This window comes from Micropterus salmoides, unplaced genomic scaffold (genome assembly GCF_014851395.1).
Source record: "Micropterus salmoides isolate LMB-PRFRI ecotype aquatic unplaced genomic scaffold, ASM1485139v1 Ms_hic_scaffold_7, whole genome shotgun sequence".
Classification (NCBI taxonomy): Eukaryota; Metazoa; Chordata; class Actinopteri; order Centrarchiformes; family Centrarchidae; genus Micropterus; species Micropterus salmoides.
In genome coordinates, this window is record NW_024044459.1 from 7368459 (window position 1) to 7512637 (window position 144179).

At 40.5% G+C, this 144179-nt stretch overlaps 4 protein-coding genes across 4 annotated transcripts; 1 reads left to right on the top strand and 3 right to left on the bottom strand.

Moving 5' to 3' along the window:
* Positions 1 to 3399: 3399 nt before the first annotated feature.
* add2 (adducin 2 (beta)) lies at positions 3400 to 22871 on the bottom strand. Its single transcript, XM_038702446.1, is given in 17 exon segments — positions 3400 to 4823; positions 6805 to 6888; positions 8022 to 8148; positions 8252 to 8338; positions 8445 to 8561; positions 9424 to 9669; positions 11434 to 11528; positions 11531 to 11609; positions 12101 to 12199; positions 12402 to 12545; positions 12849 to 12863; positions 12865 to 12999; positions 13866 to 13946; positions 14245 to 14396; positions 15904 to 16045; positions 16278 to 16472; positions 22525 to 22871. Coding segments are annotated over 16 exon segments (2007 nt in total). The 5' UTR covers positions 16425 to 16472; positions 22525 to 22871; the 3' UTR covers positions 3400 to 4566.
* Positions 22872 to 23849: 978 nt separating this feature from the next.
* figla (folliculogenesis specific bHLH transcription factor) lies at positions 23850 to 29901 on the bottom strand. The gene is made up of 6 exons (XM_038704782.1): positions 29649 to 29901; positions 28352 to 28498; positions 28147 to 28236; positions 27409 to 27561; positions 25597 to 25652; positions 23850 to 23947 (listed from the first exon to the last, which is right to left on the bottom strand). The coding sequence occupies exons 1-5, from the start codon at positions 29832 to 29834 to the stop codon at positions 25635 to 25637; spliced, it is 594 nt and encodes a 197-aa protein (XP_038560710.1). The 5' UTR covers positions 29835 to 29901; the 3' UTR covers positions 23850 to 23947; positions 25597 to 25634.
* Positions 29902 to 36406: 6505 nt separating this feature from the next.
* On the top strand, positions 36407 to 82633 carry LOC119891493 (hexokinase-2-like). The gene is made up of 18 exons (XM_038703187.1): positions 36407 to 36469; positions 42190 to 42352; positions 44716 to 44864; positions 47706 to 47825; positions 50852 to 50947; positions 52103 to 52202; positions 59715 to 59898; positions 66040 to 66201; positions 67332 to 67565; positions 71654 to 71958; positions 72052 to 72200; positions 72510 to 72629; positions 74766 to 74861; positions 77060 to 77159; positions 77366 to 77549; positions 78511 to 78666; positions 80304 to 80540; positions 80845 to 82633. The coding sequence occupies exons 1-18, from the start codon at positions 36407 to 36409 to the stop codon at positions 80987 to 80989; spliced, it is 2763 nt and encodes a 920-aa protein (XP_038559115.1). The 3' UTR covers positions 80990 to 82633.
* Positions 82634 to 100343: 17710 nt separating this feature from the next.
* On the bottom strand, positions 100344 to 114341 carry LOC119892054 (neuropeptide FF receptor 1-like). Its single transcript, XM_038704137.1, is given in 4 exon segments — positions 100344 to 101441; positions 102372 to 102471; positions 113989 to 114009; positions 114012 to 114341. Coding segments are annotated over 4 exon segments (1449 nt in total). The 5' UTR covers positions 114331 to 114341; the 3' UTR covers positions 100344 to 100432.
* Between the last annotated feature and the right edge of the window lie 29838 nt (positions 114342 to 144179).

The following is a 144179-nucleotide window of genomic DNA, read 5'->3' on the forward strand; positions in this document are numbered from 1 at the left end:
CCCACCATAGTCTCTCCAAATCCTGTGGGAAACGCTGAGTAAAATCATTTTGACTATTTAATTAATGCAATGCAAATAAATGGAAAAAAGTGAGAAAAACTTTGTTCAGTATTCTGGAAAGTTTTTCTTTATATTCGTTTTGGCTTCGGCCAAGAATTTTCATTTCGGTGCTCATTTCATTTCCCTCCTGAATATCCTCCTCAATTTATATGAATATAGCAAGAACAGAAGCATATCATTCATCTAATACCTGAGATCTGAATGGGCTTCGCTGGCTTGTCCTTAACATCTTTGCGTCATCTTTCTGCCTTGAGGAGAGAGGAGGAGGAGCGATGACGTCGAGGAGGCGACCTGCTGAGGAAAATAATATGGCTGCAGGAGGGTTCCTCGACTACTGAATATTGTTCATGGTTTGTTTAAAGTCTGTTTAGGATGCAGATACGTGTGCTTGTTCTCAAGGGCAAAGACCCCATTAATGCACTGCAAACTATCTGAAAAGACAATGCTTTTCTATCACAAATCACTAAGCCCTATCTGATTTGGGATCAGATTTTGGTAATAGGTAGTAGCTGAAGTAGGTTAGCACTAATATTTGGTGACAATATACCCAACCCTTTCTCCTACATGTTTAAAGAGGCCATAACTAAATGGCACACCAGAAGCAAGAAAAAAATAATGGACTGGCACAAAAACAGAAACGGTGGCAAAGAGAAACTATCGGTGTTCCAAAAACTGCAAAAGGCGTTTCCTCACCTCGAGCGCCTCCTGTGAGGAGATCGTGAGCGACTCTCTGCGCGCGTCTCCCGATCTCGAGAGCGAGAGCGATCTCTCTCCCTTCGCCTTCGCTCACGCTCCCCGAAGTTGAGTGGGAACGCCTTCTCTCTACAGGAAAGGAAACAATCATGACATTAGTAGCAAACTGGATCTGGGATTAAAACTTAAAGGAATATGCCATCCACACACTGCATTTTCTCCTTCACATTGTTGGACTTTTCTGCAACATGTTTAACATTCTAATCCTAATATCATCCAACTTGTAAAAATGTTACTGGCACCAAGTGAGTCCTATTTTAGTGTTGCACCTACAGTTTTCTTTTACAAATGTGCACAAGCAAAAGGTATTGGTAGGTGGCTGGCGTCAGATTTTGACAGAGAGGTAATATGCTCCGAAAATGCCAATACTTTTTCACTTATGCATTTATTATTATATTATATATTATATAATAACATTTCTTTTACTCTCCATCCCTTGATCACTCTACTGAGTATGCAAGAACACAACAGCATAACGTTACAGTTGTTGTTGTGCATGAAAGATATGGCTCTGACCAAACACTCTTTATAGGAAAACTATCACTGCTCCATCATGAGGTCCAGGTCAACCAGAATACAACACAGAACACAGTGGCATAACGTTACTCAAAAAGACATCCAGCCAAATATCATCGATCGCTTCGGAAAAGCATCGAGCCCACATCTAGAGTAATTTAGAGTTCTCCTGTTAGCTTCCTTATCAAAGGAAGCTAACGTTACGTGAATATCTAACTTTACGTTAGAGCGTTAGAAAAAGGTGGCATTCAAGTTATACGCAGTGAGTCACGTGTTAAGGTGTAAAGTCAGCGTTAAGGAAAGAAAATAAGTTAATTAACATTTGTTCTCATTTCTTTCTCCCGGTGTAGAGAAAACAGCGTTGTGGCAGCTAACGGCCACATAGCCATAGCTGCGTAGTGTAAACGTTAACGATACCTGACTCAAGTTTCTTACCTCGTCTCGGTGGAGGAGTTCGGCTCTTGCTCCGGCCCATGTCCCTTATAGATCAAATCTTACCCTCGTAGACCAATGACACGAAATAGAAAGCAATTCGTGGTGAGAACTATGAACAAACCGCGGGTTGTTTGCAGCCTATACCTAAACGTTGATTGCTGTTACTTTAACAAAGGCTCTCTATCATAGACTGTACGGGCTTCCGCTGACCTTTCTGCAGAAGAGCGCCCTCTGCCGGTTCGGGGGACAGTTCATAACATCACATTATGGGCTGTGGTGTAGGATATGGCAGGGCCGGGTGCAGCCGGCTGCATTGGCAAAGAGTATCGAATCAGTGTAACGAGAGTCAGTGTAAGTTGTTTGATATAAGGTTCTTAAGTTCTTTAATATTAGGGTGTGCTGGTAGAAACAGAGGTTAAACAGAGGCCCAGAGGTTAGAGAAGCAAACTAGTAGTCCGAAGGTTGTGGTTGACATTGTGCCCTCAGGCTCCTCCAGCATGGCTGTGTGTTTGTATATGGGGTGTTTGAATGGGTTAAATGCAGAAGATTAATTTCCCCATGTGGATTAATAAAGTAGTATTTTTTTTTTTTTTTTTGTTTATTCTACTCTAATTTATAAAGAATAGAAGGTCTGTATGGAGGAGTGGGCCAAAATCCCTGCTGCAGTGTGTGCAAACCTGGTCAAGACTACAGGAAACGTATGATCTCTGTAATTGCAAACAAAGGTTTCTGTACCAAATATTAAGTTCTGCTTTTCTGATGTATCAAATACTTATGTCATGCAATAAAATGCAAATTAATTATTTAAAAATCATACAATGTGATTTTCTGCATTTTTAGATTCCGTCTTTCACAGTTGAAATGTACCTATGATAAAACCTCTACATGCTTTGTAAGTAGGAAAACCTGCAAAATCAGCAGCGTATCAAATACTTGTTCTCCCCACTGTGTATATGTGTGTGTGTGTGTGTGTGTGTATATGTGTGAAGGTGGATAAAGTTTCACTTTTCTCAACATATTATTTATATTTAGCCTACAGTATATATTATTTCTTTATTTCATTATCACTTTTATTCTATTAGCGAATATTGTTGTTCACATTCATGGCGGGCAGCTTTGTCAGCTGCCAACCCAATCAGAAGTTTGAAATGGTACTGTTATTTTCTGTGTAATATTTCCTGAACAGAAAAGAACTGATTTGGGCCCCCAGCCTCATATGGCACACAGAGTTGACAGATAAAACTCAGGGAGAAGAAAAGAAAGCCCCTGTTGGGTCCAAACTCCAGCATCAGCTAATAATGGATAGTACTCAAACTATTGATAGAAATAAAATATAAAAACAACTATTTGTAAATACAGAAACTAATATTACATAATACTATGTATTAGTTGATAATTGCAATAATAATGTCTGTGGATAGGAGATTAAAGCGTATGTATGTGTAAGCAACCGTATGCTACCTGGTCAGCGAAAACAAAATTGATTATACTGTCCATCTTCCAGAGTATAAATTTGCCTTTTGCAATTTTGTGGCAAGTCTTTTCACTCAGCAAGGCTACTTTTACATTTGTAGCAGCAAAAGCAAAAGAAGTGCAAGCTAATCATCAGAGAAAGACAGACAAACTAGACGTCCAGTTGGTTTAAATCAAACTTGATCTTTAATGACGGATACATGGGAACCTTGCAACACTCACTTACACATTCTAATATAAAATAAATTATAACAATGAGCAAACATCACACGTCAGCATTTTGATAACAGCTACTGGTTAAAACGGAAAACAATCACAACTGTTTAGAGGCATTTTGCACACATACATTTGAAAGAAAATGAGAAAAGTGGAATGTTTAGTACCTTCAGTATCTGCTATTACTGGGTTTCAAACTGCACTGGCAAGCAACAAATACTTTGCTTCTTTCTTTTCCTTTTTTGGGGTTATAGTGGCATTTATAGCGGCTTGTGTTTTGTTGCGAGCCGGTATATTTTCCCCGCTTTCTTTTCCCTTTCTCGTCCCTGCTGTATTTATGTCGTTAGGCTGATAGTTTTACACAAACACCAGCGATCAGAAGAGCACAATCAGTAGCTATCAGTATATTTCTACATGTACTGCACACCTGTGCTCACATAGTTTACCTGCAACATCTATCTTGATATAATTAGAACCAAATCATGATGAGAAGATGCCTATGATGATGAACAAATACTAGAATGCCAATATACATATGTCAAGTGCCTATACATGTATAAGGGGTGCATAATTTAAGGAAACTTAAATTTCCAACGCGTCTGGCAAATAGTGGATTTTTTAAAAAATGGTATGAAACAAATTCTGAGTGGCAAGTGGGCAGGACCACGCTAGTAATCCCAGGTTTGTAAAGGAACATGTTTGACTGCCTATACAGTAAAGTTAAGTAATGGTTTGATAGCACAGCAGGTGAAAATAAGACACAAGTAATACAGGGACTGTGTGTGTGCGTGCGTGTGTGTGTGTGTGTGCGTGTGGGAGACATAAAGTAGTGCGTCAAAATGTTGTGTCCGACCAGGGTCAAATAGTATGTGAAAATAATTATCAGTGTGTTTTAACCTGCTTAAGATGAATCACCACATAGATCAAATCAGTGAGTACCGGCGTTAGTGAGTAAAGTATTTGAGAGGCAATTTAGTACACCATGTCTGTGACTGACATCTTAACAGACTGCGTTTCAATACATCTGATGTGGTGAACTCATCTGCTACTCCGTCATACACTAAGAAATGTTTCACAGTAGTATTTCACCGAGGTCTGGTGTGTCTGAGCGCCTCAGGTTTCTGCTTTCTCCTTCTGCTTCTTGCTCTTTTTCAGGAACGACGGCGGTTTGAACTTCTTCTTCTTCTTGGATGGGGACTTGGAGGGCGAGCCCTCTGGGGTGCCACCTTGTGGTTTGGCGGGCGGAGCAGCAGGTGTGGAGGAGGTGTCGTTGGTTGTGAGAGCCTTCATCCCCTTCTCCAGTTCCTCCGTCGTCTGCTTCTCCTCCTCACCTCCGTTCTGTATGGCTGGAGACTCGGTCTTTGCCTCTTCTGCTCCATGATTTAAAAAAAAGAAAAGAAAAGGTACAAAGAAAGTTCAGCAACAAGACAGAGAATCTTGTGTGGGGTGGAGCCGCAAAGCCACATGCTAGGCGTGTCACTGCAGATGGACATGCTTGCTTAGTGTGAAATGGGAAATGGACTGTCATACTGTTTCTCTGTACTTACTAGTGAGTCAAGACCAAAGCACCAGAAGTGTGCCCTATGAATCAGTGAGAAGTAACACAGAAAAGGACAGACAGATACAGAGGGAGAGAGTACAACAGATACAGTAGGTACAGAGACAAATTGATTTCCCTACAATGAGCTGAAATTTGGCAACAGACGTGTACCAGACATTTTGACTTACACAAGTATAACCAATAATATAATGTCTGCATTACATTTAGCCACTTCCAGAGCTGGCTGGCAGAGCTGTACCAGAGCCATTATTTATGCTATGAGTTGAACCTGTATTTCCTGCTACGTGAAGTCAAAATGTCCTTCATGAGAAAGATCAATTACATTTGCCTAAAAAACCTGACACCCCATGTTGCGCCTTTATAGCCTGGCATCGCCAGACTAAGGCCCCATCCACACTACTACCTTTTTGTTTTAAAACTGAGACCTTTTGCTACGTTTGCACCTTTTGTCCAGACTAAACAGTGAAAATGAAGACCTAAAACAGAGAAGTTTGAAAACGCTGTGACCCCATTTCCCGTTTTAAAACTCCGAAGAGCGTTTTAGTGCAGACGGGCAAAAAAGGAGGACTTTAGAAACGATTACGCAGACACTCACGTTTGGTGCTCTGATTGAGTTTTATAAGTTATGCAAAGCAGAAACACAATGCTACTGACAGAGTTTTTGATTTAGTATTTTTATTAAAATATTTGTACCTGCAAATAACACTTAAGCTACGCTTGTACTGTGCATGTCACCATTTACTTTGCGACAACTCCCAGTCTGTTTCCCACCCCACAGTCGCTTTTAACTCCCGCGTTACAGACAGTAACAGTCCCAGCTCGTTATCAGTCCATGCAAAAAAAATCTTGTCGGATTCTTTGTCTGTAGTTACTCTGATACGCAGCTAAAACGCTGGTGTGGACGGGGATCATATTTGTTTTGAATCTCCGTTTTTAAACGTAGTGTGGATGGGGCCTAAATTCCCAAAAGTGTGGAAACTCCGTTCATTTTCCTTTTTCCATGGGGCTTTATCAACAGGAGAAGACCAAAACAGACACAACTGGAAGACCTACAACCAATCAGAGCAATGAAACGTGTGACGTAGCAAACGCAAGCTGGCAAGTTGGGGTGGTGCTGGGTTGTTTTCAAGCAAGAAAAAAAAACAAAACAGGTGGAGATCTGTCTGAATGGGAAGGGGGACCAGACGTATCTGCCAGAGCAAATGAAACATGAGCTCGGCAGATACGTCTGCTTCCCAGGCTACCACCTTTAGGTATCTAACATGTAAAGATCACTGGTACTACCAGAGGTGAATGAGTTAACTTTCTAGTCCACAGAACATGCTGTCAATGGTTTTCATAAGGACTATTTCTTCTGTAGAAAATGGTTCAAATTAAAACTCTCTGCAGTGAGGTCTGTGGATTACCCAGAGGTCCTCTTTATCCGCAGCCCGCTTCAATGTACTACCTACTGTATAATCATCTCAATAATTGCTCCCCCTAATGTCTATATTTCTGTACTGCGAATGCTTTGGTTAGTACTTGCAAAAACATATATTTCTGTATTGTGACTATTATATTTAAACAGAATGAAAGAAATAATAACGAAGCATACTTCTAAACTACAAGGCCTTCTGTGTTTTAACTAAACAGAGACCAGAGATCAGCTGCACATGTGGAGGTGTAACACGGTTGCCAGTGAGCATTTGAAGCAGGAGAGGGCAGAAGCACATGAGTCCATGAGGCTGCGGAGCAGATAGGCAGCGGGCAAGGCAAGCAGGGCAAACAGTCAGCACTCTGCCAAGCCTCACCTGAGAGGGGAGGGTGGCTTGGTGGAGGGCCCTTTGTTGGAGAGGTAGCTGGGGGAGACTCCTTGTCATTTGCCACCTCCTCCTCTATTTACACAAACACACACACACACACACAGTGAAGGACAGTGAGGGTTCAATTGTGCAGGAAGTTAGATTTGTGAGGCAAAGCGAACACAGTTTACATGAGCATCAGAAGTGAAATCAAGTTTTCTTAATGGTGCTGTGAAAGTACTTTAACTTATAATATATATACATTTTAGTGAAAGACTAAAATGTATATATATTATAAGTCTATCAGCAGCTGTACCGCATTTTACATTTTACAACATGCAACACGACTTATGCAGGAAATCTGCTGCATGATTTACACACAATGGAGAAGACAGCACAAACAGAGCAACATTTCTTACAATGATGGATGGTGGAGTACGTGAAAACTGGTAGAACTTTTAATTTGAAATTCACAGTCTATATTAGTATTTAAACACAGCACCTTTAAGTTAGAAAGAAGTGTGCAATGCATTTATTGTGAAAGTGAGGGGTAAGCTGCCTTTATAGAGCCACCAAAAGTATGCAGACACAGTAAAAGACAGTAAAAGGTTAGTAGATGAAGCAAACATACATCAATATAATGCAGTTGGTTAGATAATTAAAAAGGAGGGTAAATAGATATATTAAGCTTCTTTTATCTCCAATCACTTGATAAAATAAATGACAACTTAATGGTGGTGGTCTAAATAGCTAGCTTAGTTCAAAACAGTCATTGATAACCAGCTAGCTAACACGCTATATTGAACACATTGAGCACCAGCCTTTCCAGTTGGCTACCCAGCCAAAGCCAACTTTCCTCATGAAACTACGCCGAGAATTCATTGAGACAGGTCTCATCACCCGTCACTAAGCTCTTGTGGCTGAATGGGAGCAGATCCCTGACACAAGGCTCTAAACATCTGAGACCAGAAGAGTGGAGGCTATTGCATCTGATTATTACATTTGGTTTTTGGACTGTCATGTTCAACTATCACGTATGGGTGTAATGTTGTCCCCACATACTTATTTATATAAAGCATGGAAATAACTGGTAATCTATTTTCTAAAACTGCTTTAAGGACTAAATGTAGTTGTAAATTTAGGAATAAACGTCTACTTTTACTATAATAGTACTGCAGTTGTATGGTTAAGAATGACACAGACGAGTTGAGTTGAATTAATCTTACCATCGGTCCCTCCATCCTGTTTCCTCTGCACCTCCTTGCGGTACTCCTCCAGCTCCTGGTCTGTCAGCTGGTTGAAGGGATTGGGAGGTTCTGGCTCGGGTGGGACTTGAGGTGGGCTGACTGGAGACTAACAGACAAGCAGAGACACAGCTTTTAACTTTGCAGCTCAAGAGGAGGACGTGGAAAGGAAAAGAGACAGATGTTTGGCAAGCAGTGAGACTGCAGCTTACCGGAGGACTGTCAACTGTTATAACGCTGGCGAGGACCTGAGACTGCGGTCCTGCGGTCTTCATGTCCTGCCGATTCTGTTGTCGGATCTGATGATTGACAATAAATAAATTCTTGTATAACATTTGTGATTCATGTGACAGTTTGCAGAAAATTGTGGGTGAGCGAAAAGCCCAGAAGCGAGAAAAAAGTTACCTTGTTTCGTGTCTCAATCACCTCTTGAGGGTTGGTGAAGAGAGGCACAAACTGGTTTGGATTCTCCATCTTGATGGATGTGCTGCCGGCTTGTGTCACCTCTTCTGTCTTCAACCACTAAGGGCAAGCAAAAGTCAAAACAATATCTCATAATTCACTTTAAAAGAAAATTTAGATTCCCCCCCCTTATAAAGTTTGTTTTAAAGCAGCTTTGACAATCTGGGTGTTTGTCCACCAGAGGGCACACTCTGCACTGCAGTAGTCATCACAGAGCAGTGGGCTTTCCCCTGCAATGCAGAGAAGAGAGAGAGAGAGAGGAGGGTGGGAGGGACTGAGGAGGAGAGAAAACAGAAAGGGAGAGCCAAGCTCCTCCCACTGATGTAAGACCCCCAGTCTCATATTGTTTTTGCCTGTAAAGGCCTCATCACTGCAGCTCTGCTTCATCTTTTCTCTGAGGTACAGGGAAGTAAAAACAAACGCTCCACAGTGCACATCAATTTCCTCATGAATCAGAGAGAAAGACGTTGATTTTGGATACAGAAGTACTCTTGGTTGATCAAATATAACCAATTTATTTTCTAATCATCAGATGGTTAGTTAATTATTATGTTTCATAGTCATCGTCTTAAAATGTAGCTCCAAATATTGACAAGCTTCAAGACGTTTCTTCCTTTCCTCCTCATAGCTCACTTTAATCTCCCCCCAGTTCTGATTTCTCTGCTCTCCAGCCTCTTTATACATTTCTTTTATATGTACATATCACCACCGACAGCTACCTAACCCTCTCTCTTTGAGCGGGACACATTATATAACTTTTATGTCACAGTGCCCACAATGCTACATTGTCTACAACGTTTTTGAACTACAGTTACAACCATCACAATGTCTGGTCTGCAACTTTATTTTAGACCATGCTTGAACTCTTCTCTATACCATGATATGTTCAATAAATCAAAAGTACTGATTCCCAGAGCCTCACAGTGCTGCGATGTCCCGGGCTGGCTTGCTCCTGGCTAACTTTTTGGTAGGTGTTGGGGGTGTTGAGCCATCGAGTCCTCTCCTGCTGCTGGCGCTGGGCAAAAGGATGCTGCCTGAGAGCCGGGTGGACTCCGTCGTCATCAAACTGGTGGAAAGCTGTGGCGGTTGCAGGCACTTCCACCTCTCTCCGTGTCCGCGTTCGCTCCAGCAGCACAGGGAAGCGGTAGGCGTATCCTGTGCGGTAGCCCTGCAAAACAACAGAAGAAAGAAGCTTTAGGGTGTATACATGCTGCGTACAACATCAACTCCACTTTCCAGCGGTGTGCTACAACACACCTTTACTGCACCATGCCATGTCAAATTGTAATCATGTGCATTTCCTTTATGGTCTCTTAACAGCTGTGTCACTTGTGGGACATATGTAGTATAAATTTCTTGACTGTAACAAAATCTGCCTACCAGCACCTCTTACGCTCACTGATTTATACACATTATATTTTGTTTGTTTCATTTGTACAAAAACTGAAGTGTAAAAACTAGTTGTGGGACTATATCATGGCTGTGATTTTTTGGAGAGTCTTATTGTCACTGTGAGGTAGCAAGGCAACAAGGAAAGACCCCCGTTAAACCACAACTTGGAGTTTTCTGTTTTCGTACGGATTAAACAAATAAGATATAATAAATGAGTTTCAGAGGAGCGGGTAGGTGGGTTTTGTTACCTGCAGACAGAGTGAAGCTAGCTGTTTTCCCATATTTCCAGTATTTATGCTAGGCTAAGCTAACTGCTTGGTGGCTGTAGTTATATATTTAATGGCCAGATATGAGTGGTATCAATCTTTTATCTTTAACTCAAACCTTTAACTGGTCTGATTGTGTAGGTGATGAGAGAGAAAGTAAGTCTCATTATGTTTAGTAGAACCTGTGTAATGCATTTTCTGTGGATTTTAACTATTATTGCTGATGCAAACATTTCATGCTGCTGCTTTACATTAAAAGCTTTCCATCAGAAACCACAAAAAGGCTTTCTTGCTATTATTGTGAAGCAGCTACAGGAAATGGAGAAGCGCTTATGCTGCATTCACATGATACAGGATAGATGGTAGAGATAAGAAAAGATTCCTATGTTTTAAGACTGGCGTTCACATCATTGGACAACTCAAGACTGGTGTAGGATTGCAAAGTTGGAGGGTTAAGAATATCGAGCTACGTTTGGGTTTAAAGTACCTTAAAGGACTTCAGCTGATGTGAGGCATTAATAGTCATTTGTCTTTTCAGGCACTTAGTGGGATAGTATCAGAAAAGTTACACAGTCGTAGTTGGATGTAGACGTGAATGTTATTTACAACTTGGACAATAGTAAATATGATATGGAACTAATGTTCTATAAAAGCTGGTCTACACAGTATGTATGGACATTTTCTGTGCTTTTTGTTTGGGGGTCAGTTTTTAAAATTGCAAGGGAGGAGTGGTAAAAGGAGCGGCAGCCACAGGGAGCTGGTTAGATGAAGTGTTTGTGAATCAGCAAACCTCCCACACAAATGAAGGAGTCAAACTTTGAAACCCTCTAAATTCAAGCAAATATTAAAAAAGGGGCCATCGAGCAAATTAGTATCGCACTGCAATGATGGGAGAGTTGCAGGAGACACATTTAAAATAAATAAAAAACAAAACAGTGTTTCAAATCAGTGCAGCAGAGAGTGAGAGATCTTGACTTTTATTTCAGTTTGTAGGTTAAGCTCCAAAAACACTGAATCATACACTACCTATAATGCGCCTCACTAGCATCTTTCATTTGTCCTGCCTGGTAAATGCCTTTCAAACTCAACGCTCCATGCCCTTGACGCCCCTGATCAGGTTTATTTTCAAAGACTTTAGAAAGCTCCCTCATGATATTATACACCTGCGTTCATAGACTGATTAGCACTCTTCATGACGAGTAAAGTGAACTTCAAGTGTAAAACTGGGGAAGTCAATCCTCACTGTACACGTTTCTCGTATAACTGTTGCCTACCAAGTTATCCAGAGTTCTCATGAGGGCTTCAAACTCATGCTCGCCGACGCGGCTCTTGTGCAGGGGCCCAAAGGTGGAGCCAGCCCAGCCCACGTGCCGGCTACGTTGGGTTTATGGGTGGTCCGGTCCAGCAGAATCAGGTTCTGTTCACCACCGGCACAGCACAAAGCCGACACCTGACAAAAAAAGATTTAGGCCCCCCTTTTTTTAAATTCAGGAATGAGTTACAGAGCTCATTTTCTCTTCCAGCAACTCTGTACTTCATACACAGATTTAAATTCAAACCAGCATAGTGCCTTGTTCAGCAGCATGTACGCCATATTTACTGTGAGAGGACAAAATATAACACAGCAACCTCCATAGATTTGAAGAATAAATGACCTTACAGTCATGTATCTGCTTCCTTACAGGCCACTGCTGGTCCTGTAGGATTGCTGCAGTGTCTCGTTGGCAAACGACTGTAGCATATTATACTGCAGTGCAGAGCTGCTGGCTGAATTACAGTGAAAGGGTATCAAGAGAAGGACAACTGCCCAGGTGTAAGACTGGTGCGTATACTTTATATACACATGCCAGCTCAGTCTCCCACTCACACACACGCAGTTGCAGCACTTTGTCTCCAGTATGTCAGCTGTTAGTCAGTACAGCGTGCCTGTGTGTGTACTACCTGGATCTGGCAGGCAGCCTGGATGTGGTAGATGGTGTAGAAAGCCTCCTCCACAGACTCCCCCAGAGCCACAATGCCATGATTCCTTAGCACCAGAACCTACACATAGAGAAATCAACATTTATGCAGGAGAATAAAACCACCTTATAACAGCTGCAGGTGATTGAGAAATGTCACTGTGGAATAAGATGGATTTAAGCTGGTGCACCAGCTTCAGTAATTAATCCAGTGTCCAAAGCTGCAGCAATCCATGTGGGAGCAGTAACTGATTAAACAGGTTATGATATCCACGTCGTCTCACCTTACAGGTTGGCCCCAGGCTCTTCTGCAGCTCCACTCTGTCCTCCTCCTCCTCCATGACTCCATTGTAGTCGTAATAAGCCACATCACCCACCAGCAGAGCCTCATGGGACAGAGGCAGGAGGCCGCACTTCATAGCTGAAACCTGGAGACAGTTAGCCGTCAGTCGAGGCAGTGAAGGTCATGAAACAGACTCATATTCACAAAGGTGAAGTCACAATGTGCTCTACAAGCAAATCCACGCTGGACAGTGATGTCATGTTATCAGACTTGCACAGAACAAGGCGACGCTGAAATTGCTGAAAAAACTATAGAATAATATCCAACTTTGTTAATCACCAGTGATCTAAAATGTGTTATTATTAAATCTCTCATTCTTCCATGTGTGTCTGGACGTCACCAGCAGAGGCGTAATGGTGTCTGCAGGCACAAGCCCAGGCTGACTCACCGCAGCAGTGGCCGGGTGTGTGGAGGTGAAACAGACAGCGGACATCTGGCCGGGCCGAGTAGATGGCCGAGTGCAGGCTGAAAATCTCTGTGTCCACGCCGAGGTTGGTGCTGCCCTTCTCCACCACCTCACCCAGGATGTTCACCTTTACCTAGAAAACCACACAGCACCGCCTGCATGTGTTTCTCAGAAAACTCAGATCTGGCAGTACTGCTTCCAAATCAGATATGCACAGTTCTTCTAGAAGCAAAGTCATCATCGGGTCTGTAACATGTGTACACCAGTGATATTCGTCTGGAACTAATTATAACATAAGTGGCATTTGTCATAAAAAAGCAGTTTTTAAACTCATGCATTTTTTCTTGGACTTCATGCAACTTGCTTCAAATTCAAACGTATTGTTGACAAGCATTATGATGATGCAGTACAACTTCTCCAATCCTTGTTATTCCCCCCCCCCTCATGTGGGTTTCTTGCTAAGTTGTGAATGAAACTGCCAGCAGTCAACATTTGTAAGGTTTTCATTTTTAATGACGGTCACCAGGATTCACTCGTTTCCGTCTACTCTCTTATTGTTAGGGAGAAAATCTGTCTCAAAGAGCAAGAGTAGACCATTAAACACTGAAACCGTTAAAACCCAAGAAAATTATTTTACTAATAATTACAACTGAAACAATCAGTCGAGTAACTGTTCATTCAATTGGCAGAATATTAGTAGTTTAAGTCAATTATCAAGGAAAACTGATCTATTCCCTGGCTCAAGCTTTTTAAAAGTTAGGATTTGCTGCTTTTGTTTTTGGTATATAGCAAGATATCTTTGAGATTTTGTTTGTTTGTCAGACAAAATAACAATTTGAAGATGTAATAGTGAGACATTTTTCACTGTTTTCTGGACATATTAAAGACTAAATGATTAATCATTAAATTTAAAATAATATATACAAGAATACTGTACATCACACAGTAATCCAGAGTGTATGTGCAACCTATATCCTGACTGTGACTAGTCTTACTCACCAGACTGGACCCGGTCACCTCGCTGTAGGCCAGGCCGTCAGGAAGAACCAAGAAGTGTTCCTGTTCTTTACTAACACGCAGCTGTCAGGGAGGAAGAGTAAAGCTGCATGTAAACATATTGTGTCAAAGCCTGTCCCTTAAACTTGGCAGTTTTTAAATTTGCACTTAAACGGAAACTTAGATGGTTACTGATCACAGGTGAAAATATCTTTCTGCCCCTGTTCAGCACTTTCTTTCTCTCTACTGCTAGGCTGGTTTTGTAAGAAACAAAAGAAAAACTTGTATGTGCTGCATCAAACCAGCCTGATCAACTCAAATTTGAGCTGGACTTCCACAGAAAACTGCTGACCAAGGCTGATCTTAAGATAGTGGAACTAACAGTTAGACGAGTGCGGTTGATCTGGGCCCAGCCGAAGAGGTCAAACAGGCGGTGGACGCTGGCCAGCTTGCAGCGCATCAACCTCTCGCCCTTCACCATGCTGCCAGGCTCCCAGCCATGCAGGTCATTGATGGGTGTCACCATCATCATGTCTGTGGGAGGAAGACAGATCAGACAGAGACGGAGAGAGTGCAGTGAAGATGATAGTCTGCAGACAAAAAAAAAAAGGTAAGTAGGAGAGTGGCTGAAAAAGGTACACATTTCAGCATAGGGTAATGGCATTTATGGATAATGACTGGTCTAAGCCATTTTCTTTTGGTTTTCTGAACATCATGGACATGTTTTTTCCTTGTTCTGTTGTCTGATGAAAATGATCATTTATTTGCAATGAAGCTTAAGCAAGTGTATTTTAGTCTGATGAAGCATTCAGTTATACTATATCCTCAAAGCTCTAAAAACTTGTACTTCTCCCTCTGACTAGGCAGGGCGACTTCAACATTTACCATTATGATTAGCAAACAGGCTTTGGTGACCTCACATCGCCCCCAATTAGTTGCTTGTCATCCACACTCTTATAATACTTGTACGGTAGATTTTTCTGAATTTGCAAATTTGGAATGAGGTTTTATGTGGATGAATAAAAAAGCCTGCAATTGAAATATATTGTCAACAAATACACTATTATTTGGTTAACTTTACTTAATTTGCACAGCCTGCCCATCTTACTATCCCATGATGCTCTTTGTGAGGGATCGATCACATTTCTACCCTTTAGTGTGCCAGTGAGCAACTATGCACAACACCAGCTACAGCTGCGTAAATGGAATGCAGCCACTAATTACCGTCATAAGTCACATGTGCAAGACAAGCGTCACCCATCATCGGGCAGGAAGGTGGAATCTGATTACATCTTTACTTTTGGATATGATAAACAGCTGATGTAAAAATGAAAATAACATCTGGATTAAGTTGATTGCCTAACAGTGGACCCACGGTTAACAATGAAAGACCCAGAAACATTATAGGACAAAGAAGTCACATGCCCACTTCATCGTCATCTTTGGATGCTCTGGTTATTTTTTAATTAAAACGGACTAGTGACTTCCTGTGAGTGATTGTGAGTGTATGTGAGGCTAACAAGGTTATAATGGAAGCCGAATAATCAAGCTAACAATGAAGAAGATAGATACACCTGCAGTATACTACAGGCGAGTTCAAACTCAACGCACTGGGTGCCTTTGCAGGACAACACACCTTCACAAATATTGAAAATGTTTAAACTTAAAGTGCGTATCAAAATGACTCCAACTAATGAATGTATAGAGACAACATACACTGGTAAGTTCTGAGATCAGTCAGAGGCTGAGCTGTCCACACACAAAGACATAACCCCCCCCCCCCCCCAACACGAGCATTGGCTTCAAAGCACGGGGCTTCCTAGGGGCTAGGAGGAAATGCGACGCTATGAAGCCGACCAGTCACAGTTCTTGTGGCTAAACATAATAATAAAATATAACAGTGTAACAACAGAGAGCGTAAACAGTAGAAAATTGTTGCTAAAAATGGCAACAATGAAACAATGGGACAAGTAATAGAATATCAGGCCTAAAATGTCACTGTATATGGTAGCATGTTTATTTAAATGTCTTGTGCACATACTAGAAGGGGAGACGGGCAGGGCGGCCGGAGAGCCATGTGAGGCCATAAAATCAGCCAGCTGTCTCAGTGCCCATAGGTTGGATGAGCTGCCACCCTTCTTCATCTGTTCCTGGATCAGCACATCTAGCTCCTCCCTGAATGACTACAGACACACAGACACAGACATTAATATATCAACACATACATGTATAACCAGACCACTCACTACAAATACTTTCAGTTTCATAAAGAATTAAAGCAACTATGTATAGGACATTTCTTTATTTTTGTACTAATGTGAGGAGATAACCACATCTAGAGGAGCGGAGACACAGAAAGACAAAGGAAAAGGAAAAAGACAATAAAGCTGACACACAGACAAAAAGCCATCTCACCGGACTCTGAAGGAGGCTTGAGATCCGCTTCTTATGCTGGGCCCCAGAGCCAGGTGTGGAATGTTGAGGAGACTGGAGGCCCTCAGGGACCCCATCACTGGGGCTGCGCTGCACCGGGGTGCCTTTGGGAGTGGGGGACTTGCTCATCTTCTACTGTTTTGCAGTGGGTGTACAACCAGGGGTGGGTGGGGAGAACTGTAAGTAAAGAATGTCAATATTAAACAGGAAATGGCTATGAGTGAAAAAAATGACAAGCTGTGGTTGTTCAGGTGTCCCAGGCTATCTCTTGGTCAGGCCCAATAACTTCCTGGAGCGGGAGCCACCCTGGTTGCCAAGCTAGCAAGCTATTTTCCAGTCTTTGCACTAAGCTAAGCTAATCAGCTGCTGCCTGTATCTTCATATTTATAGTACAGATATGACAGTGGTACCAATATTCTCATCTACTTTACTCTACATCTGCATCTCTCATTAATACAGAAATTTGAGAAATCTTATGGACAAAGTGCTCTCATTTACACACACCCCCACCCCCGATGGCTACAGAGCTGCCATGGCAAGGAACTTCAGTGGGGTTCAGTGTCCAAGGACTTTTTCTTTACTTTATAGCATTGAGTAAAAACATCAACTAAACTTTACCTAAAGACATTGTTTGAGCAACAATGGCAGGTACAGGTGACCTGAACCAGCATTTAGCCAGATTTTGGATTATTAAACTTTCAAGACATCCATATACAGTGCAATTTGGTGTTTAAATAGGGCAGTAAATGTGTTGTTGTACGTTTGATAAAACAATATATTTACTGCCCTATTCAAACATACAGATGATATACCGTTTATTTACAAAACAGGAAAACACAGTGAATTCAGCTTGAGAACGCTGGAGATCAGCCAGGAGGCACATCGTGACACACTGGAAATCAGAAACACATTATAAGTTGCCCACTTATTGTATTAATGGAGTACATGGTAACTGGACCTGCCTTTCCTTATAGCAGGAGCTTCAGACAGGAGGAGTCTAAAGGGGCCTGTGGATGTCCAACAAACCTGATGATGATGCTAACACAGCACACAACAAGCCACAACACAGCAAGTGTTGAGCTTCCATCATGGATTGTGATACAGTTTGTTTTTTGACACGTTTGTATTCAGAAAATATGTTTCAAGGCATTACTTCCTGTTCGTGCTCAAGATGAAATGAACCGAAGGAGGGCGAATAAGGTCAACACACATTACAATGGGGATGGGGCAGATATCCCTAAAAAGAGATGTATTTATTTTTAGATTTTACATACAAAAATGACTGTGAAATTAAGTTTGAATTTATGAACAATTGTAATTATACTAGCCATAAGCTCCTAAAGCAGCAGCCATAATCCTGGATGAAAAGGTCATTGCCATAATGGCTTAAACTAAGAAATGTAAGTAAATGTGAAAATGGAAGAAGTGCAGTGAGCAGCATATTTCTAATCTTACTGAGCGTATAATATAATTTCATGAGTTCACAAAAGCCCCTGCCTTAAGATCCAGTGGTGCACATCAGCCCAGAGAGAGTTAAAAACCATAATGAGATCCAACAAAGATGATCAAACATTCAATAATTGTTACCTTCAATCAATACACTCACTTGTGAACAATTAAACCCTGAGCAAATCATTTTGTATCTTGCATTAACATCAAAGCTGTGTTTCCTGTTGGCAAGTACTAAAAATAAACATTATATATTAGACTGCACATTAAGACTTGATTTCTTTACATTTCCAAATGGCAGCATTAAGATGAAAAACCTACCCTCAAATGAACGATGCTGTATTCCTCAGGGTACTGGCCAGTGGAAGTGCAGAGATACAGAAAATGCAGCATTAGCAGTAAGAGCTCACATGCAGACAGCAGCGTCAGAACAGGAAGTTAGCTAGTGATAGGGCTCGGTAATTGGAGAAAGAGTGAAGAGTTACTGTAAGGATCTTCCGAAAAGAGCTGGCCACTCCCCAAATAAAACATGCTCAACTCTCTTGCGTGCACACACACACACACACACACACACACACACACACACACACACAGCTGCAGGGAGCAGATAAGGTCCTAAACACACCACACCCTCTCTCCTGTGCTACATCTCACTAACTGACTCAATTACTTACTTGATTAGTTGCATCACTGCTACATAACTGTGTGCTCATCCCTGATCACATCCATTGTAAATCCCATCCCTCACGTCCCTAACATCCAGGGCAAGCTTAAGATGCTCTTTCCAATAGCATGGAAGAAAGTTACATCAGATCCTTGTGCATTACTAAATCTCTGTGCATTACACTCGTGAAACTCTGACAGATGACTAAACCTTTAATGGAGTTTCTGGATAAAACGGTGCACTTTATCCCGACAATGTCAGGCTTCCTGCACTCAAAAGAAACATTACATCAGAGATCAAAATACATCAGCCATTCACTAAAGCATGAACTAAACTCCCTAGATATACACTGACATACAAGCATTATGATGTTTACCAGCCAAACTGCTCCCAGATCAGAACAACACAATAATCAAGGCAAAACTGCTCTGTTCAACTTTCTATCGAACCTCCTGTTCAGATACTGTAGATGGTGTTTTCCTTTTATTGTGATGGTCAGTTTTTGGTTTTGGAGGTTTTATTTTAAATGCAAAGCAGCAGTCATTGTACAAAAGCCTAAATCGGAGGTAGCAGCTCTCTCTCACAATGGTTCACAGTATATGTGACTCTCTCTCTGGGGGTAGACGGAGCACAGCTGCTGACAAGCAGACAGAAAGCCTCTCTCTCCAGGGACAGGTCCGAATGAGTAAGGGGAGACACAGAGCTCTAGCTGCTGGCCGACCATCACTGCCTCCTCCTCTTATGGCTGACCATGATGCATCATCACCTCACTTTTGTTCCATAAAATCTCAGGAAGTTGGGGAGCTGATTGGGGATTGTTTTAATAGTTTTATACCTATACAGAGATTATTTGTTGTCGTATCCTTCACCAGAACTCACCGATCAACAAATTTAATGTTGCTCTGCTCTGAGATCTGTGGCCATTGATTTTCTTTGGTGTACATTATCTTCATATACATGTGCTCATATTGGCTGCTGTAATCTGCAGTGGTTTTAGAAGGTCTGTGTCTGAGCACTGACATCCAGCAGCAGAGAAGCAGACAGGGGTATAATTACTTAAGTAGCTCTGGATTGATTTTCTTTAGCTTCACTTTCATTAGGTTTGTGTCATAATGGCTGGTCAGTGAATCCACACCAGTTATGAACTATAGTGTCTGAAAAAAACAGTACCTTTACTAACAGCTTTCCCAAATAAGATAAAGCTAAATACCTGTGATCTTGTTTAAACCTATTTGAAAATGTTTCACAAACTTTGAAATGTTCAAACTCACTGCAACTCAGTAAATGTAGCCATTTACCATTTAACCCATCATATTTATGTGTTAATTTTTTGGTAAACAACTCTTTCTAATCGAATGTAAGACTTGTTTAGGCGTCATAGCATATTAATTCAATTCACTTCAAATTAGCTTTATTGGCATGAATGTGTAACAACAATATTGCCAAAGCATCATACATACAACATAAGATCAATCAACCCCATACATTTAATTAAACAAGTAATAAAGCGTAAAGTATTCAAAGCGTATGTGTGTTTGTGTTAAAAAAAAAGAAATATTAAAAATTAAAATAAATAAATAAAACAGTAAGTGTGTATGTGTGTGTGTGTTAAAAAATAAATATTAAAAAATAAAATAAATATAAATGAAACAGTAACGGTGTGTGTGTGTATATTAATAGTCAAAACAAATGTTTAAATAATTGATTAAAAATAATTAAAAAAAAGAAACAATTACTAAAATATCAAATGATCAAAATAATAATAATTTGAAAATCTGTACAGTTATTTATCAGTCTGAGGTTCCACTGGTTGTCCTCACTTCATGGCATGAGGAGACATATTTTTGGGCATTTCTCCCAGTAAATAGGGGAGTTTCTGTGTGTCAGCCTGGCCATAGAAATATATAGTTTATTAAGTTAACATATTAGCTTGTTTGAGAATGAATGAGAAAGTCCTCACTACTACTATTATGGCATGTGTATATAACTTACAAGGACAACTTTGGTGTATTCAACCCCACATAAATGGACTCATTAACTCTAAACATCTAGCAGACTGAGTGCTTAACAGAAACGCAGCATACACAAGATGAAAAAGTATTAACGCATGAATAATGAAGAGGTAGAATACATTTTGTTGACTATGTGGAGGAGGACACATTGACCTTCCTTTCTCTATAGCCTCTAATGGGAAAGTTGGCTTCCACCTTGGCAGACGGCACTAAATGTAAATAAACAATATCAAAATACACAAAACACTTAAGAAAGGAGCAAATGGAAAAGCAGCTGAAGGCACAGGCAAGTGATGGAGTCCATTAAAGTCAAGGGAGTTTTGAAGCTGTTCCTTTTTTATTAACTATGAACTTATTTACAGAGGAGCAATAGAAAGCATCCTTACTGGAAACATCACTAACTGGCATGGGATGTTTATGGCCCGGGACCAGAGGGATCTGCAGCAGGTGATTAAAACTGCCCAGAACATCATTGTTGCTGATCTACTGAGCATCAGTGATGTCGGTGAGGTGCGGTGCCTTAAGGATACACAGACAGTACCCACCCAGCCAAAGCCTGTTCACCCTGCTGCTGTCAGGCAAGAAATACAGAAGCATCTGCTTTAGTAGCTTCTTTCCTTAGGCTGAGAGACTCTTAAATTTATCCTCAGCACTCCACCATGCAAATTAGTTTATTTATGACTTATCACTATTTACTGTATATATTTTTGTATGTTTGTTTACTTATTGTAATTAGCATAAAGGAAACAAGCATTTTGTTGTACAATGTTGTGAAATGACACTTCAATTAACATTGTAACCTTATTGGAGTATTATTATTATTATGTGACAGAAACTGCACAATGATAATGCAATAACTCCAAAAAATTGCAAATATATAGCTCACTAAGTCTTTGAGTTGCATATCCCCTAACCATTTGCGAACATTTGTTTACTTGCCCCTCAAAATGTCATGTTTGATTTTCAGTAACTACAAACTCAAACTTTAAAAAGGTGTTTGACTAAAGAAAAGAAAAGCAAAATGCTGATTAGACTTGGACAAGCCATAATGCAATGAATACAGTTTCTATAACTGCATCATTTTAAGTATGAATAATGAAAGGCTTGATATGCAAGACACTACTCATTAGAGGGTTAATGATAAAAAAACAAATTTCCACCAACACTGACTTAAACATCAACCTCTGCACTGCTGTGGCAGAGATTAATCCATCCTAGCTCCACTGTCTGCCATTGTGTTGTGGGAGATAAAAATCAACCGCACTCCCAAAGGTCCTGTGGCACAGAGGGGGAGGATGCAGGGGACAGGCTTCTTGATCAGTCATGTGAGTGCGGGGTACCGTATAGCGCCATAATACACCCTGAATGATCAGCTCGTATGTGTTTTAGCATCCTCCGCGCCATCACGCGCTAACGGCCCGCGCTCTGCATGGCTGCCTAGCAACACTAGCACGCGCTGCAGCCTCAGCACCAGTAGAGCAGAGGACGAGCTAATGGGCACCAGCAAAATGCAGCCGCAAACACTGCTCTCTTCTGCGTATGTACAGGACCGAGCCGCCATCTCGTTTCAAACCAGCAGACCAAATGACGGAGAAAGCTACAGCCCATATCCCACATTTTAATCCTGAGACCGTCAGGAACACAGGTCGGTGGAGCTACTGTAAAACAACAAAAAGCCATCAGTGGCACGCTAATGAGAGAGATTAGACGCTGCCACCACAGACGCAGTCTCACTGTTAAAACACGACACACTCTGTGCATATGGGACCGTGCACTCACTGCAGGCCTTGATCTGAACAACACAATGACAAACCGAAAGCACGGGTATTAATACGGTGACGGTGCTGTGCGCCGAAAAACTGCACTTTTTATCATTTTATACAAGCACAAACATCAGTCTGTCCTTACAGAGGGAGCGAGGTGCACCGCATCACCGACAACATGGTTAAGACCAGGCAGGAAGGCTGAGATATCATGCTGAAATTCGCACACACCGCACATGCACGCGTCAGAGATGACTTTGTACTACACCCAGTCATTTCACCATGATTGCCTTGTTCGAGTCAACTAAACACAGGCTGACATTAGCAGGTAGTGTACTCACCTTAGTGCATCCTCAGGTCTTCTGTGTCTTCTGTGTGGGTGCGGCACACCCACAGCCCTAAGCCATCCTCAGAATAGGTAGATGTGGTTAATTACAACAAAGCTGCAGGTTTCCTTTGTCAGACTTCAGGGCCTCAGCTGATCCCGAGTCAATGGACCCTGATGTTTTTCATCGCTCAGTGCGCCTGGACCAGCCCACTGCCACGCCTGTCCACAGTCTGACACCCAAGGGCTCCCTCCCACTGCAACTACAGTGGTGATCACTCTTAACAATGCGCTTAGTTAATGTTAAAGCCTTCCTACAGCCTCGGTGGATTTCTGATGCGGTCTCCTAAAAGGTTTAGTTGGCTAGGTCTAGTTCAAGTAAAAAAAAAAAAAAAAAAAAAAAGTGTTTCACATTAAACAGGCGCCACCTTCTGTCCTAATGGAGGAGAGCCAGCACGTTTTCTAAATTGAGAATCACTTTCACAAATAAACAGTGGGAGAAAATTATTAGTAACTTTCACTGAAAGCTTTGTATTTGTATAACGCCTTTCTACACCACTCAAAGCGCTTTTTACACTACATGGCATTTACCCATTCACACACAATCATACACCATATGTGCTCAAACAGAAACTTACATTCTTCTACGAGTATTTCCATTTTCTGCCACTTTATACACATTTCAGAAGGAACTCTTCTTACTCTAAAGCTAAGCTTAGTATTACTTTGCAAATAAAGGTTTTAGTATCATCATCTAAGACTCTATTGATTATTCTCATCAATAATAATATTACAATTATATAACACAGTCCAATCTGAAAGGGGCCATTCTGCATATAAAGTATTTGTAATTTTGATAAAGTTGGCACCATCACCAAACATGTTGGCACCAAACATGCTTTTGATCTTAACATTTGAAAGCAGGCCTTATACCTAAAATTGAGTTTTCTTCCACTGTGGTATTGCTACTTTAATGTAACTGGAAAATCTGATTACTTCTTCCACCACTGCAAATTTAAATACTACTCATCTGTCCTAAATGACACACTGGATTAAATGAAAACACCAATGACTCAATACAACATTTCTCATGCATTTTGATATTTCCAGTTGTTATGGTCTATGGTAGTTATGTGATGAAAATATACCTCAAATTAAAGCTTTTAATATGCGACCACTTTGCAAACACAGCACTCAATCATAAGGACAAATTAACATTACTGATATTTACCAAACAAGTCTCATGAAGTGCTGAAGCTGAATGAGACAGAAATTTTAAAAACAGAAGCTGTCTTGTACATTTTATTTAAGGGCTGCTGAGGATACAGTTGAAAATAAAAACATTCATATTTACTCAAACAAAATTTAAATTTCAAAAAATTAAATAAGACAAATAACATATTCTTCAAGAAAACTTCTCTCTTCAAAGCAACAGGCCCCTAAAAAGAAAAAAACTAATTAATTTATCTGAAATAACAGTTTCCATACAGTGACTTGTTCACCAACACCACTTGTGTCGGTGTTTTTGCAGTACACTCTGTAAGTTTTGGTTACAGGTGATCCAGCAGAGGGCACTGTTAGAATACATTTTAAAAATCAGTGGGAAAATCACAAAAAAAAAGAAGAAGGTGTTAACCATTGTGCTTCAGCGTTGTTATAAAGTAAAGCATGAGGGGTAATTACTTAGCAATGCAAGAGTTAAGTGACCTCAGCAAATTACCAGTCACACCTCATTTCAACTTGAGCAGAGGTCTAATCAGCCAGAGTAACTGAAAACAACACGTGTCAGGGCCTCTACGTGCAGCGGCAGTGAAGATACAGGGATTAAACACTATAAATACAGTTCAGTAATGAATAGGTCAATTAACATACTAACATTTATTGTGGATGGAAAAATTAAGTAGCCTACTTGTAGAACACATTATCATGCAATAGGCCTTTTTCATGCAGACACGTTGACTTGTCATTGGAGGAAAAGCTCAGGGGCCTCATTTATAAACCGTGTGTACATCTAAAACAGGGCGGGAAACGTGCGTTTCTGAGCCACAGGCTGTGTGCCAGCATGTGGATATGACATTTGGTTTACTCTCTTTTCAAACAAGAGAATCCAAATTATGTATCTGGGATATCCCATCTTCCATTTAAGTGTCCCCCTCCACCACCATCACTACTCAGGAGTGGTGCACCTTCCTGCAGATCAGTTATAACGGGGTGAAGCTCCGGTGCCACCTTTCCTCCGGTGCACAAGTGTTGCATGTATGTGCACGTTTTACCAACCAAACAACATGACTGAGCGTCACCAAAACAAATGTCAGTGTCACACCGAGTTAAATTTCGTTTTATAGCTTTTCTATCAGAATTTGCTCTCGTTTTCTTAATGCAGCCAGTATGTATTAATATTAATGACGGCATTTCACTGACCATTTATACGCAACTATGGGAGATTAAAGGGTCGGACAAGGAGCTCGCTCACATTTGCCAATTTCAAATTGATTGTGATTTATAAAGGGAAATCGTCGGAGGACGTGCGTGCACATGGTTTTATAAATCTGAATATTTTTGTGAGCATGCACTTCCTGTGTTTTGTACGTATGCAACCTTTAGGAGTCTTTTCTAGGTACAGTTGTATAAATGAGACCCAAGGAGTTGCTATAAAACTAATGATGCTCTGTTCTATTGAAGTGTCCCAGTAAGCTATGAAGGTAGTGAGCCAGCATGCAAAATACCCAGATTTTGAATCTGAAGGAGCTAATTGCAATGAAATCATAAATTAATTTTATTTTATATATTTGGGTCTGGTACTTTCACTACTACCACCACCACCACTACAATAATTAATTTTAATAAATAGAAGCAACAACAATAATTATAATATTGATATTATTATAACCCATGATATAACCTGCCTGATATTGACAGTATATGTTTTGACATTAGTTCACACCCTACAGTGTTAGTAGTTAATCTTCCTCACTTTTGGTATGATTTCAGTAATCTGGATTTTACCTGAAATTGTATTTCTGATAATTTGATATTCATGTATTTAAAAAAACAAAAAAACAAACAAACAAACAAAAAAAAACCCAACCTGATAGGTTTCCAATATTGGTCCAAGCTAAACGCCACTCAGAATGGTTGAGGCATCTGTTGAATGAAGAATAAAGTCATAACTGAGTTCTTACAGTGTTGATATTTTTCTGCACTATAATTAATTTGCAATCAAACATTTTTCGGTTCCTTGGGGACATCGCTTGTCTTTCTTCCATGTTCAAAGCTTGTTTACCCAGACCGACAGCTTTTGTGACAGCCACAGTAAGGTTCAAACCTAAACAGCGCATCATGGCAATTATGTGAACAGCATAATGACACAAGTGTGGGAACTGTGTCTTCCAAACCTCTTCACCCTGAATTATCCAATCAGACGATGAGGTACTTGTAAAGAAGGTTTGAGCATTCTGGATGTTAAGGCTACACTGAATACAATGCTTCGTGCTGATTGCCAGTTGTAATTGTAACGTATTCCTGCCAGATCATTTCAGGAATTAAACATGTTTTTGATTGCTTATTGTCTGTCTTTAGACCTGAATATGAAGGTTGTCTGTCTTGAGTTTGAAAGGTTACACAATTTTGCACTGATCGAATTATGTCATTAAGTGAGCAAAAACATAAATAATTAATTTTTATTCTAAAATGCAAACTGTCATAAAAAGCCTTGGGGGTGAACCATTTCAAGCCAACATACCACATAAAAAAACCCAATGGCGATAAAAGAATGTTAATAATATAGTTTCACAGCGCGTACTCTGACAGCTGCAAGAATTCCCTTGACATTTACTATTTGCATTTCTTTGACACTGGCAGCCTATTTGCTATGCTCAAACCTGTAAACTGTTGTATGAAAATGTTTCACGAAAGTGAAAAAGTTAAAAACTATTTTTAATACATACACACCTGTTAATGACATTAGAATTAGATCCATTTCTCCTCAGTAAAAGAAGGAGCTGCATACCATTCATGGTGGAGAAAATACATTATAGGTGTGGAGTCAAAGCATCTGCTAACTGCACCTTGATGATGGTCAATGTGTATTTATTTCCACCTTTTATTATTGTGGATTAATCTCATTTTGCCCACCCTACTATACGAGTTTATATATTTATTTACTACCCGTTTATAAGCTTTTATCCATTGCAGTATATACACTGTATATGGATACCTGTTCTCATGTATATATACATACTGCATTACTACACAACTGTTTACATTACAATTTATACACTTTACTATTATTTGCTAGGCAACTACAGTATTACATTTTACTTTGATGATTTATTTCCTCTATTTTAGCTGCCAGACTATTTTATGTCTTCTAATTCTGTTCCACTGCTTTGATGTAACTGTTAGTTCATGACAATAAAATAAATTCAACATAAAGTGGGTGGACAGAAACTCTATACAATATACAGTAAGGTCAGGCAAAACCGTGACAGCAAAACCACAGACTATGGCCTGAAAATGGCAAGAGCTAAATACCCTTTTCTGCGAAACTGTCAGCAAATACAGAGGACTGTTGTATTGGACTGTATTATAGTGTACAATTTCTTGGCTGTTGCTGTGTTTTCTCACCCTGCAAGGAGCCAAGCATCAGATAAACAGTTTGATCCCAATGTTCTGATACATGTCTATGAAGTTCCTGACTGAGGTTTATCCCTTTGACTGACACACTGAATGGGGAAATGTTTGCATAGTACTAATTCCTAACCAATGGCAACAGCCCATTTTCATAAATGCTGCACCACAACAGCTTCCTGGCCAGAGTCAGAAATGTGGCTGGAATGTAGCTGATAAACACCAAGCACAGAATTAGGTATAATAATATTTGCAAAGTTAAATGAATTACCGAAGTCTGGTCAGGTGCTACTTGAATGATGAACTGGTATGCAGGCATAACACAATGCTGCAACACCAGTCTGGTCATATCTCCATCCTCTGTTACTTGTTCTGGGGGCAAAGTGAATCCATCATCCATGCGCTCCTCTGACATGTTCAGCAGCTGTCAAAAAAGCATGTAAGCGAAAATATATAAATATATATCCTTCTATCAAATACTCACTTGCTTTCGGCTTGAAATGAATCCGTGACCGTTCCAATGAATTAACCCTTAAAGATATTCTTCAGTTCTCCCAGAACTGAAGAAACCTCTTGGATGAAAGGTGAAACGTCTTCAAGTATCTTCAACCAACGCTTGTTCTTGATTTTAAAATTCCTTGGATAACTATGACCTGCTGACAACTGAGAATCTTCACAGACACCGTAAAGCTCCCAGTCATCTCTTGAACATCAAAGCAATTGTTTTACTGTAAATCTAATGTGCAGGAGTAAAGCCAAAGTAATAGCCTACATAAAAATGGCAATGCATATTATCAGAATCATTTCATTTTCATTACATTTATGGTTTAGCAGTGGATTTGCTCAGCGTTTAATATCACAGGTACATGCAGCAAGGTATATTGACACACAATGATAAGATCACCACCTGCGCACCTTGAATGTGGGGCAGACCTCATGAGAATTGTCGTGGCTGATTTACAGTGTCAAACCACCTGTACAGTGGTGAAAAAACAAAACAAACACTCACATCATCCATTCTCCACAGGTCATTGCCCAAACCTTCAGTCTGACCATAAGTGATTGCATTCTTTAGGAAATCAGTCCCACTGCCATCGTCCTGAGAAATAGAAAATAACTCTAATCAACATTTCAAAATAAGTGCTAGTTCTGTCCTTGAAAAACAGCAGAGGGCACTCGTCATTTGATAGAATCTTGATGAATGTAGTACTTACACTGTCAGTGTCCTGCAAAACTGCAACAAGCAATCGGATGTATTCTGTCGCAGCTTTAAGTGTGTCCACTTTGCTGGGCTTACGGTCTGGTCGCATTAGTGGCACCATGCGCTTCAAGCGGGAGAACATGCTGTTCAAGTTCCTGATCTGCACAGCAAAGAGGTTGAAGTTTCAAATTAACTATGTGCCAGAAGAGATAATCATGAAATTCTCTCTGAAGTTATGTAACAATCAAACAAAGCAAACAATGATGATGAATAACACCATATAACTTTAGATTTCAAAGCGTTTGAAGCCCGGACATGTCTTGACTTCATCCTTCATTGTGAACAATATGAGCTTTTAATGTTTTGCAAAACCAGGCAAATCATGCAAAAGGTATAAAAAGGTACTGACATCCTTTTTTGTATGTATGCGTGTAATTTTCAACTCTTGCAATTTTCTATACAGCAAATAAATAGGCCTCCACACAAAAACTGGTGCAGCAATAAAAGCCAGCACGGGTCTTTAGAGGTTAATCTCAACCCGTCAACATTTGAGAGTTGCAGTTCAAACAAAGTTATCCAGCTAAATGTTCCACTTACCCTTTCAAAATTGTCAATACCCCAAAACATATGATTACTGTCACAATACTATAATAACGAAGTCTAACATCTTCCAGACACCAAGTTCAGACATGTTTGACATATGAGAATGGAGGAAAAGCCTTTTAACGTATCCATCAACTTATTTTCATAAAGCACATCTGCTTTCTTCATGCCAAGCTGCATTTACAAATCTAGAAATTTAAAAGGCTCCGGCTTACTGCCATATACAGAGCGATTAAAACAAGATTCAGGCCTGCATTTATTTTAACCTTATATTGGCCCTGAGCAAAATCTGTGCTTCTAATCATGTTGCAACCACCTTGATTAGAAGCATTAAATAAACCATGTGTAGCTAAACGTGGTTATCCTACTAAGACCTCAAGAATGTAACTCAGCTGAACAGTTTGGAGCTTGAAAAAAAAAAAAACATTTAAGGCTGAAAGGTATGAATGCTATGCTGCAGCTAGTTGGTCATATGGATGGTGGTGTGTGAAATATAACAGATTCCTGAAATAGATAAACTTTTATAACAAACGTTTAACTTACAGCTAACGTTAATAGTTGTGTTTCAGGATAAGCCGGGGAAGTGAACAGCTAACTTATTGCAAGCTAATGTTAGTTAAAGTCAGCGAGTTTGACAGGAGCTTCTCTTCTGGGGGAATTTAACACTAATGTTAGCAAACTATCACACAATGTAAATTAACACTCACTCTCAGCCTTTCCTTGGCGTTGACCAGTTCTCTTTTTTTCACAGTTGCATGAAAGTCTTCGGCGACGAAGTACAAGCCGTCCTTTCCTCGTTTAAACTTCTCTATGTTGCTGTAAACAGGGAGTGCAGACTCGCCCGTTAACCGCTTCAAAATATTGCTCATTAATTCCTCCTCTGGCACTTTCATTTCAACGGTAGCGTGTTAAACCTAACAATATGTTGCTTTTTATCGATGTTTTTCTACACGAGGCTATGAAATGTCGTCACGCAAACAGTAGAGAGGAGAAGGGCTCCGGGAGGACAGCGGGCCACACCTGTGCTGAGCGGTTAATTAGGCCTCTGCTGCAAGTTGAGTTTATCTTTAGGCCTATTAAACGTTTATATTCGTTTTACTTAGCTTATACTAAAAAAAGGTAGCTACTTCTAACCATCTGCGTTGGCAAAGTGGTTCAAAGAATAGGCTACATTTTTCTCCAGTTTGCTTTCAAATCAAGGCAAGGCTAGTTATACAGTCTATGGTTTAATGTCAAGCACATTTCAACAAGACAATTCAAAGTGCTTTACATAAACCATAAAAGCAAAATACCATATTGTGAGAATGCATTTAAATATACTTAAAAAAGAAATCAATAAAAAAAAAGGAGAGAAAAATTTCAGTGCATTGTGAGATATTAATGAAAAGCCTCAAATTTGATTTTATAAAAGGCAGTGACAAAAAGAACTGAGAGTTTCAGCAGAACTGCGGTTTGTTCCACATATAATGCATAAAACTGACCTTCCAATGTTTAGTTAGGAAAGAAAGGAAATAATGAAAGTTGAAGGACTCAAAAAGGGAAGAAAGGAAATAAAGAAAGAATGAAGACAGGAGCTAAAAGAAAGGAAGAAAAGAAAAGAAACAATTACTTTATATGAAAAGCTGAATAATTATAATATTTAAGTGCATAACCATGAGAGTGCCTTGATCTTCCAGACAAATCGTTCTCAACGTATTAAATACATTTTAGAAGTAACAGAATTTGCTATCTAGACAAAGATTTAATGGAAGGTGCTTTTAACTCTGAATATAAGCTGTTCTTTTACTTAAAATAAGCTAACCAGCTACAGCCATGATCTGACCCTTTATATGAAATTTTTCATCTTAAACTGTGATCTGATCTTCATCTAAGTCAAGGGTATTGACAAATATAATGTGTCTAAAATAACACAAAATAAATTATGAGCCCTCATGTCTTTATTGAACACACTCATTCAACATTCAAAATGTCGCCATTTTTTTCTTGCCACTGTATATAGTATAGTAGTAAAGTAGTAAGTTATGTTGTAGTACAAAAATGCCAAACTAGGTTATAGGTAATTCAGAAACAGTGTCACCATTACACAGTTTGCCCCCCATAGAACACCCCTCTAAGGGATCTGTATCAAGATTGTTTATGTTAAAAATGAAAAAATCTGCAGACATGTCGTTATCTGACTTTTTATACTCCCAAATATCCATGTCGGTGTCAGCCTCGAAAAAGAGCTCTGTTGTGGGGAAAAATAGGAATTTAAGAAACTGCACTCAATGCTCAAGGTCAAGATTGTCAAACTACTGTACTATGATTATGTTCAATAAAGCAGGAAATAGGGGTGTGGAGGTCAGTAGGATGGGTACAAAACATTTGACTTGACAACAGAGGCCGAGTCTGTGTCCCATCTTGCATAAGTCAGTATTGTTTTAGTTGCGTAAACATAACCTTCAATACCACAGGGGTGGCAGATCAGATATGCACTGACAAATAAGTCATTTTGAAATGAGGACTTAAGTAACTGAAATTCATCCATAGGCTATAAATCCTATTTTTACATTCATATTGATTGTAAAAGATTGTAAAAAAATCTCCTCATTTTAAAACTTTCACACTTTTTTAAAATGAGCCCCAAAAGCTGTGGGACCTGGATGCATACTGCTGAGGCCCTTTCAGCTAACCATTGGTCCCTTCAAAGAATGTGCAGGGTTTCACTTCTAAGTGTCCTTTCCTTGTAGCTCTCTCAATTACTTTGAAAAAACAGGGAAGAGGTCATCTTTGCAAAAACAATTGCATGATCATTACACGTCATATGGCGTAACTTTAGACACTCCTGAATGTTGTTGCTGTATTCAAACAAAACCCAGAAATCAGCCACTGCATTTTAAAACTGCCATCTGCCTCATATACTCTTGGTATGTTTTATAAATTTAAATCATTGTGGAACTGGGCGCACATGCCGAGCCTTCCACAGTTCAGCATAAATAGATGTCTGGATGTTAGGTTCAATTTCTAACCTGACATTTAATTTTCCCCTTCTCATATCACTTACAGTGTGTGTACCCCTGGTCTGATGTGTGCGTGAGCTTCTCACATTCTTACCACACATTCTTCTTATATAAATACCAGTTTATGTGTGAGGAAAACATATGGATAGTTTTAGTGTGTATGTCTCATTTACATATCTGGCCCCAGGAGTATGAAGATATTATTGGAGCAAAACAACTGAGCACCTGTGTCATTGGAATTGGGGGCTGTAGAAAATATTCAAGGTGTATCAGTAAATTTGAAGCCACAGAGAAAAATGCTTTAGGATTTGCAAACTTGTTAAATTGTTTTCTCTCTCTCACAAACATAACAGTTAGACCTTGTCAGATTCTTCACTGCAGGTGCACAAATCCTATTCTACAAACACAAATTATGAAACTCATATGCTCACATTTTTGCTACAGTTGCTGCAGTGAATATGGTACAAAACACATTCACACACCCGTTCCAACACACCTGTAGAATATTTTCTCAGACATATTTTTTTCTAGCACAAACACAAGACAATAACTCTGCTCAATTGCTTTTTTTCACTTACAAATGACAAGTTCTGCATGTTCTCACATCTCAGTGACTTTAACTGAATACATTTTCAATTTCTGCTAATTCTCTGCATCATGAGCTTGATGTTCTATCTTCATGTAGGCCTACCGGCATCTTGCAGACAGAACCCCAGTACATCAAGTTCATAATTTAGTCTGTGTACAATAAGCCTGTCCAGTCTATCCAACCACCAAGCATGGGGCAAGAGTGAGGTACCCAGTTTGAGGAACTTAAGGAATGGTCACATTACACCTCTGTCCAACAAATATTTACTTATTTGGAAACCTGCAAAGCAGACGAATTCAAGGGTGCATTTCCTGTCTTGCTTGAATATCCAGCCTGCTCTGGGCCATTTGCAGGTTATGGTTCACCCATGTTCAACTTTGACCGAGCAATAGAAACACAGAAGCAATGTAAGTAATTTTTCTAGTATGTTTCACTTTCATCACCTTATTTAGTACAATATCACTCTATGAAACTACAAAGTGTGATGTCATTCTGCTTTTTTTACTAGTCCTGCCAATGCAACAAGCAAACACCAAGGAGGGAGTGAGAGTTCTCGCCAATGTAGACTAGATTCTATGCTAATTTCTTAAGAAAATCCAAAAAGGTTAGCCCAAGAAGCTTTGTTTCCTGTACCTGCTCAACAGCAAAATTGTTTAGTACTAAATCCAACATGGGCCTTGTTTTTTAATGAACGTTTAGTTCCAAATAAGATGCTTTTGCTCTTGGCTATATTCAGTACAAGTTTATTATCTGTAATCCAGTTAAATACCATCTGCAACTCGTTGTTGAGAGCAGCAGTATTTTTTTCTAAAGCAGGTACAGGCATATAAAGTGTTACATCATCTGCATACATAGACACAGCAGCTCTTTTACAGAGCAGTAGGAGATCATTCGTAAAGATAGAGAAAAGCAATGGTCATAGTGGTGACACTTGTGGGATCCCACATGCTACAAACCTTACCTTTGAGAAGCTTCCATTGATATACACCTTCTGTGTTCTATCTGTTAAGTAGCTCTCTACCCATGCTAATGCAGATGTTGTAAAACCATAACATTAGTAGCAAACTATGGTCAATAATGTCAAAGGCGGCACTAAATTCTAATAATACTGCTCCGACAATATTTTGTTGATCAATGTATTTTAACCAATCATCTGCCATTTGTGTAATAGCTATACAGGTTGAATGTCCTTCTCTATAAGCATGCTGGTATTTGCTTAACAATTTGTTCATAGTGAAATAACCTTGTATCTGGTTAAATAATTTTTTTTCTAAAAGTTTACTTATAGCAGGTAACAAGCTGATTAGTGACTGTTAGAGCCAGAAAAGACAGCACGAGAATTTTTCGCTAACGGGATTACCTTCGCTTCTTTCCACATTTGTGGGCACATATTCCTTTTAAGACTGAGATTAACATATGGGAGTGGCAATATAGTCTGCTACCATCCTCAATAGCTTTCCATCCTGGTTGTCCGTACCAGGTGGTTTGTCATTATTAATAGACAATAATAGTTGTTTTACTTCTTCTCTTGTCACTTCACAAAATTTAAATGAACAGTTCTTATCATCCATTATTTAATCTGATATGCATGAATAAGTTGACTCACTGTGTGATGTTGGCATTTTCTGCCTTAGTTTACAAACTTTATCAATGAAGTAAATATTAAAATAGTTTGCAATGTCTACAGGTTTAGTTATAAAAGATCCTTCCACTGTCAGAAGCCTTTAAGCAAGCATACGTCTTTAAGCTGACTGTGCCCTGAGAGGATCAGATCGAAGAGGCACATGATGGAAACAGACCTATGTATCAGGAACTGGTAGAGCAATGTCTCTATAAAGGAATGGAGAAAGGTCACTGCATAGCCATAGAAGTGAGATCTAGAGGCTCTGCTGGCTTCTCCCTCTGCAGACTATTCATACTTCTGGGCCATCACAGGGTGTCAAAGAGGAGAACCATCAATACCTCATCAGAAGGTGCTGAAAGAGAATCTAAATATGAATCAGAAGGACTCAGATGTGTGATAGTGCTCCTGGGACACAAGTCTGAGGGTCTGATCCTCCCTGGCTGAATTGCCTGAGTGAGAGTGTCTGATGTTGAAAGAACCAAAACACCCAATGACCCCAGGTTAGATCACTAATGATGCAAGGTCACCACAGGGTGCACCTCAGCATCCTGTGACGATCTTGCGGTGCCTGTCCTGTTTCCCGGCACCTTTTCTTCTTGCACAAACTGTATTTCACATATTTTCAGCATGAAACTTGTTTTTAATCACTGACAGTGTTGCATGACGATAATAACAGTTACAGTAATGAATGCTAATTAAAGATGTGAGGCATCTGTTCTTGTTAAGGCTATTGCTGTTGTTGTTGGTAAATGTATGTATGTAACACAAACTACACTATAAATAGGGTATAAAAAATTAGAGTTCAATTGAGAATATATTTGTGAGCATTTGCACAAGAGGAGAACATGAAATTAACAAAATGCTTTTCAGTTCAATGCCGTGTCTGTGATACATTCCATTTGATGTATGCATTTCACTCAGGAAGCCTCATCACATACCAGCTATCTTTTCTTTTAGCGTACTGCCACCCCCCGTGAAGAAACATAACTTTGAAGCTCAGGCTATAAATAGTTATTCATCTGATATGTGGATCACTGCTTATTTCACCACAAGGGGTGTCCTGTTCCATTGTCAGGTTTAGCTTTGAAAAGTATTTTTTGTTTATAATTGAACCATTGAAAGCGACATACACAGTATGGCAGCTTTTAGGTGTAGTTTCTATATCGCCTCTTCTTCCTCTCATATCTCCTCATTCTTTGGCATCAAGTCGACCAAGTTATTAAAACAGACGGCATCCATGTGTGACATACTGGGACAGGAACACCTTAAAATATAATGTTGCAAACCGGTATTAAAATCTTTCAAGCAGCAGCAGCAATAACACAATGCAAATATACTCTATTACAAACAAATTCTGCATAAAAAAAAAAAAGTATTATCAATAAAATGTATATTAAAGTATGAAAAGTAACAAAACCTATCAAGACAGCTGCAGTCACTTTCATAGTGTTATATTAATTCAATTCAATTCAATTTTATTTATATAGCGCCAAATCACAACAACAGTTATCTCACAGCGCTTTTCATAAAAGAGCAGGTCTAGACCGTACTCTATGATGCTATTTACAGAAGCCCAACAGTTCCCACCAAGAGCAAGCACTAGGCGACAGAGGCAAGGAAAAACTTCCTTTTAAGAGGCAGAAACCTCGAGCAGAACCATGGCTCAGGGTGGGCGGCCATCTGCCTGGTATATTATTATATCATATTATGGAATTATTATTAGGTTACTGGTGAATTTACATGCAAGTAACATTTTAGGGAGCTGGTCGAGGTGGAGATCATTTTAAACAATTAATAAACTGTTTGTATGTTGTAGTTAACTGGGGTGCATAACTTCAAACTACAGCTGTAAAAGGCGCCTGAACACTTTAAGTTAAATCAACACTTTCATGACAAATTATGAACAAGAAACTGCTAATGCTGCAATGCTGTAGTGCTATTAATTTGTCCACCCCTTGTGTATCCACATTACAATGTAATAGGAAAACGGGGATCACCCCCGCGCCTTCACCGCAGCCAATCAGCGCCATTCATTCGGGACGACGTCACCGAACTACCAACTCCAGGAAGCTGGAAGTTTCTTACTATGACTCCGTTTTTACTGCAGTTTTAATACAGGAGTTTTGGAGCAGCGGGTGACATAATTCTTGGTTTCTATATTTTTTTTATTTAAAGAATCTGTCTTTGTATATACAAACTTTCTGTAAATCTAAAGCAGCCGGACGTAAAGTCTCCACACGTTACTTACTGAAGATGTTAGCCTCGAGTCTGCTGGCTAATTACTGCACCGAACTCCATGATGACCAAGCGCATAAAGTGAGTACTGGTGTTGTAAAACACTCGACTGGGTTTGTTTTGGGGACGTTTTGGTCTACAATGACGGGACATTTTAATGTGTAATGTGTTTAATGTGTGTGTGAAAAGAGGGGTCAGGAAGGTAACCCTACTCCTAGCATGTATGAACGCAGTGATGTCTCGACTGTCACTTCTCGCGCAGTCTAACGTTAGATGTCTGCATTTCCGCCCCAACAATCACTCTTTTGCCCAGACAAGAAATGCCCCAAGGAATCGAACAGCACTGTGTGAAAATATAACATTGTGTGGCTCATTTCATACAGTATGTTCGTTGTATGTGTAACGTAGGCGTAATTTCAGTGTATAATGCTCTTCTAGCTGCATGTCTATGAAAACAATAAGCCTTTGTGACAAGTGTCAATTTAGTTGCTTTTATTTTATGGTCCTGGTATTGCTCATGCTGATTCACTGGCACAGTTACTGGGACACAAACACGTATATGTGTGTGTGTATATATGTTACAATGTCAGATATTTATGGGTCATTATACGAAAACGTGCCATTTTAAGTCCCTCAGAAAAAATCTTTTTAAATCTTAATAAACCATAAAACAAATAAAATATTTTATAATTTAGTTTCCATAATATAAGAATAAATTACATTTTGTTTCTTTTGTTTTTAGTCAAGATTTTAATTACTTTTTTGTGCAAAGCATCTTGTGGAAATGTTGAAAATGGCCTGTCCCTCAGTATAATTTTTCTACTTCTACTTGCTATTGAGGCCAAAAAAGTCAAACTGTCATACAAAAACTTAAACCTATATAAAGCCTCAAGTGTTGTTTCATTACTCGTGAAGGGGTTTTATTCTTGTGTAAAATATTGCAAAAAACAACAATTTAGTCAGGTCCCCATGTTGTTGTCAACCCTGTTACTTTTAATCAAAACACCCCTTCAAAGCTGATGGACTGTTCCAAAAGTTGCATAATTTCCAGAAAGTGACATCACTTGCTTTTTTATGAAGTTAATGGTAAAAGTCAAGTAATTGTCACCTCCTTTACTGGATTTTTGTTGAGTTACGTAATGTCTCACTGAGGGGGACGAGCTCAGTGTGTCAAACCTGTTACCACATAAACATATGCTAAAAAGTTAATTGTTATAAATTTTAATTGTACATATAACATAACATTTAAACCTCTCATGAATGATCACCATGTCGTGTCATGACATTTACCACAAGGCTAGTAGTGACTGGCAATAAAGCTTTTCGTCAACCCTGTTACCATTTCAGTGGTAACAGGGTTGACGAAGGTACATGCTTTTGTGTGTGTCCTGGAATTTATAATATCAGTGAGTCTAACATATGATTTTCATCACACTGTACATGAAAATATACTTTTCTTACCCAAAAAGTATTAATCGAGGGAAACTGGACTTGGTTGAAGATGTTTCACCTCGAATCCAAGTGGCTTCTTCACTTCTAATACTGGTGGGGAGTCCCAGGTATTTTACCTCTGTGGGGCCATGATCAAAGTCATTAATACCAATTGGTGATTGGTGCTGCTGGCTATTATAACAAAGGTAGTTAGTCTTTGGAATTTTCATTCTCCTGGGAAAGAGGTGAAGGACAGCATTAGGACAGTAGGGGATAACTTTGGTAGATATCCTCCTTTCTTGAGAGATGGTTTCTCTACTTTGAAGTAGATAGCCTCCTTCACTCTTCTTTCAAACTATCAGTCCTCTCTATCCAAAATATGTATGTTGTTGTCTTCAAAAGAGTGTCCCTTATTCCCCAGATTTAGGTAAACTGCTTAAACTGAGGGGTTACCCTTCCTGCCTAGCCATACGTTTGATTAATGGTTGTTTGCTTTCCCCGATATACAAATGTGTGCATTCCTCACTGCATTGGACAGCATACACTATGTTGCTGTTCTTGTGTTTGGGGGTGGGGTCTTTCAGGTGGACCAGTTTATATCTTAGTGTGTGGCTGGGTTGGTGTTTGTTGAAAATCCTCTTGAGTTTCTCTGACACTCCTGACATGTATGGAATGACGATGAAGCATTTTCTTCCTCGTTTCTTCAACAAACACAGTATTAGAGTTCTTCCTGGATCTTGTGGTTGTTTTCACAAGGGTCCAGTTAGATTATCCACAATTAAGTTCATCCTTCAGTTTTTTGTACTCCTTCTCTTAGGGCCTGGGCACTTGTTGGTACATTATCAACTTGGTGGTGCAGAGTTTTGACAATTCCTTGCTTGTACTCTGGTGGGTGGTGATAGTTTTAAGTAAGTACTGGTCTGTGTGTGTGGGTTTCCTGTATACTCCAATGTGTATGCCACACTGCCATGTTGTTGTTCTTGATATCCTCATCTTTCACACGAGAGGTAAAGACAAGGAGGAAAATGCAACAACATTGTGATTCCATTACTGTATTTGGATGGGGAAGACAGATGGTTTAAAAGAGGAGTGAAGGAGGCTATTTACACCAGCATAGGGAAACCATCTCTCAACAGAGGAGGATGTATGACACCACTTATCCCCCATTTATAATGCTGTCTTTTTATATGTTCCTAGAAGATGGAATAATTAGCACATTTGGCCTCTTGTAGAAATTCCAAAGACTGTTGTTTACACTTGGTCTCTGTTGATAACACGGACCCTAACGACCGTTGTTACAATAGCAAGGATCACCAACCACTAACTGGTATCAATGACTTTGATCATGACCCCATAGAGGTAAAATACATGAAACTCCCCACCAGTCATTTAGAACCGAAGACGCCGCTTGGATGAGAGGTGAAAAATATTTAACCAAGTCCAGTTGCCCTTGATTCAACCCTTCTCGGCTAAGAAAAGTATATCTTTATGTACCCACAGGCCCAACTATTTAATTTTTTACATTTATTTGCAGTGTAATTTTAATATGTTTGAATTAAACAATTGATATACAGTTAAATCTGTAGCATCATCATAAAGTTGTATCATCTTTTATGCTAAAACCTCTCAACAAATCTGTGTCCAAAATACTCTACAGTAATACTAATTAGTTATTTTGAATTAAAAGTTTAAGAATGTCCCATTATAACTCCATTACACCCATGACTGTAACTTAAACAAGCAGTATAACTGTCAACCCTGTTACTGATGTGTCAGCCCTGTTACTTGTATAATATTGTAATAATACATAATAATTAAATGATAATACATAATAATTTGAAAAATGAAAATAAAATTGTGAATTCAACTAATGGTACAAGTTAAGTATAAGAGACCAGTAATACACTCAAAGAAACTGTGATACTATTACTTAGTTTTAAAACAGAATATGTTGTGACAGTATTAATTGTAAATGAATGTATTCATCCATAGATATAAGTAAACTAGTCAATATCCCCACTTTACAAACACTCTTATTGTAACAAGTGGTGACTTATCATATTTGTTCTAAATATGGATTTAAGACCTTTTCAAACAGTAACTGATATATTGGTAACAGGGTTGACGAAACACATATATGCAAGTTGATTATGTGACAAAAATAAAAAAAAACAAGTTAGCCTGAGATGGCACGGCATATTTTTCTTAGAGCTAAGGATCTACTTCATCCCAAACGGGACTTAAATACTTTGAAAACAGTACTTTGAAAATCAAACATTAAAAATGTAAAATGGCATGTTTTCGTATAATGACCTTTATACTAAAGAGGTTTCAAAAAATGAGCTAAGACCTCATATTACACACATCGCATCACCCCGATTCTGATGTCACTGCACTGGCCTCCAATTAAATTTAGGATTCAATTCAAGATCATGCTCCTCATCTATAAGGAGTTGAATAATCTTGCTCCAGAGTAAAGTCCTGCTAGTCATACTTCGTTCAAGACTGAAAACACTTGCTAACAGCGGCTAGAGGCATTCATCATGTACTGGAAAGCGGCCAACTTGGGTGTGATGTCATTCCCAGCTCTGACTGCCGAGGTAAGTGGAATGCAGCATTAAGAGAGAGGATAAACCTGGGGGCTGCATAAAGGGCCTTTAGAAGATAAATAAGGATTTTTGAACTGTGGACTGAAGTGGAAGCACAGTGGAAATAAACTGCTGGAAATGAGCATAAATGGTCCCATTTAAGAACCACTGCTTGCTGTGTGGGTGCTTACCTGCACTCAGTATGTAAGTATTACTCAGTAAGTAAACACACAGGAATAAACAAATGGTCTCTGAAAATCCCCTTGAGCTAGCCATTTAAGTACACATTTCATGCAAGGAAACCGTACAGGGTCAGTCAAGAACACATATATGGCTTCTGTGTCATGCTGCTGTGCACAGTATACCTGTGTTGTCAAGTGTGAAATAAGGTAATCTAGAGAGATAACATGCTGACCTTGATTTGCACAGAGGCCCATATTTTGTTTTGTTGTACTCGCTCTGTACCCCTAGATACTTGATGTGTCAGTCAGTAGTAGAGTGACTTTTTTGAATGTCATCAACATCGGATGGGGGAAATCTTGTTTTGTAGTCTCATCCAGAAAAAGGCCATCTCACCCTATTTTGTCAGCCTGCTTCTGCCTCAACTAACCTTACTATCTCTGGTTTCTGACTGTAGTGTACAGACTATACTTGTGAGCCAGATCCTTCTGTTCTTTAGTACACAAGGTATTTGTTAAATGTGTTGCATAGATACATGGTAAGACCTTGAGACCAAGGCAGTAGGAAAGCTGAATTTGTATCTTGTTTTAAATCAATTCTTAAAACATTTCTGTGAAAGGTTTCTTCCTTTTACATCTTTTAGAGACATAAATATTAAGAATACGGCTGGATGATATGGCCAAAAATGTAATCGCGATAAAAAGTTTCATATCTTTTGATATTGATAATTATCACAATAAATATCAAATCGTTATTTATTTCGAGTTTAAAGGCTGATTTTTGCTTCTGAATGAAAGTTGAAAAAACTTGATGATTAATTGTGGTTTGAACTCTCCTTTATGGTCAACACTTGAGGCCAAACAGTGGTCCGTCAGAAAGTCAAGCAGAACTACTCTTGAGCAAACAAAAATTTTGTTCAGTGCAGGTAAGGTCCAAAATTACCTTTTGGCTTGTCTGCCACAGACAGTTAAACAAAAAATGTACTGTGCTGTAGCTGAGCTTGCGGCTAAGAGCGGCTCTTTTGTGTGTGTGTGTGTGTGTGCGCGCGCCTCAGTGGGGGAGTGTCCATATGTAGCCGTAGCCTCTTGGCATGTTAATGTTACAGGCTACAGTTAGCCGCTGACATAATTGGAGTTACGATTAGAGAATTAGGCTGCTTTGACTTGATTCGCTGATGTCAAAATAGGTTTGATGGAAAGTGAGATTCACATGAGTCTCAGCCGGGAAAAAACATAGCAATTTAAACGTGGCGCTAGGCTGTGATTACACCCCAATTTATTCTTCCACCAAATCCAAATTTTACCCACATTTGAAGCTTGGTGGCTGTTAATTTTGGACCCTAATAGCCGGTGCGGGCCTTTTTAACATGCTTGTGTTGCTCTTCACACACAACTTAGTAGGACACTATACACTAAATTATATAAATATTATGTTTGGTCAATTCAGAGCTGTCTAATCTTAATGTAATTTATTAATCCGTTCATTTTAATGACAATACATTAACTATTTTATTTATTTAGTCATTGCTGTACTTATACCATTATTACCATATACGACTTGTTATTTCCAATATGAAAATTTCTCCTCTCCAAAATGGTTTAGGTGGACAAATACCTGAACCACCTTCAGCTGTCAGATGTGACTTTGATGGATGTGTCAATAAGATTTCGACGAGAGATGGACAAAGGCCTGTGCAGAGACACCAACCCCACAGCTGCTGTCAGGATGCTGCCCACATTTGTGCGCTCCACTCCTGATGGAACAGGTGATACCCATTATTTCAAATAAAGTTAAAGGGTCAACATCTTTTCTCCAGTGTTATCTAGCTACAGTGAGGAAAATAAGTATTTGAACACCCTGCTATTTTGCAAGTTCTCCCACTTAGAAATCATGGAGGGGTCTGAAATTGTCATCGTAGGTGCATGTCCACTGTGAGAGACATAATCTAAAAAAAATAATCCAGAAATCACAATGTATGATTTTTTAACTATTTATTTGTATGATACAGCTGCAAATAAGTATTTGAACACCTGAGAAAATCAATGTAAATATTTGGTACAGTAGCCTTTGTTTGCAATTACAGAGGTCAAATGTTTCCTGTAGTTTTTCACCAGGTTTGCACACACTGTAGGAGGGATTTTGGCCCACTCCTCCACACAGATCTTCTCTAGATCAGTCAGGTTTCTGGGCTGTCGCTGAGAAACACAGAGTTTGAGCTCCCTCCAAAGATTCTCTATTGGGTTTAGGTCTGGAGACTGGCTAGGCCACGCCAGAACCTTGATATGCTTCTTACAGAGCCACTCCTTGGTTATCCTGGCTGTGTGCTTCGGGTCATTGTCATGTTGGAAGACCCGGCCTCGACCCATCTTCAATGCTCTAACTGAGGGAAGGAGGTTGTTCCCCAAAATCTCGCAATACATGGCCCCGGTCATCCTCTCCTTAATACAGTGCAGTCACCCTGTCCCATGTGCAGAAAAACACCCCCAAAGCATGATGCTACCACCCCCATGCTTCACAGTAGGGATGGTGTTCTTGGGATGGTACTCATCATTCTTCTTCCTCCAAACACGGTTAGTGGAATTATGACCAAAAAGTTCTATTTTGGTCTCATCTGACCACATGACTTTCTCCCATGACTCCTCTGCCAAATGGTCATTGGCAAACTGAAGACGGGCCTTGACATGTGCTGGTTTAAGCAGGGGAACCTTCCGTGCCATACGTGATTTCAAACCATGACGTCTTAGTGTATTACCAACAGTAACCTTGGAAACGGTGGTCCCGGCTCTTTTCAGGTCATTGACCAGCTCCTCCCGTGTAGTTCTGGGCTGATTTCTCACCTTTCTTAGGATCATTGAGACCCCACGAGATGAGATCTTGCATGGAGCCCCAGTCCGAGGGAGATTGACAGTCATGTTTAGCTTCTTCCATTTTCTAATGATTGCTCCAACAGTGGACCTTTTTTCACCAAGCTGCTTGGCAATTTCCCCGTAGCCCTTTCCAGCCTTGTGGAGGTGTACAATTTTGTCTCTAGTGTCTTTGGACAGCTCTTTGGTCTTGGCCATGTTAGTAGTTGGATTCTTACTGATTGTATGGGGTGGACAGGTGTCTTTATGCAGCTAACGACCTCAAACAGGTGCATCTAATTTAGGATAATAAATGGAGTGGAGGGGGACATTTTGAAGGCAGACTAACAGGTCTTTGAGAGTCAGAATTCTAGCTGATAGACAGGTGTTCAAATACTTATTTTCCTCACTGTATGTAGATGGACAAACTGGGAACTGTCCAGTCAAAATACAGTACCAAAGAAAAAGGTCAATTAGGGTTTTGCCACAAGTGCAACATGCAACCTCATACAGAGCAGCGCAGCAGCAGTTCTGTGCTGCAAAATTATTCTTTCTGGTGATTCACTCTTTTTGTGACTTTCTGATCACCCAGCTTTTGGCAAAAACTTATCATGACGTCAGTGGGTGAGGTGAGGACAGAGGTGCGATATGGTTTAAGGCTTTATACAGAGCAGTGAAATTCCCATTAGAGGCAGATGGTAGGTCTTGGCTTGAAAATGTATGAAATGAATGCATTGAGAAATTGTACTCTACACAGGCCTAATTAGCATGTTCACAACTAAAAAAAACCCTGTAAAGTGCTGATTGTGGGTTCACATTAATTTCCTTTAATAGCCTCTCGGTTTCTCATAGCGTTCTCATAATGTGTTCCCGCTGTGAGTATATTATTTAATGATTCTAAAGTATCCTGTGGGCTTCACTAATGGATTTGATAAAGAAGTTCTCTTCTTGTTTGTTTCTTGTGCTCTACTTTCACACACACAAGAGTACACACGAGCACAAGCACGCTTCTGATTAAAGCTGGAATAATTACTCAATTATTTGTTTTTGTATTGTCAACTATTTTGATAATTAATTCATCATTTGAGTCCGTTTTTCCAGCGAAAATGCCATATACTTTTATGCTGACCTTTGTTTTATATCATTAGAAATTGAATATGTTTAGGTTTTGCAGTGTTGGCCAGAAAAAAAAGGAGAATTTTGAAGACTATACCATGGGCTCTTGGAAATGGTGTTGGGGAAAAAAAAAATATATATATATATTTATGTATTTGTTTGTCCAAAGAGCAAGGTGAATTCCTGGCCCTCGACCTTGGTGGATCCAACTTCCGAGTTCTCCTGGTCAGAGTCATGGCTAGTGGCAAGCGAGAGGTGGAGATGGAAGATCAGATTTATTCCATTCCTGATCACCTCATGAGAGGCAGCGGCTCTGAGGTAAGAGGCATTACACACAGCATTGTGGGCGCTTTCTTGTCAGAGAGTTAAAGCTTAGTTGGGCTGTGCATGTATGAATATACAAGCAGACAAATTCACAAGAGCAATGTAGATGAACTACAAAACCAAATGTTGAGACCACATATACCCTCAGTCTGATGTATGAGTATCTGAACATCGAGTGATACTGAGTATCAATGCAAAATGATTATTTGCTAAGCATCTATAGCTCACACAGATGGGTGACAGATGAAAGGAAAAAGCAACACGAAGTGTCTCAGTATCCATGAGCCTCCAGAACAGCTTAATTCATCAAAAACAATATAGACATATTGACAAATAGTGCAGTGAGCAGAGTGCAAAGGATGCAGGAGAATGTACATGTCGAAGATGGATGTGATATACAGGTACATATACATGCATACATGTACACAGTGCAATGAAGCACAGTGCAAAGGAATGCTGGAATAAATAAGTAGAAGTATTTTGTGCAGGAGAAATGACTTGAGGTAGGTGGATTTGGTATACATTATCTACAATATGACAATATAACTATGAACAGCACTGAAGTAGAGAATGGTGAATAAATAAGTGTTTCGATTGTTTTGATTCTAAGGTACCCTGTGGGGGGTTTTGACTGCTAATGGATTTGAAGTCCCCTTCTTGTTTGTATCTTGTGCTGTACTATCATGCGCACCAGCTTAATATAATAGTAATTAAAAAAAGTTTTTTAGAGCACTTATCAAAACAAAGTACAAAGTGCTTCACACAGAAAGAGAGGTGACATGAAAATTGAATGATAAAATGCATGAATGGCAGAATAAATTAAGTAAAAACAATAAAAGATAACATTAAATTACCCAGGATAGAAAGAAAAGAAAAAACAAAACAACACTTGCAGCTCGCATAAAAACATGATGCTTTACAAAAAAATGTGTTTTTAGAAGAGACTTAAAAGAAGACAATGACTCTGACAGCCTAATTTCCTCAGGCAGGTTGTTCCAAAGCCTTGTGGCCCTGATGGCAAAAGCTCTGTCCCCTTCAGTTTTCAAACTGGATTCAGGAAGAGACCTAAGATGGTTCATAAGGAATTAAAGGATCAAAAATATAATCTGGAGGCAGGTTACAGAGATCCTTAAAAGTAATCAATATAATCTTCAAATCAATCCTAAAACAAACAGGGAACAAATGTAAAGAGGCTAAAACAGGTATGATGTGATCATACCTCTTGGTTCTGGTTAAAGTTCTGCACAGTCTGTATTAGTATCATTATACATATGTGTGAGTCATGTCCACTTATCAAATCCATTATCAAGTCTCAATTTTCATCATTTACTGCATGAAACTAAAGTTATAAATAACAACACCTCAGATATTCAGTTTAGATCTGTGATCACCTGCTGTTGGATGACATTAATAAAGTTACCGTAAATCATTTGGAGAAAACACATTAATCAATTGTCAGAATTTTCAGTGTAGCTGTTATGAAATTAACATTAATTAGCTACCACAGGTGACGTTGGTGGACTATAAATGAGAAGCCTGGTAACGCTACCTGCATGTTTTCAACATTGGTCTCTGCTCGTAAAAAATAAAGAGGACAGATCAAAGGTTCAATAAGAGCGTCGGATGGAAAAATGGATCCGGCTACCAGAGCTCCCTTCACAGTGCACTGTCAGGAGGAAGAATGCCTTGTGTTTATGTCAGAATGCATTGACTAATTAACTTAACCAAGAAGCAGTGTTGATTAACAATACATTAATCAATTTTTCAGCCTAGTTAGCCATCGACGACCTGAAATGTCATTTCCCAGCAGTACGTAAGAGTAGATAGCAGACAGAGCTGAGTGGCACACACACACACACACACACACACACACACACACACACACACACACACACACACCCCTCTCAAGGCAATACAACTATAAACTTGTAACAGACAAATGTGAAAGGTGCTAGAATGCCCACAGCAACAGCAACCCTGAGTCTACCTGCAGCTTCACACTGACAAAATCTAAAGTGTGTTCCTCTTGATTATCACCCCCAACCAAATGCATTTCCACAGGCTCACCAAATAGTGAAAAAAATCTGCTTCTGTAGAAAAGCACAGCGGTAGGCTGAGCTTGTGCCAAGTCGTGTGAGAGAAAGGGAGAGAGCAGTATGGATCAACATTAACATTTCTGTAATTCATTTCAGAACTCCAACTCCCCCACAAACCATAGACAACATTGAAAATTAGAATGCCACCATAATTAACCAGTTGAATGTCCTTTTAATATCAAGTTAATTTATTTTTTATTTCCTGTAAAGCTGCTGAACTAAACAAACAGGGATTGGTTGGGAGGGTTTGTTGATATTGTAGTAAATGCAAAAACACCTGTATAAGCTATGATATATAGTTATTGTACAAACAGGCAACAAACTCCCGTTTTAAAGTCAGGTTTTGTTTTGCAGGCTTGGGGTAATATTATATCCTAAACAGCAGTAAATTAAGAGATTATGTTTTAGTTACTGCAAGAAACATCCATCAAACTCTTATTTTGTAACATTTATTGTATGAACCATCCTTTTCTAACTGCAGGATTCATGCACAGGTAATTGAGGAAGTTGTCATTGACTTGTTTTATTTGTGGCAAAGAAAAGAACCATAGTTCTACTACAAATGCTACTGCTACTAATAATAATCATAATAGTAGCATTAATGATAACTGCAGCATCTCTGCATAGACAGTCGCGCGCGTGCGCCCACACACACACACACACACACACACACACACACAGTCAGTCCTGAAAATTAAACCTTGATTAATAAGAAACTGACCTTTTCTCTCGCCTGCAGTTATTTGAACACATAGCTGATTGTCTGGCTAATTTCCTGGAGAAGTTGGGGATAAAGGATAAAAAGCTTCCTCTGGGCTTCACCTTCTCCTTTCCCTGTCAGCAGACCAAGTTGGATGAGGTGAGTGATTTAGATGTTATTTTATCAGCTTTCTCCAGAAATGGCCCACCAGGAATAATATCTGGCCCGCAGAATAGCAGATAGCAGAATAATAAAAAAAATTATAAACTGACAGCGGCTGGTGCTGAAAGAGATCTCAGTCATGACAGAACAGTTACTCACATAATCATTTCCTCTTAAGAGATTGTGCCTCCAAAATGAAGCACGTAAACGTTTTTTTGCAGTAATGCTTTATGTCGAGTTTATTGAGAGCTTTTACTTTGAAAAGTTCTGAAGGACATTCAGAAAAGACTCTGGCCTGCTTAGAACACCTCTGAAAAAGCCGGCAGTAAACGTATGATGATAATATGAGTATCCTCATGGAAAAGAAAATAAGCGTCCATAGGTTCATGAATGCGGATCAAATGCCGTGACGCACACACTGCAGCACATGCTTTATCATGAGCATGTCCGGAAGTGTCCTTATAATCAATTTGGGAGAAAAAAACAATTTGCCTTATGTTGGGATCAATCATCCAACCCGCCCAACGGGGGTCCCGCACACCACCGACCGAACTAAACAGGGACACGAGTATCTTAGGGTCGGAAAAATTTTTACTATGTTCTGGCCCACCATGTAACATCTTAAAAAAATTTGGCCCGATGCCAGACTTATTGCCGACCCCTGACCTAGAGACTCGTTGGTTGTGTTATTAAGCATTACACATGCGAGTTAACAGAAATCAGGTATAGAACGTAAGATCCTATAAATAATCCTCCTTACTTGTGTTTTTATAAAGGTATAAAACAAAATGGTGACGTGATTATCAATTCGCCAGTAATGGGAGTACACCTGTAGCTACATAACAGTATGTCACTTACATTATGACTGAAGGGGTGAGCTTTTCATAAAAGTGTCAATATTCGAAATCTACACAGCTGATTTCTCACCTCAAAACTTCTCAGAAGTGGATTTAGTGATGAAATAATATATGTAAATTGTAAAATATAAAACTTTCTGCTGCTGTCAGGCGTGGGCAATGATGATGCAGTGAATAGTGACAATTCTCTCTGACCAATCACGAGTCTGCTGTGTTTTCACATCAAATTTTAGTATCTCCTCAGCTCACTTGGAACCTCGACAGAGGTGATACAACAAAATTTACCTGTTAGCAGGTACAGGTACAACTTTTCCACAATGGAAAACCAGAGTTGAGTCGAGCTGGTACCGTGCAGGGGCTTAACTGGGTAATATGCTCTCCTATAAGTCCCATCAACTCTTACATCACAACTCACCGGTGTTGGGATAGTTACTCAAAAAGTGTAATGGATTACACTTTACTAGTTACTTTTTAATAAGTAATGCTTTACTTTACTAGATTACCCACTGCTGAAAGTAACTAGTTACATTAGTTTTGGATTACTGCGTAACATCACCTGTGATGCACAATAACAATATATAGTTACACCTCATATATGCTCAGATCAACACAAATCCTTATTTCAATGAGGACATACACAGGATCTCTCTTTTATGCCCTTTAATACTACAAAGTGACAACAGAGTTGTGAACATCAGCCCAACATTTGTTAAGAGAAGAACAAGGCTAGAGTACAGTACTACAGACTGTGATTCTTACTGATGAATCATTAATAGCTGCAAGCATGTAGGCCTGGGGCTGACAGTGAAAGAATCGGGCATGTATGTCTTATTATAATAATTATAATTAGGCTATTATTATTATCATATTCAGCCATTTTGCTACAATTATGCTTCACACCACAGCTGCGGCTGTGTTTACGACCTGACCTTTCTTTTCTCCGTGAGAGGGAAGAATTTAGAAAGTTGCATGGCGCTGCCGAGACCCCTCAGCTGCAGTAGTGCACAGATTATGCTTAATATTCATCCAGCCAGAGAGAACGATCACAAACCGTTCATCGTTCTTAGCAACACAACCCGTACCGGAGAGGGGCGGTGGAGATCGAGGAGCGACCGAGTGCTAAGCTCCCCCTGACTCCCCCGTAGTTCGCACCCTGGGCAGGATCCATTATCTTCAGTAACGCCCTGGCCTTGGTGTACCTGAAATGCTCCCACACTGCCGACTTCAGACGTTTCTTTGGTGGAAATAAAGCTTCACAGTTTGGTCCCTTAGGCAGTGTACAGTAGTAGCCTCCATATCTCTGATAAGCACGGCACTTTAAGCTGGTGCACCACTCGTGTAACTTGGTTTTCGTTTTGTGCAAGTTGCAACAAAAACACTCAGTGGAGCGGAGCCTTTACGATTAATTAACGTTTTAAAGCGCGATTAATAGTGACATCCGGTAAACACTGCATAACTCTGTTTGTTCCATCCCAGCTCTAGAGGCGTGCCCCTGATTTCTGGCAGTAAGAAGTTTAAGATAAGTTTCTCATTAAGACCTCGGGACTTAATCTTGCAGAATTGCTTTCAAGAACTGAAAAGCCAGGAGTTACCTCCCAAGTAAAGTCTACTTGTGGGAAACACTTAGTATTTAACAAAGTAACAACACATGCCGATATTGTAGTACAGTATGTTCTATCATGTGCCACTGAAAATGGCTTCGTATAGCCACACTCACACTTGTGTCACAGGTTGCCAACCCCTGCCTTACAGTATGAGATGTCTTGTCTGTCTCTTGTTTGCGGGGGCAGTAAGTAACCTAACTGGGTGAAGTTGTTCAGCACTATGTAGAAAAAACATAACACAATAAACTTTCCTCCACAAACTGATGGAAAAAGGAACACAAAAGGAAACTAAATGACATGCAGCAAAAGAAGCTTAATGCTTGTTAAGGTTGAGGTGCTGCTTTTGAGTTATCCAATATTTAAATAGTGTCTAAATTTGGACACTAAAAGCTGTATTTATTTTCTCTAAAATAGTGGAGTCACTCAATCAGATTGTTAAATGGCGAGGTCTGAGTTATTACTCTAAACTGATTTGAACTGAACTGAAGTGATTATTATGACAAGGTTGAAATGAACAGTAGATAATGTATTCTGTTCTCTGTCTTAATTTTCCTTTTTGCAGAGTGTTTTGTTGTCTTGGACGAAAGGTTTCAAGGCAAGCGGAGTAGAGGGAAAGGAAGTGGTCAGCCTCCTGAGGAAAGCCATCAAAAAAAGAGGGGTTAGTGGACAAAAGATTTTTGAACATGTTTGCAAACTTCAGACCTAAAAATCTCTGAGATGTCCTCCGGCTGCGCTGCCTCTGTGATTTAAGGATCCTCCTGATTGACAAATAGCTTTACTTGTTGCTAACACTGCAGTTACCGCTAGCTGCTAATGACACGTAATCCATCAGGAAATTGAGAGAGCAGCTGGGCGATATCAGCGGGAAAACCTGAAAATATTTTCTCCATAAAATCTGATCCAGAAATCCACCAAAATCACTGAATAAAGTTAGAAAGTTGTGTTGTTGAACAGTAATCAGTGAGGCCTAATTTTGCATAGCCAGACCTATCTCCGCAAATAATGTTTAGAATTGTGCCAGCTAGTTCCTGCCGACCAATAGTTCCGGCCAATCAGAAGAAAGAAAGTTCTAGTAAAAACCTAAAATAAAAGTATGAAATAAGCATAACATGGAACCTTAAAGGGAAATTGGCAAAATTATGTCAAAACAGCTCTGGCAGCTCTCACTGACAAGCAGCAGGGCATACCACAGGCCCTACTGACTCACTTCTTGTCGTAAGCATTTCATTGGGGAGCAACTGAAATCAGTCATCTTTTCAAATCCCACATGTCAAGAAGAAAAATACACTTCTCAGCACCTCTGAAAGTCCAGCCAGTCTGTTCAGTAAGCTGTAGTTGTGAACGCACTCGGGACTGCTGTGGGACTTTGCTGTCAGCAGCTTGGTCAGGTCTGCATTTGACAGCTCTGTTGTGCGCTCGGGCTACCTTTATGAGTGTCGGCTGGACCTGTCTGACTGTGTGTTCAGACAAAAAGCAAAATGAATTTTAGAGGTGGTACAATTGAATGCAAAGTCAATTTAAAGATGTTATTAGATGCAAATTTGCTTCATTGCCTGTCTGAACATACCTTGATAGTCACCAACAGCTTTCGTCGATGTAAAGGGAGGTGGAAAGCAGCTTGGTTGTCACATCCACTTCAGGGGAGAAGTGACATTCAGATCATTCAGATCCATTTTTTGCAACTTAATATTTTGCCACAGTCCAACAAATTGTATCTGTAAATCACCAGTTCTATGTTTATTACCAAACTTCCAAAACTTAACATAGTCTGTGCTGGTTTTAATATATAGTGTTAAATTAAATCTCTTTGCAGGACTTTGACCTTGACATTGTGGCTGTAGTCAATGACACAGTGGGAACCATGATGACCTGTGGCTACGATGATCATCACTGTGAAATTGGCCTGATTGTGGGTGAGTCCAGTCTGTGAATGTAAAAAAATAACAAGGATCGGTGAAGGCCAGTAAGTGTAACAGTAAAACAGTCTCCCAAAGTGTTTTAGTTGGGTTGAGATCTGGGTATAAAAACATGACGTGAGAATGTCCAGGCCGTGGCGCAAACTCTTGAGCCGAGAGAATGTGCAGACCATCCACAGACTTTTCTCTGGCGCTGTCAGTAAACTCCAAAGTAGGCCAAAACTCACCAAATGTTTTAAAATACAGTTTCTACTTCAATTTCTGTGCAACTGTCAGTGAAAAACCTTACAATGTCTGTTGATACACAATAAAAGTGTGATCATATGTTGATGTTTACGGTCAAAATAAAATTACGTGCTTTCCCCATAGAGTTGTGTTGAGGATGTATAAAACGTCTCTGTGCCCTCTGTCTTCTGCGTTTGCTGCTGATCCAAGAGTTCATATCATCTAATAAAATATTTATTGTCGCCTCTACTTCAGGCTTCAGCACCTAGATCTTGCACTTTTTCTTTTTCACGTGTTTTGCAGCAGGACTAGCCGTTGTTATTTGGACCTTTAGAATGTGACGCTGGCGTATTTCTGGTCTTTTGCATAATAATTTATGGGAGGGGCCAAGGCGGGGCATGTGGCTCGTGCATGTGCGCTCAATTTCACGTTGACTGGGATGTATAAAGGAAAGGTGAGCAGGACCTGCCGTACACCTGATTTTATACATGTGGATATTTCTGTGCATACATACTTTACAAATTACTTACAAATTCAGTGAGTACGCCATCTGTGCAGTCTTTTATACATGAGGCCCCTAGTGATTATGAAGGTCATAGCACATGATTTATATCACTTTCCTTCTCATTAAACCATTCAGCGAGCCCTTCTTCCTGTATGGAAGCATCTGCATTTGTTGTTTCTCCACTCAGTTATTCAGGTTTTCCTTTAATTTGTCACCTGTCCATATACATGTGCTGCAAACTACAATTTACTTGTCTGTGTAAACATAATAGGGTATATAATGTGGAGACAGAAATATTAAAAAAAACAAGCAGAAGGACCGTAGGAATGGGTACATCCTCAGTCTGTCTCTCGACATGGCAGAAGATCCCATTCCAGGACTGTATACATTATGATATCTTATAGTCTGCTTTTGCACGTTTTATGTTTTATTCCAATTAGTGGGAAGCCAATGCTCCCTGCACTGCAGGGCTCGTCACTGCTAACGCCCACTCTTGCTCTGGAGAAAAGTGGACAGACTTGTACTTCCTCCAATTCACATTGAGTTACCAACTGCTTCTGTTAATCTTAGATCCCATCCATGCGGCACAGATGGCTAACCCCCAAAGAGTTCACTGCTGCAGTGACAGGAACATGATCCCACAGTGCCACCCCACTGGTTAACGATGTCAAGTTAGGTTTGATGGAGCGCCACCAAAAAGCCAAATGACTTTATTTAGTAAAACAGTTAAAACTCTTATTACACATTTAATATGTCAGTTTTAGCATGTGACAATGCTATTTGTAACATTTCACATCATACAACTAGCATTGTAACACAATACTTGAGGAAAACTTGAGAAAGACATTTTTCAAATCTTTTAAATGTGATTAACAAAGTACAATATGGTGCCAAATAGTGCTGACCAATAAATCATATTTTCATTGTCAAACCTGTTACATAAATAGGCCCCGGGGCTAAAGACCATAGTATTTATTATCCTGCTGCAGCCTCTGCTCTGTTCCCTGTATCGGCTATTACATTACAAGTCGTGGACATGGTGGATTTTTGTGGAGAGTGGAGAGACAGGTAATGCAACAATGAACACGGAGTGCAGATGTTGTTTTCAGGTTGTTGGATGGGCTACGTCATTTACAATCCAGCATGTAGCAGACCTGCTGCCATGGGAACGGATCGCGGGTGGAAAACTCTCTTTTCAGCAACTTTATAAATAATAGCCTACTGCTGATAGAGAGAGAGACATAGAGAGGTGGGGCAGGTGTGTTTGCAGTGAGAGACCAGAGGTGTAGGTGTGTATGAGTGTGTCTGAGGCCCAATCCCAAGGGGGGGACCCCTAAGCCCTGAACCCTCACAGACCTTACTGACGTCACTTGGAAAGTGCTTGAGTGCAAGAGGCTGCAATGGCTTAAAATACTGTAAACGGGAATGGGACAGCCCTTTGCCACATTATCACGTTACCTTGACGATGCTGAAACACGTTGCACATTTTTTATTTTATATTTTTGCCTTATTTTTAAGTCCTGCAGGCTCTTGCCCTACAGAGTGGAGGAGAGGTAGCCTAAATGTCAATATATATTTGTAATTAATCAATACACTATTGTTGGTCAAATAGCATCATCAAGCAAAAACTAAAGTAAATAGTTGAATAAACTAAGTATGTAATAAGGTTGTATTGTTTTCCTCTGACTTCATGTGTTCTATGCAACATCTTAAGTTAAGAAAACTTTCAACAATGTTAACATCAGCGTCGGTGTAGATGCTTGTTTGTTTACGGTTTTCTTCTTCTCTTATAACACGGATTTGCCGTGATATTTCTCTCGCTTCCAGGCATCCCCTAGTGACCCCCATGTTTCAGGTCATACCGCTATGAACTGTGGGCAGTTCCCTCAGCCAAAGTCTGCAGAAATGCGGACTTAGGAAAAGGGTCTATAAAGGGCTCAAAATGCCCTCGCACAATTTGGCAGTGGGACAGTCCTAAGCCGCCCTCACAGACTTCCCGTCAACGCACCTCAAAGGGTGAACACAGGGATTGGGCCTGAATGTGGGGAGAGTAGAAGTTCGAGGCAGGTGCAAAGCAGCTACTTAATATCTATATGGTGGATCATAAACCTGCCTGATTGCTCTCTTGTGAGAAAGTGCTTGTGTTCCCACAATAAATATATCAAATTAAGAATAAACCTTCATTCTAGAGCTGGCTAATTGTCCTAAATACCCATAGTCCACCCACACAGGTGTTTTCACTTATTGTGCCTGATTAGACCTCTTCCCAAGACTGTACAAACTGCTTGATTTTCATCTGCCTCACTCTCCAGTTGAGACAAGCACATTACTGTGCACGCTGAAAATGAAGAAGCTAATGGAATTCAGTTTTTTTCTCATGTGGATGTCAAAATATCTGAAAAAGTACCTTTTCTCAGCATAGCTCCACCAACTTCAACTTCATCTGTGCATCAAAGATGATTTGACTGTTTAAAAGAAAAAGAAAAAAAACTGTGTGGGTTGAGTGAAGGCAGCTGAAGCTGACCTATTTGCTGACCCCTGGGTCAACCAACACCAGCTCAAGGACCTTCTTCACTTGTGGCTTCTAATGTTTTTGACTTTTCTGCTTGAATATTGCTTTTTGTCCCTGCTGATTGCTGGTTGCTTTAGTCTGAGGCCTGATCTGGTTTGTCTTTTTGCCCTGCTTATGAGTAGCTAGTGCGAGTCTTTAGTTTGGGACTCCAGAATTGAATAGTGTTTGTCACATGCCTCACTCATAATTTGTCTAGTCATTAATTTATCTGATGCCTTCACTGTAAAACTATTATGTATTGATTAATGATTAAGTAAAAAGATTAGCCATTTTTATCTATGTGGATTTTGAGTTTTGTATATTTTTGCTCTTGTCTGTTGCTATTGCTTTTTTCACCCTCTCTTTCCACACTTCTCAGTATGGTAGCCTGACATGTTCTTCTTCTCATTTTCAATGGAATCTGTTAAAGGTCTAAAGGTTGTTCACATTAATATCAGGAGCCTTGCCTCAAAAATTGATTTTCTTAGAGCCTGGGTTGCTCAGTACAAACCTAACATTATTACTATTTCAGAAACCTGGCTAAGTAATACAATTTCTGATAGTGATATTGAAATCAGTGATTATGTACTGTCCAGAGCTGATAGATTGTCCGGAGGAGGTGGGGTGGTCACATGTTGATGCAAATCTTATCTCTGAATGTATTACTCCTGAAGTAGATCCAGTTAACTTAAGTCTTTTTATAAATATTATCTTTCATGTAAATAAACATTTAATTATTGGCAATATTTATAGGCCTCCGTCTGCCCCATCAGATTCCACAAAGTGCATTTTGTCTACAATTAACTCATTAGGAAGGCATAAAGAATTGATTATTCTTGGAGATTTCAATTTAAACACTATTAATTGGGACAGGTTCCAGCTAATTCCTTTTGTTGACGATGCATGGACAAATGGTTAAAGGGAAGCACTTACCCTGGATCAGCTCTCATCTAATCAATCTTTTTAAGCAAAGAGATAAGGCATGGGCCAAATATTGCCTTACTAAATCTGCCCCTGACTGGGATCATTATAGATCTCTCAGGAATCAGTGCAAATAAACCCGAAACGCTAAATCCAGTTATAATAGAGACTGCTTTCTTAATGACTTTCATAACCCTAGACAGTTCTGGAATCATTTGAATCGGGTTCTCAATAGGAATAGCAAAACTCCCGTGAATCAACTAAAAATTAATAATGTTACAATTTCTGATCCTCCCCTTATTGCTCATGCTTTCAATCAGCATTTTACCGCTATTGGTAATACCAAACATGTTTATTCCTATGCTAATGACCATTTCTCAACCTTGTATTTTACCTCTGGCTCATTCAAATTTAAAAATAAATCATGCCCATTGATGTGTTTAATGCTATAGGTGATCTAAAGGACAACAGTAGTGCTGGTCCGGATGTGCTAGGTAAACTTGCTGCTCATGTATTGATATTTCCACTTGCGGACCTATTTAATCTGTCTTTGACTACTTTCACTGTTCCCGCTACATGGAAATGTGCGAAAGTTACCCCTCTCTTCAAAACTGGTGATGCTTGTAATATGAATAATTATCACCCTATTTCTATTATCTGCACCACTGCCAAAATATTTGAGAAAATTATTTTTAATCAATTATCAGAATTCATTATTCAGAATAACATTTTATCCCCATATCAATCTGGCTTTAGGCCAAATTTTTCAACCACCACAGCTTTATTGAAGTTCACCAATTCTCCGCCTTCGATAAGGGACAGCTAACTGGTGCTATTTTTATCAACCTTTCCTTTTGATATGGTGGATCATTACCTTCTCCTTGACAAGCTTTATGCAATAGGTTTGAATCAAAGTGCTCCTGTTATGGTTTAATTCTTATCTTCACAATAGACGGCAGTGTGTTGCTTTTCAAGGTTCACTGTCTGATTATTTATTGGTTGATAAGGGGATTCCTCAAGGTTCCCCTCTAGGACCCCTTTTGTTCTCGATTTTCATTAATGATTTGTCGCATATTTGCTCCATCTGTAAGGTTCATCTTTATGCTGATGATAATATAATTTACACTGCTGACTGAACAGGTCACAAGCTGACTTTATTATGACTCAAAAATGGCTTCACAATAACAAATTATTGTTGATTATGGAAAAGTCCTGTTGTATGTTGTTTGGGACAAGGCACAGACAACCTTGTGCTCTTAACTTGCAACTTTATTTTGAAGGTGGGTCCTCCATGGTGAAATTGGAAAAATTTAAATACCTTGGACTGTGGATTGACTCTGAGCTTACCTTTAAACCTCACATTGATTACATCACAAAAAGAATATATGGCTGTCTCAGTTCACTCTATAGATCTGTTAATTGTTTCACACTTGAAGTCAGGAAAAGGTTAATTTCTCAATTGATATTTCCCATTACTGACTACGCTGATATCATCTACATGAACACTAGTGACACTGTTCTTAAGCGACTTAATGTTGTCTTTAACTCTATGTAGATTTGTTCTGAGGTATCCTTTTAAAACTCATCATTGTGTAATGTATGCATCACTAAATAGGCTTCAGCTTAATTCAAGAAGAGGTTTCCATTGGTTCCTATTTATTTTCAAATGTGCCTACTTTGATTGTCCACCATATCTGAAAGAACTCTTGGTTCCTTGTAGTTCTATGTATCCACTTAGAGAGATGCAATATCTCGTCTTTACTGTACCAGGAATCTTTTCAGCTGCTGGACATAAAGCTTTTCATTATAAAGCTACTTGTGACTGGAACAATCTCCCTCTTTCCTTTAGATCCATCTCATCTTTTCGCAGATTAAGGTTATCTATATTTAAATATCTTAACAATGTGTGTGTATGTTACTGATGCTGGACTAAACAGTATTTCTTGTAATTGTATTTTGCTTGATGTAATTGTCTAATTGATTTACCTCCTGTGGATTCGACCTCTGTCTTTCTTATGTAATATCTTTTCCGTATTGAATCTCTTATGTATTATGGGTTTCATTTGTGTAATGAGGTAAATGAGATGTACTTGAGCTAGCTGTAACATGTCTGAGCTATGATGTGTCTTCGGTCTGGGGCGAGGTTGTAAGCTGCCTAGTAACTCAATTGTTTTGAGCACTTGTTTTTTGTTTGTTGGTTTTTGTTTTTCCTGTTGTATAATTTATGTGTCTTTGGACCCTCTTGAAAACGAGATGCTGCATCTCAAGGGGCTATCCATATTAAATTGAAATTGAAATGTTGCCACCACAAAAGACTCAGAACAATAAGTGATGTGGTGCATCTCCTCTGTGGCTGATTCATGTGGGACCTTTATGGCTCTTAAAGCACTTACCTGTTGACTAGCCTGTATACGAGGATATTGAAGTGTTGCCCTTTTTGATTCTCTGTATGTAGCTGTTATGAAGTGCAAAGAGTATTGTAACAGTTACTATCTGGCAATCTCTGGCTAAACTAATTGAAAATGGCGAGTTTTTTCAGGACACAATGATGCATGCAGTGAATAGTGATGATTGTCTGACCAATCAGTACTTTTTTTGTTATTCCTTCAACTCGTTTGACACCTCGACGGAGGTGATACCAAAAAACCTCCCAGGTACCAGATTTTCCCAATGTAAAACCAAAAAAGTCATATGTAGGCTAGATATCTGGTGAACTGGCACCATCCGGATGGAAAAGGGACTTTTGTCTGTTTGGCAACCTGTCTGTTTGGCAACCTGTCTGTTTGGCAACCTGGAACCAATTTGCTTTTGTAGAGCCTGGCAGGAGGTGTTGCCCCCGACCACACAGCTCCCAGGGTCACAGGGATGCACAAACCCTTCCACCACAATAAGGTGGCTATTCCCCAACTTATCAATTGCGTAAAAACATACCGCAATATCGATAGCATAAAACATATCGCAATATTGATAGCGTAAAACATACTTCATAATGTCTTATTCACCTTTAAGATCAACATGGCGTGCAGCATAGACTAAATTAACAGTAGATAGGCAATATCGCAGAACAAAAACAACAAAATTCACAGGACACATTTTATGATAATGAAACAAACCAAAACTGTTAACATTTAAACAAAAAGTAGATATTGGTGGAGATTCTGGTGAAGAATCATTGCTTTAATGGCCTTGGGAGAGGGCGACAGGTTGATTCATCTGATTCAAACATGAATGCAGTAACATTTTTTGTCATTCTGGGTCTTTTCTGGATGTGAACTGCACAGTAATTATTATGCTTTTTTCCCTCAAGGAACGGGTACCAATGCCTGCTACATGGAGCAGATGAGGAACCTTGAGTTGCTGGACGGCGATGAGGGGCGGATGTGTGTTAATACAGAGTGGGGTGCTTTTGGAGACGATGGTGCCCTGGACGACCTGCGCACTGACATTGACAAAGAAATAGACGCAGGCTCTTTGAACCCTGGCAAGCAGCTGTAAGTGGCTTTAAGCTTATCTGTCTTGCTACTACATAAAACATCTCTTTGTAGTAGCTTCACGTAACTCAATTGCAGACAGGCTTCTTGATGATTTTATTTCTAATTTAAATTTTTCATGTCACTATAATCATCTCTGTGATATCTGACCTGCTCGTTTAAATTAGCTGTTGTTGCTGTTTGCTGTTAATGCAAAGTGTATACCTTTTGTCACTCTCAATTCACCATAATGTGCATTTCCATAGTATTATTTTTATCAGGACAACATTCTCATGCCATTTCGCCTTGTTACAGACAGATGCGGTTCTCATTCTCAGGGTGTAATTCCTGTCATGGCTAAAGGCCAAAATATACTGCGTTGAATCTACACCATAGATTCCATCTCTAACTCCAACATGATCCGCTCAGTTTCAGTCGCCATTGTTTGTAGTAGTCTACACCAACAACAGCGGAAAAGAGACTCATTCCAGTGGAACATAGAAACCCCCACTGCCAACTAGCATTTTGGGTTTTTAATCGCAGACACCAGCGCACAACTATAAATGCTCATGACGGCCTAGCTACTGGTGTAGCATAAGTATAAATTGGCCGGTTAACACCAACCGTGTTTAGTCCAGTTGGACCAAACCCTGCAATATTAACCCTCTTGGCACGGTTCTTTTGGGTTGATGTGAACGCTGGACTCAAACTGTGATGCGGACTTAATAACCACACTCTGGTCCGCCTCAAAGGGGTGGTCTCAGACCACTATCAAGTGAACTCTCTAGCTGTTCATTTCTGGTGTGAACACCATTCAAACTAATCACGAGAAGCTAACATTATGTGTGTCATTTAAAAAAAGTACTTAATTATAATAACTGTACGATTTAATGTGTTATTATTTATAATATTTCATATTTATCAGAATATGTTTTATTGCCAAGTAGATTTTCACTGTTTGCCTTGTTGTTTGGTACATACATAAACACAGTAAGAGGAAATAAAAATAAAAACAAAGTACTGCAACAGTCAAGAACAGAAGGTGGGGAGTTTAACTGGGATGGTACACCTGTCAAACAATAACGGAGGTGTCCTAAAGCGAGCTCGGGGGGAGGACAGAAACCTCCCGTGGAGCAGAAGGGCAAATACTCACTTGATCTTGATTTTGAATATAGAGAAATGAATACAGAGAAAAATTACATTCAAAATATGAAAGAGATACTATAAAAAATACTTTAACAAATATGTTCAATATATAATAATTTGTAGGCTAATTATTATAATATGTAATATTTTTTAGGTATTTTGCATGTAGGTATATGCATTAATTCATTCAAGGAGAATACATATAGATTCTGTAAACATGATAAGCCTTTACTAGCTATTTGCATGGGCCAACTTGTTTTTGCATGTTTGCAGTTGTGGCTCACTTACTTTACTGGTCCACTTCGTATGACAAATGCAAACAAGTAATAGAATGATCTGTGATGAGACCATCTGATGCAGAGTTTCTTCCTCCTGCATTATTAAATACCTTCTAAACGTCTTATGAGTTGTTCATGTGCGTAACCCTCTAAAGTCTTCTGATATGTCGACCAACACCAACATGAACCTGACAGCGCTTCATGATAATATCCAGGTAGAAATTTGTCGAGTTTTGTTGTTTTTTTTTTACTGTATAACCAATAATCAAACAACATTTCCACCATATGGCTTTTGTTTACCATTTCAGGACTGTTATCAAAAGCTTTTTTTGCATCAAAATGATACTGTGATTGATGGTATATTCGGTTCTTGTAATTTGGAAGTGATGGTCAGGATATATTAGGTAGTGTATAATAGTTTCTAGTCTCAGTGATACTGACTTGCTTAAATGATCTGAATTGATTTATATTATAATTAATGGGTAATATTGGCCTGTAATTTACCTAAAAATAATTTACCCCAATGTTCATGTGTTTGGGTGTTGAACCTATGGCAGAGATAGTCGTGACATTCCTGAAAAAAACGCTGTATTAATCAAAATCTGAAAGTTACTGCTAATGCAAACCAAACCCTTCCTACTGCTGCAGCTTCACCTGAAAAGCATTTCACTAGCGACAAACGAGTTGACTTTTTATTATAAAGTAGTCAAAGGAAATGTGATTCCGCTATCGTTTATCAAAATTGTCATTTTCAGCATTTTTTGACAGCAGATCAGTTTGAAAAATTTCTGTGAGAAAGAGACCAAGAAGTAGCAGCCACAGTGAGGAAAATAAATTCAATTAAAATAAATAATTTAATAATAATAATAAGCTTTTGCACTGTACAAAACCCTTGCAGAAGCCCTGATCTGCTACTCTGCCGGATCAACCAAGAGATCCAAACTGATCACATTAAGGCCTAGGAAACAACTGGCGCTTGGTGCATTCTTTTTACTTATAATTGTGTGTCCTTGACACTGGAGTCAATAAAAGACTGGGTATGTAGTATTGCTACGATGTTGCATTAAAGTAAACGTGCTGTTTACTTACTGACATAATTGAAACTCAGCTGTTCTTTTTGTAGCGTCTTTCCTGAGGACGCTACACCAAAGACAAGGTGGCGCCGCCAATGTTAGCAGTCTTTTCCTCATCTCTATCAGTCCCAGTATTTGGCAATCTGAAAAAAGCTGTCTAGCTTTTACCTTTTTTCCTTGACATTATCCCTAAATGTCAGAAAGGAAATATCTGTGCTAAGGTTGCTAGGTAACATTAGCTTGTGATAGTTGGGAGAGTCAGTTGTGATCTCAGACCTGCTGTTTCCTAAAGTGCATTCACATTTTAACCAACCAATATGTTTCTGATAATCTTTCCAACCAAGCCTCTAGTTTAACTCTAATAAATAGTTTAAAAAACATCTTAAAAATATATATATATTTTAGATTTTCCACTGCTTTTGTGGACTACTGGTGACAAAATAACACGCTACAAGTCATTGTCAATGGAAGCCGGTGAAATAAAGCTGCAAACAACACTTGTTGCTACGTGATGGGCGTGATACACAACAACTCAAAGTTGAGCTGGCCTGAACTCATGAAGGGTCAACTAAGTTTTTGTTTCCCCATTTCCGGTCCCCTTCTCCATCCCCACAATTACTGTTCCATTCCGTCTGAAAAAATGGAATATAAACGTTTTCTTGCCATTTGCCAGTTCCCAGTGCTATTTTACGTGTGCTGCGCCACACCTCACCACATAATATAACACATATCACACTGTACATTGTCAGATACATTGTTCCTGATACTGATATATAAACTGACTACACCACACCCACAATGAGGAATGAGAGAACCCTTGTTCCTAAAGAAAGGAGAGGAAGGCCCCATGTTGTTCAGTTAAATGAAACATATGAAGCTGGCGTTTAGGAAAAAACCCACATCTTTATTCATAACAGTTTGCAATTCATAAATCATTAATGCCCACTAAGAAGTTGCAGGAGTGATGTAATAACAATGAGACCTAGAGACCATGGGCTCTTCAATTTAACTAGTCATTTCAGTGGTTCCACTCCAAAGTCTCACATATATATATATAGAAAATGACACCTAAAGAGTGGGCTCAAGTGGTCTGAGAAGCCCAAGTAGATATTGTGCTGTATCACGGACATGGCTTAACCACCTTAACCATGGCTCTTCTGGTCTGTAATGAAAGTACATATAATGTAGTCATATGCACTTGGGTGAAAATACACTGATTTTAGGTAAGATAGGTTAGATACACATTAACATAACCAAATTACATTAAATGTTATTACCATCTACATGCTGTAGATATATTTTACACGGAAGTTGCAGAGTTATACAAGTTGGATTTTTATCACTTTATTATCTGACATTTGACCTCAGCAGGGTCATCTTTCCATTCAATTTTGCCTTTTGAAATGAAACTCTCTGTTTGTATGGCGTAATATATCAGTTCTGTCTTGGGCTATACTCCAGCTCATGTCGGCACACCGTGCACCAAAAATAAAACGGTGTGCTCCCAAATGTGGACAACATATTCCAAATAAAGCCTGATACTTCATTTCTGTCCATAAAGATGTCTAATCTCACTCACATCCCCCAAGTCACCCTGCTGCCTTCACCTTCCCACTCTTCCTTTGTTCCATGAACGATCTGGTTCAAATATAAGATTGTAAATAACTGTGTGTATATTGATCTATATAAGGTGACCACCTCCAGGCCGCCCGTGTTGCCGCTGTCTCCATGTCCCTTCTGTGCTTCCATCTCCCTCTCTGTCCACTGAGTTCACAAGTGTCGGCATGAGATTATTTGGAAAACATGCTGTTCATATTTGAGCCGTATGGATCTACATGATTACATAACGGATAGCTGTGGCTGATTGTAGGCTGTTGCCTTCTGAAGCATTATGTTGATCCTTTCTTATTACCTCCATGTCTCCTCTGCTTTCATCTGTTATTGTCTGTTCTTCTTTCTTCTTTTCTTTGGTCTGATTACATTAAAGTGAACATAAGATCAGCGATGAGCATTTACTCATTTTAATTTACACCTTTAAGACCCGAAAAGGCAAGTTTTATTTGTGTAACACATTTCAGCAACAAGGCAATTCAAAGTGCTTTACATAAAACATAAAAGCATTATAGATAAATGTAAAAAAATATGTTATAAGACTTTTTTTTATTTAAATGGTCAAATAGAAAATAAAAACCAATTAAACCTATTTGCTCACCCATAATTCTAATGTGTTACAAATAATCAGGCTTTTCACCTTGCATTGTTTGCTTATTTGATTTTCCATCTCTCACACCACTCAATCCTTGTATGATATTTCCTTTTATTCATGATCATCACTGTGAATCCAGATCGTTTGTGCTACAGTCTTGGTAAAAGCAGTCAAAACTGTGAAGAAAGCTTAATTCTACTCAGCCCTGTTAAGACTTGGTCTGGCTACTTATGAAAGAGGAGAAACCAGTCGGGTTTAAAAAGCAATGAATATCTGATTCTAGAAAAATTGTACACTGAAAAACACGATAGTAAACGTTACAGTGCAGTACAGGGTGTTTGTAGCAGATTTATTTTGATGCCCACCTGTTAATTGAGATGAGGCCAGCAGAACGAGGAGGAAATGTACATAGTGGTAAACATGGGAGAGCCATATGCTATCAGCTGTTGAGATTTGGAATAATAAAAGATGAAAATGAAAACACATCTGATGATTCATTAGCTGGATCATGTGGTAACTAGCTACAATATGATTGCTTAGTCAAAATGAGGGTTTAACCTTTTAGATTAATTCAAAATAATAATATTTTGCTGAAGCCATGTTGACAACAGGTTTGCCAAATCACGGCATTACATACCTTTTTGTTTGCCTGCCTGGATTAATGCATGATAACCAAAGTTCAAATGCAGGTCAGAAAGCGGAAGCGTGAGCACAGAAGTTGACTGTAGAGGCGATCTGTTCAGCTAGCCTACCGCGCGCCGCAGTGACCGATTCACACAATGAAATAAGTAGCTGAACTTATTCTACATAATTAGTTGCTATTATCACCAGCTACCAAAGGCAGATCAAGTTGAACATGCCTGGAAAATGTCAGAAAAGAACTATTCTCTTTTAGATATAAAGAACTCTATTATAGAAAAGCAATTCAAGATCATGTTCGTTACAATAAAAAGAGAAATGGAAGGTGAAGTGCATGAGTTCATGGTGATTTTGGTTCTGAGGTGAACTGCATGATCTGTGTCCTTGTAGTACTTCAGTGTCAAGCGATGCGGATGAAATATCAGGTTAACAAGCTCGTGATGCTGAATGTCAACAAAGATTAAAGTTTCTGCCTAATAAATAACATGATCACCGAGTGCCTGGCAATTCTCTGCTGACATCCTCTAATAGTTGTAGGCCTAGCACAGTGTTAAAAATTCCCTGTGGGTTTTGATTACTGAAGAAGTAAGGGAATCTATGAAAGGGCACAGATTCTCAGATTTCGGTCTTTGCCAGGAGAGTGAAAACTTTCTGTGTTTGTGTGTCAAAAGTTCAGCGTCTGCTAGGCATTCAGTGTTCGTAGATTCAGTATTTTGGTTGGCTGGTGTAATGTATGAATGAAACTATTAACTTGAACATTCCTTTAGTAAATATGGGTGTGACAGTATTTTGTTCCTTTTCTTTTTATGTTGCCGTGCAGGTTTGAGAAGATGATCAGTGGCATGTACATGGGGGAACTGGTGCGTCTTATCCTGGTGAGGATGACCAAAGAACAGCTGCTATTCCAGGGCAAGACCACAGCAGCGCTCCTCACCACTGGAAGCTTCAACACCAGTTACATCTATGCCATTGAGAATGACAAGTTAGTGTGTGTGTGTGTGTGTGTGTGTCCGGGGGGGGGGGTTGTATTGTATTGTATTGTATTGTATTGTATTAAGGCTTAAAGTTATGCATAATTAAGGATGGGGCTGTTTTGAATGACCGGTGGGTGTGAATAGCTGCCAGAAGCAAGTCAACGCTGTTATCACAGAGGCAGGAGACAAACAGCTGTTATTACTAATTTGATTTTTATTATCCTAGTTTCATTTTTTGATTACCTGGAAAAATAGACATGACAAATGGAGGTATATCCTATTGTTTTGTGCATCAAGCCCATCGTTCATAATTTCATGGACAGATCTTACACTTCCTTTATGATTTACGGCAGACATTATGATTAGTGTGAGTGTGTATTTGAAAAACTGAGATGCAGTGATGGTACAATGGTATTGTAAGCAGCAGACAAATAGTGTCCACTTAGAACTGAAGAGCAACAAAACATCTTCAAGGTCACAAAAAGGTCCAATGGGCTGTTTAACTTTCACCTAACATTGTATCACCAGGAAGAATGAGATGACTGTATAGACTGTATCAGCATGTGTTAGTCAAGCTGGTAATCACTGACTAATCTAAATACACAAAGAACATGCTCAGGTAATGTTTTCAGTCCCTTCTGACTTATATGCAAGGGCAGAAAAGATGTTATATCATCTTATTTGTAGTATAGCAGGAGATGCAGGCAGGTCATAGTGTCAGGTTAAAATGGCACTTAGCAATTATTTTGCACTGTTAACAGACTTACTTGTTAAGCCAGCTAAATACAACCATTTTCTGATAAGGGGCACTAATATTATGTTTTTCTCCTGGAGGGTAAAGTTGTATCAGTAGTGTTTTGAAGAATAATGAGAAAATATTAGTAATAGGTATTTGAGCAATGTTTATACCCTACAAGAAAACAATGCATCATTAAATTATTTTAATCTTGCACCATGTATGTATACTCAGATATATGGACACGCAGAAAGTTTTAAGAAGCAAAAGTTTTAAGAAGCAGAACTAATGTGCCACATGTCTATCCAGCTGTTCATTTTTACCTGTGATGTGATCTTTCCCTTTTCAGGATCACACTAATCAGTCAAAGGGAATGTGATTTGTATTCTGCTTTACCTGCAGAGATGAGGAAGGTCTGATGAGCGCCGAAAAGGTTCTTCGGGGCCTCGGCCTGGACCCGGCGGTTGAGGACTGCATAGCCACTCAGAGGGTGTGTCAGATAGTGTCTACACGGGCCGCACACCTGTGTGCTGCTGCTCTAGTGGCAGTGCTGCGGCAGATCCGTGATAACAAAGCAGCCGAGAAGCTCCGTGCCACAATTGGAGTGGACGGCTCTGTTTACAAAAATCATCCAGAGTAAGTTTTCCTGAACATCACCACAACTGTTCCTATGTACCTCACAAACACACACATGAACTTGAGCTACGGAGCTTAGTGAATTTCTGCGTACAATACGTGTGTATTGCAGATGAGCTACAGGATTTATTTAGGGCTGAAATAATTCATAAATTAAATCGATTAATTGCATTACTAAAATGCATCAACGCAAATTCTTTGCACCACTTACGCTGTGTGAACACGATGTGATTATGATGCCGCTGTTTGCAAAGTGGAGGAAGAGAGAGAAAATAGCGAGGGACGAAGAAGAAAGTGACCAAAGTATGGGATTATTTCAAGCTAAAAGAAAACAACAACTCTGTAATGTCAGTCTGTCACCGAAACTTATGTTGCCTAACATTACCGCAACAGCACGACGGCACCTGATCGGCGGACCACAGACGAGGTAAAAGCAACAGCAACTTTAGCATTTAACTGAAATCATGATTGATTGTTGAGTTGAAGGCTAGCCAAAATAAGCCGCAGTCCTCAGCTGAAAATGTGCACACGTGCATTTGTGGTTCTCCTGCTTGGGCCGTGAGTTTGGGTTGTAACGTCTCTGTGTCGGCGCTGCGCCTTAATATAACTTATAGCACTCGGGTGATCTTTGTGTTGGTAAAGCAGTTGTCTGGTTGTTGGTCTGTTGATGTTGTTGGTCTGATGTTTGCTGTATGAGTCATTATGAATTTCCGAAAAGACTAATCAATCAATAATCAACATACACAGCTGATGCCATTACCGGGGGTGCCGTCGCCGCCAAGCAAAAGTCCTTCTTAAACAATGAATCGATTAAATAATCTATAGAAGCTTCGAGTACTAAAATCATCATTAGCTGCAGCCCTAGATTTATTACATGTCAGCTGTATAGGGTGGCGAAGACACAATGGATAAGACACATGCCTTTGGTGTGAGAGACCTGGGTTCAATCCACCATTGTGTCCCTGAACAAGACACTTAACCCCTCGTTGCTCCAGAGGCGTGCGACCTCTGACATGTATAGCAATTGTAAGTTGCTTTGGATAAAAGCGTCAGGTAAATGTAACACGAACAAGAGTTTTTGTCAGAATTCACATTGTTGAATGGACAAACTCACCATTCATTGTATATGGCTGCATGTCCCTGAGTTTGTTTGGACTGAGGAATGAAAGTTATTTAGTATAGCATTTTTCACAGAGCAAGATCAGTGTTTTTTCACAGTTAATTATTAGAAAACGACCATGAAACGAGCAAAGAAACAACAATAAAACATGAGCATGAACTGCTCATTTAAGGCCCCGTCCACACTTCTGCGTTTTTGTTTTTAAAATGGAGACGTTTTGCTACGATTGCACCTCCCGTCCAGACTAAAAAAAAAAGGAGAAGTTTGAAAACGCTGCCTATCCCGGGCAAAAACGGAGGACTTTAGAAATGACGACGCAGACTCTCAACTTTGGCGCTCTGATTGGGTGTTATAAGTCATGCAAAGCAGAAGCACGATGCTACTGAGTTTTTGACTTGGTATTTTTATTACATTTTTTATTTGTACCGTGCAAATAACACTAGCACACAGTACTAGCCTACAATTGTACTGTGCATGTCGCCGTTTACTTTGCGACGCCTACCAGTCTGCTTTCTGCCGCCACAGTCGCTTTTAACTCCCATGTTAAATTCAGTAACAGTCCCAGCTAGTTATTGGTCCATGCAAAAAAAAAATACCTGGAGTGGTTATTTGTCTGTATTACTTTATTCTTTTGCCAGATCTTCTGTAACTACGTAATAGACCATCTGCTTCATGTTTACACCGGCATGCGCATGCCCAGTGTACGTGAACGGCCACTAGATGTGCGTTTTTAGACGTTTTAATGTAGACGCAGATCAGTTCTGATACGCAGCTAAAACGCTGAGGTGGACAGAGATTGTATTTGTTTTAAAACTCCATTTTTAAACCAAAACTGAGTAGTGTGGATGGGGCCTAAGAGTGGAGCAGGTCAGAGATGGGTGCCTGACCAAGCAGGGCTCTATATATGAAAACAAGAACCTTAAAATTAATCCTGAACCTGACAGGAAGCCAATGTTGTCGGTTTGGCATTGTTTCTTAAATGGAAGAAACATGCATAGGTCAGTGATTTGACATGTTGGCAAGTTTGACAAGTATATAGATTTATCAAGACTGAGACTGAGAGAGATTAGAGAGACTAGACTGTAAAGCTGAAGAAAGGGACCCAGGACACTGAGCAACCTTGGAAGCTATACTATCTGGAGCAACAATAAGGACATCAGTTTTATCTGCATTGAGCTGTAAGAAATTGTTAGCTATCCAGTCCTTAATGGCAGTCAGACAATTGTGCAAAACAGTCAGTTTGCTTCATCAGGCTTAAAAGAAACATACAGCCTGATGTCATACTGCGTAACAGTGATAAGAGATGTCTTAAAATTGGCTGATAATGATCTAAGGGGAGCATATACAAAACAAATGATATAAGGCTGTAACATGACAAAATGTGGAAAAAGTTTCAGGATGCACTGTATAGGGACTAAGTGAGACAGAAAAACTCCTGAGAGCTAGGATGAGAACTAGTCCAGGGTACTCCCAGAGACACCCACCCACTGCTTAAGCCTTTCAGTTGGGATGCTGTGATCTACAGTATCAACGGCACCGCATGCTGTATGTTAGCGGCTAGCATTCTTGAGCCCAGTTTGTTCTCTCTTAAAAAGAGAACAATAAAACACACAACATGAGCCCTGCAAGCAGACTGAAGCCAGTCGTGGAGGCTAAGGAGTCTGCTAAAGCGACCAGCACCGCGGCCTACAGTGGCAATGGTACCTGAGATAAAAACAGACTTTCCACAAAGCTTCAAGAAAGATGGTTAAAATCGATTTGGTCAACTCTGATTGTTGAAGAGCCAAGTTGACCAATTTGGGTCAAAATTAAAACCCAGGAAGCCTTCACAGAGTACATCAAAACAGTGGACAGTAACATCAAGTTCACATGATAGGATGTCAGCAACAACAGCTTTACCTTCTTGGATACACACAGCGTTATGCCATACACATGAAGACAGGAGTATACAGAAACCCCCCACACAACCACCTATACTTACTCTTTGATTCTCACCACCCACTGGAGCATAAGCTAGGGGTTGCCAGAACCCTACCAACAAGTGCCCAAGCCCAAGAGAAGGAGAATAAACACCTGAAGGATGCACTTAAAGCTTGTGGATAACCTTTGTAACAGTCACAGAATCCAGGAACAACACCAACACTACGCGGGATGAGGAAAAGAAGTGTTTGGAGTATCAGAGAAAAACATCACAAGCCAGAGCAGTTTACATACATTTGAAGGATAAAGGGTACTCCTTTGAGGACATGAATTTACATAATGTGGACAAGGAGAACAGATGGCTTGAAAGAGGAGTCAAAGAAGCCATCAACACCAGAGTAGAGAAACCGTCCCTCAACAGTGGAGGAGACCTGCAACACCCCTATCCCCCACTTACAACAATGCTAATGACGGTCTTTCATACTTGGCCTCACCTCCAAAGATAATGAATGTGGTTACAACAGCCAGAAGCACTAACGACCCAAGCGCTATATATCACCCTAAAAACAACCCCACAGAGGTTAAATAGCTGGTATTCCCTGCCAGTTAGTCAGTCATCCAAGCCTCTCAGTTTCCCTAGATTTTTAACCCACCTTTGACCAAATAGGATTTTAACCTTCTTATAATTTCTTAAAGCACTGTTTTTAAAAAGCTTTCAAAAGATGAGCACACAGAAGAAATCATCCTATGTGCTCACAGGGAGAACATGTAATTAAAAGTGAAGGCAATCAGGCAAACAGCTTATAGACTCTATAACTATATGAGTACTTTGCTTTACAAACAAGAAAGCACCCAGTGCAGACCTTGGCTAAGGTCTGAAAATTTATCTTGCAGGATTATCTTCACAGTTTAAAACATTGATTTGTTAATTCATGTTTTCACACTTCATAATGTGGGCTAATAACATCCACATGCGCGTGTGCACACACACACACACACTGTAGGTAGATTAGGTCATTTATCAGATTTTACAAAATGTATCTTATAGGTTTTCCAGGAGGCTGCACAAGATGGTACGGCGACTTGTGCCGGACTGCGATGTTCGTTTTTTGCAGTCGCAGTGTGGTAGTGGGAAGGGTGCAGCCATGGTAACAGCAGTGGCCTATCGTCTTGCCATTCAACATGCTGAGCGTCAGCGCATCCTCAACACTCTGCGTTTGAGCCGTGAACAGCTGCTGGAGGTGAAGAGGCGAATGAGTGAGGAGATGGTGCGAGGACTCTCAAAGCAAACCCACGAGCAGACAAGCGTTAAGATGCTTCCCACTTATGTCAGATCTACGCCAGATGGAACAGGTAGCTTTAAGAGACAAGCAGATCTTCCAGTTGATTTAAGTTTCCTCTTTTCTGTAATGCTTTTATGTATCTTGTCTTTGTTATCCTCATCAGAGCATGGTGATTTCTTGGCTTTGGACCTTGGGGGCTCCAGCTTTCGGGTGCTGCTGGTGCGAGTGCGAAGTGGAAAGAAACCCAAAGTGGAGATGCACCACAAGATCTACAGTATCCCACAGGAGACCATGCAGGGCACAGGGGAAGAGGTAAAAGGTTGAAGCACTTCAGTATATCACATAATAAGCAATTGCAGTGACTGAAAAGATGGAACTGAGGGACCTCTGCCATGTTTGAGGTTGAGTCATCTTTGAGTCATGTTTGATTGATCCTCAAACAAAATTATAACAAAAAGATGCCATAGGTTGTGCAAATCTGAATTGTACTAATCTATGTCTCAATGAATGAGTATAAGAAAATGATATTGAAAAACGGGGGACTGGGACATGTACTATATTTATAATGTCTTAGAATACATTGAGAGATGATCTCTGCTTTTTCTGTCTCTTGTGTGTCAGCTTTTCAGCCACATTGTGTATTGCATCGCCGACTTTCTGGAATACATGGGCATGAAAGGAGCATCCTTACCTCTGGGATTTACATTCTCTTTCCCATGTCATCAAAGCAAACTGGATCAGGTAATGTTTGATTCAATATTAATTTAAAAATTAATAAAGTAGTTAATGCACTGTATTTAGGGCTGGGGTGATTCATCGTCGTAGTCGACGTAATCGATTACGTACATACGTCGACTCGCATTACTTACTTCGAAGCGTCGCTGCGTCCGGTGTTAGCAGGGATTTTCCCTGGACAAGCTGCAGTTACAAGACTGCACTTTCAACCGTCTAAAGTTTGGGAGTATTTTAGACAACAACATGCTGCTCCATGAGCTCTGTGAATTGGAAATGGCTTCACTACGGCACAGCTGCTGTCCATAAATACGTGAAGCAGCATGACCATGTGAAGCGGAAGCGTCCTGAAGCACTTTGTCTAGACGGCAACAGCAGCACCGCAAATCAAGTTTTTTCTGTCATTCTGTCTCCACACAAGCACTGCACATTATCAGCACAAGGACACCTAGTCCGCTAAAATATAAAAAGTATTTCTTTATTGCCTTCATGTTTGTGCTTATTGCCTTCAAAGTAATTTCTTCCCTGCTGCTGTCATGTTCATATTTTCTGTTTATTTATATAAACAGTACAGTCGTGAATCGTTTCTGTTGTTTTCTTTGCCCCACACTGATGCAGAAATACATTTGATTATCATACTGCATTACTCAGTATTGAAATAAATCCATGTCAAGTTTTTCTTATGTTATTCTAATGTGCTTCAGAGACATGTTAGACATGTAAATGTAAATGCTCCGTACTTGTATAGCGCCTTTCTAGTCTTTTCGACTACTCAGAGCGCTTTTACACTACATCTGCATTCACCAATCACACACATTCATACACTTTTGCAATAGCCGCAGGGGCAATTCGGGGTTCAGTATCTTGCCCAAGGACACTTCGACACGCAACCAGGGGCAGCCAGGGATTGAACCGCCGACCTTCCGATTAACGGCCAACCCGCTCTACCTCCTGAGCCACAGCCGCTCCCTGGAGTATTGTTTTTATATTTATTTTGGAAAAATTTTGTGTTGTGTGAGTAATAGGGAAATTTTTTTTCTCTTTAGAATACACAAAATTAGTCATTAGATTAATCGACAAATTGAAAAAATAATCATTAGATTAATAGATATTCGTTATGTATAGCCCCTAATAGTATTGTTTTTAACACAGTGATGGTAATATTGTGCAGGTTTAATGTAGCAAAATATGACAAATTTAATTTGAATTAATTTTTTCACTTCTTTAAAACACACTTCAGGTGAAATAATTATTGTATGTACAGGTATCTGTTTGTGTCGCTATACATGAAAAACATGGGAACAGGAATTTTAATGTGTGTGTCAAGGAGAGGGAATTTGACCTAGAAGGACCATTATCGTCCTTTATGTGTACCATAATTGGCATATTGTGTTGAAATAATTGTTTAGCCATACTTTCACACCATATGGCACTTAACCTTCTACAAGAATATTAGTGTATTAGGTAGAGTGGCCACTCTGGACTGTGCTCTGCGACAAGGGAACACTATATCCACATCTTACAAGTTCAGTCTTCACAATGGCATATTAAAAACTAAATACTGACAATCAAGTGTACTTTGCAGCGGATGTTGGAACAATCAGAGATCAACGGGGAGTATTGTTCAGCTGATGACGACAATTAGAAGCACTGCACTATGACTTTAAACTAAGCAATGAATCACCACCTCTTAAATTTCTGATGTCTAAAATAAGTAATGATTCAGTCATGGGTTAATGCAGGAACACATTCTACGACTGTTGAAGGTGCCTTGTTTTTCCAGAAAGAAAACAAAAAGCAAACCCCAGAGACCACCACATAGACCATTCATGAAGTATAGGAAGGGTTCATGTTCAGGATTCAACGATGTTTGTCATATGTGGTTTGATTTAAGGCCAATCACCTGCAAAGTAATTTTGGTCTACAGGTAATTTTGGTCTTGAGCTTTGGAGGACCACAAGGCCAAACCCTGTTACCTTTATTTACCTGTGTGTTTTATTTACTGCTGCACTGTATTGTTCAATGTGGCAATCAACACTTTTGATTTTAAATATGATTTGGATAAAACATAGACCTCCACATATCTTAAGTATAGTCAAATGATCTCTGTACACACTCACACAAATCACTGCTTTATTTGTCCAGGGCGTTCTTCTGAAGTGGACAAAGGGTTTCAAAGCCAGTGGCTGTGAGGGACAAGATGTCGTTATGTTACTTAAAGATGCTGTTCGCCGCAGACAGGTCAGTATATCACAAACAGTGTTTCCTACTGAAAGACACTGGACCCAGCGGGTAGATTGAGCATGTTTCTAGTTCTAGTTGCTTATTACTTCACCACTTTAATTCTACTTCTTTCTCTGCCTTATTTTAGTGTTTACTCACTACCTCAATCTGCTCCCTTTCCCTTCAACCCCCCACCCCACACACACCTCTGGTCTCTCTTACTGCAAACACACCATCTTCCTCTTCTCTTTCTGTTTCTCTCTTCCTGGATGTGTCTGCTGTGCTGACTTTCTCCATCAGCAGTACATTTCATGATGTCGCAGACGTCAGAACCCACGATTCTGTTTACAGCAGGAGGTGCGCCGCATGTGGGAGGAGGCTTGTTAACGACGCAGCCTATCGAAACGATTGAACCCAACGTGGTACTGAATGACATCTGCAGTGGTGTGTTCGCTGTTCACTGTACCTAGTCCATGTAAAATATCTACCGTGTCCGCGTCTTGTAACAGAATACCAGATAAGATCTCTCTCTATATTTCTCTGTAAAATTTTTGAAAGGGGCTGGCTAATATACCTGAGTGGACTGCCCAAATAAAGTCTAAATGTGGGAAACACTGACAAATACATTATCAGAAATCATATTGATTGGTCTGTGAATGTTGAACTTGAATAATGTAATAAAAAGTGTAATAACAGCAGCCAAAGTGGATTACAAACAATACTGACGTACCAAAACAGCCTGTACCAATGTGCCTTGTGTCCCTGCCTGTGTGTCTCTGTTTCCTTTGTCACATGTAAGAGCTCAGAAGAGCAGCATCTACATCCACTTGTCAGTGTCATTGAGTGACTGCAGCACAGTGCATGACTGAAGACACTGTAGTCTATTACTGCTCTTAGGCATTTCTCTCCTCTTTGTTTTAACAAGCCAAAGTAAGTTTTTTTGCATTTAATGTAGAAACAGAAAATTTTGAAATCTTGTCAGAATCAGAATCAGCTTTATTGTCCATTTAATGGTAATTTTACATTACACAGCCTTGTATTGTATTGTAATTTACATTTGTAGTCCCTTCACGCTACACACACAAACAACACAGAGCACAACACAACCTAACAACTATTCATTTTGTTGGCGGGATGAGGATGAATCTAAAATTCTCCCCGCCTGGGGAAAGAAGCAGCTCTGAAGGTGATACGGCAGCGGATACTTCTATATCTCTTGCCAGCAGCATGAACAGGCTGTTGCTGGGGTGGGTACTGTCTTTTGTACGTTGGGCTCTGCATAGTCACCTCACCTCAGTGACATCACCAATGCTCGGTAGATAAGTACCAATGATGTTCTGGGTGGTTTTAATCACCCACTGCAGAGCCCTGTGGTCCTGGGCAGTGCATATTCCATTTGTGATGTGTACGGTCAGTAAAAAATTCCTTGAATGTTCACACATAAAAGGAATTCGACCTTCACTGCTGTCAATGTACTTACACAGAAATAGACATAACTGCTAAGAACATTGGACAAAAAAACAAACAAAGGTTAAAGAATACAAGGTACTATTATGTACACAGGTATGTGGAAAAAATCCTTCACTCTAAACTCACTGTCCCACCCCCACCTGACAGACAGGAGGCTGAATATGCAGTTTTTAGTCATTTAACATTAAATGTTCTTTGGGGAGGACTCTCAGCACCGTGTGCCCTGCCCTAGGGTTCAGTGAAGAAACCTCTATTGGTTTCAAATAGGGAGATGTCAAAACATCTGTCAAACAGATGTCAAAACACAGTGCTGAACAGACAGTTGTCCAACTAAAATAATTAGAGGTGCGACGATACATTTAGCTGATGTGACAAGACGATACAGGATATTGGGTTTACCTGAATGAGACACGACGATGATTTAACACTATTTTTAAGAACTCTTCTATGACAAAATACTGGAAAAATAGTATTTTATTTGACTGACAGTCACAAAATGCAAAAGCATGCAAATGCATTTTGAAATGTTACTTTCATATTGATCGCCACCATTTATTGTTTCCACCTGGCACCCAAAATGCTTTAACAAACGATTTAAAAGTGGCAGCACGAGATCTTGTCAAACCCCTGAAAATAACTGACAACATCTTTTTGGGTGCATCGGCGCTTTAAATACCTAGGTTAATTAACACAACAATTTTAATGGGATTGACTGTTGGAAATGAGTTTGTTGTCACTGCTTCCAGGAATTCGACTTGAACTTTGTGGCGGTGGTTAATGACACGGTGGGAACCATGATGACCTGCGGCTACGAGGACCCCAAATGTGAGGTTGGACTCATCGTAGGTAAGTCTGTCTGCCCTTCACCTTGCCCTCTGGACGCTTGTCTCTTTGTTCCAGTTTTAAACATTAAAATCTGTTTTCTCTTACCAAACATTGAGTGTTATTTTCCTGAGTGGATATGTTATTTGGAATGAAGCTTTTCAAGAAATTGACAGATGTTTTCCTTTCATGAAATACTTCTCATACCTTTCTACCTGTCTTTAATTCAGGCACAGGGACCAATGTCTGCTACATGGAGGAAATGCAGAACGTCGAACTGGTGGAGGGTGATGACGGTCGTATGTGTGTTAACATGGAGTGGGGAGCATTTGGTGAAAACGGTGAACTTGATGACTTCTGCACCCAGTTTGATCACCTTGTCGATGATTGCTCTAACTACCCTGGGAAACAGAGGTACTTGATGGGTTATTTATGACACATTAAATCTACTAATGTCTATTATGAACCTAACACTCGCATCAGAGAAACATCATGGTGTCACAAATACAGTGTGAACTTCTAATGGCATTTTTCTATTGCTGGAACCGGCTGGCTCGTTAGCCCATTATCAACCTGCCATTAGTTTTTGTGAAACTGCCAATATTTAATAGACAGCCCAAGAGTGGGTTTCTCACAACATGAGTATTAGAGTTAGTAATACAACTGACCCTTTGAAGCTATGCTGCCCAGTGAACACTTTCACATTTAAATGCTCACCAAATGTTGATCATACTGACTTTTTTGACTTCCTGTGTTTTCATTTCGCTCTTCCTCCTTTACCTTTGCTCAAACCTCAACTTGCATGGTCAATGCACAGCGTCAGTTCTTGGTGAGATAGTGATTATTTTTAAATCAATCAGCAGATCTTTAGCACTAGCACTCTTCATACAAAAGGGCTTTATTGGCGCAGGAAACAAGGGTTTGGTTAAAGCAGTACAGCTGATTGTATTAAATTAAACATTTTTCCTTTTGAAAGTAGCTTGTCTGGACTGTCTGCTTATGAAATTGTCTCCATGACATGTCAGGGAGTACATAGATGAAAGGAGCCATTAGACATAATAGATTGCAGCCTCTGTCACACCTCTTGATAATTTTATTCTAATTAAACCTATCTCTGTAACAACTGGGCTACCATTACACCTTTGTTTGTTCTCTGAGCTTTCATTCCTGAAAATAATGAGTTACAGCTATTCTGTGTGGTTAATTTAAGTTAATTAGAAAATTTTTTTTCAGCTCAGCATCAATTTGATTATAGAGTTTGTGACAGTAGAATAATCTAAAGGTGTGTAGTATAATTTAAAATAGTATTATTAACTGAATATTACCAATGTGTGGCTGTGGAAAGTTTTCAGTTTGTGTGTTTTTTTTCTCTGAGGTATGAGAAGATGATCAGTGGCATGTACCTGGGGGAGATAGTGAGGAATGTGCTACTGGAGTTTACTGCTAAGGGTCTGCTGTACAGAGGCAGACAGTCCGAGCGACTCAAAACGCGGGGCATCTTCGAGACAAAGTTCCTGTCACAGATAGAAAGGTGAGTGTTACAGACTGTTCTAGTCTCAGCGTCTCTCTTCAGATCCCCCCCCTGTTCACCTTGGTAACTGTGTGGTAAGAATAGAAAAAACACAGGTGTGAGTCACAAAGCCACAAAAACCAGACTGTGCATTAATGATGTGCTACAAAATAAGATCACATCAGTCAAACTACACAGTAAGTGGCTGTTGCTTATAATATCGGGCACTTTTATATCACACATTGGATGAATACTGAGGATCAGAGAGGGAGAGAGGGTGACTAACACCAATGCCACGTGCAGTTAGGTGAAGTTACATCCATTGCATCTGCTGATAATGAAGTCTAATTAGATGTTTATTTTTCCTACATAGTCCAGTTTAGTGCACACTAATGTAGGATGACTCTTTGCTTAGTTCAGTATACTGCCTTATCCACCCTCACTCTTGGGAAGCTTGCTTGAAGGGTAAGTATTGCAGTGAACAGGCCAGCGGCGAAATGAAAAATGTGTAGGAACTCTGTTATTTCACGGATCACTTTGCAAATGATCTCCAGTGGTGCATCTGAGTGCTCGAGCTAGAGCCAGCTTATACTAAAAAAATTAGCTGTGGGCAAATAATAATAACTAAATGATAATGGGGCTGGAGAAAATGACCTGTGGTGTAGGACTGCATCAGTGCAGTAATATGTTGCTTTCACATAGAATTCAAATACCTAGTACAGTACAGGTGGCTTCAAGTGACCCAGCAATGTGTTGAGTAAGCCCTGGTCATCAAAATGAGATGTTGATGATCAAGACTCGTGACTCGTGTTAGTCTTAGACATATTTGTAAACAAGCTAAATAATTATTTAAAATAATAATTTTGGTGCCAAGGATGCACTGGTTGATGAATTGGTTTGTTTTGACTGATTTTACCTTTAGCATTTGAAATCAAGTGTTATACTGCACATCAGCTTAAAGATGAAAAATGATGATGATTTCCGCAGATCACAAGTGAAAATAGACGCTGGGGGGCTCCAATGCAAAGCAAGTTCATTTTAGTCACACTCTCTGGTTGAGTCATCTGGCGTCACCAAGCTAAAAATTAAGTAAATGCATTCATATGAAAGGTCAAGGTTTTTTTTAAATGGCAAGGCTGTTCAGGAGCACTTAATATAACATTAGATATAAATATATATGTGTCTGTGTACTTGAGTGAAGTGCTGAGTGTAGAACTTACTGGACTTATTGTCTGTGTGTGAAAACGCAGTTGGAACAGTATTTATTTCCAACCATGACCTGAGTCTATAAAAAGAGCCTCTGAGCTGCAGTGACGATAGACGAGTGCAACAAAGGCTGCATTGAACCACTGAAAGTAACAGTGCCAGCTCAACAAAAGGTCAAGTTAACTAATTAACTCATTAAATCAGTGAACTAATGGTCACACATCTTAAAGCAGCTTTTGCGTGATCAGCAACACAACCTAAAACCATTTTTTGTAGTGTTGCAGTGTTTTGTCTACACAACACCATAATGGCATTCAACCAGTGACATCAGCCACCTTGGTAGCAGTGATTATAGTTTAACTTGCTTCATAGATATAGTGCACACAAAGACAAGACAAAGCAGCACATCTCTTCCATGTGTATAACCCTAGTGATTCTCTCTGATCCCAAAGTGACCGTCTGGCCATGCGACAGGTCCGCTCAATTCTGCAGCACCTGGGCCTCACCAGCTCCACATGTGACGACAGCGTACTGGTGAAGGAGGTGTGTAGCGTGGTTGCCCGCCGTGCAGCTCAACTCTGTGGCGCTGGTTTAGCGGCTGTGGTTGACAAGATACGACAGAACCGCAACCTGAATCAGCTTTCCATCACCGTGGGAGTGGACGGCACCCTTTATAAGACGCACCCTCAGTAAGGAGCAGTCATATTCTAACACGCATTTTTAATGAATTGGGTTGGGTTGTCACGACACAGAAGTAGAGATTTGCAAGTCCCAACTCATTGTGGTAGTCAAGTGATGCAGCGCAGCTAAAGCACCCTAAACCCCCCCCCCTATGGGAAGTGACCCTTACAGGCCTAAAAATGGCTTCTTTTGCTCTGGCAGCTGGCCTTGACTCATCTTTGACTCTGGCAGTTACAGTAAGTAAGGGTAGGTTTACATGTAACCTTTTGGTCAACCTTTTTTATTTTGTCTCCCCTCTCACTCTTCCTAAAGCTTCTCCAGCATCATGCAGGAGACGTTGCAGGATTTGGCACCGCAGTGTCAGGTGACTTTCCACAAGTCTGAGGATGGAAGTGGGAAGGGAGCGGCACTGATCACAGCTGTGGCCTGTAGGGTCAAGAGCGAAGGGCAGCACTGAATCGTCGAGACAGTGGTGGTGGACAGGTAGAATCAGAGCTACTGCGACTGATTTTCTGTGCCAGCCTACCAAAATAAAAGTCACATACACCTTGACCTTTGAGTGAGTGAGATCTTCACAAATGAAATGTTTAGTCTGACCTATTGTGTATGTGGGTTCATTTGCACAAATGTGAATGTGAGTTTTTGCTTGCATGTTTGGAATAAATACATTTATGCTGTGATCTGACATTGGACAGTGGAAAATGAACTTCAGAAATTATAGTTAGGCTTGTGTGTTAGGGAAGTTGCACCTTCTGTGAAAAATTACTGTTACCAATCTTACCAGTCAAATTTTTTTTTTACACCTTCAATTTCACCCTGCCGACTATTCTTTCTACTATTTTTTGTCATTACTTCTGTGTGCTCTAAACTTTCCAAAGCAAGACATCAAACAAAGGAAGCTGGAATAAAATTGTGGATAGTTAAGACCGATATACTTAAACAAAATAACCTAGACTAGAAATGACCTGAGCAAGAAAATGAAACACATCTGTATGATGTTTTTACATTTGAATAATTCTGTATTGCTTACCTTAGTTTGGACTACCTCCCTTATTAAACCTAAACTGAATGTTTGCATTTATGGTTTCACATCATTTTAAGAAGGAAAATCAAACACAAGATTTGTATTTGAATACTTTACAGTTTAAAATAAAATAAAACAATTTGTTTCAAATTAGCATCAAATATTTTTAAATGTCATTAAAAATAAATGTTATACTATCCGTCTCTTCACTGTGAGCCGACCATCTGCCATCAGAAAGGAAGCTTGACTGACAAGGGTCTACTCTATATCGGAGTATATAATTGGAGCCAAAGCTAATTCATACAGTATGTTATTTAGTGCTAACACAGTTCTAAAACACTGAAGAGGTAAGATGTACCAACATTTGATTAATTGGGGGTAGAATAAAAAAGTTTGTGGACCTCTTAATTGCTTACCTGGAGGGACTGGTTTTAGTCTTTTAAGACTTGTTTGTTTTATTTTATTTTATTTATTTTTGTCTTTTGTAATATATGTATTTGTTTTGTTTTGTTTTTTGATTGTTCATTGTGCAAAGAAAACAAAGACAATGTCTGACATCCGATAGTTCTGCAAGTGTCAGTGTACAGGTCTGTTAGCTTCAGAGAGATTTGAGATCATTACAAAAATCAGAGGGAAGTACAGTTGTGAGAATCGGTTGCTTCTGAAATAATGTTCTGTTAAAACCATAAACACCAACATCTAGATGTATAATCACTACAATCAGCCTTTGTTTATGGAACAAATTTATGGAGCACAAATACTATAAATATCCCATTACTGTATACAATGGTGAAGTATTTTTACCCCACTAATTACATTGATGTTTGATTAGCTTGATATGAAAATTAATCTTCCTGTGCTCTGAAACTAAAACTAAGCTTCTTGCTCTTTAAATAACATATCCTTTATTTATAGAAAACCAAGCGTTCTTCAGCCAACAGCAGATTTATCAGATACAAGCTAATAACCACTGTTATTACTGTGTGTACTTTAAGTCTGATTACAGTGATGCTGTCATCCACAATGTCATCAAAGACTGCCTCAATAAAATTGGCCTTGAATTGCTTTTGGTCTCTATTCAGTGGAAGTGACTCTTTCTTCTATTCATGAATGGGCACTAAAATAGAGTCAGCCAAAGAAGTAGTCCCAGCATCTGGAACTGGCAAATTGTGGCAAAAGTCATGCATTTTCACTATGCTTTACCTGAGATACAAACATGTATGCAGACCCAGCACCACTGCAGAACACGATCAGCTAAACAAGTTTATATTAAACAATTAAATATGTCCGGCTACAGTTTCAGCAGTCAGCAGCACACCAACTGAAGCCGATAAAGCTGATTTTTGAACTTTAATCATCAAATTATAATCACAAAAATATGTATTTGTTTGAGAGGTACCAAAACACTAAAAGCTGGTTCTCATGAGTAAAATGTGAAACTTGTACGTATCATCATGAGGTGAGAATTGGATTGCATATGAGGTAACTACTGTATGTTACGTAACATTATCTGCTCCAGACAATATACACAATGGAGTAAAATACTGGACACTTTATTGGAACCAAAGTCTAAGCTCATGTTATTATGTGCTATCTAAAGGAACAATCTCAAAGATTTTCCTTTAAAGAAAGGTTTAATTTACTATCGCTGAATGAGGCAACACAATAGTGATGGAGCCTATGGGCAACCAATGAAAGTATTGCAATATTTATTTTTATATATTTTATGAAGTCACTGCTAACGCAAGCCAAACATCTTCTACTGCTGTAACTTCACATAAAAATCCTTCAAGTGAAGAAACAAAGTTGACTTTTTGTCTACAAAACGAGACCATCACTTTTGGCATTTTTTTGACAGCAGCTCAGTTTGAAAGACTGCAAGGAGTTATGGAACCATCGGGAGCAGCCACAGTGAGCTGATAGATGAAGAGCTGCAGGCAACAGGCTGCACACTTCCATCTTCTCAGCGAGGTAACCATCTCCTTTCACTGCGCCCTGCTGTTCGCAGACTCACGCCATATACAGCATGAAATCAGATCACAGTTGCTCACATAATGATGGAAAAAGGCAAATTACCTTTTTCACATTTAAAGAGTTCGAGTAAACACAGGGACCCCCTAGAGGGGGACCACAATGCTCAAAATGTGAAGCAAGGATTAGTGGCACTCCTGGGGGTGGGTGGTTAAAGAGAATTGAGGGTGAAAGGGTGATTGGTTCTAGTCTTGCCTGTGTTATTTATATTTTTCTACTTTAATAAATAAAGTTTGAATGATTTATTGTGAGAAGCGGGCATGTAATCCATTGTATCCAGAGGTCTATAAATTTACCTTTAAGGTAAACCTTTGACGAATTGTGTTGAGAACAGCTTGAACAGGATTTGTCTGGTTCAGCTTGGTTCGGTACTTCTTCTGTTTGCACCTACATTTTTCTATTTAACATGCATAATATGTGGCCTAATTAGTGTTACTGTACATGGCTTTACCTAACACCATAATTATTATGCATTTTAATGAGTCTTTGGTTCTGTAGATGACACATGCCACAAAAAGAAAATTAATGAAGCAGGCATTAGATAAATTGGTGAGCTGCTGCTCCAGTAGTTAATATAATAATTTCCCCACAGTGTGTTTTTTTTACTGCTAATCAAGGTGTATTTCCAATGATGGAACTGCATGTAAACGTACACATTGAGGGTGTGTTTCTCTCTGCTATTGTTTTCTCTCATAGAACCGTTGAAGTTAACTTTTAATGCTGGGAAATACTGTAACGGGCATTCAACGAGATGGTGGCATATAACTGCGCCTGCTGCAGTGGTGCATGATGAAATATTCAACTGAATAGGCTCTGTGTCAGTCAATCAATCAACAGTATAGACATACAGGTACAACTTGTCATTAATTATAATTAATAACATATATATATATATATATATATATATATAATATATATATATATATATATATATATATATATATATACAGTGGGTACGGAAAGTATTCAGACCCCCTTAAATTTTTCACTCTTTGTTTCATTGCAGCCATTTTCCAAAAATCAAAAAAGTTCATTTTATTTCTCATTAATGTACACTGAGCACCCCATCTTGACAGAAAAAAACAGAAATGTAGAAATTATTGCAGATTTATAAAAAAGAAAAACTGAAATATCACATGGTCATAAGTATTCAGACCCTTTACTGTGACACTCATATTTAATAATAATAATAATAATAATCCTTATTTGTAGAGCACTTTTCAAAAACAAGTTACAAAGTGCTTTAACAAGTGTAAAGAATAATACAAAAAAAACAAACAAAAAAAACAAACAAGATAAGAGCATGGAAAATTAATATAAAATTAGTAAAATACAATAAAATAAAAGGGATAAAATAAAGTCAAATAAGATCAGGAAAAGCTCTCCTATAAAAGTATGTTTTAAGAAGGGACTTAAAAGAGTTCACTGACTCAGCCGACCTGATTACCTCGGGCAGGCTGTTCCAGAGCCTCGGGGCCCTGACAGCAAACTCTCTGTCCCCTTTAGTTTTCAGTCGAGACTCTGGAACAGACAACAGACCTCTGCCCGAGGATCTCAAGGTACGTGCTTGTGCGTATGGGACTAAAAGGTCAGAAATATAACAAGGCGAGAGGCCATGAAGAGCTTTAAAAGTGATCAATAGAATTTTAAATTCAATTCTAAAACATACTGGGAGCCAGTGTAATGAAGCTAAAACAGGGGTAATGTGGTCATATTTCTTTGTTCTGGTTAAAAGCCTGGCAGCTGAGTTCTGGACAGTCTGGAGTCGATCAATAGATTTTTGGGTTAAACAGGTGAAAAGGCTGTTGCAATAATCCAGGCGTGATGAGACGAAGGCGTGTAAAATGGTCTCGGTGTCCTTAAAAGTTAACATAGATCGAATTTTTGCTATATTTCTAAGTTGATAAAAACATGATTGAACAAGCTTTGTGGTGTGCTGCTCGAAATTTAAATTACTATCAAACCAAACACCAAGGTTCTTTGCCACAGGCTTAATGTGATTTACTAGGGAACCAGCAGATGGCAGTATTTGATTTGCCATCTGCTGAGACCCGATGACCAGGATTTCTGTTTTGTCTGAGTTCAGCTGGAGGAAATTATTTGACATCCATTTTTAACTTCACAAAGGCAGTTGTTAAGTGAACTCAGCATTCCAGGGTCTGTGGATCTGATGGGCAAGTATATTTGTGTGTCATCAGCATAAATATGAAAAGAAATGCCATGTTTATGGATAATATGTCCAAGGGGAAGCAGATACAAGGAAAACAAAATGGGTCCTAAGACCGACCCCTGAGGCACACCATATTTAACTGGACAGAATGAGGAGACATAGTTGTTTACAGACACGCAAAACTTCCTATTTGACAGGTAGGATGAAAACCATTCTAGGGCAGTACCAGAGATCCCCACCCAGTGCCTCAGTCTGTCTAACATGATGTTGTGATCAATGGTGTCAAAAGCAGCGCTAAGGTCCAGGAGTACCAGGACTGAGCACATGCCTTCATCAGCAGACATTAAAAGGTCATTGGTGACTTTAAGCAGGGCAGTCTCAGTGCTGTGGTACTTCCTAAGACCAGACTGAAACTTAAACTGTTCAAATATTTTGTTATTTTCCAGTACAGTGAGCAGCTGTTTGGACACAATTCTTTCTAGAATCTTTGCAATAAAAGGCAGTTTTGAAATTGATCTAAAATTATGTGGGAGGGAGGGATCTAAACCAGGTTTCTTTAAAAGTGCGTTCACGCAAGCTGTTAATAATCAGGGACACAACCAGTAGATAGGGAGCTGTTGAAAACAGAGATCAAATGGGGCCCAACAGAATCTATTACTTTTAGTAAAAAAATTTTGTAGGTATTACATCAAGTGGGCTGGAGGACACTCTCATTTGTGATACTTTTTTTAAAAGCTCAGACAAGTCGATGGGATAAAACTGGTTAAAACTCTCTTGTTGCTGGTGAGGAACCTCTGAGTAAGAGGCCACGGGGGTAATAGAGGCTCTGATAGACACCACCTTATTGGTAAAATAAGATAAAAACAATTCACAGTCATCGTTACTTCCAGCTGGGGCACAAGGAGGGGTTGGGTTTACCAGATGATCCACAGTCATTTAACTCACATGCTGTACATTTCTTCTGATCCTCCTTGAGATGGTTCTACTCTGGTTGGAGTCCTGCTGTGTGTAATTAAACTGATTGGACTTGATTAGGAAAGGCACACACCTGTCTATATAAGACCTTACAGCTCACAGTGCATGTCAGAGCAAATGAGAATCATGAGGTTGAAGGAACTGCCTGAAGAGCTCAGAGACAGAATTATGGCAAGGCACAGATCTGGCCAAAGTTACAAAACAATTTCTGCAGCACTCAAGGTTCCTAAGAGTACAGTGGCCTCCATAATCCTCAAATGGAAGAAATTTGGGACGACCAGAACTCTTCCTAGACCTGGCTGTCCAGCCAAACTAGGCAATCGTGCTCACTGTGGCTGAGCTCCAGAGATGCAGTAGGGAGATGGTAGAAAGTTCCACAAAGTCAACTATCACTGCAGCCCTCCACCAGTCGGGGCTTTATAGCAGAGTGGCCCGACGAAAGCCTCTCCTCAGTGCAAGACATATGAAAGCCCGCATAGAGTTTGCTAAAAAAACACATGAAGGACTCCCAGACTATGAGAAATAAGATTCTCTGGTCTGATGAGACCAAGATTGAACTTTTTGGCGTTAATTCTAAGCGGTATGTGTGGAGAAAACCAGGCACTGCTCATCACCTGCCCAATACAGTCCCAACAGTGAAGCATGGTGGTGGCAGCATCATGCTGTGGGGGTGTTTTTCAGCTGCAGGGACAGGACGACTGGTTGCAATTGAATGAAAGATGGATGCGGCCAAGTACAGAGATATCCTGGAAGAAAACCTCATCCAGAGTGCTCAGGACCTCAGACTGGGCCGAAGGTTCACCTTCCAACAAGACAATGACCCTAAGCACACAGCTAAAATAACGAAGGAGTGGCTTCGGAACAAGTCTGTGACCATTCACCAACAACATTCACCATCCAACCTGACGGAACTGGAGAGGATATGCAAGGAACAATGGCAGAGGATCCCCAAATCCAGGTGTGAAAAACATGTTGCATCATTCCCAAGAAATGAAACAAAGAGTGAAAAATTTAAAGGGGTCTGAATATTTTCCGTACCCACTGTATGTATGTATGTATGTATGTATGTAATCATACAGAGCAAAGCATAAATGTTAAAAATTAATTCCGGTCATTCTCAAGCTGTACAACCTGTACTGACGGACAGGTGTATATATGAATTTGAAGAAATGAGCCAGTAGCCCACCCGGGCCTGTGATCTGCCAAGATGGTTTCCCATTCTGCCATGAAGACAAGGTTAAGTATTATCACTGAGTAGATAAGCCTCACATTAGCTATGGATACAAGCCATTCACCACCAGTAACATCAATAATACTGTGTCACTACACATTTCCATACTTATAAAGCTAAGTAACCATAAAGCCATGTTCCCAAAGGTAATTTTGGTTGGTGCCACAAAAATCAGCAGAAGAAAATGCAAATGAATGCTTTCCATCCGACTACGGTAATGCGATTGTAAGTTCAGTTCAACTTTATTGTCAGACTCGGGGTCCGTTAGAAAAACATACATCACCACAGACACACAACACCTCCCAAATAATACTCAATTACCAATTATAATAGACAGTTATACCAATGCTTCCACAGAGGTGACTGGTATCGCACCACACTTTTACTAGGATTTGTCAGCAGCTTAATAATGCCATTCTGAGAGCCATCCAGTCGACCAATAAATCTGTACATCAGATTTCTCAGTAGAGCCTGGAAAGTGCTTGACTCTTGCCTTACAAAACAAGTCACTTGCACTACACCACCTAGGTTCTTTAAGCAATATCTGCATACAGTCATTATAGGCAACCTGAAGCTTATGTATGGTTGTCTTTTTAAACTTGGTCGTATGGGGCAGTATAGAGAGGAGTGCAGTAGGCTTGAAAGAGCCTTATCTTAACATGGTCTGAACACAAATGTCTTTTTAAAATTTTCTTGCTAACATGTTAGCTTGAGCATAAAGCATACGACACTGCCTATACATGTCATCATTATCAGACAATTGATCTGTGAGGAAGTGCCCCAGGTATTTTGTTTTATTACAAATACTTAGCACTTGCCCTGACAGATAAAAAACTGGAAAGTTGAGTTTATCCCCTTTTGTTCTGCATATCATGACAACACTCTTCTTAGCACATTACTGCATGAAAACCAGCACTGCTAGGAGAAACAATAGCCAGATCATCTGCATACATAAGATGATTTACAAGATCGTTACCAATCATACAACCAGTTTTGCTGCCTCTTAGTAGTTCTGATAAGTCATTCATATACAGGTTGAAGCAGTTGGAACATTGAGATAAGCAGAAGGTGGCACCAACTCTCCAGCTGGGTACCATTATGTCACTGCAGAATAAGAGGGCGAGCAAGATGATGTAACCGAGTGAGCTCATTCTTGCTATTACAAAGACAAACATACCTGCATGTTGATTTTCTGTCTTCTCTGGTCCCGCTCTGTCTTCTCCACGGACTTCTAAACTCCTAGTTCAGTTGAGTTCAATTCAGTGTGCTTTGTTGGCGTGAATGTTTCATTTAAACAATGTTGCCAAGTAGTTTGCAACAAAATCAAAAAAGTTTGCATTTAAATAAAACATGACAAGATAAATCTAATCAAAACCATTCAATTTAGCAGTTATAAATTACAAAAAAAGAAATACTTACAATGTTTACAGCGTAAATTGCAAATAAAGATTTAACCTGCCATGCAGCGAATGTTACGTGCAACAGTTGACTGAGTCGCTCCCTGTCCCTCAGGTTGTGACACAGGAACACATACGGCAAGGTTTGCTGTATGTCCTCCTCGGATTATTCTTAATTTATTTTTAATAAATCTCACGTTCATAACAGAGAATGTTATCAAGACATTTTTTTGATTGAGACTGGCCAATAGAGGCGTGTCTTACATCTTTGGCCCACAAGATTCAGCTCAACAGCGAGCAAAACCTTTTTTCTGTTTGATAAAGACACAAAAGTAACCCCATACCCTCAGATTGCTCCTCTCCACTCCAAAAGTGACATCTGAATCTAAAAAGCACTCTCTCTGAAAAAGAGTGGCAGGATGAACAAATCTGAACATAATTTGTCTTATCTCATCAGATTGCCAAAATGTATGTTTTTTTTTTTTTATTAAAAAATTTTTAATGCCTGTGTTTTATTTTTAAGTGGAACTTATTTTGACAGTGCCAGTACAAATGTTTCAATGCCAGTGTTTCCTTTTTCTGGGTTTCTTTTATTTTCAATACCAAATATTATTTACACAATTATTTGTGAAATACAGGATAAATTTAAGGAAGCCCACTTTCCCATCTACACAGCATGCAGGCTCAACTTGAACAGCAGTAGGCCACAAGGGGCCCCAGCCCTGCACTGCCTCAGTCTACCTGCTGCCATAGCAACCCTAAACAGGGTGGCTCACTAGGTGAACGGCGAGTCTTGTTCTCACGTTGGTTTTTGCCTGTCGTTGTTGTGTATTTTACTTCATGAAATTCTGTTTGCAACTGGTGTGTGATGATGTGTCTTCCCTGTAATGTCTAACTAGGTAACTAACTGACCTGCACAGTCCAGTTTCATAAATAGGGTTTAAGGTGTTTGTTGTGTGTCTCTTTGAAGTCGTCTTGCATCCTCCTTGTATGAATTTTGGATCTCCACGTGGTAATTTTGTCTGTGGTAGTTCTGCTTCTCTTTGAAGTCATTTTGTGGTAATTGTGTCGCTTTTTGTCATTCTGCAGGTCCTGCTGTTGATTGAAAAACTGCAGCTGAACTTCAGTATTTCATTCACACCGGAGATGAAGAGAGGTTATGTAACGGGCTCGATGCTGTTCAAGATTAAAAACACAAATGTTTCTTAAATTTTATAGAGTGAGAAAATAACTTGTTTCAGCTTTGATTTAATATAAAATCCATGATGACATCACCTGTGATATATTTATTACATAGATCTCAAGCACAAAAACAAATGCACCTTTATATATGGTAAGGATTTATTAAATAAATACATAAATTAAATTCAAACATTGCTGTAAATGCCCAATAATCTATTATTAAGTTTTATCAAAAGTGACAGAACAAAAACATAAATACATTTCAAACCTCTTACAATGAAGAATATCAAATTGTCTCTTTAATCTCTGTCTGTACTTCAATTCATAATGATAAGCATTATGTTTAGTGCCAATTACCTTATAATACCTGCCCAAGTAATGGCAGCAGGGAAGGGGTCAAAAAGTGCCAGTAGCATATTACATGCTGGCAGGACATATTGACTGTCAGGCTCTCTGACGCCAAAGGGAGGTAGACATTAAAGGAGTCAGTGCCACTGGGGTGTAGACAGCCAAATACCACAGTGGTTATTATAATTAGTCACATTCTTGCTCTGCATGCTGTTAGTGTTATCATTTGTACAAAATGGAAACATTTTTTTCTGTCACTGTCATGAAGGACACTGCTAGCACTGTACTCACTTTCTCTAAACTCAGTTTACCTGTGTAATTCTCCTTGGATATTATATTACAAACAACCTAAATACAACAGCTCACAGTTTTGCAAGGCGCTAATTATTACCTGACTTATGATTAGTTGTGGACTTAGCACCCACGCTATATATTATACAATATACAGTTTTCAGTGAAGATTTCAGTGAAAAGCTGATATGGCAGCTGAAAAGACATGGAAGAGAGACAGAGATGTGAGACTAGGCTACATTAACTCTGTAGTTGGTCACGACATGGTGCTATAATAACATTCAATTAAATAAACAATAGCGTGGCTTCCTCTGTGAACTTCTTGTCCTCACAGTATCCGGAGCAGAGAAGAATTGGATGTCACATGTAAAGTGCACTGAAACATCAAAGTCACTGAGCACTGTCAGTCGGTGGCATTTCTATTAGTCTACTGAAAATACAGTTCACCTTTCCATAAAAAAGATCATTTAAAATTGCCCCAGTTTTGCATTTTGTTTAATGTAAACTGGAATTTTCATGTTAGACTCACTTTTTCATTTTCCAATTTTATGTTAAGAATAAGCATTCACTTGAGACGAAGGTGCCTTGCAGCATAGCTTTTCTCTTTCTTCTATATACCAGTTGCATTCCAAGAGTCAGTGTTTGTTTGTTTGTTGTTTTTTGCAAGTTCCACACAGTCCATCTTAATGTTTCCCCATCTTTGCAAAGTCTCATGTCATCCCACAGTGTCCAAGTCTTATTTTAGGCAATAACAGCAGTGTGCCATCTGTCTCTCTATAAATAACATGTTATTTCTTTAGTAAAGCCAGGGGCAGAGGTGGACAGTTGAAATTGTGGAGTTCAGGAGATTGTCTTGACCAGGACCACCAATATAAATTATTATTGCAGCCAAACCCGTAGCCGTAATGAGAGAAGCAAAGTGCACATACCACACAACCAAAGTGTGATTATGCATAGGAATACAGAAGATCCATGGTTCAGAAAATGTTGTTCCAAAGGAAATGGCTTTCTGATGCCAAGGTAAAGCTCTGAAAATCTTAAACATGTAGGGTACACTGACCCTGTCCACAGACCTACATTGCTTAGCTTTCGTGCCGGTACAACTCTTCAAACTGGGGACGTGCCGACCGCCATCTACTGCAGGTAGTAAAACACTGACTGTATATACACTCACCTAAAGGATTATTAGGAACACCATACTAATACTGTGTTTGACCCCCTTTCGCCTTCAGAACTGCCTTAATTCTACGTGGCATTGATTCAACAAGGTGCTGAAAGCATTCTTTAGAAATGTGGGCCCATATTGATGGATAGCATCTTGCAGTTGATGGAGATTTGTGGGATGCATATCCAGGGCACGAAGCTCCCGTTCCACCACATCCCAAAGATGCTCTATTGGGTTGAGATCTGGTGGCTGTGGGGGCCATTTTAGTACAGTCAACTCATTGTCATGTTCAAGAAACCAATTTGAAATGATTGGAGCTTTGTGACATGGTGCTTTATCCTGCTGGAAGTAGCCATCAGAGGATGGGTACATGGTGGCCATAAAGGGATGGACATGGTCAGAAACAATGCTCAGGTAGGCTGTCGCATTTAAACGATGCCCAATTGGCACTAAGGTTTGTATTCTTTTTTCACAGTCAATGTATATGTTAAATTGGTTGACAGGTCTGTGTATCAATCGCTGAGGAGTTTCTTCTATCAAATGAAGATCAATTATATCATTTTACGTTGTCTTCCTTTCATTCTATCCATCCATTCATTTTTAAAATAATTTATCTTCATGGTTGCAGGTAACTGGATCCCAACTCAGCACACACTGGGAAAGAGCCAGGGCTCAGCCTAGACAGGTCGCCAGACATCAAAGGGCTTAAATATACTTAGAATGTAAACAAGTCCGCCTGGTGTGAAGCGCTGTCCTACTTTGTCAACCAAGCTCACAGTGAGTACAAAGCTAATATTTGTACCACCCGAAAGATTGCTTTGTTGTGTGTCCAGTCATCAGTGTGAGTAAAAATGATAACAGTACATTTCAGAGTGAGCTCTGATGAGGCTTTGTAAGCGGTGTTACAAAGGACCCACACATATTAGTCTGAGTTCACTTTAGTCAGAGCAACTAAGGCTGTACAGATAATTTTACTGCCTCCTTATGTAAGCAGTACACATGAACAGAAAGGCTTTTGAGTGAGTCATTTATTTATAACCATCATACAAGAAACAGAAAACAAACATACAAAACAACACAGATAAGACACATGAACAAACACCCCAAAAAGAGAGCATACAGTTTATAATACCTGCCAGTGTAACAGCTAATGGTTAGCTGCTATTTGTGTCACATAACTTATCTTCGCTCCTCAGCAACACCTACAACCAAATGCAGCAGTGTAACCATACCTGTCTTTTACACCTGGTGTGCAAGCATGCATAGTGCAAGGTAGGGCATAGGATGAAGACTATTGCTACCTTACAGAGTGACAATGTAAAATGCTTAACCTGAAATCTAAAGTACGGTGCAATTGTATTTTAAATTTAGGCTTTATCTGTAGACCTAAAGTATCTCTCTGAAATATTCTGACATGCTTATAATTTCTAGCCACGCAAGCGGATCGCAATATCGCTTAGTCTGTAGGTCGATTATTATGGCCAAGACTTTAATACCTCAACAACTACTGGATGTAGCCATGGTGCCCCGAAGATGAATCCTCCTCAAAATTACAGAGAGGTTAGGTGGACTGGTTAGAGTGGGACAGAGAGGTTAGGTGGACTGGTTAGAGTGGGACAGAGAGGTTAGGTGGACTGGTTAGAGTGGGACAGAGAGGTTAGGTGGACTGGTTAGAGTGGGACAGAGAGGTTAGGTGGACTGGTTAGAGTGGGACATAGAGGTTAGGTGGACTGGTTAGAGTGGGACATAGAGGTTAGGTGGACTAGGAATTCTAACCTAGAGCTGATTGCAGAGGAAGTGAGGCAGTGGTAGCGATTTGTCAATCCCAAGGAAGCCACGACCCTAAAGCATACCCTGCTTTATTGTCTCTTTCACTCTAATTGGGACCATAATTTACTAAATGAACATCATGCTGTTTTGAAGAAGTCTTGAAACTAGCAACCGAGACCATAAACTCATTAGGAAAGTATTTACTGAGGTAATAAATCAGCTGAGAAGTAGGGTCATTTTACCATTATTTCTAATGGAACCAGACTTTTTGCAACCATTAGAAAGAACGCAGGTTTAAGGCACTTCCTTAGTGACAGAGTGAGGTGGAACATGTGATGTGCACACCACAGCCTAAATTTCTTTCCATTGATTGTTTTATTTAAAATCATCCAGGGTCAATGCTTTATTTAGTAGATAATACACTTAGGTGGACAAAATGTCTTCCTCTGCAGGGATACTTAGATTAGATACTGCTCCAAGTTGATGGACTTTAGCCCTGGCTACACTAAGCTGCAACAGTCACACGTCTCTTTTTAAAGGCAATACGATGAGTTTTGTTAAAAGACAAAGTGGCTCATTATCTTCCATCACTTGCGACAATAGACAGGAAGACTACATGCTGCTGGTTTGTTTGAGGCTGCAGCTGGACAGAGAAGTACTTTGCCCATATAGATTTCTCATGTGTTTTTTCACAAACGTGGCCAAAATCAACATGAATATATATGAACAAAACACTGACGCTTCAATACAGAAATATCAATAACAGAACTGGCCTTCAAAAAACCCATCTCAGTCACAGCCTATTACATCAACAGAGATAGAACAACATTATTACAGTCAAGGTTTTACATTGCAAGCAAACATACATTAGTCTGAAACATCTGTTTTGCTTCTCCTGAGGTGTCATCAGGGAATTCACTTATTTCACTAAAACAATTAATGTCGAGTGCACTCTTCTGATGTTAGTAATACATTTATATGAATTCAACAGTAATAACAAAATGACAGCCCACTGTACAGCAAACATCTTTTGTCCATGACGCCTGAGCTGGCATCTTCAAATTTCCAAAGCAAATTGGAATTCTTGGAAAGAGCACATCCCTAATCTCAAATGAAAGACATTTGTATGGTTGTATATGTAAACAACACACTTACCTACTAACAATAAATATAAAGTAGTGAGTGTAAACGGCCTCCTTAAGGCTCTGTTAATATACAGTAACAATGCTGCACACGTTGACAAGGCCACAAGCCGGGAACACATCCAAGTTACACCACACCAGTGACTGCTTAGCAATAAAGACACAAGGATCCCAACTTTAACATATGTGCAAGGATATGCCCTACTTCTATTATCTTATTCTTTTATTTATTTATTTATTTTTGGTTATGGCTCTTAGTAGTAGATACATCTGCACTTAATTACATTCTCATTAGCAGTGGTGAAGGATCTAACATTTGATGTGTTTTGTATATCACAGTCATAAACAAAACACCTCAAATCACCTCTAATCTATAAGCAACACAATAACAAAAATGATGTCACAAAAGATTTAGAGCGTAAAGGTATTACAGGTCATTTACTTTGAGATAACAGCATATCTTCTGAGTTTTGAACATCGGTTGGTATAGAAAGCAACAGTCAGAATGTTTTATTTTGTTAATGAAACTTAATGTTTTGTCTTGGTACTTTTAGTGAGAAATGGCTTTAGAACATTTTATGTCTGCTGTGTGAACAACAGCTACCTGTATTGAAGTATCTACAGAGATATCACTGACAAATGTCAAGCTTACCACCTGTTAGCAGCACTGTGCAGTCATGCGATTGTATATTTCCAAAATATAATAAATAAGTAAATATAATGTACAACTCACAATTTTTTTTTTTTTTTTAAAGAGATCAAAAATCAAAGCAGCAGAGGATGAGATAGCCTGACTTTCAGTCCCTAGTATGTGTCAAGCTCCAAAAACACTGGATCCTACTCTTCCCATTGTGCAACTGGAAGGTGTCATTCATTAGACCTCCCCTTCCTCTTAAATGCCCACTTCTGTCAATCCTCACACTTTGAATTTGTAACGCAGGCTTTCTCTTAAAAGTTAAGTGTTAAGTCTAAAGCCCAAGCATGACATCTTTTTTTTTTATTATGTAAAGCTCCTCGCAAAGCTACAGAAAACATTTTTCACAAGTTGAGAAGAACTCCTCCCAACGAGTAATCTTAACTAATAATAAAATGTAAATGTAAAATAGATTGATTGCCCCTTTAAAACGAAATTTCCTTAATGGCCAAATACCCTTGGTTTTCCCGGGAAAAGAGTGATATTCTCTCCAGAAAGTAATAATTTCAGTCAAGCTAGCAGTAAAAACTGTGGCGAGCTGAAGTTTGTGATGCGGCAGCAACAATGATGGCTGAGCCGATATTCAGTTGGGTCTTGGGGAAACAAACAAAACCAAGTGCGTAGAGCTTAGTGGGTAATTTACGGGGAATGGGAGATTACACAGCCAGACTCTGTGCCTGTATCAGAAAGTGAGATTAGAGTGGGAGGCACGTATCTCTGGCTAAAGTCAGTCTGTCCATCAACATGTTTTCAACTACTGTGGGTTTAAAGCAAGTTTTCAAACCATATTTATGAATAATTTACATTAGCACAGTAATTGTGCCGACATTCTGATACTGATTGGTTCAACAATTTGTGTAATTTTCTAAAACTGACAATCTGACATTCCACTTCACGCTCTGATTGGCCAGCTGTGCACAGCACGTTTTGAACATCTCTCTCAAGATCTCTTTTTTTTATGATTTATACTCATCACGCCTTCAAGTGTGGACATTACTGCCGTTGGTCAGCAACACTTCATATAAAAACAATGTTGCAATTAGAAATACATTCCTGTGAAGTGAAAGCATTGTAGCACTTAAATTTGGGATTGTTAAAATAATAATTAGCTTTTTACTTATGTATTTGTACCACTTGAAGGTTTTAAAATGTGTCATGGTAGTATATTATTTTGATAAGCTAAACACTTCAGGTGGTGTTATTTTATGTGTACACTGATGAAGTTGAGGTAGCTGACCAATATTGTATAAATTATTTTATGTGGAGGTAGATTTTAATTATTGTTTGAAGGCACAGCTTTTAGTGACTGTTGGATGTCTTAAGTTACGATATCCATCATATGACTTTGCTATAGACACAAACTAGTAGAACTGTTGTGCTTTACAGTTACATTGAAGTTACCAACCTACCTGTGTAAGAATAATCTACAGCACATAGTTGTGAGAGTGGGAAAGGAGGCATGGCAGTTGAAATTAGATGTCCCAAATGTCGTATTATTTTGAGTTGTATTTCCTGTTTACACAGGTCAGTTGGGGCCAATCCTGGATGTATAACAATAGCCTTTTTGCATTTTTTGCGGTTTTTAAAATTGTATTCTATTGGCAGTGAGCATTCTGCGCGCCCTGTGCTCCTCGCGTTTTGGGCGCCTGCTGCACCTTGCATTCTCAAAGGAGCACTCTGAGCGCACAGAGTTGAAAAAATTCAACTCTGGGCAGAAAACGCCCAACGTCATTCACGTTTTTTCCATTGTCCAATTGAATGAATGGACAGACAGGCCCTCAGTTGTGGTGACGGAAGTTTACAGTTGCTTGGATTGTCCGGAGACTGCAACAAACTGTCCCCGAGTCATCCTAAAATAAGCCTTGAACCAACCATCATTAAGGCGCAGCTACTGGACCAACTGGTGTTACTACCAGCATTGTCTCCTCTTTCTGAGGCTCTCATGTACCCACACGGGTCTCTGTTTCCCTGTCTCCTGCGTGTTTGTACACCTCTCACCCTCAAACAATCCCAGAGCAGGCACCCTCCGTTTGTCTATTTTGTTTGTCTGTTTTTAGCAACAAAAGACACAGACCTGTGATCTGTGATCAAATTTCTGCTAATATGACATTACTTAGTTATTACTTAGAGGCAAACCAAAGATTACAGATCGCTGGCATTATAATCTTTGATTAGACTGACAGGACAGCTGATTTGGTGGTTGCCTAGCAACATGAAAAAAAATGCAGCGCACTGCTCTTTTCCAAATTCAACCAAAAAAGGCTTTTCTGTGCGACGGGCATTTTCGAACCTGCAAAGCGCTTTCTGTCTGATCAGGATCTAACATGCTGAGAAAACTGTTTAGAAATGAAGGCCTTCCAGAGTCCATTCAAAAAGAGTATGTGAGTGCTGTGGTGGAGACTCCTACAGCTCAAAGCACATGTCAGTGGCCTTTAAATAGACCACCATGATTGAAGTGCAGTGAAATGTGATGGGTGATGCAAGGATTTGTCAAGTGACAAAATGCGACCTAAGTCTGGACACTCAGATCAGAATTGATGCGACGTTGACGTCACTCTAGAGCAGATGTTGTCACAGTTCTGCTGTAGACAGAGCCGCAGTGAACGAAAAAGCACCACATAAAGCCATCAGTAAACATGCGGCTCTCTACCTTGCTCACAAATTCCCTTCCTTACACCTAAAATCCACCGGGCCGCGAGCTTTCTTCTGAGTTATGTGCATGCTACTTGTCCGTGCGGACACAGTGGAGAGAGAGACAGAGAGAGGGATGGAGTTGTGGGGCAGTCGCGTTACAGCGCCAGAAACCGTAATGAAAAGAACAGAAAGTTGTGAGCACTTGTTATAATTCGGGAGAAATGTGACCTGTGAGAGGACAATGAAAAATGGGAGTCTCCCATGAAAATTGGGAGGGTTAGCAAGCAGGCACTAACCTGGGCTAACCTGAGCTAAACTCTGTGGCTCCTTGTTTACTTCTGTATAACAGCATGCTGCTGCGTGTGACGTCGTGTTGTTCTTCTTTGCATGCACGTCACTTTCAGGCTGTGGACAGTTCACACTGGAGTCTGATGTGAGCCACATTTAAGCAATAATGTGAGCTGTCAAACAAAAAAACTGGATCTGGAAAACAAATTAAGCACGTAGCCTGTCTGAACTGCATCACTTCTGGATTCACATGCTCAGCCAACCGATTTCCTGACATGGAGAGGAGAGCAGTAACCACAGGCTTTGCTTACCTTGGTCATGTACTGTATGTTGGAGTTTGCACTTTGCCCAACATGAAATTGGCACGAGAAGTTCTTAGCCTACCAGTACACATTTGTGAAAGTCATCTGTTGATTGTTGAATGAATGCTAAATTAAGATGATGAATGGTAAACATGTCTGTATTAAAAGAGCCGGATTCTTTGCCTCCTCTCAGCCTTGCTGCATTTTTTAGACAAGAGAGTTGGGCGATAGATAAGTCCTGTTTCGGGTGCTTGTAATAAATCCATGGGTAAACATACCAGCTAAACATCAGTATGTTAAACATGTTGGCATGCTAACAGTACACATGTGTGTAGCTCATCTGTTGATTAAACTAGAGTGGCAAAAAAAAATTATTCAAAAAATACTAACGTGTATCTAGACCAACTTCTATCAATGGTTAAAAACCAGCTACTGGAATCTAATGTAAAGCCTAATGGATCGCTCATGTCTGCTGTCTGTACAGTTGTAGGGGTGCGTACGTGTTAAGCTGATCTACAGTAAGGGAATATTGTCCAAAAATACAATAACGCCAAGGTCCATGCTGCCACTTCCAGTGTCTACCATTTGATAGTCTATTACCTATTCGACCATTATACCAAGATCGCACAGACACACACACTGAAAGAGAGAGGCAGGGGCAGTGAGTGCGTCGCTCTCAAATGACTGTGAATAGTAAGTAAATGTAGGTAAGTACGTAGCTGGGGGTCGAGACCGCTCTGCTGATGGAGGATCGTAGTGAGATGATGTGGTGGCATTCATACCGTAAATTAGAACATTTTCTAATTTCCTCTGCAGCAGTGAAACACCACACACTACCCTAACACTGTTAGGCAGCAACCTGAGCATCCAGCCCATATCACAGCAATGTAGCCGAACTGAACGTGCCACACACACGTTTTTCCGACGCCTGGTAGCGATGTGCAGGTAAAAACAAAAGGAAAATGTATTATTTAAGACAAGACGATAGTCACATGAACTATTCACTTCCTTATAATTCAATGACCAATTGAAAACTATGACCCATCTCCGGCGGTGTCATCTTTTCTGTCCTTGGTTGGCTGAGCATGAGTAATGTAAATATTTATGTTTTAGATGAGGCACTGCCTAGATCTAGGTCGCAATGTGTAACCACCATTCCAAATAGCAACCACAGCGCACTTGCAGCATTAGATAATTGATAACTGTCTCTTCCGTGGGACTTTGTCTGGTTCATTTCTGAGTAGCATTGTGAATGCTCAGTTATCCCACGCCTGATATACTGATGCTGCCAGTGAACTAACCCTCTCTGATACCTCACCATTACTGCCTTTCTTCTTTACAGCTCTCATTTCTATCCCTCGATCTGAAAGACTTCTCTCTGAGTGAACCGTCTCACACGCCACCCTCGCACTCCTATTCACCTCTGCTGTGACAGTCAACTTGTTGTCGTTATGGACTCGATTTCTCAGCCCCAAGAGAAGGTGGTTGTGATTTCCAGTGGCATCTCTGAACTCAGTACCTCCACAAGGTGCTGCCATAGACCTTTCCTTCCTGCCCAACCTGGCTAACCTCCTCCACAGCTGGCACTGCCTGAGGCAGCAGAAGGGCCTAGACTTGCACACCGCCTGGAAGCCCCTCTTAAAATTCTCATTGTAGTAGCCGTAGATGATGGGGTTGATGCTGGAGTTCGAGAAAGCCAGCCAGTGGGCAAAGGGGAAGATGTAGCTAGTCAGAAGGTCCAGCTGGTCCCTGTCCAAGCCTGCATAGTCTGTCATCATCATGAGGGTCCAGAGTGGCAACCAGGACAGCATGAAAAGCAAAGCCACCAAGATGAGCATCTTAATCACCTTGATCTTTTTCTGGGATATCATTGGCTGACCAGCCCTTCTACCTCCAACCTGGACTGTTGCGTTGGCCAGCTGTGGCTCTCTGTTTCTAACCACAGAGGAACACAGTTTGACCCCGATGCTTCCATACATCAGTGTGATGACGGTCAGGGGCACCAGGTAGATGTGAGCAAACAGAACCGCAGTGTAGACCTTTCTCATCTGAGGGTTGGCAAAGTTTTCGTAGCAGGTGTACAGGGGGAATGTGTGGTTAAAGTCATCGTCGCACACCATGTAGTGGAAAGGTACTTTCTCCACAGTCAGTGCCATAGCAGCAGGACACATAATCACCACTGCTAGCACCCAGATTAACAGGATGGCTGCCTTGGCAACAAGTACAGTCGGCTTGGGTTGTAGAGGGTACACTATGCAGCGAAACCTGTAGTAGATAAGTAAGGAAGAGCATTGCCACTAATTACCTATACGAGTAGACATAAACACCAACCATGAGCAAAAGAATTTAGATTATAACTAGAGCCTTAACTAAGGATAATCAATACACATTACTAATTAATCTTCCACTTATTTTTTACCTTAATTCGGTCTTTAAATCATGATGAATTCCCATCTCAAATTAACATACTCATAACATATTAACATAATTTTCAATTTTCTTTGGCCAGTAATCAAAAGGGTTCAAAGTAAAGGAACCAAATACTTTATATGTAACAAGCTATAAACCCCAAATGTTTGGTTTGAGTCATGTTAGCTGTGTGGCAATGTTGGCCTGAAATCTCTCAGCAACCATCTGATGCATTGACATGACATTTTGTACTGACATTCATGGTCCCCAGAGGATGAATTCTACTGACTTTGGTGATCTCTTGACTTTTCTTTAGAGTGACCATGTTTGATGGATGGCCATTTGGTACAGATCCATGGTCCCATGGAGAAACACTAATGTGCATGTGCAGTGAGCCTCAAAATTAAGAAGCCAGCCTAGAAGCTGGAAAGCATTTTTGGCTTATGTGCTTAGTGCATTTTTTAGTCAAGAGAGTTGGGTGCCAGATAAGTCCGGTATCCAGTGCTTGTAATACATCCAAAGGTAAACATACCAGCTAATCATCAGTATGTTAATCATTTTGCCATGCTGATAGCATTAAGCTCAGAGCACCACTGTGCCTAAATATAGCTTCACAGAGCTGCTAGCATGGCTTAGACTCTTATTCTTGCTACTTTATGAATGACTCCAATGAGCAATCAAACTAGTCATCCATTACTTTTTTGTCAGTTGAATAATTTATTTATTGTGTCATAGTTTTTGCACTAATTTTAACTGATTAGGTATCACACCTCAGGATATACTAACCTTTCAACAGCAATGGCCACCAGGGTAAAGACTGAAGCGGAAACAGACACCCCCTGCACAAATCCGCTCATCTTGCACACGGTGTTGGAAAAGGGCCAACCTGTTGAAAAAATTACACGCTCATTAGCGTAGTGTAGCTGGTGCTCGGAACTCAGTGAAAACAGTGACATAATTGTCACTGAGGATTTTTAGAAATCCTTAACAGTAGTTTATAATTAAGGCAGTTCAAGATATTGGACAGGGTTAGACTTAAAAATGGGTGAAATTAAGATTACATTAGGGTTTAGAATTAGATTGTGAAGTGGCACTTTACACCTTGCTTCCTTTTCCCCACATGTTCATTGTTGTATCATTCCTGCCACAGCTGAAATTGATGCTTCATGGAGATGGAACACCCCTGACACAATGAGTATATCTAATTCATTTTCAGGCAAATTGCTTGAATAACACATTATGGGACAGTAGCAGAGGAGCAGCACAGAGAGAAACACTGACAGCAGTAAACATTGACCTCAAGGTGGTGGTTGCAGTGCAACAAGCAAACATCTTTTTATCAAAAAATACAGTCCCTTCTTAGTTCCACCATACGTTATTATCCAGATAAAGCCTGATGTATTGACTATCTCAAGATCATTACTGATTACAACAGCAATCTAAAAACTGTTTAAAAGTTAAAAACAAGTCTACAAGAAACTGGACAGATGAATAAAACACTGTCCAGTAAAAAAAGTAAAAAAAAAAACAATGTGTACACATTTGTCAAAAGTCAGAACACATGATGGCACTTTATCTCAAGAAGAACAAAGTAGAAGTAAAGTAATGCTGACAAAGCCAAAAAACATAGGAAATATTGCCATTTAACACACTTGAAACATTTCATACTTTTCTTTAAATCCTGCAGTTAACTACTGAAATTGTAGATTTTTATATATATATAAAAATTGTCTTCTGTCAAACAAACAGTTATGTTAGATACTAGGTTCATATTGCTCTTTACTGCTACAATAAATACCAAGCCAACATTTTATAGAAACAGTCTGAGTCCTTGCAGGAGAGAAGGCTGGATTTCGAAAGACTTGTTCAAGATGAGACCTCGTTGTTTTTAGCAATTCATTGAAGGAAAAAATAAATATGGCTTTTGTTAATTATCCTGTAAACCAGGCTTCTGACCAGAACTTCCCTGCTTTGTTGCAGTGTGTACCTCAGTGGTCTGGGAGGTTGCTAAGGTCTTCTCACTTCTCAGGACCCGCTAATTAGGGGTCCAAGCCCGAGTGGGCTGGGAACCCGCGAATGCAAGGCATTGCGGTTCCCAGTACCAGCGGAGCTGGGAACCCTATTGTTTTTGTTCTAGTATTTTTTATTTTTTTATTCTTCCTTGCATAAAACTCATACTGCGGCCTAGACGGTAACTGCTAGGGACGCAAAACTCCTAGGGTAGGTCCAGTTCACTGCACGTAACTCAGGCGCAAAAATCCACACACACTTCTACCTCAGGGGGCGCTATAAGCAAGGTCAACGCGTTTGGCCTACGAAGGTGAATATCAAAAACCTTACATCCACGCGTTCGGGGGATCGAGCTGAATCTCGTGGTATAGGCCCCGCCCATTTCCGAGTAGACCTTTTTTTCGCTACATCTCAAAAACTGAAAAACCTATTTTAATTAACTCCTCCGAAGACGCAAGTCCGATCGACACCAAACTTGGCACGGATAATCTCTGGAACAAGCTGATGAAAGTTTGTAGAGGAAATTTTGATCCAACAAAAAATGTCGCAATTATGTGCTAGCAAATGTTTGCGAAAAACGCTACTAACAGGACATGATGTCATATCTTTGCTTTGGAATGGCCGATCGACACCAAACTACACGCCCATACATCGCATGTTCATAAACCTTATGTCTACGTGTTTCGGGGATGCTGCCGATGGTATAGGACACGCCTCTGTGCGACGACGTTTTCGTTTCGCTAAATCACAAAAACTGTAAAACCTATTTTAATTAACTCCTCCGAAGCTGCAAGTCCGATTGACACGAAACTTGGCACGGACCATCTCTGGACCAAGCCAAAGAAAGTTTGTAGAGGGAATCTTGATCCGACAAAAAATGTCCCAATTACAAGCTAACAAATATTTGCGAAAATGCTAAAAACAGGAACTATAACATATCTCTGGTTTGGAAAGGCCGATCAACACAAAACTTGACGACCTTATGTGACATGCCCCCCTGAAGGGCTGTGCAAAATTTAGTACAGTTAGCCCCTAGCTGGCACTATTGAAAAAAAATCCCATCGACTTACATGCATTTTATATCTCCACAACCACAACTCCGATTAATACCAAATTTGGGTCAACGGTTCCATGGGGCCCTGATCACACCTGAAAATGTTGGTGCAATTTGGCTAAAAGGTGGTGCTATAATCGAAGCTCAAATACCGTCAGACAATCCCATTCATTTCAATGGGATTTTCAACCAAAGGACATTTTGTCTTATAACTACGCGCCACTACATGGCACATTCATAAACCTTATGTTTACGTGTTTGGGGGAATGCTGCCGATTCCTATGGTATAGCACACGCCTCTGTGCGATGACGTTTTCATTTTGCTAAATCGCGAAAAATGGAAAACCTATAATTAATTAACTCCTCCGAAGACAAATCCGATCGGCACAAAACTTGGCACGGACCATCTCCGGACCAAGCCGATAAGTTTGTAGAGGGAATTTTGATCCACCAAAAAACAGCCGAATTATATGCTAATACATTTTTGCGCAAACGCTAAAAACAGGGTGTCATGTGAGATCTTACCTTTTCAATGGCCAATCTACACCAAACTCGGGGAACTTATCTGGCACGCCCTCCCGAGGGGCTGTGTCAAATGTGGCGTCAATCGGCCTCTAGGTGGCGCTATTAATTGGAAATCAAATAACACTCCCATTAGACATACATTTTATATCTCCATAACGGCAAGCCCCTTTCATTTATAACTCTGGTCGTTTATTCTCCACGGGCCTCCCGAGCCCAGCGGGGCGCCCGGGCCGACTCGCGGGGCGCAGTGGGGCCAGGGGGAACCCCACTTACAACTGCGCCGGGAACCCCACTTACAACTGCTTGCAGTTCTAGTCGGAATTTATAATTACATTCTCTGTAACGTCTGGCACAATGCAATTCATATCTAACTTGCTTAATGTGCTTAAAAGGGCATACTTTATCCTTTTTTAATTTTTAGGGATCCAAGCAGGAAAGCCCTATTGTTTTTGTTCTCATTAGTCTTTCTTTCTTGCTGCTAAACTGTTCAGTAAGAACTTCCGGATTAAAACTCACCAAAATTGGCAGGTGGCTTGTAAATTCCAGCCAAATACCTCGTAATTAAATTCGCTGCATGGATTCGTACAAAATTTGGTTTGTACGATTTAGGGTCGCTACTCAGTTGATCCATAACATTCGGTAATGACTGCTCAACGTGGCCGTGGCTTATTACGACAAATGTAAACTGCTAGACATTTCTCATTCCAAACGTCTGTGAAAATCACCCGGTCATCCTAGAGAGCTGAATTTTTTTTTAGCACATCCACTCATATGTGACAAACTTTTGCCTCACTTCAAACTATGGTCAACTCAGAAGTCAGTCATTCTATATTTTTCAAAATATGCTAAATCAATCTCCACCAAAATCGACACAGCAGATGTCAAGTATTTTAAAGGGTTTTCAGATTGGTCAAGAGACATTAAAAAACACCCAAAACCAGCAGAATTATGTGTGACAACAATTTACTCTGCAGGCCACGCCAGCCTGTCAAGCCTGTGCTTCTACCTGCCTGCCCTGCCCAAACCAAGCCCTTACATTCTGTGTTTTCCAATAAATCTGTTCAAAGATCTCCGCCTGTTCCGGCTAGTGCTGCTGTGGCTAGCCACCTGCCAGAACTGCCCTCACCCTGTCAATGGGGAGTCCATGTGACAGCCCCACCTACTCCAGTCCAGTCACTGGCTACCAGTGCCCAGCTGCCCAGTTGCCTGTCACCTGTGCTGCTATTCTGGTGTCGGACTTCAGCCCAGCTGCCCTGTCACCAGCCCAGCAGTCTTGTCTCTGATTTAAGATTGTTTTTTAATGATATCTATCAAACAAAACAAACACATTGATTCCCCAGAAAGAACCATGATTTAGAATAATAAACACAAACAGATATTTTTTTGCAAAAGAACACCTCAGATATGTTGTACAGTTTGATTGGGAATCATATTTAATAGTATTGTAGTACTCGAGACCGGTCTTGGTCTTAAGATCACTTTTTGATGGTCTTTATTTCTTGTCTCGGTCTCGACCGCATTTGTACTCTGTCTTGTCTCGGTCTCGGGCATTGACCAGTCAGGGCCAGGGACAAAAGATCGCGAAGCGATTGGCCCGCTGCGGACTGTTGGTGATCAATCCCTCTGGCTGGATGAAGTCGGATGCTCCTGATTTTACGCATGGATCCATGATGATGGCGAAATATAGAAATTAATGGCAATAAAGCATGCTGTCAGTATTTTAGAAAAACATCTCAAATCATGCTTTTAGGGGATCTGATGTCTTATTTAGTGGAGCTAAGCTCCCCCTGGCTCCCCCGTAGTTGGCACCCTGAGAGATCTTACCATCAAATTAAAGCAGACCGGGGGGGGGCTTATGGTCTACAGGTCTAAAGGACTGACGGATTTAACTTTTGTATTCTCGGTTGACAAAAGTCTGGATGTCATTATTTCGCGTGTGCACCCTGGCGCGGCGGCATTGCAGGAGAGAGTGAGACGCGACAGTTGTGTCGATTCTCCTGCTATTAAAAAAGCTTGCTTTGTCATCACTGCAGCTGGACAAATTGATAATTAACTGCAGGCCAAAAAAGCCCTCTGGCCACAGGGAAAATCTCCCGGTGTGCCAGTCCGCTAGTTTAATCTCCACAATGTCTTCTTGTTTACAGTGTTGTCGGTAAAGACAATAGGCTTCATGAATGGACCAATGAGCAAACACTATGCGCAATTAGTACTCAAGGGAGTTGTAGTGTCGTAGTGTCACATGGCAATTTGTTATTTCAGATGCTTGTTAGCAAGACTACAATTTTTCAACAAAGCCAAAGTGGCTAGTGGGAGTGACAGCGTTACCCGCCACAGCTGAAATCCACCCACATTTGGCGGGTTGGCGGGTGTTAATGTCAAGCTTTGCTCATAAATAAGGTGAACAGGAGGATGACTTGCATTTAAAGTGATGTTTCGATGCCTCAGTCGAGCAAATACAAGTGCACAGTTTCATTTATTGTTATCACATGCCATGCGCCAGCGTGTGGATGTGATGCAGTGACCTGATCTCCTTGGCAACCTCGTTAATTGAGTTGATGGAATCTCTGTGTTTGTAGGACTGCATCACGGCCACTTGAGGGTTGAGAGGCACGAGGTACAGCGGAGACGGCAGGGCTGTGCGCAGTCAGCTTCTGCTCAGCTGCAGCACCACCGACCCAGCTGGAACAAGCAGTCACTAAAAATTGTTTCTATTTGTTTGTGTAAATAAATGTTTAAACACAACTTAAATTATTTAGTTTAGGCTCTTTTCAAACAAGGGAATACAAATTATGTACCTGGTTCATCCAGTGCGTCTTGCATATCTGTGTCCCCCCCCTCCATCTCTGTCGCTACTCAGGAAGGCTTCTCATTCCTGCAAGTCGCTCATCAAGGGGTTGAGTGCCTTTTGGCCACCATACAACATCTTCTGTCTTGCTCCCCAACAAGAACCTCAATCTGGGACGTGCATGTGCATTGTGTTACATGTAATACATAGGCTACCTGCAAAGTAGTTGGTTGTGACAGGTGCTGTTATAAAAGTAGCTTAAGCTAGGTGTTTTAAGGAATAGGGCTGTGCGTAATGAGTGCGAACGAATGTGAGAGAGTGAGCGGCAGAAAGTGACAGTGAAGCAGAGTTAGCAGAGGAAAAGATTAGTAGTAAGTTGTCAGTCTGGCAGTAAATGTACAGTGTAGGTTACAGTATGTCTGATGCCAAAAGTCTGTTTGTTGCTTCCCCAAATGCTGGAAAAGTAAAGGCTGTGAGCATTAGTTAACATCTCCGCTGCGCTTCAGACTCCCATCTGGAAGCTGAGAAGTAAAGCTAAATTTATAGGAAGTAACGTTAATTAGCTGCATGTCATTACTACCTGCTTGTCCAGGGTTGAGAACATCAAGTATAAGCTTAGAGAGTCTGAATTCATTGTGGCGTGACAGGGGGTCACACACTACACGAGCTGACAGCGGCTGTGTCACCCGACGCTGGCCTTCAAACCACATGTTAAGAAAACACGTGAAATGTGGCGAACCTACACACGAAACAGCTGTTTGTTATTATAAAGATAGCAATTATAAAGACAAAGAATATGGGTGAAAGAATGGATTAGCACATGCAGGTAGCAGGGATTGTCTGAGCTACAGAGGAAAAAAAAACTAAAAACTGTTTTGCAGTGAAAAGTAGCTGCCTGCTCTGCCAGCTGCCTGCTCTCATTGGCTGGATGTGGATGTCAAGTCGGCTGATTCTTCCTGATATTTGGCATGCTAGATATCTGGCAGACATGGGCAATGTGTCAGAAATGTTTCGGGGAGCCGTTGTGACGCGTCCCCTGATCAAAGCCCAACGGTCACAGAGCTCGCCGACGGGCAAATCGGGCTTAAAATCGTGTAGTTTTAACTAGGCTTAATTTGTGCCTCCTTAATCCTCCATCCTCGAGCCTGTGACCTGGAAATTGCTGCCATCTTGAAGGACATCTCAATTCCTACAATGCACTTCGAGGGGCAAAGGATCAAGGATCGAAGAGGCTTTCTGGAGGAGCTATAAGCAAGGATCCACCGATGTATCCTTTGAGGAGGTCTTTTCGGCAGCTGTGTCATGCAGCTGGACTATACAAACAACCCATGGCCAAAGCAGGACTCCACAGTGTTCCTGTTGTATTCGTTACTTGTATTAGTCATTTAAAACGATCAAATGCGCAATCAAACTCTCTGCCCTTCACTGTTATAAAGCGCTTTTCTAACCACATTCCTTAATGACATTTCACTTTGATGTCACTGATGTTGTTATTGCATGTGATATGTGGATGGGCAGTCAGGATCGTAAAAAGGAACACTGAATAGCACTGGGTGAATTAGCGTTTCCCCATTACGAGAGATGACGTGTTTGGGTTGTGAAAATCATTTGTTAGGAGTGTGGTTTTGTGTTCATGTCTTTCCTGTTTTAGTCTGTTTTTGGTCTGTTTTTAGTATGTTTCTCTGTGTAGCCTTGTTTATTATTTTATTCATTCACATGTTCTAGTTTACTTAGTATCTGGTCTCATGGGTTTGGTTTGGGGTTCTGTGTTTCTATAAGCTTCATGTTTTGGGTTTTGTAGCTAAGTTTAGTTTTTTGTTCATTCGCATGTTTAAGTTTTCTTAGTATCTGTCTTGTCTCTTATCTCTTATGTGTACTTCTGTGTTTTATTATTTTGGGCTGTGTCTTAGTCCTTAGTCTTGTGTCTCCATGTAGTCCTGTCTCCTGTTTGGTCCTGTCCCTGCTCTGATTTTGCAGTCTCTCCATGTTTGTTTCCTCTTATTTTGTAATCTTCTCTGCCTGGTGTTTCTTGTCTAGCTTTGCTCCCGTTGTTAGTTTAGTGTATTTCTGTCTTGATTATTAGTTTGTTACCACTGCCTTTGTTTCTGTACTTTTGTTTATGGATCTGTGTCTGCTTGTGTTTGTAGTCATTTCGGTTTATTCTTTATTCTGTCCTGTATTAGTTTCCTGCCTGGTTACCTTGCTGTTTCACTGTGTGTCTGCTGTGCCTAATTAGCTGCTCATGTCATTCACCTGTTTTGTGTTCCCACCCTGCTCGTTTGCCTGAGTATTTCAATGCCTGTGTTCTGGTCAGTCTTTGTTGGTTCATTGTTGCATGTATCCTGTGTTGCTCTGTTACTTGAGTTTGTTCTTGACTCTTGTTCCCGCAGAACCTCGCCTTTGTTTTTTGGACCTCTGGCCATAACTTTTTTGTTTGTTTATACTCTTTAGACCTTTGGCTGTTTGTTGGCCACCTTCCTTCTTCAGTGCCTGGAGTCCAGCAAGTTAAAATGTTGCTGTGTATAGAACTCTCTCTCTCTCTCTCTCTCTCCCACTGCTTCCCTCCCCCATCACTACTGTGCTCGTGGACCAATGCCACCTGTTGGTGAATGGCCAGAACAATGTTGCGTGGCAAGATCCACATCACTTTTTGTTTTCCTTTTACAGGCTATATAGGAGCACACACACACACACACACCATGAGGCTATATTCACTAAATAGATCAAAAACTGTATTTGATTACAATCACTTACTATCCCTTTAATGGAGCAGTGGCTGAAAAGACACAAATGGTTTCAGAGCTATAACACCCTACCACAGGTGTAAGCAATCATCCAGTGCAATCAATCTGAACCACAGGAAGCCTGACATAGCAGGAACACAGCGCTGCGCTTCATTAGTCAGCACTGTCGCCCACAGTTCAGCTGAACCGATGGGAGTCACACTAAAAAATAAACACATTGCAGCAAGGCAATGAACAGTGTTGGGTAACTTAAATTTGGAAATGACATCTTTACTTATTACTTATTTAAAAAGTACATTACTAATTAACAATAGAACATATTTCTGTAACTCATTAAAGATACCTTCCTTTAACTTCAATGCTGCCACACCAACAATCACATATTCTGATTTCAATGCATTTGTTATTTCTGGTAGCTGTAGACAACATGTAAATATGGCAACTTTATGCTTCATACTGCTTTGAGGATATTTACACATCCGTAATACCAGACTATAGTAATAGAATCTCATTAAATCAATCAGCTTATGAAACGGTAAAAGGTAGACTATTCTCTAACAGTTGTATGGCCAGGTCCAGGTGTGGTAGATGAAAATTGTCTGGAAATGATATTGTGCAGTAATCAATGTACTTACATACCCATACATTCACTCAACTTTTAATTCATTTCTGGATAACATGGTTTGGACAGCACAGTGAGTACAGATTTCACCCATGAGTCTTCTGCTCACAATATTCTCCATTTTGTCCCTAAGACAGATAATAGGTTTCTTGCAGAGGTAGGCTACAGAACTCCAGAGCTTCTACTGTATGCCCTTTCAGGAATATCAATGTTCTCTCGTCCTTAATGTCTTTGACACATTTTCCAGCATTGCAATGGAAAGTATCCAGGCCATACTTACTGAGGTGGACTGATCTTCCGCTACTTTATGAACCATCTATACCTCTCAGGTCGTCTGGGACAGGTCTGCTTTCTGTCCCCAGGTTAAAGACATGGAGAAGCAGCATCTGGAACAAACTCCCAGGTGTGCTGAAACTGTCTTCTTTTAAATCAAGCGTAAAAACCTTTACCGCTGCCTTTTAATAAATCAAATTTTATTAAAATCAGATATTCCTTGCTTTTGAAACTCAATTGGTTTCTCCTCTCTCATAAGTAGTCAGACCAACTCTTACTTAACATGGCCGAAAAGACACTCTCAGTATAGTTCCCGGCTCTCTGGGTCATGGTGTGTCCGGGCAGAGTACAGCTGAACGTTTTTCTCTGCTGTTTTGACTGTTTACCAAGATTGTAGAGCAAACAATCTGATTCATGGTGACGGGAAATAAAAATTGAACGGGGTTTGAGTGGTGTGAGAGATGGGAAAGCAAATAATGGAGGATGAAAAGCCTGATTATTCATAACCCAGAATTATGGGTGAACATATAGGTTTACTGGGTAAATTAACCAGTTTTTATTTTTATCTTCCCCCCCCCCCCCATGTTGCCTTTATATTTTGTGGAAAGCACTTTGAATTGCATTGCTGCTAAAATGTGAGAGATATATATATGGTTAAAGGACTGCTGTTATCTACTTGTAAACTGATCAGTGTTGAAAAATAATAATTGCTGCCTGGTGTCAGTAGTTTTGTGCTATCATTTGGAGAGTGAATTTTGTAAACTGGACCACAGTTTTGGTGTTTATGTAAATCGATTCCCATTTGTTCCTCACAATAGAAAACAACAATGGAGAAAAACTGAAAATAAAAAATACACAAACTTTTTCTTAAATTTCCCTGTTCACTTCTGAAAGATGCGGTAGTCCTGCCAAAATGGTCCTGTCTGATGTAGTTGTAGGTAATACAATATCAATTGGGTGATAACAGGTATAACACAAAGTAACAAATGTATGTTGTTATATGTTGAAACCATGGAATACATTTTTAGTCAGATCCATACATCTGCTATAGCTACACCTTTTATTAGGTATTAAGATGACTGAATAAAATGTGTTGTCTGTATCATTTATTTTATTTTAATTTTATTTTCTCTGCAGTCTGTTTTAAATTTAGTTCATATCAGTTCAGACGAGCTATGGGAGACAGTGCTTCCTAAGAAACAGCACTTTGTGTCTGATGTGGCCTCCAATGATCTGATCCTCTTTGACGGAGTGGGGGGTTACCAACACCTGTGGTAATGCTGTGAAATCACAAGTGCCGTTCCATACACTGATGACGGACTGATACCGGGATTGTCTGTATGTGTGAGAACCCAGAATAAAAAGCGTAAAGTGCAACAAATTGGTCTGGACTTCAGACAAATTCATTTATTCGTTCAACGAGGCTCAGACGGCAAGATGCGCCCAAGCTATAGTTCTCTGACTAGTGGACAGACGGACAGAGAGAGTATATTCATATAAATGATATGCCTCAATAAATTGAAAATCACAGTCTTGTTCCGCTCTTCTCACAAAAGCCTGTCTGTTGCTCTCAGTCCCAACACCACTCCTTTCAGCTAAAGATCTTTAAAAATAGGTCACAAATATATGGTTACATTTGTTTTGTTTTTTTAAATCCTGAAACAGCTGGGTGTTGTAGTTTTTAGCATACAATTCTCAAACTGGAGTAGTGCATTTGTTGGGGACCATTTTCAGCACTGGATTTTAATGCAGTGGGACTGTGTATTTTCCATCAACTTAACATAAACCACAGTGCCCATGCTGATTGTAATGAAGAACCCACATTAACTGAATGGATAAACAAATGTAATTATAGTCAGATCTCCTTGTGCCGTAATGATGGGGCAGTGATGCTTTCACACAGCATGCAATTTTTCGTCTTCCTTCTTGTGGCAGCTGCATCTGTGTTGCTTTTAGCCTGGATTATCTGTATAACTTCTTTTTATATATTATGGTTTGCTTTACATTTGTAAAAATATGCCACTCTACCACCAGTAGACTTGTCCATTTTTGCGATTGGTCATCTGCTACAAATACTTGCCCTTTTATGGATGCTGATGGCTGGATTTGGAAACCCTGGGAGTTGATAACCACCATCATGTGACGGCTTACCGTTATTGCCATTGTTAAGGTTAGTGAAGCCAGATAACAAAATATTTCCTGGGTATGTTGAACCTGCTTTAATCTAGGCCCCAAGACACAAGAGGGGTAAAGAAGGGTTTACCAAAACAAAACAGGAAATCACAACACTCCATGACAGTTGTGTCTAGGATTACTTAGCCCTGACTTTACTGCCACACAATCGTGAGTGTAAATATGGCATAGATGAGGACTTATGACAGGGTATTTACCAGTGATTAGGTTGTCCACCACGTTGTAGGGATGCAGAAGATGCCCACCAACAGGTCGCTGATTGCCAGGTTGAAGATAAAGAGGTTGGTGACTGTGCGCATGCGACGGTTTTCCAGTACGATCAGACACACCAGGATGTTCCCAATCATGCACAGCAGGAAGATGAAGAAGTAGGCCAGGATGTAGCTGGCAGCCACATACAGAGAGTGCTGATAGTAGGGGGAAAAGGTAATGTTGGTGACGTTTACTGCACCATCTAGGCTGGTGTTTATAACGCCTGCTGTGGTGGCTGATCCCTCCAGCTCTATCCCTTCCTCGCCCATATTGTCCAGATTCTCCATCCTTAGGATGGAACACTGCAGAGGAGATCAAATACAGATCATTTAGAATTATGTTTGGAAAAAATGCTTGACATGAGAAGCAAGTTTCATTCTGAAATTAACACTTGACACAGCAAGCGTGTCTCATTTTGATGATCTGTGTTCTGTCAACTGACCAATCGGTGTCCTGCCTCATGTAATGATTGTCCAATCACAGCAAAGCAACCGTAACAAGCATGGCAGGCCTGTAGGAAGGATTTCTCCACATGCCAAAGATGGTTTGCACAAGGAACTACTAAGAGCAATTTAAAAAAATCTTTTTTAAAACCACAAGCAATGTGAAGTGTAAGGAATTAATGAATATCTGCAGCACGCATTAGCATGCCTAGCAAAATACTATCTACATTAAACATGAAAGTCTGTTAGTAGTAGTTAATAGTAGTTGAGACCAGGAGGAAGAGATGCAGTCTTACACGGTTCTCTGTGCTTCCACTGGAGCAGTAACCAAAAACCTCAGTGGTCTCTAGAAAAATTAACACCACTGCTGCAATAGTATGAAGAAATAGGAGAATTAAATGTGGATTTTTAAACATTAGATCACTTATCATCAACATCAACTCTGTCAGCAAGTCCAATCTATTTCAGTTGGGAATTTTATTAAAAACACCTTTTGCCTTTCAGCTGTGGGTTTCATGTGTAGGTGAAGGGAGCAGCATTAATAATAGAAGATTTCCAATCAAAAGTAAGTCGCTGGCAACTTTACTCAACTCCTACTGTCTTATTGTTACTGAAGCTCCTGTTGATCAGGTATTTAAGATCTCTTCCTGTTTTAAAACATTAATGTTTTAATCTGAAGAATTTAAAAAAATATTTTTGCTGGAAAACTAGAAATACTGTAATGTGCAGTCTATTCTTAGCTAGTAACACCAGCTCACTGACATGGGAGTTACACAACATGTGTGAAGGAAGGCAGCTGTGGTACTTCACAACTTTCATTAGGTCTGTGTATCAGTTATATAATTAAAGTGTGAAAACACCATATTGCAATACAGAATGAACTGCTGCAGTTGAACCTGCAACACTGCCTACATCATAGCATGCAAGCTCACTAGCACAATGACTTATAATTGGAAAGCTGATGCTTTTCTAGAGAGACAGAATTTAATTTTTAATCATCAAGATTAAAGACCGGCCTGACTGTCATTGGCCAGGTGTCAATGTATGTCATCACTTTTTGAAACCCTGTCAGCCTCATATGAAGCCATGAATAGCAAGCTAAGTAACAAATCCGCAAATGAACGTTCAGCAGGAGAGAAACTCATTCAGTCATATTACAACCCTCTATAAAGGCAAATTTCATTATGATTGAAAAAAAAAAAAAAAAACCCCAACAACATTCAAACTTTCACAGAGGAAGTCTGTGAAAAACTTGCTTTTGCAAAGTGTGTGATGTTGTGTGTCAGCCTCATGACATGAGGGGTTTTCATGTTTTGAGCTTTCTTCTGACAGTTATTGACTGTGACAAAGTGGTGGTCACATATTCAAATATTTGGAGAAAGGCAGAGATTAGGACCATGCATGTCTATTTTAATCCAGGGGTAGAATACTAGAAATGGTTCGATGTAGTTGCGAGCAGCACGCTGATGGGCAGCGAAAAGCCGCCATGGTGCAGTGCAAGCCATTGGTAATATTGGGTTTCAGAGTGCAGTTGTACCGTTGTCATGTGGTGTATGAAAGGGCCTTTAAACAATAAAAGTGGAAAGTAAGGGGCACCAAGGTGGTATAGTGGTTAATTTTACTTACTAAACTAGCTAGGCCTGCATGTCAAACTGCTTGATGTGTTGGGACGTAAAATTGTTCACCTAAAGACTGGCCATGTCTACTGCAAATCTAAAGACGCAGATGTGCGCAATTTTATGGTGTTACACATATCAGCAGTTGGTGGGAGCAAAGAACCATTAAATGGTATCAATTTGACAATATATGAGGGCTGCTGGTTAATGCGTGGTTCAAAAAGTATTGGTACCAAACATGTGAAGATACAGCCTGCAGAAAACTGCTCAATGTTCTGATCAATTACAAACATGTTGCTGTGGTGATGACGTCTGCAGTTAAACCAGTAGCATTCCTATTTGCACATGAGCAGTGAGCTGAAACGGTGATTGTTAATTTGCCTGGATTACAGGACTACACTATCAAGAGAATCTGCTAGACTACTGACAAGCCCGATGGTGTTCATGTAGAACGGTCAGAAAATGCCAACCCATGTGGAGAGCAAAGGCTGCCAAAAAAACATGTATTTGCACATGGAGCATCAGTTTTTGGGGCCAATTGACTTCATTGAGCAAGACAGCTACTGTGCAAATTACTGGCCCAAAGACACTCAAGACTACGGCAATTCAAATATGCAAAGCTGGTAATCTGTCTGTAGGCAATTTGTTGTTTTTTGTTTCTTCAATTTGGAAGGTTTCCTGAGGGCAGGCTAAACATTGTTATAATCTTGTTGCTTTGTTTGGTAGATTTTTGATGGCCATGGCCAGTAAACTGGCTTTATCCCTGATAATCTGTCAACAACTGCTTGATTTCTTTACTCTATGACAAAGACTTCAAGACCTCACATATCCTATGTGAGAAAATCAACCAATGTATAAACACTGTTAGCTCGACTCCACAACCCAGTAACTTTATATAAAAAGGAATTTAGTTTACATCTTAGATTTTGCTGTATTTTGTGATGTTTACCGTTGGCCAAAAAACATCACCCTTAGTACATCTATAATACTGGTCGTTGGATTTGATAAATATTTCCCATACGACAGCGTGATCTACAGCGCCTCATTTTAAACATCTTTATTTGGTAACAGCTCATATTGTAAGAAAAATGGTTAAATAGCTCGAGAGACGTTAATAGAGTGCCAGTGTCTTAAATCTTTGTTCTGCCTTATTCTGATATTTGGCACTTGATTCACGTTTCTGTGAAACAAAGAGATATTTGGCTTGAGAAAGAGCACTCCTAGCTAATGATGTGCGGATCAATCCTAAAGTATCGATACTTCTGATACCAACATTTCCTGCTCTAGGATCTATACTCATATAAAGGATCGATATCTAAACTCAGTAATGTGGAGTGAGTGTGTGTTTTATCATAAGTATCTTACTGTCACCAGGATGGTCTAACTACTCTGTTGATAGGAACTACTTTTCCTTCCGCCTGTCAAAGTCATGCTTGCGCTAAGGCTCTGTGACAGAGCTTCTTTGAAGTGAGCCGCTGCAGACCTTTACATTTCCTGCGAATGAATACTGACGTCTGGCTGTATTTTAGCTGTGAAGGTAATAATGACGCTGTGTGTGATGTGTGTGCAAAGACAGTGAAAGACTTTGGCAACACTCCAAACTTCGCTAAACATCTGAGATTAAGTCAAAATAATATGATGATGTTATAAAGTGGCAGTTCTGAGCAGGATATTTTCAATATAATTAAAGAATATGACAGTAGTTTGATGTCTTGTCATTATGCAGCTATTATTTTGAATTGGTAAGGCTACAGCCTACTCCTTATTTCTCTCAGATACAGAAATGGGAGGAGGGAGGTCACATTAAACTAGAAATAAAATATGTAAAAAGTATTGGTATCGCCAATACCAGCCTGGGTATTACTTGGTATTGGATCGGATAGAATTAAGTGGTATCGCACATCACTACTCTTTAGCCATATCAGTGTTTGAAATCTTGTGACTTTAACTTAATATTGCATTGTCAACAACATTTGCCTAAAGTTATCCAGAGATGGCCAGCTTGTGAAACACAATACTAACGCACAGTATGCTGCCCATATGCTGGTGATACTAATCTGATCTGCAGATCATTCAGTTATGTGCATGACTGCTAATAATATGGTTTTCCAGCTCATTTAACTGATACAGTTAAAGAGTAAATTAAATATAACCCTTCTCCTCCATCCTGTTTTTCTTGTTTGCTATTTAAATGCAATAATCTGTTAGGAGAAACTTGAGGTAAAGTAAGCGTCTATAAGACATAATACTAAGGATAATATAGGCTACAGGTAATTATAATTAAAAATGTGATGAGTTTTAAAAAGTCTTATCTTTGAAAAGTGCAGTGAAAAAACGACAACTTTACAATGCTGCTCTCTCTGTGTTTGGAATAACGTAATCTGTGTAGTGAACAACCAGTGCACACATTATTTCATGACAAAAGGAAAACACAGCCATCTCTCCTTTGTTTCTCTCTGCCACATCAAAAACTTTGTTTCCACCCTGAGTGCTGTGTGCTAAGTAAACAACCAAGCAAACCATTGTCTCCTCTGGATTTAAGATAACTGACAACTCAATTTAACTTTGTCCAGATGTCTCTGTTCGGCTGTCTCTAACAGGCAAAACTATTCAGTCCTTTCTGACAACTAAGGAGTTGCGGACACATGGCATTTCCTATACCGTACTGCACGTCAATATTTGTTTTTTCCCCAATACACAACTTTTTTTCTAGATTAGATTTTTCTTTGTTGACCAAAAACTGTTACTGACCATTAAATCCTGTTCATACGACAGTATTACAATTTCTGATCATGCACAGTTATTGTTGGGCCTGCATTTTGCGCAAAAACCACCCGGCTATAGATTTTGGAGGTTTAACTCTCTCTTGCTTTCGGATAAAAACTATGTCCTAACACATTCTCACTCCCGGCTCACCACATATTGATGCTTTTAACGACCTGGATACCCCTTTTGCATCATTTATTGACGTTTAGGGCTCTGCATTCAAGTTAGCAGCGCTTAGCAACACCAAATATACAACTGCCGGTAAAGTTAGCAACAATAAATATGCAATGTTCGGTTAGACTTTCAAAAAAAACCCCGCTAGGGTTTCGAAACATTGCCATTTTGAAACGGCACGTTATCCAAGTCTTGAAAAGTTGCAGTTTGGTTAGGCTTATGCACAAAAAGTACTTGGTTGGGTTTAGGCAACAAAACTACTTGGTTAAGGTTAGGAAAAGATCATGGTTTGGGTTAAAATAACTACGTACGTCAGTTAACACATAAGTTAACTAATGTTACTTACGTCAATAGACGTAACTTGCCTAAATAAAAATATTTTATGTTGACTCTTTGGTTCAAAGTCAAAGCAATGATGAATATTAGTCGTGTTTTGAATGTTATTTAGTCCCCTTCCGAATCTGAAGAGATCTCAACACTGCTTGACGCCAAAAAGCATTTGATCGTAGGACAGTCTGTGCTCTCATGTTTCAGCCTTCTCTTCATGTAGAGCAAGGGCCAGAGCAAGTAAGCCTACCCTACTTTGTGGTGACATTTTACATCAGGTAAAATTAAGTAGGCTACTCTACTTGCAGCACATCACCTCAACGGAAATTATGTATCATAGCAACCACAGCGTCTCGAAAAAAAACACTGCGCCTCCAAAACGCACCCTAGCACTCCAAACTAGGCCTTTTCAGAAGAGCAGGTGGCGTTTCCATCTGGTAAAAAAACACTTTGGTGGACATGTGCCCTCAGGGAGCTCTGTCTGCAATTTATGACCTCATTACTGGACTCTCTCCCCCTTCTGTTATAGCCACAAGACAAAACTGGGAGGACGATTTAGTTTAAAGATGAGGAGTGGAAAGAAGTTCTAAGTAGGATTAATTCCTCTTCTATTTGCGATCGTCATAACCTCATACAGTTCAAATTTGTACATCGCATTTATTGGACTAAGGTCAAACTAGCAAAGGTTAAACCAGATATGAACCCTACTTGTGATAGATGTAGGCAAGCCCCTGCATCATCACTCCATATATTCTGGCTTTGTCCAAGACTGATCTCTTTCTGGAAATCTATTTTTAATTCCATGTCAATAGCATTGGGCTCAACAATCAGCCTGTGCCCGCTTGTTTCACTTTTTGGTGAAACGCACAACTCTCAAATCTCCAAAAGGGCGCCTTTGCCTTCTCTACTTTAATAGCTAGACGAATGGTTCTCCTGAACTGGAAATCTGAGCATCCACCTACTCATATTACCTGGGTTCATGACATAATGAGCTACATTCACCTTGAAAAGATTAGATATTTGAGGGATGATAAGCAACAAAGTTTTGCCTGGTTTGGGAACCATTTATTTTCATTTCATATTAACTTTTGACTGAGAATCTGGAGACCCCCCCTTCTTATTTTTTATGTACTTTGTGTGTGTACATCTAATTTACATATTTCTTCCTTTTTTTCTTTTTTTGTTACTGTGACTATTGTTAAAATTGCCAGGCTTGGGAATGTTGTCTTTCATGTCTTGTACAAGTTATTTTAAAAAACAAACAATAAAGTTCAATAAAAAAACTAACTGTTTATTGTATTTAAGTATTGATATTATGGAAAGATGTGATTAAACACGCGCAAATAGACTTTAAGACATTACTTTAGATTAAAGTTAAAACCTCAAGGCAGAAAAACAAACAAAAACACAGCGAAGCCATGAGCTCACTCTCTTAAGTCTCTTAGCTCCCTCACACCATCCTGTTTTCAAAGGTCGGGCCCGGAGAACCTCTGAGACTCCAAATTCTCCCGTGTCTTTTGTCTTGGCGGGAAATTTGACCTGACTTCTTTGAGCTTTCACTGGGATGAAAAACTTCCCCAGACTATTTGTCTAATCTCAGTAACATTAACTAGACTATATTCACGAGGTCTTGCGAACCTGCGGTGAATGTATTTCTTTATTTTATTTGTTTAAAGTTATTAGAATGTTTCATTTATGTAACATTAGACTGAGCAAACAATCAAGTTTCTTTCCAAACCTTATCTTGGTTTGATTTAACTCCTACTACTCCCAACTACAAACAGAGTCTAGAGGTAAGTCAACGAGTTGGTTACGCCACCAGCACCACAGAGGATATAAATTAAGGACCAAGTCAGAGCTAAGGCCTTGACCACTTCAAGTTCCAGCAGCCACAAGCCTAAGGCAAAAGACCCTGGGTAAACCCTCTCGCAAAACCCGGTTCAAGCCACACGGCGTGCCAAGCCCGTCGTGAATGCAACAAACCGAGCAGCTAGCTGTGGGCCTTTGAAGTAATGGACGGCTGGAGAAACACCAAGCGGTAAGGCAAACAAACTCTACTTTCTGTGGTCAAAGTTGGTGTCCTTTAGTCTTGAAACCAATAGCCTCAATTTAAACTCAGTTAACATAGAACTTGTGTCCTGTTCGTTTTCCTTACTACCTTAGTCCAGGGTGTCCACGGGGTCTTAAAAAGGTAATACATCAATTTTGCAAAAATTAAGGCCATTTATGTTTAGTATGGAAAAGTCTTAATTGCCATTTAACAAGGTATTACATTTTGAAGATATTTTTATCAATGTGAAATCCTGTTTGTATGCTAAAAGTGTGGGTGAACGTATTTATTTATATTGCATAGCCAAAATTACTAGAGAAGAAGAGGATAGCGAGTGTGTGATTCTTCTGTGTAATGTTCGGCGCAGGGATCTACCGTGCGAGCCTTTCACGCACATACGTCCCAAAAAATAGATCAGTGCGAACCGGAAAACTGATTTTACGAGTACAACCGGCCGTAATCTTCCAATGTCGTGTAAAAATTCAAGACTTGGGCCAGATAAGAAAGCTTGAACTTTTACCAACATTTTTATTATCAACAAAAACAGACACCAATTAGAATACAAAAGTTCCACCGGAATGTGGAATCAGAGATCGGTGCAAAATAGAGCCCCATTCTGTTACCAGAACAGAGACCCGAGTCGACATGAAAACCATGTAAAGACTGACTTTCACTTCCTTTTGGACCTCCTTTTATAGCGCCGTTTCTTGGCTTCACATTATCTCTTGGCTCTCTTTCCTGCTGCACCTGAGTCTGTGAAAGTTCAAGATTTTCACGTGCCTAAGCATTTGGTGGGAAAGTCCCTGACTGCCTGCTCCTCCTCTCTGTGTCTTTTGCATGCACTCCGCTTGATCATGCCATTTCTTCCATAACCTGACTTTTATGGAATAAACTGGTTTTGTGCTCTGTGCTAGAAACAGGACATTCTTACTGTGATGGACTATATTGATGTATGTTTTGTAATACAATTTTCACAAAATCTGCTTCTATATTTTCCTTTATAAGTGTTTTTGATGCCATCTTACTGTGCTCCCTCCCTTTTCTCCCAAAGCACACGAGCTTGCTCACACACACACACACACGCGCTACTGCTGAGCCTGGGCAGTTAAATACAGAAAGGAGCACACACACTTAGAGCTGTAGAGTTTTAACACTGTGATCCTAACTTTACACTATAAAATAACACTTTAAATGATGACAATGTAGACCACCGTTGCTCTAGTAATTAATGATAACAATTTAGGCTATAATGCTCCAAAATAATTCACAACACTTCCACCAATGCTAATCGTTCAAAACAGTCATTCTGAGCAAGATGCACTGTCAGCAAGTGAAGCGGTAAGAATATAAGCAGTGTTTGGCTAACGTTAGCTCTCTATTTAGCTAAATCGGTGCCTTTTATTGAAACACGTTAAACTTTTCATAAACCCGATGTGTCACTTTTCGTGAACAGATCAATCACAGCCTGAATGGAGCGGGACATTAAAATAAAGTTTGAGGTGCTACAGTAAGGTGACCACATTTCTGAAATGAAAACTGGGGGCATTTTTGGTTTGGTGGTCAGTATGTGTTTGTATACAAGAAACCCGTCTATAGATAGGCTTGTGAGGTGATTAGAAGCAGGGTTTAGGGCCTGCTCCCGAACCTAAGTTAACAAATTATTGTTATTTACTCCTACCAAAACAAACCTTTTGGAAGAAACTTACCCTGGCTTGGTGTGCCATTGCGGATCTTCTGATTGGTTCACCCCCATTGCAGAGACTGATTTGAGAGGTTATAATCACCAAGTTGTGGTTGTACTTGAAAATGGACTCAGGTAAAAAAAAAAAAAAAAAAAAAAAAAAAAAAAAAAAAAAGAGTAAACATTGCATTACAAGTTTGCAGCTGTTTATATTATTTGTTTAAAAGGAGCAGTGCATATTTATGGACATATTTGCCTTTCAGCCATGTAAATGCCAGAATTGGCCCGAAGGCTATTTTCCATCTGTAGTCCTCAGCAGGTCATCATGAGGTACAAAATAACTGATAATTGAAATATATAATACAATAGTTACATCATGATTTCTACATTGTAATCTGCGTTTTAGACCACAGGTGTAAGACAACGTTGCCTGAAATCACATGACACATCTGCAAAAGTTTCAAAATAAATATTTTCTAAAATATTTATATCCTTTCTAAAAAATTAAAAATGTAATGTTCGCTACATTCCCCTCTGGTCAGGGGCAGACTAGGATGAAAATTCAGCCCTGTAACCACACCAGCCCACATTACCATACATTCACTAATTACATTTCTATACAGATGGTGAAATATAAGCAGTACAATAGGTAACAAATATTTAAACATTTAATGTTTGTGACTGGCAAATAATGCTTACTACTGTTTAAAGTGCACACATTTATAACAAATTTACACATAATAACTGTACTATACTTTGGAGTTAATTACAAACCCAAAGTACATTTGTGTGTCACTGTTTTCTTCCTACCTCTACCACACTCCTCCCTGACTGCTAGGCCTAAAGTAACATCCTTCCCCACAGCACAATCTCTATATTCTTGGTTAAAGAGGTAGTATTATGCTCATTTTCAGGTTCATTATCTTATTTAGGGGTTGTACCAGAACAGGTTTCCATGGTTTAATTTTCAAAAAACACCATATTTTTGTCATACTGCACATTGCTGCAGCTCCTCTTTTCACCCTGTGACGGCTTCGTTTTAGCTATGGAGTGATACATCTTGTCTCTAAATGATCTTTGTTGGGAGTTGCACATGCGCAGTTCCAAGTTCAGGCCTACTAGCCAATCAGAAGCAGAGAAGGGCAGGTCAGCGAAAAGACAGTAAACAGCTTCGATTCAGTTAGGCTACATGTTGCTGACCAGCTTGGCTACATGGACTGGAGCTAGAGTTTCAGAGTGGTGAGTTATTAATCTGTAACAAAAGTATCTTTCATCTATAAAGTTTTAACTGAGCTCTGTCTCTACATCACAGTAACAACTTTATGTCCACTGACTGCCTGGAGGGTAGCTAGTGTTTGGAAGGGAGAGGAGAGGTGTGTGCTGCAGCTAATTGTTTTTCCACCAGTGTTTTTGTAGTCGTTTGGCGAGCATTATGACAAGTATTTTCATTATGATGTCACAAGAAAGGGAAGTAAAGGCTGGACTACAAACGAGCTGTTTTCAGGCAGTTCAGGGCAGAGTTTTCTGTGGGAGATGGGAACTCCCTTTGGGGTGGACTTCATTTTGCAAACCTGTTACATGCACAAAAAAGATATAACTCAATAAAGGAGAGGGGAAAAGCAAAAAACCATAATACCACCTCTTTAAAGATTCACTTCAAATAGTGTGGATCTGTGCTACTTTCCTTCTGTCAACCAATCATTCAGTCAACTCTCTTTTTTATTTTTTTAAACCTGTCCTGCCCAGCAGCCTGGTAAAGAGTATAATGACCTGGATACCATATTGTGCCAGACAGATTTTACTTTAACAAGAGAGTATTAAAATACTCCTTTGTTTTATTATTTATTTAATTATGTATTGATTTGTCACCGGGCCGGACAGGGGGGCAGACACGGGGATGGACTCCGACCCAAATGCCAGTTGACAACGTAATGCCGACGGAACGCAAAAAGCATAACCCGCGGAACAGCAGCGCCCGGACCGACCGCGGCGCGCACACAACATAGACCAGTGCTCCCGCCCATTCAGCACCGCCGCGCAGCAAACAACCAAAATGCCCAAATGCCACGCAATCATCAACACCAATGCACAAGTGACGAGCCCAACGCGCACACTGCGCGAGCACGGCGACACCCATGCCCAGCAGCCCCCCGCGAATCCCGTGTGCGAGGTCGGGCAAACGAGAGAGAGCAAACGGAACAACACGACAGCGAAAGCCAGCAGAGAGAAACACCAGCAGCAAGTCCCAGCCCGGCAGCAAAACGCGCCGCACAGGTCACCGTGCACTCGCCAATAAAAGTCCACCGTCCCCCCAACCGCCGGAAAAAACTAAGGCCGCCGGCGCCAGCCGACATCCCCCATGCCCAGCGCGCCCCTGGCCGCCATGCAACACCAGCAAAATCAGCAACGAGGCAAAATCAACTAGCTCAGCTGCAGGCCACCAACAACCCACCCACCCGTCAAGGGCCGAGAACTCCAGGCACAAACCCAGAACAAACCGGAGCACAGCCCTGCCCCACACCCACACTGCACATCCCGAAAACTAACTATATACCTCAGTATCCAGAGGGGTCCAACAACTGGCCGACAGAGAAATGGGCAAGCACGGATCCGAGGCCAACGAAGCAAAACAGGGACGCAAACAGGTCCCTCCAAGCCAACGAGGAGATGCCTCCCCGGACTCCAATGCACAAACTAAACGCCCAGCAGCCATCCAGAGACCCTGCCCAGGGAAAAAGTATAATGCATCAAGATGCATCGACAATCGCCCCACAATCCCACCGCAGCCCACCAAACCACAATTGGATCAACCCGCGCAGAGACCCCCACCCCAGAAGCCGGGACACCCTGCGACCCCCCAAAGTGCAAAGGACCCCAGACCGCATGTCCAGGGGGAAGCTGTACCCCGCCCCAAGGAAGAACAGCAGAAAGCCGTGCCGGGAAGCTCCCTGCCGCCAGGGAGCGATAACGCGGGAGAACCAGGCCAACGGTCCCCCAGCCCAGCCAGAGGCATCCCTCCCTACAGTGCAGGCAGTGACAGCAGCCCCCGAGGCCGATCTCATCCCCGGACAGGGGCCCAGCCCCCCCCAGTCAAGCACCCCCAAGGAGGAGCACCAAAACCTACCCCGACAACACCGGTCATGCGCCCCAGAGACTCCCGAATGCCCCCACCGTGAGAGAGCTGGCAGGGGGAAGCAGCGGGAGCCTCACCTCTGCCGAAGAGGGCCCAGGCGAGGAGAGGAGACAACGGGCCCCCAGGCCCAGGGACACACCACCCGCCTAGAAATGAGCAAAGGCCACAAGCCCGAGTCCGCAGAACCCTAGGTCAAGGGCGGGCCCCTACGCCAGGGGAGCCCCGACTCCCCCCAGCCCACCCCAGATCAGGCAAGACCGTCACCAACCCCACAGCACCCCCGACGCCCGGGCTCCAGGGGTAGGACACGAGGCCAATGAGAATCTCCCCCACTCCTTCAACCCCTCTGCCTGCCTCTGTAAATGTATTGTTTTGTGTTGGATGCATGTCATGGATTGTGAAGTGTTGTATGGTGGAGTAAAGATAAGGTGTGTGGTAACTAAGGTGCAACTAAAATTGGAGGGTAGTTGTGACACAGGCACCCCACAACTGTCAGGTAGTGGAGCCTCCCATCGTGCCCCTCCCACCCCCAAGCCCTCTGTCTCTAATGTGTAATTAAAATTGAGGGGCAGGCAGTGAGGGAGGAAGAAGTGCGAGGCCGCAATAAAGCAGCCCCACCCCCCAAACGCCCTGCAGGCTGCCCGCCCCCCAGGGTCCTAAGGGTGTATGTTGTGAGACATGACCAAAGGGGGAAAGGTGAAGGAGGTCATAGGGAGGCTAGAAGACCAGATTCCTGACTGGCCCCATCATTTATTCAGTCCCGTCCCCCACCCCCCTAAGCAGGAGGACGCCAGGTCCCTCCAGCCCAGGGCTTATAGCAAGAGCCCCTCTAGCACCGGCAGCACCCCAGAGTCAGCGACAACCCCGCCCATCCCCAGGACGGGCCCAGGGGGGCCCAGCCCCCCCAGCGCGCAGACCCGCCCCAGAGGCTCCAAAGCCCCGTGCCCCAGACCCCCACACACTCCCGAGGCAGGTCAGTGCAGCCCCAACCCAAAGTCCAACAATCCCCCGTCCTCGCCGGGGCCCCTCCGGCAGCCCCACTGCCAACCCCCCACCTCACCGCTCCCCCACAATCAGGAGCACTCCGAGCACCACCAGGCCATCGGAGCTGGCACAACCCCCCCCTACAAGGGAGCAGGTCCGGAGCAGCAAGGACCCCGCCCAAGGACAGAACGGCCCAACAGCCCAGACCCGAAGGTCGGCCCACACCCAGGAGGCAATGCCACTCAGGCCAGGTCAGGCCAGAAGACCCCACCCCCGCGCCCTTCCCTCCCTAGCAGCGAAGCATCCCACACACAAACCCCCACCGTCCCCAAAGAAAAGAGACAGCAATCACCCCGCGACAGCAGCAACAGCCCCTCAGCCCTAGGGAGTCAGCAGATGCACTTAGCCCCTAGGACTCAACACGACCACAATCCTGAGTGCCGCGACGCGACTGTGAAGCAACCATCGACACACCCCAAAGCACAATCCCTCCATACACAGGATCCCGGCACAACCACCAAGCATCCAGTTCGGGCACTAAAATCCAGAGGAGACACCCCCCAACCAGCTCAAAAAGGACCAGCCCGCACCCCCAACCGTCAACCCCTTCTTCCCGGTCCCCCACCCCTCCAACAACCAGTCGCCAGACCCCTCAGAGAACCGAAATGCATTATCAGGATGCACAGCATGCACACAGGACAGAGCCGCACACCAGCCCAGTCCAGGCCCGCACCCGATGCCCCCAACCCCGACAAGCACGCAAGCCAATAATGACCTACAGATGAGCCAATCAACACTACCCCGCTACCAATCTAACTAGCAGCACACAACAGCCAAGTAATGCGCTGCGCAGGAGAGATGCCAGCCGGCGCAAACCGCCCCCATCCCCCCCGCAGCCACAGAGATCACAGACCCCACCCACGGCTACACCGTGACCCACGCTGCACGTTCACCACCGGACTGATAGTGGACATGTTTCTATGCTGAAACAGGGCTCTGCCTTGTACCTCTCCAGAGATTTATCTGTGGACAGTACATCATCATCAGACTCTGACCCTGATCCCATCAGAAGGAGAGCAGTCTTCTTCAGTGGCTCTGGCTCCACTTTTTCTCCAGAGGTCTGTGGTGCAGGTTCTTTGTCCCTCAGCATCTCACTCAGGTTTTGCCACACCTCTCCCCACTCTGTTCCGGGCAGTACAAGTACAGGCAGCACCACGGAGGAGGACACAGTGAAAACACAGCACCACACAATTGACTTAATGACTAGATTTCATTCAGATGGCATCTGTTTAGGGTACAGGCCTTAAATTATGTCTAAATAACTTCAATTGATTGTTTTTTATCAGTAAAATTGAAAGAAATCACATTAACGTTACCTGCAGGGCTCCAGCAATGTTTCCAACTTTGACAGCCTGTCATATTCAGCTGAAGTTAGCATGGCTAAATTGTGATTTTGCTGTTCTAGCGTTGCTTTCAGTGGATCTTTGATGTGCTGAATCCGCCTTATCATTTCAAGAGTTGAATTCCAGCACAGATGATCAGTACATCCTGGACAAGGGACTCCTCTATTAGTCCGTGAGAGGCTTGCTGAGCTTTGAGCTCAGCTGTGTTTGCGGGACAGTGTCTGAAGTGCCCGACTATTTTACGGCACTTTGCTAAAACTCTGTCAAATCCGCTGTCCTATAAAGCCACACACGGCAAATGCTCGAATGGTAGACTTCTTGCAGCGGCAATCATATTGGGAGCGCCTTCTGTTCCTATTGTTGTGACCTTGCTGGTCATCTCCCACTCATTTGCAACTTAGAGAAACTGGCTAGCGCATGCTTCGGCAAAATGTCTGTCTTCTGTTTTTAGTGAATGAGTGCAGCTGCCAGTTGCCATCAATTAGGTGTGCTGTTACACCGAGGTAGTTGTGGTTACTTACTGAAGTCCAGTGGTCTCCAGTAAGTGCAATAAAAGCACCTTTTGCCAACTGCTTTATTTGTGTTGTACTGTTCATGTATTCTCTTAACGACAGTTCTCCTCAAAGGTAGCTTGTATGACGGGTCGCCTGTGGCGATCTGAATGACGTCTTGAAGCCCCCAGTCCTGAACTATGTTGATCCATTTAGCGATTGCAGTAGTTATATCTTAGTAGTTGTCGTTTTGTTGACAAAGCCCCGGCTGCACTCCACCAGTGTCGTCTGACGAGCGTGGCTAGCTGACCCGGTCTCAGCACTAAAGTTAGCATCTTTGCTAACATCAGCAAAATGTGCTTCGCACGGAGATGATACTTCAAACTTGTCGTGCTTCGGTGGAAGGCCAATTCATCACTGCAATAAGTGCACACAACTTTGGTTTTATCAAAACTTCCATCTGGAAGCTTTTTGTAACGATACTTGCTGTTCAGCAGAGCGGACACCGTCTCCTCTGTCATCGTATTACACCCCATTCACAGAAACTGGCGTAAATTACTCGCCTTTGCTGTGCCCTCATCAAAGAAAGCCGCGCTGCAATAACGGGAAGAAGTTGGCGTAAAAAGATGATTGATTACATTTTAAATCTGCGTTAAAAAAAACAACTTCTTAATATTTTTTGATTAATCGTATCAATCAAGCGGCAACCTCCAGCTCTCACCTCCGATACCAGTCAGGAAGTAACTTAAACTGCAGTTCATCGAGTGGCCACCTGAGGCTGGCTGCAGAAGGGAGTCAATCTCCATTGACCCCCATGTTAAAATGCCCAACTTTACAGCAGAATAAAACATGTTTACAACCTGTTTCATTATATTAAGCCTTAAATTTCTGCATTATTAGGGCGTGGCCGCTTTGATTAACAGGTCTCTCGCCGCTGTCACTTCTCCGAGTGACTGCCGTCTGTTAGCTGAGCTCAGCAGTGAGCCAATCCCAGCTGACATTGGGCGGAAGGCGGGGTACACCCTGGACAGGTTGCCGCTAGTGAGTGAGTGACTCTCTCTCAGCTGTAACTGGAATATTTTATTATAAATATTGCCTGAGAATTTACCCTATTTTCAAATCCCAATGTTAACAGGTATGGTCGTCTCATGCAGTCAGAATGTAATGATGTCTTTTAGAGTTAACCATGGAGCTGCTCCTTTGATAGAGAATAATGGAACAAGTAGGACATAACGACAGAAGCCATGGTGATTTTACTGGGATGTGCACACATTTTGAAAAACACACAGCTGCAAGCCCTATAGTCATAAAACTCATCTGAATGTAAATGATATCACTAACAAAAGAATCTGCAAGCCTGTTGAATCATAACCCTATTAAATGTCAGTGGTCACCTCACAACATCTTCTGATTTCCAGCACAGGGAGACAACCATCTGCGTTGCTAGATCCTTTATAGTATTCTTGGATCGTAGCAACAGCACAATGAGTTTTATTCTATGGTGGATTTAACCTTTACAGATACATTTGAGGCCCAATATCTTACATTTCACCAAAATCTACCACTTTTAAAGGAAGAAAAATACTTGCTGAACCTAGGATACAGTCTGTGGGTGTTCACATACTAAAGACTATTATTTTAACTAAAGCAAATACACCTTCTCATAACCTCATTACCACGAACACACAGCTGTCATAACTAAATAATTTTAAAACCGTAAAATAAATTGGATCAACTTTCTTCCAATTATATTTCATGTTAAATGGCAATTTTACAGTTACCTCCTGGAATATGCCTAATATAACTCCTCTCCTTTCTCTTCCTGCAAAACATTAAAATAGACTAATCTTTAACTCAAGGGCACATAATTAAGATGTATGCAATCAAATAATTTGATTTGGGGAGACAAGCTCAACATATAAAAACTTGTGGTTGCAATCTAATTTATAATTTTTTTTTGCCTCTTCCTTTGCCTTGTGTGGTCCTCAGAAGCTCCATATTATAGCTAAAAATGTTCAATCTAGTAGTTGAAAAGACAGAAAATAATGAATCCATTAATGACCAAAATAATCGACAGATTAACTGACAATGAAAATAGTTGTGTATATAGAGCCTTAATCTATATTGTTGGGTATTTGCTAACTCATACCCATTTTTGAGTGAACCAATCTAAAATCTGAAGGAATTGATTTAAATCTTATAAACCACATTATAGAAGTTCAGGTCAGTTCCACTGATTTTATTTTAGAAACATGAAAGTGTTTACAGTTCTTTGAGAGTACTACCGCATGTGTTCAAAAAGCTGTATAAAGTAGTTCGTGGCTACAGAGAGAGGTGTGTGAACTAAATTGACTCAAGTGATTGGCTGGAATTTTGGTGTACATGAGTGAAATATGGTCATTCAACCAACCACAGAAAAAGAATTAATCACACTGAGAAAAAAACTGCACACTAATTAACACATAATTGCAGATAGCTTCCAGTCACTAGTGAGCAGAGGTGGGGGACTCAAGTCACATGACTTAACTTGAGTCAGACTCGAGTCGCAAATTTGACGACTTGAGACTTGCTTGACTAAAACATACAAAAGACTTGACTTTGACTTGGTGTTCATGACTTGAGACAGCTGACTTGAAAATGACTTCATATATATATATATATGCATTCGCTCATTCCAACATTTGCACATAATCCTGCAACCATGTGTGCTTCACATAACATTAGCGGTCCGGATCTCAGCGGCTTAGAAAAAGACCGTTATGTGTAGTACAACACAGACATTTAAGGTTTATGTTGTCGATGATGGTAGGAAGAAAAGAACAGCGGTGTGCAAGGTCTGCAGCTTTGGCCACTCCTAATGTTCCTGCTATCGCTCTGACAGATTTTTTTTTTTTGCAGCCCAATGATGGCCTGTTGCACTGAGAGCTCCTTTGACCTCACGTTTCGGGTTCACAGCAACAGATTCCGAATGCGAATGCCACACTTGTAATTAAAAACTCCGGACCTTTTCCTAAACTCTTCCTCTAATGTGGATGTGAATACCCTTAAAGCTGAGAGACCGCACTTTAAGTCCATAATCATATATATTCATTCATATTTAACTAACTTAAACTTGTCAGTGTCCAAATATATATATGGACCTGACTGTACCTGTGTGTTGATCACATCGTTACAACATATGAAACAATGGTCCTTCATTTCATTGCTAAATCCACTTCAGTAACCAGTAACTCTCTGAAGATGCTAATAATTTCATGCTCATTTGCATAGAAAGTGCTAAATGTATGAATATTACCTTATTTAAGTGCAAATTTACAGGAGCTCCAAGACATTATTTGCTTGGTAGAGCAGTTAGGGGTGCATTTCACCTTTTAGGTGCTTTGAGAATTAGACTGTTTAGTTTTGTCTTATTTGTGCAGGTTTAGCAGCCATAAAGCAGCACAATCCTGTTGTGAATTCACCCCCTTTTTGTACAGCAATTATTATTCAGGAGGAGGTTGGTGTCCCTCAGCAGTTCATACTCCAGGCTATGCCAGCTAGGTCGAACTCCACACATGCTCCTGAGGATGCTGGAGCAAAAGAGAGCACTCACAGCTTCTGAGGAAGACTATGCTGTAGAGCCTGGAGCAGAGGCTGTCCTAGGTGACAGAATCAAAAGAGGTTGTCTGCTTGACCCATGCAACAAGGAGCAACCCCTGTGTAACCCAAGCCAAAGCCTGGCTGAGGGAAGAGGAAGAGAAGGCTCCAACATAACATCAGCAGAAACCGCCAGTGATGAGTAAGAAACCCAAAAGGCAAAGATCGGAGGACCAGGCCCACGGCCTCCTTGACTAGTCTGTGGGATACCATTCTTACTTCAGCCAGTCGTGCACAGGCACCCGAGGGGATCTTCCAAGATCTCAAGAGATGCATGAGGGAGCCTGCCAGACAGAAAAAGTGGTTCCCACCCTCCTCTGTGCCAAGTGAGCGGGTGTTCAGCACCATTGGCATAAATGAAGAAAAGCGGAGCTCCCTTAGAAGAGACATTGAAGAAAAGCCGTGCTTCCTGCATTATACCATACCCCTGTTAGATTGGCAGTATTAACTCGGGGGGGGGGGGGGGCGCTTGTGATAAATAATGTGTTTTATGTGTTCGTTTATATAGGCTTGACACCGTGACACAGAGTTAACGACACAGTAAGTAATGTGACTAATAGCTAGGTTGTGGGTTAGCAAGCTGTTGCTACTGCAAAGTAACATGAGAGGACGAGACGGCCCCAGAGCAACACAGCAGTTTCAAACAGCGATCCAACTCGCCTGCTGCTATAGCTAACATCACAATAACAGCATGTCTTGGTAAACTACAGTAAGCTCAATGTCTGTGGGCCAGCCATTAAACATCATGACTGAAACTGCTGGAATAATGTGGCGTGGCTCGTCCATACAACAGACTTCTCTCTTTGGTATGAGCTCCTCGTTTTTGCTTGCATGGCATCCAGTTATGAGTAAATGTCACTCTCCTCCAAGTTTGTTTATCCTGACTGCAAATGTCTTCACTGCAACACCGGCAAGTGCTGAAGAACGAACTGCGGTGAGGTTAGTTTGAAGTTGGATATTAGATTTACCTTGAATAGTCAACAGATGTCAAATTTCCGACTGAAAAATTACTTCAACTCACCGCGGTGCAAAGCGCCACCCCTTCGTATAGTTTTGAATTTGCGAAAGGGCTGAACGATTAATTGTTTTCAAATCTAGATTGCGATTTGAAAGAACGCGATTAGCTAATCGTGAAGACGGCGATTAAAATGTAGGTTAATTATACAGCGCATCTGACCCGTTTTAAACAATCATGCAGTTAAAAATTAATTCCGTTGTCATCCTTGTGTGACAAACTTGCTAACCAATCACAAGAGCCATGCGCCTCCTGTTGCGGCCCTACTTGCCAATCAGAGCGGGCCAGGAAGAAGTGACAGAGGGGGCAAATCTTTTTATACATTTATATCAATACACAGGGCCCTTCACAGCGCAGTTGGGTTTGGTGCGTGTCCAACTCCAATTTTGCAAGTTGGACGACAGAAAAAAAATGGTCCGTGCACCAGGCGCATGGTTCAAAAGGGTTGTACTTGCAATACACCAATCAGAGTCATTTCCCTTTTAAAGCCAGGTGCACTTGTACTTTAGCGCATTGCTAATAGTGTGAATGGCGTATTATGAAAAACACCAATTGACTGAACTGCAGACTCACAGCACAGAGGGGATATGGAGAGAAGTGTGTACGTGATATAAAAACCATCACTGATCATGAAGCCTGTGTTACTCTGCTGCTCTGTAGTTTCAGTGAAGTGTCGGAACTCCAGTCTGTTAACAGACAGAAAGACGACGTCTCCTCTATGAAACGTCTGGATCCTCACTGCACTGCGTTAATATAAACTATAACCGTTTGTGGGTCACATCTCTCCCCTACGCTGGTTTCTTTATTTTGTGTTTTATTGATGTATGAGTGTTTTCTTTAACGATTTACTTTCATGCTTAGAGATGTTGCTGTCTGTCATTTTAAACATCATGTGTGCAATAAAGTCACAACAAATATTGTGGGGTATTTGAGCAGCAAAACAGAAAGAAGCTTAAGTTATAAACTTGACATGACAGGACAGAGGAAACTCTCCAGAGGAAACAGAATTCAACTTTTAGCTTCTGAAATTATTTAGACTCTCTGATGGAGCTCAGGACTGATCAGGAGGACGTCTGCTTTACTCCAAACAGTTTCACTGGATGAACCTGGACTGTGTGTGAGACCTTTTGAATGTGGAGAAGAACACAGATCATGAATTAACATTTGATCCTGACTGATCCTGCCGGGAGATTTTAATAAATCGATGAAGTTACGCTGCTGTGCCTCGTACGTAAATGCGCACAGTGTCACAGTGATGCGGCCCTAACAAAAACAGTGAAATACTGTGCCATTGACTTTAGACCTGTTTATTGGGTCAATGGTGCAATCGCTTTCAGCTGCCTCAATAGCAATGCGCCAACAATGTGCCTGACCACACCTAATGTTAAGACTCCCATGGGCTCACAGATGGGCGGAAGTGCATTTGCTATAACTCGGTCACTTGGTGCGCAAATATCAACTGCGCCGGTTGGAAACTAGACACTTGTGCTGCGCTTTGCGCCGCATTGTGCTGGGTACCAGATAGGGCCAATAATCATTTGGGCCTTTTTGATAACCGTAGGTTTTCCGCCTGCTGTGCCAGTTTCTGGATTTGTTTTCATCCTGTGGGTGGAAAATGTCGGTGCTGCGTCATTTGTTTTGATGATCATGTCTCCCTAAAATTTTTCACTCTATTCAGCCTAGTCTTGCTGTTGGCAACTGAAAATGAACACAGCGTTGAAATGACCGAAATGCGTTCGGGGGTTACAACAAAGATGAAGGGTAAGGAGCAAAAGCGTAACTCTGTGTTGAATACTGATCGAGACATAGTGGCTCAGATTAGGGGTGTGACGATACACTTAGCTCACAAGACATGAGGAATTACGATACTGGGTTCGCAAGAACAAGACAAGAAAATAATTGTACACTGTTATGAAGAAATATTCAATATGGGGGTCCTCCCCCTGAAAAAAAAATGAGCATTAAACACTTCATTTCCTGCATTCTAGTAAAACTTTTCTGCCACCCCCTGTAATCAATGCTTGAAGTGGAACAAGGGCTGGGCAATATAGCCAGAAATGTTATTACGATAAGAAAAATTCATATAATTGGATATCGATAATTATCACAATAAATGTCAAGTCATTGTTTCTTTCAAGTTTAATTGGCAAATGTCAAACAGTGGACACTTCACAAATCTAAGCGCAGAACATTAAAAACAATTATGACAAAATCTTTTTTCAACAAATATGCATGAGTAACAGTAGGTAAAATCTGTTTTCAGTCCCTTTTCCGCAACAATATTTAAAATTAGTCTATGATTCAAATTAAACATTTATTTAACATTTGTTATATTGTTATTGAGGAAACTTATACTGAGATAATTATTATTGTTTATTGCCCAATCCTGCTGGTACATGTTGCCTTATTTCTCGGCTTGTGTTCTGACAATATATGCTGCCTTGTCGAAAAATGCTACCATAGCGCAAATCGATAGAGTTTATCGAGTCGCTCTGCCCTATCAAAAAAGCTACCTTACGTGTTCCCTTTTCCAATCCCATAAAAAGGTATAACTCTCAGTATTATGACATCTTCGGTTTTTTGATTATATTATAACATAATTTCAGGGTTAGCGTATTCTGACTAATAATTTTTTTGATATTGCTGACGATCAGCCACTGTATCGACGGCATGCCCAACAGCAAGGTTGCACAGATTTATGGGCGTGGAAACAGACCACGCTTGTGGGTCATACACATGCATAGAACCGCTAAGTAGCACATCTTGATAGGTAGCATATATCGACAGAACACCGGTATTAGGGCTAATGTTGGTGTAATCAATCTTTTCATTATATATATATATATATATATATATATATATATATATATATATATTTTTTTTTTTTTTCCCCAGTTGGACAGCAGTTTCATTTGTGTGGGTTGTTTCCATTCATTAAATTTGTGTAAGAAATATCTACATGGTGATCAGTTTCTAATTAGTTAAAGGTTTAGTTAAAGTGTGCAAGTTTTAGTGACATCTAGTGGTGAGGGTTGCGAAATGCATCCCCCCTCCCCTACTCAAGCGAGCAGTGTATAGCTACGGTGCCTAGAACAGGACAAAGATGTCATCTATTAGATAAACAAGACTGCCATTCAAGAAATGTGTATTCTATAGATAGATGTGTTAAGACATTATATAAAACCAAATGTTTTTTAAATATATTAGTTACTTTTTTTATTAATAAACAACAGCCACATGAAGAAGTGCTACATGATGTCTCATACATTTTACATCTTGGGAGGGCTGGCTCATCTGGAATAACATACCAAATAAAATGAACATCTCAAACACTATCACATCTAGTGCATCAAGTATGACTACTGACAGATACCAGGACAATGTAAGCCTCACTGTTTCTGCACCACAGTCCATTATAAACCACATAATACATGAAGTTTACAAAGGCATTGGCTGGTGAGGATCAAGGCTCCTCTCGCTTTGTTTAGTTAGATAAGCAATCTGCAAATATTACCAAAATGTATTTTGAATTTTTTGAAATACAACAGAAAAACAAAGTAGTACTGACAGCCATAATTTCAGCTTGTGGTAAAACGGTGCAACGTTTTTAATATCCAATCATTTTTTTTAATGCAAATTCGTAAAGTATTTATCATTGGTCACTTGATAGGCACAGGTCTTGTTATATGTCCTGTTATTATATGTTTTTCACCAGGGCAGTAAAATGTGAAGTTTAGCTGCTGATCTGAGCTTCCCTGCTGTTATGTTTCATTACCAATAATATTCATCAGCTGTTTATTGCCAATTAATGTTAATTTCTCACACCACTGACAGGGGAAGCATGTCACGGATCTCTGTGATTATGGCCAGCTTCTAGCTAAAGCTCTCAAACGACAGTTTATTTGCATTGCTAGAATCTGACAAACAAAGTTAATTACCTGTCAAGCAGAAAAAAAGACAACTTCAACACCGCTTTGAAAACATCTGTCCCATATAAGCATTTGGCATTTGATCACTACATACCTTCTGTTCTGGCTGACGTATTGCGGTAAGTGTGTCGACTCATTTCCATTTCCGGTGCTTGTGTTGGTACCGTGTTGTGCTGCTCTCGCTAAATAACAGTTACATTTGTTTGATTACAGCGGCCAACTGTTCGCTAAACACTTATTCTTTACAGTAATTTTGCTTAAGCACTCACAGTTCTTTCCATCTTTTAGTGACTGCTGTTCAATCTCATAGTTGTTCTAAAGTTTTGGTAACTGACGCTACAGTACTTTAGCTTAGCCGTTAGCGACTTTAGCTTAGCAGCTAGCGATGGCTTCTCCTTCTCCCTCTCTCTCCTACTTTCTCCTGCTCGGTGTGTCAGATGTTCAGTTACTCCTCTGCCTCCTTTAGCGGTAATGGTACGTGTAATAAGTGTAGTTTATTTATAGACATGGAGGCGAGGCTCAGTGATTTAGAAGTCCGGCTCCGCACCTTGGTAGATCAGTCTTTAGCTACTGTAGCTAGCCAGTCCCCGGTAGTCGGTGCGGAACGGCTTGAGTTAGCCTGTGGTAGCCGTCCCCCAGCATCTCCTGTGCAGCCAGGAAAGGGGGGCTGGGTGACTGTCCAAAGGAGGAATAGTCGTAAGCACTCAAAGTCCACGGGGCACCATCAACCTGTTCACGTTTCTAACAGATTTTCCCACTCAGCGACACACCCGCTGAGAAACCAACTCTGATCATTGGCAGCTCCATTTTGAGAAACGTGAATTTAGCGAAGACAGCGGCCATAGTTAAGTGCATCCCTGGGGCCAGAGCGGGCGACATTGAATCTTATTTGAAACTGCTGGCTAAGGATAAACGTAAATACAGTAAGACTGTTATTCACGTCGGCGGTAATGACTCCCGGTTACGCCAATCGGAGGTCACTAAGATTAATGTTGAGTCGTGTGTACATATGCAAAAACAATGTCGGACACCGTAGTTTTCTCTGGACCCCTGCCAAATCTGACCAGTGATGACATGTATAGCCGCATGTCGTCATTCCGCCGCTGGTTGTCGAGGTGGTGTCCAGCAAACGATGTGGGCTTTGTTGATCATTGGCAGACTTTCTGGGGAAGACCTGGTCTGATCCGGAGAGACGGCATCCATCCCAACTTTTGAGTTTGTATTGCTGAACTACTCGCCATTGGGCAAAAATTTCTATACAAGATGTCTGTCTGATAGTGCTATAGCTAAATTTAAGGATGCGATTCCATCAGCTCTAAATACATTATCTAGTCACAAAGTAACGGAGGACTCCTATGCTAATTTCAGTCCCTCCCAAATCGATCATCTTGTTGATAGTGCTGCAGGCTCGCTGCGAATGACACTCGACTCTGTAGCCCCTCTAAAAAAGAAAATACTAAAACAAAGACGGTTAGCTCCATGGTATAATACTGAAACTCGCAAATTAAAGCAAATATCGCGGAAACTTGAGAGGAATTGGCGTTCCACCGAAGTGGAAAATTCTCGTTTAATTTGGCAAGATAGTCTTAAAACTTATAGGAAGGCCCTCCGTAATGCTAGAGCAGCGTACTACTCGTCATTAATAGAGGAAAATAGGAACAACCCAAAGTTTCTTTTCAGCACTGTAGCCAGGCTGACAGAGAGTCACAGCTCTATTGAGCCAAGTATTCCCATAGCTATCAGTAGTTACGATTTCATGAGCTTCTTTAATGATAAAATTCTAGCTATTAGAGACAAAATTCACCAAGACCTGCCCTCAACTGGCACAGACTTATCTCTTAACTCAGGAACAGAAACAGCTGTAGAACCAGATACATGTTTAGACTGTTTTGCTTCCCTCAATCTTTACCAACTAACTTCAATAATTTCTTCATCTAAACCATCAACCTGCCTCTTAGACCCCATCCCGTCTAGGCTGCTTAAAGATGTTTTACCCTTAGTCAGCACCTCTATACTAGATATGATCAATCTATCTTTATCAACAGGCTATGTACCACAGTACTTTAAAGTAGCTGTAATTAAACCTCTTCTGAAAAAGCCCAAACTTGATCCGGATGTTTTAGCAAACTATAGACCTATATCTAACCTTCCATTTCTCTCTAAGGTTCTGGAGAAAGCAGTTGCTAAACAGCTGTGTGACTTTCTACAGAGCAATAGTTTATTTGAGGATTTTCAGTCAGGATTTAGAGCTCATCATAGCACAGAGACAGCACTGGTGAAAATTACTAATGACCTCCTTATTGCATCAGACAAAGGACTTGTCTCTGTACTGGTTTTATTAGATCTTAGTGCTGCATTTGATACCATTGACCATCAGATCCTATTGCAGAGACTGGAATATTTCATTGGCATTAAAGGAACCGCTCTAAGCTGGTTTAAGTCCTATTTATCAGATCGATTTCAGTTTGTACATGTTAACGATGAGTCCTCCATGCATGCCAAAGTTAGTCATGGAGTTCCTCAAGGATCTGTCCTCGGACCAATCCTCTTCACTTTATATATGCTTCCTTTAGGCAATATTATCAGGAAACATTCCATAAGCTTTCATTGTTATGCAGATGATACTCAGTTATATCTATCGATCAAGCCAGATGAAACTCATCAGTTAGCTAAACTTCAAATGTGCCTTCAGGATGTTAAAACCTGGATGACCTGTAATTTTCTCATGTTAAACTCAGATAAAACTGAAGTTATTGCTCTGGGGCCTAAGCACCTCCGTGACGCATTATCTAAAGATATAGTTTCCCTGGATGGCATCGCCCTGGCCTCCAGCACCACTGTCAGGAATCTTGGAGTTATCTTTGATCAGGACATGTCGTTTAAGTCTCACATTAAGCAAATTTCAAGGACCGCCTTTTTTCACCTACGTAATATTGCGAAAATCAGGAACATCCTGTCTAAAAATGATGCAGAAAAACTAGTCCATGCATTTGTTACTTCTAGGCTGGATTACTGCAATTCCTTATTATCAGGCTGCTCGAAAAAGTCCATTAAGACTCTTCAGCTGATCCAGAATGCTGCAGCTCGTGTTCTGACAGGAACCAGGAAAAGAGATCACATTTCTCCTGTCTTAGCTTCTTTGCATTGGCTTCCAGTAAAATCCAGAATAGAATTTAAAATCATTCTTCTTACCTACAAAGCTCTTAATGGTCAGGCACCATCTTATCTTAAAGAGCTCATAGTACCTTACTACCCCACCAGAGCACTGCACTCCCAGAATGCAGGGTTACTTGTGGTTCCTAGAGTCTCCAAAAGTAGACTAGGAGCCAGAGCGTTCAGCTATCAAGCTCCTCTCCAGTGGAACCAGGTTCCAGTTTGGGTTCAGGAGGCAGACACCATCTCCACATTTAAGAGTAGGCTTAAGACTTTCCTCTTTGATGAAGCTTATAGTTAGGGCTGGCTCAGGTGAGTCCTGAACCATCCCTTAGTTATGCTGCTATAGGCCTAGACTGCCGGGGGATTTCCCATGATGCACTGAGCTCCTCTCTCCTCTACTTTCTCTCCCTCTGTATGCAACCTCATCCCATTATTGCATGTTACTAACACAACTTCTCCCCTTTCTGGTAGTCTTGTGCTTTCTCGTCTCTCTCCTCTCTCCTATCACTTCCTGCAGGTTTTCTAGCTCTGGAGCTGTGGAGTCTGGATCTGTGGTTGCGGGTCACCTGCTGCCCCCGTGTTCCTGCTCGACACCCTCTGCTGCAACGACTATTGTTGCTAGTCTTATTGTTATTATTGTTATTATAATCATTAACATTATGATTGTTACCATTAACACTATTATAAATATCTGTACCATTTTTCATTTAGTCTATAGCAACATCACCTTCACTGTCTGTACCTCTGTGTGTATATTGTGTAGGCTCTCTCTCTCTCTCTCTCTCTCCCCCCCCCCCCCAACCGGTCGAGGCAGATGGCCGCCCACCCTGAGCCATGGTTCTGCTCGAGGTTTCTGCCTCTTAAAAGGAAGTTTTTCCTTGCCTCTGTCGCCTAGTGCTTGCTCTTGGTGGGAACTGTTGGGCTTCTGTAAATATCATCACAGAGTACGGTCTAGACCTGCTCTTTTATGAAAAGCGCTGTGAGATAACTGTTGTTGTGATTTGGCGCTATATAAATAAAATTGAATTGAATATTAACGTTATAGCCTTCCATCTGGGAAAATCCACAAAATCCGTGATTTCTGCCGTCTGTCCCGACTCCGTCTGGCTGTCGGCTCTCGGGCTAAATAACACGTGTGCTCCTTCAGTTGTCCAAATGTCACTTCTCTTCTTACTTCTAATAAACCAGAAGACTACTCGGAGTCTGTATATTACTATTATTATTAGTCCCTATTCTTCTTCTTTGTACGTATTCAATGTAGTGACGGGTGTCTACACTACTGAAATTACACAAGCAGAAGAACGCCGTGATGACGAAAAGCGCTCTGTAGTGCTGTTTGTTCGTTGACAGCTACAGTAGAAACATGACAAAATAGAGCGACCTCCACAGCAGGGGGTGCCCGCGGTTATGTAGATATAAATGTCTCATTCTAAGGTAATAAAAACATGACGGTTCATTTTGTAAGTTCTTTATACACCACTGAAAACACAGTTATGGATCACTGAACCTTTAATGCTAAATACTAGTCAAAACAATTTCAACATTTCTAAATTTTGCTGTAGCGCATCACTTTTTTTAGTGTCTCATCGCCTCCAGGCTGTGATTAGTCGGTTTACGAAAAGCTCCATCAATGAGCAACTTTACGCACACGACTGCATGAAAAGCACCCGAGCTTCTTTCTCCTCTGTTTCTAACGAGACATTAGGAGGCCAGCGAGAACGGAAACAGGTGAGCGTCACATAGTGCCCAGAGAACCTGATATGGAGAAGACACTAGTACCCAATAAAAGTCCCACTACGCCAAAGAGTAAAATGTATAAGTACTGGTACCGGTGACCCACTTTAAGCACTGCCAATAATCAAAATCAACTCCACTTACCAGAAAAGCCGTAGCCTATCAATAGATTAAATTCCGACAAAACTGGCCTTGTTATGTTAGCAAAGGTCCAGATGATCCAATCCAGTAAAATATTTAGTCCAAAACGCATTTTTATATCAATAAATACACACAGAGTGCTGTTACATCGTTTAGCATGTAAACAAAAAAACTAAACACACACACACACAGTACACCTTGACTTGACCCAATAAAAAATTTTATGCCCTGTCCATAGTCTACAATAGCCAATGAGTGTCCACGTAGTCAGGAAGTACCAGTCCCCTTCTTTTGTGCATCCACCAACAGAGACTGGCGCTTCACACATATCACTCGACTGTTAACAAATATTGCAAGAATATTTTCCACGGACATAATTAGGCTATATATTGTCGAATATAAAAACGCCCTGTGCCGGAATTCCGGCACTGTGCCAGAGAACTTTTAGCCCTGAACAGACACAGGCAGCGGCTGTGTCGCAACTTTGTCCTTAGGCAACTCAATCACACAAATGTTTCAGCAGTGGAGCATTTTGCCTGCCTGATTTTGCTGACTTGTTCAGATTTTGTTAATTTGTTCAGTTGTCCTTGATTTGTGCTTCTATCATGATTAGGTAGTCTACGTTGTTAAACAGTTTGTTTTTTGTGTACTTAATATTGATATATGATCAGGAGTCTGCACAAGGCGTTTTATTTTGAAAATTGACCGGATTCTCTATGCCATTCTGTGTCGGACTTCCTGCCCGGTTCATCTGCTCTGTGCTGCTTGAACGTGCTTGAGGCGTCTTCCGACAAAAGACTGGCAGTGAATTTTGAACTTTATCTGAACTTTTTCTTAAAAATAATCGCAAATCGAATTGTAATGGCAATATCTGGCAGAAAAATCTCAATTAGATTTTTTTTTTTCCCCAATTCGTTCAGCCCTATTTTGCGACAACAAAAACTCTGCAGTATTGTTAGTTTACCTGTACAATAGGCTTAAAGCCAAATCTGTCTCTTTTTTTTTATCCAAAAAAAAGAGGAGGTCTCTGTGACTCAAGCCTTCATGAACGTGTTTTCACCTGAGGTCAATCTGATTTTCGTTTGTCCTGATGGGCTCCAGCACATAAAACGTTTTTTGTTTTTTTTAATCCTTTCGGTAGAATTTCTGTTTTAGTCTGTGTTGTGTTTGGCGCCAGGCGTTTTTTGTTTTAGTGGACTCCATCTCATTAGCTGTTATGTTGTTGCTTTGTGGACGGAACAGAATCAACAGGTGAGAGGCTCGGGAGAGCACAGCCAATGGATTTCATGGGAAATCTGACCCGGAGTCTCAACATAGGATTAGGCATGCTGGCCGTCAGAGGTAACAGAAAAACCCAGCAAGTGGAATATTTTTATGTGAGGTTACAACCCCTTCACACACACAGACAATAACATGTTCTTATGTTTCTTGTGGTATCGTCATCTGTAACATTTTTA

What these genes read in the sequence shown, in the direction of transcription:
- figla (XM_038704782.1), bottom strand. Translation starts at nt 29,834, where the DNA reads ATGAAAGTGCCAGAGGAGGAATTAATGAGCAATATTTTGAAGCGGTTA. An exon ending in TTTTGCAGGACACTGACAGT is followed by an intron (nt 28,237 to 28,351) that starts GTAAGTACTACA and finishes TCTATTTCTCAG; the next exon opens with GACGATGGCAGTGGGACTGA. An exon ending in ACCTGTGGAGAATGGATGAT is followed by an intron (nt 27,562 to 28,146) that starts GTGAGTGTTTGT and finishes CTTTTTTGACAG; the next exon opens with CTGCTGAACATGTCAGAGGA.
- LOC119891493 (XM_038703187.1), top strand. Translation starts at nt 36,407, where the DNA reads ATGTTAGCCTCGAGTCTGCTGGCTAATTACTGCACCGAACTCCATGAT. An exon ending in TGAAATTGGCCTGATTGTGG is followed by an intron (nt 52,203 to 59,714) that starts GTGAGTCCAGTC and finishes TTTTCCCTCAAG; the next exon opens with GAACGGGTACCAATGCCTGC. An exon ending in TATGCCATTGAGAATGACAA is followed by an intron (nt 66,202 to 67,331) that starts GTTAGTGTGTGT and finishes CTTTACCTGCAG; the next exon opens with AGATGAGGAAGGTCTGATGA.